Source organism: Ochotona curzoniae, unplaced genomic scaffold (assembly GCF_017591425.1).
Source record: "Ochotona curzoniae isolate NIBS_2020 unplaced genomic scaffold, NIBS_Ocur_1.0 contig_4105, whole genome shotgun sequence".
Lineage (NCBI taxonomy): Eukaryota > Metazoa > Chordata > Mammalia > Lagomorpha > Ochotonidae > Ochotona > Ochotona curzoniae.
Window position 1 is genome coordinate 145,904 of NW_024466129.1, and position 124,151 is coordinate 270,054.

Below are 124,151 nucleotides of genomic sequence, written 5' to 3' on the forward strand. Positions count from 1 at the left end.
GAGTTTCTGAATGTAAATGGCCGATTTTATGCTATATGCTTTACATCACAATTTTACGAATACTGAATACACAGCTCAGTGTTTTCCGTGTTCTGTGTTCATAACACGGATTGCCCCTAACCAGTTAAAATGCCAGTAGTTTACCTGCACTTCTGGCCAACTGGTTATAAAGCAGGGTTTCCACACCTCTCTATTTTTGGCTCAATGTATTTGTGTGAGTGATCTACAAAACTCTAGGGAACCCATTTACTGGTTTGTTATGAAGGATGTTGCAAAGCATACAGATGAAAACATGCATTGGACAAGGTTGAGAGAAGAAGCTCCTTCATCCAGAAGCTCATGAACTCCGCCGCTTTGCACTTTTACGGATGAAAAGGCATGGCTGTGGGTGAAGCGATCCAGAAAGACCTGTTTACACAGATTGTTCAGCATTTCTTCCTGGAAGGTGTGAAACAGGACCTACACTGCAATGGCATACCTTGGGATGGGAGTTAGGATGTAGAGACTGTGGCTGAAAATCACAACACAGATCCGGCGTGGTGGCTTACCAGCTAAAGTCCTCACCTTGGACGCCCCGGGATCCCATATGGACGCCGGTTCTAATCCCAGTGGCTCCACTTCCCATCCAGCTCCCTGCTTGTGGCCTGGAAAAGCAGTCAAGGACAGTACAAAGCCTAGGGACCCTGCACCCACGTGGGAGACCCGGAAGAGGTTCCTGGTTCCCGCTTCAGATCAGCATAGCACTGGCTGTTGTGGTCACTTGGGGAGTGAATCATCGGACAGAAGATCTTCCTATCAGTCTCTCTTCCTGTTTGTATATCTGGCTTTATAGTAAAAATAAATAAATCTTTAAGAAAAAAAGAAGAAATCACAACTCACATATTTTATTACACAAATACATAATAAAACATTATATTTGGGCCTGGCACAATAGCCCAATGTCGAAATTCTCATCTTGCACGCCCGGGATCCCATATGGGCACTGGTTCTAATCCAGGCAGTTCCACTTCCCATTCAGCTCCCTGCCTGTGGCCTGGTAAAGCAGTCGAGGACAGCACAAAGCCTAGGGACCCTGCATCTGCGTAGGAGACCTGAAAGAAGCTCCTGGCTCCTGGCTTCGGGATCGGTGCAACACCAGCCATTGCGCTCACTTATGGAGTGAATCATCGGATGGAAGATCTTCCTCTCTGTCTCTCCTCCTCTCTGTTTATCTGACTTTGCAATAAAAATAAAATCTTAAAAAAAAAGAAAGATGGCACAATTTTGTGCAACTTAGCACAAGTAGTTCAATAAATTTGTATTGGCATACAAAGGCTTGCATTCTTTTTGTTTTTTTAGGGTTAGGGTTAAGGTTAGGAAAAACAGACCTTGGGAGCCTGTACCTGCTTGGGAGGACCAGAAGTTGCTCCTGGCTTCTGCTTCAGATCAGCTGTGCCCCAACTGTAGCAGCCATTTGGGGAGTGAACCAGTGGATGGAAGATCTTTTCCTCCATCTCTCCTTCTCTCTGTTTATCTGCCTTTCTAATTAAAATAAAAATAAATAAAGCTTTAAAAATATTTTCTGACATGTTGACACTGGGGCTTTGGGTGGTAATTCAGTTGACATTTAATGAGTACCCTTAGAAGAAGGTTGCTGCCACCCACCCGGGGATGGTCCTCCAGCGTTAGTGCAGCCCAGCCCGGGCCGTTGAAGGCTTTTGAGAAGTGAACTAGTCCCCTGCCCCACACATTCTCTTCTCTCCTTTCTTCTCCTTCACTCCCTTTCCCCTTGTCAGGAGACAGGAAAAAGGGGACTTCTGCAAGCTGCTGAGCCTCACTGGACATCGAACTGATCCCGAGCACCTTGACTTTGAAATTCTCTGCTTCCAGAGCTGGAAGGAATCCATTGCTGTGTAAGCTACCCACTCAGGGGTATTTTGTTATGGCAGGCTTAGATGACTAAGAGAATTCTAAAAGAATGTGAAAGAAAAACACAGAGCATTTCACTGAGAAAAACTGTTTCGAAATCATTTTCAGAAGAGAGTTTTAAACATTGATGCAACGTGAGAATATAATGAATCCACTTGTATTCACCACCTGCTTTAAACATCATGAACATTCTGTCATCACACTCATAGGTATCTCTCTTCTTCCTTTTTGTTTTGTTTTGTTGAATATTATTAGAATAAAACCACCTTACCTATAAGTATTGCTACAGGTATCTCTTAGACATGAGAATTTTTAAAGAGGAAAGCAGAAACAGAGGGCTTTTCCATGTAAGGGTTCACTTCCCTAATGCCAGTAACAGCCAGGCTGAAGCCGGGAGCCAGCCAGGTCTCCCACTGTGGGAAGCCACATGGAGGGGAGGTGCAGGGACTCGACTCAGCATTCTAGCATGAGATACGGGCATCCCAACCAGAAGCGTAAGTTGCTGTGCTGCAGCACCCCCATGAACATTATTTAAACTATATAACTGCAGTAACTTCACCGTATCCCATAATGTTAATAACAAATCCCGAAACTGACTCATGTTTATCCCATAATAAACTTAACTTTATGGCACTATTCATAAATGGGTTAAGTTCTCAATAAACTTTCACTAGCACTAGGAACACACACACACACAAACAATAATTTCAAAACTAAAGGTTGCAATCTCATATGTTTCTTTATTGCTCTGCAAACACAAATCTGGTTCTCAGGCCCAAGAGGAGGTTTAAAAATAGGCTTTGAACCCAAATCATTAATTACATCCTAGTGTTTTAGTTAACTTCTTCTTTCTGATGTTTTAGTTCAGCATAAACTTATTATAGTTAGTCACAATCTTTAGAGGAAATTTTTCAGATAAACCATGGAACATTTATACAGACAGACCAGTGTAAAGCCCAAGCAATGTGGCTGTCAGAGCCTGTGGCAGATCAGTCACACGGAAGGTCCTGGTCAGTGTCTTTGTATGAGTCAGTCATCGGGCACAGAAAGACACACCCAGAAATGTAAAATTGTAAAAATTGCAAAGCATAAATAGTAATTGAGGGATAGACAGGTCATAATGCTTCCGTACTGAGAAGAGAGGACACTGAGCACAGGAATTTGGAGATGGCTTGCAAAACATTTAGAGTCAAAGGAGTAGTAAGGTTTGTGAAGATTTATATTGAAAGTTAGAGTTACAGGTGGACAGAAAAAGATAGAATGAGACAAAGAGCCAGCTCCTATTAGCTGGTTCACTTTTCAGTCGCCACAATAATCAGTTCAGGGCGAGGTCAAAGCCAGGAGCCAGGAGCCACAAGGGTGGTAGGTATTCAAGCACTTGGACTAGATTCTACCATTTTCCCAGACCATTAGCAGGGAGTTGGGCCAGAAGTGGCACACCCTGGGAAGCAGTACTCAGATGAGATGCTGGCATTCAGGAAGTGGCTTTATGCACTAAGGCATACATTGGTCCCCAAGAATTAGTGTTTTATTTACATTGGAATGCTTAGAAAGGCCCTTGTGCACATACAAGCAACTCAAAATTTGCTGAGTAGATTTAGTGTTGGAACCAAAATATTCTAACATGGAAACTAGTGAATTCCTGATGTGTAAAATGCAATGGCTATGCAATATTCCACAACCTGGAACCAAGTAACCCAAAGATGTTTTTCTTATTCATTCTTAATGCTCTGTGTTTAGTGTATTTCTTGCTATCCAAAATTCATACATGTGTATTCAGCATCCATACAGAATTTGTGTTTATGTTGGTGGAAACATCCAGCATACCTACTTCAACACCATTCTCAACTGCCAGGTGAGCTGCAGGGCTGTCCACAAGGCGAGTCTTAATAAGGGCATTTTTCTGAGAATAATAGTAATGAAATTATCAATAGTTCCAATTTATATAGCAGTACATTTTTAAATAATTTGCTTGTTTTTATTAGAAAGGCAGATTTATACAGAGATGTGAAGACAGAAAGAAAAATCTTCTGTCTACTGGTTCATTTCGCTAGTGGCCACAAAAGCCAGAGCTAAGCTGATCCAAAGCCAGGAGCCATGAGCCCCCAGGTCTCCCACACAGATGCAGGGTCCCAAGGCTTTGCTCCATCCTCCGGTCCTTTTCCCAAGCCAGGCAGGGAGCTGGATGGGGAGTGGAGCAGCCAGGACATGAACAGGTGCCCATGTGGGATCCTGGTGCGTGATTAGGGGGAGGATTAGCCAATTGAGCTATTATGCTAGGCCCATAGCATTGCGCTTTTTAAAAGATTTATTTGTTTGTTTGAAAGACAGAGTTGACAGAGAGAGCAGGAGAAAGAGGAAGGGAGGGAAGAAAGGAGAGAGAGGGATTGATTTTTATCTTCTGGTTCACTCCCAAGGTGGCCACAATAACCATGGCTGGGCCAGGCAGAAGCTGCGAGCCAGCAGCTTCATTCTGATCCCCCATAAGAACGCCCTCTTCCGCTACCTCCCCAGGCCTTTGGGAAGGAGCTGGACCCAAAATGAAACACCCAGGAATGCCAGTGTCACAGGCATCTGCTTTCCCTACTACACCACAACACTGACCCCATTGATGAAGTATTGATTCTTCCTCATGAACAGTTTAGTGTAAAAGGATGTCACATCTTTAAAAATACACTTCTCCACCCCAAAATGCCCAGACCTCAGTAAAACTTAAATCATCGTATATGCTTCTAATTATGGAGTGACTTATACATAGCATTCTGTCAACTCACATATTTTTCTACCAGCACACTTTATTTCTCAACTACACCGACATGAATAAAACAATATCACTTAACTCTGTGTGTGAAGCCTTAAGCCCTCAAATACAAAGCAAACAAAACCATCATGCCCTGACCTGGTTTTCCATGGAAGTTATGCATACTACTCTCCCAGCCATCTTTGTAAACAGGAAGTACCTTCAGTATTTTGCTTCACAAGAGTAGTGCATTAGAATCACATGAAGAGTCTTCTTATAAAAACAAATTCTCAAGATCTTGAACTTACCAGAAACTCCAGAGACAAATACTCAAGCATCTCTCATCTCTTAATTGTTTTCTTATCTTTTTTAAAGATTTATTTATTTATTTATTTATTTATTTATTTGTTGAAAGGCAGAGATACAGAGAGGAGGAGAGACAGAGAGGAAGATCTTCCCTCTGCTCGTTCACTCCTCAAGTGGCCATGACGGCTAGAGCTGAGCCAATCCAAAACCAGGAGCTCTTCTGGGTCTCCCACGCGGGTGCAGGGTCCCAAGGCTTTGGGCCATCCTCGACTGCTTTCCCAGGCCACAGGCAGGGAGCTGGATGGGAAGTGGTGCAGCCGGGATGAGAACCAGCGCTCATATGGGATCCTGGGTGTGCAAGGTGAGGACGTTAACCATTACGCTGTTGCGCTGGACTCAATTGTTTTATTTTCTTAAAGAGTTATTTCTTAAAGATATAGTTACAGAGATGGAGAGACAGAAAGCTCCAGTAGGCTTGGCTAAAGCCAGGAATCTCCATTCAGATGTCCTGCGGGGCTCCAGGGGCCCAAGTGCATGGGCCGTCTTTTGCTGTTTTCCGGGGTCTACCAGCAGGGAGCAGGTGAGAAGCAGAGTGTCCAGAACTCGAAGCCGTGCACTGACTTGGGGTGCTGATACTGTAGTTGGTAGATAGCTTACTCTGCCACAGTACTGGTCTCAGAATTTATAGTCTTAGCAGGCGCTCAGGTGCTTTTCCTGTTGTGAATCCAAACATGTGTAAGAAAGCACAATTTTCATGTTCACTTACACATTTAGGAAACATTACTACTAATAAGGTATGGTATTTTAAGAATTCCTTTATCACCTACTATCCTATAAACTTTCTTTTTTAAATTTTTTAGCTTTGATGATCTTTACATGGTTGATTCGGGCTCAAAGAGTCAAGGGCTACAAGACAGTGGGTAACACCATTGCTTTCACAATCTCTTTTTTCCTTTCTGTATCAGGAAGAAGGCGAGAGACAAAGGGAGAAGCCACACCCAGCCTGACACCAGCCCAGGGTCCCCAGTGTGGGGCATGCTCCAAGGGTATTGCTCAAGAGGGTTTTTTTTTTTCTTTTAAGATTTATTTATTTTATTGGAAAGGCAGATGTACAGAGGGGAAGAGAAACAGAGAGGAAGATCTTCTGTCCGATGATTGACTCTCCAAGTGACTGCAACAGCCAGTGCTGCACCGATCCTAAGCCAGGAGCCAGGAACTTCTTTCCATGTCTCCACGCAGGTGCAGGGTCCCAAAGCTTTGGGCCATCTTCGACTGCTTTCCCAGGCCACAAGTAGACATCTGGATGGGAAGTGGAGCTGCCAGGATTAGAACCGGTGCCCATATGGGATCCCGACACATTCGAGGTGAGGACCTTAACCATTAGGCTATCACGCCCGGCCCCAAGAGGTTTTGATAGTTCAACAGTTCTGAATTGCTGCCAAACTCACCATTCCAAGCATGATGAAATCTCTTCAGAATCCACTGGTTGACATAGTCCACTTTTGTGTCTCCACTTCCCCAGATTTTCACTGTCAACACTTGGCTGGGGTAGTTCATCAATTTGTTCTGTGCCCCATCCTCTGTTGTGGTACCAGGTATCCTAAGCAAGCTCCAGTGTACTGCCATATCCTCCATATTCACCTGGGTATACTGTCCACCGTTCTGTCTGAACCACTGAGGAGGCTCGACTCTGACACATGCACTCCATAGTCAGACCATGGAACCTGCAATTCTCTTCATGGTTGGGGTTCTGAGTCTAGTGGTTCAGTTGGAAGGAATCCCCAAAGAAACTTCATCTGAGGTGATCCCAGACCAGATTTTTGTGTATGCTTGTCAGTGCAGAGTCTAGCACAGTCCGTCTCTCCATCAGCATATGCTGGTGGTTGCAACTGCTGGGTCAGTTCTGCCTCCAGCTCCATGTTCTACACAAACCAATGGGTGTTAGAGCCCAACCCAATCCTGCCCACCACACGCTCAGGCCTCTCCCAAAGCAGTGGGAGCTGCAGCCTATTTGGAGCCACCCACAATTACCCCCACCAGGCCCATGCCCTGCCCTAATTCCTCTTTGCTTGTCAGTATGCCCAACAGTCTTGTCCAGTCTGTCCCACATCTCATTCTGCTCTGATACTTGTCAATGGGCATTGAAGCCTAGTTCCCACCAGCCCCATTACACAGCCCAATATTGGAGCTCAATGCAGAAACTGCAATCATTGGAAATTAGGTACATATTTTGACCTTCAGCACAAAACTGCTATTGTGGAGAGAGAGGAATCGGGGAAGTCTAAGGTAGGTACCACTCACCCTGTTCCAAATCCGTGCTCAGCAAACACTTGAGAACTCCTTTGGATTCCCCAGAGGTTGCTGTACAGAAGAGGTCCAAGTTCTCCAGCTGTGAGAGCTCACGTGCCTAAATTACAGCCCTTCATATGAACCAACTCATACCCTGCCTGTGTCAGTCAGTCTCAGGACCTTGGTCAAGGCATCCTCATTTGACTGCTACACGTGTTTGACGTTGCTCATGAAAGAGGCCAGCTCTCTCCAGATCAGATCCTAAGAAGATGGGGGGAAACACACCCAAGTAATGTTGCTCCATCTTCTTGGGGACAACTGGCCTCTCCCTGCCTGGGACCCCTTATTAGTTAGCAAGGCTTTTCCATTTCAAATGATCAGCTGTCTCTACCAGGAGGAGGCTGTGATTCCCTCTCCCCACACCCCCGCCGCCCCTTTTACTTTCTCTCTTTACTTCTAACGTTGCTGCAGTGACAATTCCATTAACAAAGTGCTATTAGCGGGGAAGACATCTTCATCTAGGATAGGCGGCATAGAATCTTTGGATGTAAAATATAGCAATAGTGCATAAAGTAGATGAAAATCCATATTTTCTACACATTTATCACATGTTTAAACACAGTATTACTGTTGTTGTCCAGTAAAACCCAGGATAGGTGCCCGTTACCATCTGCCCTCTCTGTGGCTGCACCTGGGCTGAGTGCAGGTGGGGAAGTAAAACAGAATGGTTGGTTTTAACTTCCAGAATCACAAACTCTGAGATGCTCTAAGGAGAGCTGTTGACGCATGCTTCATTCCCACACTGGGGCTACATGCTTCACTGCACAGGGTAACTCCTCATCAGGCCCGCTCAGCCTGCCGCCCATTTCCCTAAGAACACACTGAGAGCTGCCTGCTGAACCCGTGTACGCGGCCTCCCACCAGATGCAGAGAACCAGGAAGGGCCCAGATTAAAGCTCCCAGCAGATGCAGAGAACCAGGAAGGGTCCAGATTAAAGCTCCCAGCAGATGCAGAGAACCAGGAAGGACCCAGCCGGCAGCTGAAGGAAGTCCCTCCGTCCGACAGGGGGCGACGTCTCCCTCGGCCGGGCCAGGGCCGCCACGGAGGCATCACGTGTTCCCGCCCTCTCCGGGCCGGAGGGCGGTCCCGCGGGGATTTGCCGTGCGTGCGCGGCGCCATGACGTCTTACGTAGGGGCTGGCTAGCCGCCATCTTGCTTCTTGTTCTCGCTCGCTCGCTTCCCTTTTGGGAAGGCGGAGAAAGTGCTCGGGCCGTTTGTGCATCCGCGGCGTCGGCTTTCGTCTGCGGCCGCGCCCGCAGCCCCTGGCCCCTTCCGTCGCTCAGAGCTCGCTTCGGCCTCCGAGCGCGCCGACCGGTAAGGAAGGCGCGGGGTCGGGGCCGCGATCGGGCAGGGCCAGCGTGGGGTGACCTGGTGCCCGCAGGCCAGGGCCGCCGTCCGGGCCCTTCGTTCCCCTCGCTCCGCGAGCGGGGAGCAGCAGTCAGGCCCGCTCCGTGCGTGTGCCACGCGGGGCCGGGGGACACTGCCCTGCGGCGGGGTGGGGAGCGAGGTCCCGGGGCTCTCCTGGGCCTCGCGGGCGGCATCCCGGGGCCTCGCGGGCTGCATCCCGGGGCTGCGTCCCGGGGCCTCGCGGGCTGCATCCCGGGGCTCTCCTGGGGCTTCGCGGGCTGCATCCCGGGGCTCTCCTGGGGCTTCGCGGGCTGCATCCCGGAGCTGCGTCCCGGGGCCTCGCGGGCTGCATCCCGGGGCCTTGCGGGCGGCATCCCGGAGCTGCATCCCGGGGCTCTCCTGGGGCTTCGCGGGCTGCATCCCGGAGCTGCGTCCTGGGGCCTCGCGGGCTGCATCCGGGGCTCTCCTGCAGAGTCCCGGGGCCTCACGAGCTGCCCCCCAGGGCCTCGCAGGACGCGCCGCCCGACTCCGAGGGAAGGCTGGAGTAGGCTGCTCGCGCCCTAGGCCGCTCCGTCCCAACCTGGGTGGTGATTCACTCCCGTTTCCTGTCTTGGAAAAAGCATTAGTGGCGTTTGGGTAAAGGCCTCGCTTTTTAGGGCTGAAGGAAACGGTCAACAGTGATAAAGACTTGTTGTCTTTGCACCAAGGGTCTGATTATTCTAAGGGAACATAACACTGGTTGTGTCTTAATCTGAGATCTTTTGAGGGCCGGGCATGCTTCGTGCTCTCCGGCTTCCAGCCCTACCCGGATTTCCGCACTGCCTGGGCTGCAGCTCGGATCCGTAGCCGCATACCTCTGGGCACTTGGAATGGTGCGGTAGGCCGCGCGGCTAACAGGAGCTTCATTAAGAATGCACCGGACTAGGAAGTGCTTAAGTCCTTGATAGCTTCCTCCTGCGAATCAAAATCACAGGGCAGTATTCAGTTGCCCTCCAAACCCGAGTCCAGGCTTGTTTTAATATAGTAACTTAGAGGCCGCTTTGCCAGGAGCCATTTTTAGGTGTGTGTCACAGGTGCGTTGCAGCATCCTCACTGGCTCACCCCAAATGCGTTGAATCCCAGAAACCTTGGGTAGAGATTCAGTTTTATTGTTTAGCATGTAGTTAGGTAGTTATTCTCTAGTGATGAGATTTTCAGAATACAGGCCTTCTGAGGCTTTGGTGTTGTTGTTTCTATTTCGTTTGCTGAATTTGCATGTAAACTGACCTTTTAGTGTGTGCTGAAGGGAGCAATAAAGCTTTCACATCTGTTATCTGTTATTGTTGCTATTTCATGAGCTATTTCAAATGCTGTTATCAAATGATTTTACAAATTAGACTGAAATCTGAGATTAATTTGACCAAGGTCACACAGCAGCTACTGGGTCAAAACCCTGTGTCACCCAGGATGAAGCCTCAGTCCATCAGGTGGCCTTCTTGTTCTCTGTAACTTGGTAAATGTAGCACCTAAGGAAGGGTTAGGGCTTCACTTGAGTTTAGGAACATTGTTGCATGCTAAGGTTAAAGTATTGCAAGGGAAAGAGATGTGTATGAAGAGCTTGTTAATTGTTCTCACTACAGGTTAAAAAGGCTAATATTGGAATTCAGCAAATCTGCATATTCTTAGAATGCTGTCTGCATGTTGGATCCTCCAATTTTTCCCCTCCCTGCTTTCCCAGTCCTCTTGACATTTACAAGCTAGGTTTGGTTTATTAGACATGGCTTCTTCATGGTGCAAAGTAAATGTTCCTGGATAAAAATACAGACTGACTTGTTCCAGCCCCTAGTTTCCTGCCTTCCTCACCACACCCTCTCACTGTCCTGATTGGTTCTCCTCCCTGCATCCTACCCCTAACACTGCTTCATTTTGAAATTCAGTTGGGTAAAGTATTTGAGCCAGGGATAAATAAAATGTTACAATGTTTTTACAGTGAAGAAAATGCAGAAAGTTTTGTGTGAGTTATGAGTAAAGTTAGCTTTCATTAATGCCATTGATGCATTATTCAGAAATTGCTGAAGATCAGCAGTGTTCTATGACGAGGTTAACCTGGGTAAATTTCCTTTGTATGTCTTCCCTTGAAAGGCTAAGTATAACCCTATTTTTTTTCCCAGGCAGTTTTATTTCTAGTCCTTATTATGCCCTAAGTTAACCGAATGCCAGTCATATTATTGGACCTGTGCCTGCATGTATTTGCTGGCGATTCTAGTCGTGCAAAGCCTGTCATTTAATTCCATGGGTCTGAGGGTACTCCTGTCACTGCTGTGTGCTCAGCCTTAGTTGGTGCTGCTAGGGCTTAGCATTAAAGGTGCTTGCTCTGTCACAGCACACAGGATGCTGCTGGTTTGTGTACATAGCACCCGGCCAAGCAGTGTTTGTGTGTACTGTGTTCTGATACTAGTTTGCTTTTCTGTAATGTTAGTGCTTATTTGTCGTTTTGCATAAAGCTGGAGTTATTGTGTCTTGAATGAATGAATGTTGGATATGTGAAGAAGAGACCCAGAACTAAGTCTAATGAGAGTTTTTTTTTCCTGTGTTTTTCAAAAGGCAGAGTTATCACAGCTGCTGGACCTGGCCTGGGCCAACCCAGGAGCTTCATCTAGATCTCCCACGCGAATAAAGGGGCCCAAAGACTCGGGCCATCTTCCGCAATTTTCCCAGGTGCACTGACAGGGAGCTAATTTGGAAGTGGAAAAGCTGTGGAATATACCTCTGTATAAAAAGAATGCTGATTAGTGAAGACTAGAATTGATGAAGGCCTAGAATGAAATATATTGCTTAAACATAAAATGACAGCATTACCAAAAAGTTAACAAATTAAACTCTTTTTTACTTTAAGATTTGCGTAATTTTATTGGAAAGATAGATGTACAGAGAGGAAGCTCTTCCATCCACTGATACACTCCCCAAGTGGCAGCTATGGCCAGAAGGTCCCAGGCTTTGGGGTATTCTACACTGCTTTCTCAGGCCACAAGCAGGGAGCTGGATGGGAAGTGGGGCTGCTGGAATGCAAACCAGCGCCCGTGTGGGATCCCTGTGCGTGCAAGGTGAGGTCTTTAGCCACTAGGCTACCACGCTAAGCCCACAAATTATAGTCTTAAGTATACACCTGGGACAGCCATTTTCATAGTGAACCACAAAGGAGTAGGTTATTTAAATGAAGGAATGTAATATTTAGGACAGTGTAAGTCAAGACCAGAAATGAGTAAGAGACAAAAGTCACCACAGAAATCAGGGTAGGACAGAATAATCTAAAAGAAGATTGTGGAAGAGCATGTTAAAAGATAGCACTTTTGGTGCCAACATATCAGTATCAAGTCAGAATGCTGGTTCAAATACTGGCAACTTCTGATCTGGTTTCTTGGCAATAAAAAGAAGATGGCGCCTGTCTTTGGCCTGCCCAACCCTCACAGTTTTGATCATTTAGGAAGTGAAGCTGGAAAATCAATCTCCTCTAATTTTTTTTTTTTTAAAGATTATAAGCGCCAAATGTAGCTGAATTTTTTAAAAAATGTGAGAAGTAGACTTCTAATTTGGTAGAGACATTTTGATAATCATAAAGGAATTTTTGGTTAAGTAATGAAGATGAAAGGTTGATAGTCGGGGGAGGATAAGTAAAGAGACCTTGGTTTTAGGCTGTGTTGAACACTCTGGTTTTTGTCACTTTTGGGTCATGTGGTGCTGGTAGCTATTAATTTTGAGGCTGGCCATTGACTTGGGTGTTAGATAAACTTCTTCCTGTTGGCCAATCTCAGAACTCTTGCAAGGAACACACTAAGTGTGATTGTGTATATCTTTTCAATTTAGTCTTTTGATAATCATGTAATACCAAAGAGAAAATTAGGAGAGCGCCAGATAGATTGAGTCCTTGTAAAGCTGCACGATTCCCTTCAAATCAGCATTTCCTTTATTAGAAGCAGAGACAGACTAGGCGAGGCAGAGGTGCCATCCACAGGCTCACTCCCAAATGTCTGCGGTGTGGGTGGCAGAGACCCGGCCACTTTGGGCCTACTTCCTGCAGGTTGTGCATTGGCAGAAAGCCGGAAGTAGGATCAGACCTGGACACAGACTTGGGCACTCTGATACAGCACAGTGTCCTAATTGGTGGGCACTCTGATACAGCACAGTGTCCTCTGGGCTAATGCCTGCCTCCCAAAGTTTGAATCTTTGAGAGTACACCCCTAGTGTGGCTGAAGAATGAATATCTAGAGAAGTGACTCCTTCCTCCATCTTTCGCATTAATGACCTAACAGTACAGGCTGTTTTGCAGTTGGGGCAGTGCACCAGGGGGCCGTTCTGAAGGAGGCAACAATAAGTAAAACTCATGTCATTTCTGCTTGCACAGTTGTGCTCTCTCGTCTAGGTAGGTCTCCTAAAGGAAATTGTGCTGCCACCTCTTCCCTCTCCTCTGTAGTATTAGTTCTTCTCCAAGAGGAGTGCCTGCATTTTCCTAGACTGATAACAATTTGCTGTTTGCATAAAGACCCTGTGTAGAATCATAAATGCGTTGAAAGGTCTTAGAGGAGATGTATTAAGTATTCGTTTAGGAGGAAATAAAAGATAATTAGGAAACCATATGTCACTAAGGAACAAAAAGGCTTTGAAATTTTTACTTAGGATGGCATAAGTGGTTGAAGAATATGGAATTTCTATGTATGCATTGTGTTTTAAAGATGAGTGTTGTAGCTTGCTTTTTTTTTTTTACAGAGAGGGAGAGAGACAGAGGAAGATCTTCCAGCCAATGGTTCACTTCCCAGGTGGCCGCAGCAGCTGGAGCTGAGCCATTCTGAAGCCAGGAACCTCTTGTGGGTCTCCCACACAGGTTCAGGGTCCCAAAAAAGTGGCCGTGGTCCTCGGCCACTTTCCCAGACCACAATCATGTAGCTGGGTGGGAAGTGGAGCTGCCAGGATTAGAACTGGCGCCTGTATGGCATCCTGGCACATTCAAGGAGAGGGTTTTAGCCGCTAAGCTATCACACCGGGCTCATAGCTTCTTAAATATTTTTGGTAATTCATAAACTTACCTATTCTACATAGTTTATTAAATCTCAGAGGAGGGGACTATAAAACCACTTAGCACAATTGAAACTTCTAACTTTTCAGTATCAAAATGTAGAATTGTGACAATATGGCTGTTATAGGTGGGTTTGTCTTTTTGTTTTTAGAGGTTCTTCAGCTGAGGGGGAGAATGACTGGAGATGTTCTGTTCCACAAATGGCCTTGAGCCAGGGCTGGACCAGGCCAGAGTGCAGAGCCAGAAGCTCCATTCTGGCCTTCCGTGGGGGTGACAGGGCCATTATCCACTGCCTTCCCAGACACATTGCACCCACCTGACTAGCAGCCTCAGATCTTGGTTGAGAGATTAGGAAAATGGTTCATTCATATTATTTTGCAGTTGTTTATATATGTATCTTCATTTTACTTTTCTGTTTCGTGGTTCACATCTTTTGCATAAGCCAGAGCCAGAAACCAGGTGTCGCATAGTGGGAGCCCAGCCACTTGAGCTGGCCTCCATTACCTGCCAGAATTCCATAGTAGAAAGCTGAGTCAGAGATGGAGCAGCAAGAACTGTGACCCAGCACTCAGACAGGGTGTGAACCTGGCCTGCCTCCACAGTACCTGTGTGAGTGTAAGTACGTTTAGATTTGTGCAGCTTCCACCATACTTGGGATACAGATTTTAGAAAGATAAAACATCTCCCAATAGTAGAATGGGACTCTTCTGTTGTGAAGATGGGGAAAGTTGTTATTGTGCAGAACGATTAAATGGGGGTAGAAAAGGTAGGAATATGTACAGCTGCTGATTTGGTTTCCTGACCAAAAGGGAAGAAAAAGCATCTTTTTCCCCCCCTCCTTTTGAAGTTTTGCTTCCTTACGTGAAAGAGGCACAGAAGAGATGCGCTACTATACTGCTTCAACAGCGTGGGCTGAGCTAGGCCAGATCCATGGAGGGGGACTTCTCTGCACATTCCCACATGCAGCAGGAAGTTGGAGCACGGCAGAGCAGCTGGGACTCAAACCCGCACTCCAGACTGAAGTGCCGGTGCTGTGTGTCTTTAACAGTGTGACAGTGGCAGCAGATTTTCTTTTTAGTTCTATTTATGAGAAACTGAAACCTGACAGTAATGAAAGTAGCCACACAGTCTTAAGACCAGCAGTTCAGTGCTGTAAGACTTGGTGACTTGGAAATATTACTAGCCAGTTCTCTACTTTTTTAGTAAGTTTAAACTTTAAGCAATTTTTCAGTTATGTAAAAGTTTTAGAAGTAATGTTGAATGAGCATGTTAGAAGGAATATTTAATTTTTTTTTCTCCCATAACATAGCATATCTACCTTGCAGAAAAATAACATTGACTAAAACTGAGCATTCAGTTTGTTAGAAGCATATTAGTTTTGAAAATACTAATTGTCATTTAATAAGCTCTTCTACCACCTGTACACTATTATAAAAGCTTTGTGTATATTTTGTTAATCAAAATTGCAGTAGTATTGGAGGAGAAATTATAGCAGAGAGTGTGACTTTGTTGAGACTAAATACTTTACCTGTTGACATCTAACTAGTACATGTTAGAACTATAATTTAAGTGCGATTTTTTTTTTTGTAAGTTACAGAATAGGGGTGTACATTGAGGTCTTGGCTTTTCCCTTGCTGGTTCACTGCCCCATCCTTGACTCTCGTGGGTGCTGGGCCATCTGCTGCTGCTTCCCCAGGCCTGTTAGCAGGGGTTGGATTGGACTTGGTGACCATTTGGGATGCTGTGACACAGTGCTGGTGCCTGGAATCAGTTTTAAGGGAAATGGTTGTGTTCAGGGAACACTTACAAATACATGCAGTAAGCAAGGTGATTGCCAGTCACCTCATTAGGTCAGTTGTGGATGCAACAGTTGCACTTTACTGTATTTCTTCTGAAAGTTCTGCTTCAGACTTTCTTAGCCCCTGAAGCTTAATTCACAAGTTTCAGTTTCTAAGAACATACTGAGTCCCCTTCCACCATTCTGATTAGATCTCCCAACAGATTTATTTATATTGCACTTTATTTTTTTAAATGACAATTTTAATGTTTTACTGTAGTGCTGTTTATAGTGGAGGCCTTGAACATATGGTGGTATTCTTAGCTTTACTTTTATAGCAGCAAATGTAATCTTAAAACTGTTTGATGTTTTTGACTCAGAAATGATCAAATGTTTCAAACGGTAAATGTGCCAGTTACCCTGATCTGATCATTTCACAGTGTATATGTGCTAAGTATCACTCTGTGTTCCATGAGTGTGTACAGTTATGTACATTAAAAAGTCAGGAATTTTCAGCTCAGCATGATGGCTCAGTGGCTAAATCCTCACCTTGCAAGTACAGGCATCCTATATGGACACCAGTTCCTGTCTGGCTTCTTCAGTTCCTATGCAGCTTCCTGCCTTTTGCCTGGGAAAGCAGTGGAGGGTGGCCTGAAGCCTTGGGTCCCTGCACTCACCTGGGTGACCCTGAAAAAGCTCCTGGCTTTGAGTAGGGTCAGCTCCATCCACTGTGGCTGTTTGAGGAGTAAACCAGTGGATCAAAGATCTTTCTGTTTCTTTCTCTCCATAAACCTGATCTGCCTTTCCATAAATAAATCTTTTTAAAAACTAAACATTTAGGGCCCAGCGGCGTGGTCTAGTGGCTACAGTACTCGCCTGGAACGCGCCGGGATCCCGTGTGGGCGCCGGTTCTAATCCCAGCAGCTCCACTTCCCATCCAGCTCCCTGCTTGTGGCCTGGGAAGGCAGTCAAAGATGGCCCAAAGCTTTGGGACCCTGCACCCACGTGGGAGACCTGGAAAGAAGTTCCTGGTACCCGGCTTCGGATCGGCGCAGCACCGGCCATTGCGGTCACTTGGGGAGTGAATCATTGGATGGAAAATATTCCTCTCTATCTCTTCCTCCTCTCTGTATGTCTGACTTTGTAATAAAAATAAATAAATCTTTAAAAAAATAAATAAAAATTAAACATTTAGAAACCTTTCAGTGTTACTCTAGGATTTAGGATTACTGCATTTAGGATTTTAGCAGAGTTGAAAGAGATTTTAGTGGTTGGCCATTTCAATTTCTAAGTAAGAATTACCTAATTTTTTCAAAAGATATATTTATGTGAAAAGTAGCATGTGAGACGGATCTTCCGCCCAGGTTCATTTTCTCAGGTACCCACAACAGATGGGATGGGCCAGGGGCAAGCAAGGGGCCTGAGCTCCCTGGACCTCCCTTGAGGATTCAGGGGTCCCGGCACTTGAGCCATCATCTGCCCTCCAGGCACATTAGCGGGAAACTGATTTTAAAAAGGAAGTGTGAGGACTTGAAATGGCCATTCTGAATCCTGATGTTGGGTGCTGGTATCTCAAACAGTGGTCTAAACAGCTGTGCCACATCACAAATTCATCTGCTTTGAAAACTCAGAGGTTTGAAGGGAAGTGAGCCTTGTTTTCATGACTTAAAGTTGGTGGGTGCCAATTGAATCAGAAATAGTGGTGGTGCTTCAGTGGCAGATAAACACTGTTTGTGATATGAATGGAGTGGTATTGTCTGAAGTTACTATCTGAATTCCATCAAATGCCACCCCTTAACCCTGGCAGCTTAGTTCTAGGTGACCTAATAACAGAAGATTGCTTTTCATGGTTCTCGAGGCTGGGAGAGTGAGGTGCAGGTGCCAGCATGGGTGTTTTACCCTATTGCTGCTGAATATGCTGAGGGAGTTTGCTCCTGCTTCTCACCGTATTCTTTGATGGCAGTCAGCTTTGATATCCTTTCTGATAAGGACAGTGATCCCGTATGACCCATCTAAACTAATGTTCTCTGGAGACCCCTGCAGAGCTGTTGAGGCCTTGGCGTGGTTTGTAGGACACAGATCTTTGCATCAGCACCTCCCTTTTAAAATCTGTCAGGCATTTAGGCTTTTTCATCATTGTACGTCAGTTGATATTTCTAACAATCGATTGGTACGTTTGTTCATTCAGAAACTGCACTTCGTTGGTAAGTTTTATTCCATAACAGGATAAAAAGGGTTTTTCTTTTAATTTATTTGGGTGAGAGGGAGGGGGGTGGACGTGAGTGTTCACTCCCACGTGCCCCAGATGGCTGTGGCTGGGCCCACAGAGCTGGAAGTGCAGGTCTCCTCCATGGGTGCCAGGCGCCCGTCGTTGCTGATTCCCGGCTGGAATCAGGACGCTGGCCCCTCTCTGCTGAATGCACATCTTTACCAGAATAAGTGCCGTTAGTGGAAACTGGGGTCGTTTACATTCCTCTCAACCTTCAATGCTCTGTTATTTAGTGTTATATATTTTTTAATTCTTATTTTTTTTTTTTATGAGGTCATCTTGGGCACTGGCTTTAAGGTCAGCATGGGTCTTGTCTCCACCACTTTCTGACTATCTGTTGTAGCCAGAACAACTTGTGATTGCTTTATGTGGAGGCTTTGATGACTTTTTAAGCTCTTAGTCCTGTTTAGTACATTTCACATCTTGAGAGCTCTGATTGTCTTTAAAAAATAAAAAATTACCTTGATTGCTAATTTAGAATGTATAGAACTTGGATCTGCCAGAAATGGGAGAAATAAATGTCAAAGATTACTCAATTTTTAAATTTAGGGGTCAGGAAAATGCTTATGGGAAAGTTGGGAGAGGAATGTAGCTGTAGCGGGGAGAGCAGTTTTTGGTTTTGTTTTGTTTGTTTGTTTATGACCCGTCCTTTTGTGATCATTTATAAGCCTTGGAGACGAGTCACAAAGGCAGTGCAGAGAATTCCTACGGTCCTCCATTCAAATTCCCCATTGGTTCATATTTTACTTATTTCCTGTCATACTACTGTTTTTGGTGTCTGCTCTTTAAAACCTGTCTTCACTGGAAACCTCATTCAAGCCTGAGGCTCCTATGCCTTCAGTTTTCTAACTTAGTACATTTCCTCCCATTGCTTTTAGTGATTGAACAAAGTGCAGTCTATAGCGATTCACAGTGTAAACTCCACAATCACCATTGTTATTTTAGTATTACTGAAACCATTGGTTCCCTCTGCTCACCTCTTCATTCCATTCATGCTTGGATAAGAAAATATCTGAAGCTAAGTCAATTATAAACAATAGAAATATATTTTTATGCATCTGAAGACTGCAAAGTCCGTCAGCACCTGAATCTGCTTTGAAGACGTGATAGAAATGCTTAGCTGGGTTCCTTCAGTTTGTGTGTGAAACTCTTATCCTAGTCAAGGATGTTCAGAACCCCCACAGCCTCATCACTACTTCGTGCAGGGGACTGGGTTTCAACATGAATTTGGAAGGGGCACAAACATTCAAATCATTGCCCTGCATTCTCTCTGCTTTCGACTTCAGTGGAGCTTTATTCCAGGCATTTCTCCTGAAGGGTCCTCATCCCTCTTTTCCTTGTTAAATATTTATTTGAAAGAGTGATTCTCCAGCCATTACTTCACTCTCCAAATAGCCACAATAGTCCAGACGGGCCAGGTGGATGGCAGAGCAGCCTTTGAGCTGTCCTTTGCTGTTCCCCTGGCTGACGTGTGAGGGGAGTGGACAGCTGCTGTGAGAACACGAAGCCCTCCCCATGTGTGTCTTTGATGGTGTTTTAATTTATGGAGATATGGCTCTTAATTTTTAAATTTTCTGATTTACTTACTTCTGACTTCTTTTACATTGTTAGATGCTTTGGTAATAAAAAGACTTAGTGGCAGCACTTTTCTCCCCTAGATTATGTCATTATTTACTTTGTTTTGACATGACGTACTTTTTATGATGAGCACTTTGGGTTTTGGGTTCTTCTGTTATAGGGAAGCAATTTAATTTTTAGTTGATTCTTTTCTACATTAATGGTATTGTGTAGTGCTTAACTTCATGGCCAAAAGAATCTTAACTGTTTTCTTGTCAGTTGCAAGAACAAAGCACCTCTGCCCCAGAATTACTGCATTATTACATTATTATCCCTTATCATGGCTACTGATTTCTCTCTGCATATTTTGCCCCAGGCTGTTTCTCATCCTGCCATCACCTCCCCCTGCACCCTCCATTCACCTAACACAGTTTGTGTATTTGTCTCTCTTGCTGTCTCCACCTCATCGCATCCCTTGGTCATTCTGTTCTTTGCCTTAGGTTTTCCTAATAAATATGTGTGATAAAAGACAAGCAAAATATCTATAGAGTTTTTTTAAATGAGTAGTTTTACTGAGTCATCCTTTATGATAAAGGACACTTTTAAGGTTTGCTGTTTGACATTTTGATTGGTGCAAGGTCCACAAGTTTTACCATAGACTGGAACACAAGTGAGTTACAGGCAGAGGTTCAACTTGTTAGGCCAAAATGCTGAACCATGTAGTATCTCCTTTTTAAACACTGAGTGTTGTGCAGGGAGGAAAGAAGCCATAATTCTGTATTCACTGTCAGTGAGCACTTAGAGTGGTTCCATATTTAGGCTATTATAAATAATACTACATTGTATGTAGGGGCTATGAGGAGGGATTGTATGATTATGTGGTATTTTATTTTTGATGAGTCTGTATTGCTTACCATAATGGCTGTACTGATTTATATTTCTTTTGTTGTTGTTTTTTTTTTTAAGATTTATTTTTACTTTTTTTTTATTGGAAAGGCGGATATACAGAGAGGAGAGATACAGAGGACGATCTTCCGTCCAATGACTCACTCCCCAAGTGAGTGCAACGGTCGATGCTATGCCGATCCGAAGCCAGGAGCCTCTTCCGGGTCTCCCACGCGGGTGCAGGGTCCCAAAGCTTTGGGCCGTCCTCTGCTGCTTTCCCAGGCCACAGGCAGGGAGCTGGAAGGGAAGCGGGGCTGCCGGGATTAGAACCGGCGCCCATATGGGATCCCGGGCGTGCAAGGCGAGGACCTTAACCACTGCGCCAGCACGCCGGGCCCTTCTTTTGTTGTTGTTAAAGATTTATTTTTATTTGAAAGTCAGATATACAGAGAGGAGGAGTGACTGAGAGGAAGAGCTTCCATCTGCTGATTCACTCCCCAAGTGAGCACAATGGCTGGTGCTATGCTAATCCTAAGTCAGGATCCAGGAAGTTCCACCAGGTTTCCCACGCGGGTGCAGAGTCCCAAGGCTTTGAGCCATCCTTTACTGCCTTCCCAGGCCACAGGCAGGGAGCTGGATGGGAAGTAGAGCTGCCAGGATTAGAACTGGCGCCCATATAGGATCCCGGTGCATACAAGGTAAGGACTTTAGCCACTAGGCCACTCCACTGGGCCCACTGATTTATATTTCTATCTACAGTGTGCACAGGTCATCTTCTCATCCTTGCTAACACCTTTGTTTTGTCTTTAATAGTAAGCCATCATAATTGGTATGTGGTGATCTTATTGTACTTTTGATTGGCATTTATCCAGTTCGTAGTATTAAGCACCTTTTTATGCATCTTTTGGCCATTGTTTTCTTTGGAAAAATACCTCTTCATATACTTTGCCAATTCTAAAGCATTTTTTGTCTTGTTTTTGCTGTAGGGTTAATAGCCTTTTAATCTTCTGTTCTATAGGTTATCTTTTCATTTTGTTGATTATTTCATTGCTGAGCAGATTTGATTTTGATTTTTAATTTAATGTAATCCCACTTGTTTATTTTTACTCTTTTTTTTTAAGATTTTTTTTTTTTAATTGGAAAGGCAGATATACAGAGAGGAGGAGAGATACAGAGGAAGATCTTCCGTCTGATGATTCAATCCCCAAGTGAGCGCAACGGCCGATGCTATGCCGGTCCAAAGCCAGGAGCCAGGAGCTTCTTCCGGGTATCCCACACGGGTGCAGGAGTTCCAAGACTTTGGGCCGTCCTGGACTGCTTTCCCGGGCCACAGGCAGGGAGCTGGATGGGAAGCGGGGCTGCCGGGATTAGAACCGGTGCCCATATGGGATCCCGGGCGTGCAGGGTGAGGACCTTAACCACTGCGCCATCGCGCCGGGCCCTTATTTTTACTCTTGCTGACGAAACTTTTAATATGATATCCAAAAAGCCGTTGCAAAGGTGAATTTCAAGGAACTCTTCTGCTGTCTTCCAAGAGTTTAGTTTCAGGGGTTATATATTTACCTTAGGTCTGTAGGTCTGTATTGGATTCAGTTTTGTTTCATTAAGTTTAGGTTTGGCTTTGTGTGTTGTACAAGGATATAATACCGTTTGTGAGCATGTGACTATCATTTGCCTGCACCATTTTGAAGAGCTTGTCCTTAACCCTTCTGTGTGTTCTCATGGACTCATCTGTGTTGCCTTGAGACTGTTTCCTTTCTCACCATTCTGTTTCATTAGTCCGTGTGGGTGCTATTTTGGTAGTGCCATAATACTATCTTGTCTGATGTGATGTATCCAATTGTGTCTGCTTTCTTCCTGTCAAGATAGCTTTGGCTGTTTGGGGTGTTCTGTGGTTCCATAGACATGTGAATTTTCGGTTTTGATGAAAAATGCCACTGGAATTTATTTTTTTAAGAGATTTATATATTTTTATTGCAAAGTCAGACATACAGAGAGGAGGAGAGACAGAGAGGAAGATCTTCCATCCGATGATTCACTCCCCAGGTGAGCACAATGGCTGGTGCTATGCCGATCTGGAGCCAGGATCCAGAAAGTTCCTTCAGATCTCCCACCTGGGTGCAGGGTCCCAAAGCTTTGGGCCATCCTCGACTGCCTTCCCAGGCCTCAAGCAGGGAGCTGGCAGGGAAGTGGAGCTGGCAGGATTAGAACCGGCATCCATAGAGGATCCAGGCACATTCAGGGCAAGGAGTTTAGCCACTAGGCTACACCGCCGGTCCCGCTACTGGAATTTCAGTAGGGGTTGCATTGAGTCTGATTATTACTTTGAATCGTGAACATTTTGTTTTGTAAAAGATTTGTTTACTAATTTGAAGAGCGGAGTGACAGAGATCTCTCATCTACAGATGGACTGCAAATTCCAGGAACCCTAACATACAGGCTGACCTTAGCTGTCTTCTCAGACTGACACTGGCAATGGGATGTGGGTTTCCCAAGCAGCCATTTAACAATGCTCACCTGGCATGTACTGGATCACATATGGGAATTGGTTCATGTTCCGGCTGCTCCACTTCCATCGAACTCCCTGCTTAGTCATGTGGGAGAGCAGGTCCAGGAGAGACCCAGAAGAGCCTCCTGACTCATGATAACCTCAGCTCTAGCTGTTGGGGCCACATAGAGAGTGAACCAGCGGATAGAATATCTTTCTGTCTCTTTTCTCTGTAAATCTAACTTTCCAATAAAATTAATAATTTTTTAAAAATCCTGTCTCAATTTAGCTTTTTAACAACAGTTTCCATTTTAGGTTAAGAAAAATGTTAGATGGATTTTTCTGTTAAAATGGTGTTAGTTGTATTCTACTTAGAACTGAACCTATTCAAAACAAAACTATATATGCAGTCAGATACAGCCTTCAGGAACCATAGTACTGTCTGGAAGTAAGAAATTTGAGATATTTGTTTACCACTGAAGCCAAAATAGTTGCCAAGACGTGGCTGTGGCTAGGAGAACCTGTACCAAATCAGGCTTCCACCACTGCCGAGTAGTGGAGAATCCTGGGCTTGTCCAAGCCCAAGGTCTGAGAATTTTCCTCCAGTGATCATGCTGTCTGGACCTTGGACTGCTCTGGTCATGGTCGGGATCGTGGCTCCGCCCATCAGCACCATGTTGGTGGGCAAAGTCCAGGTAAGTCTGCTAAGAGGTGCGAGTGAATCTCCCAGCCACCGACATGTGGCTGGGAGAATTTGCTGGGCCAGGCTTTCCGCTGGGGATCCTAGCTCCCCGTCCACTGCTGCCATGGTTCCAGTCATGTTTGGCTGGGCCATGACACTAACCAGCATGTGAGAGAACCAGTTCTTGGGGGGTAGATTTTGTGGGGGATTTGTAGGCCCAACCCTGTGGAAATACAAGTCCTGCTGGTTCACTTAATCGTTGCAGAGGTGATGGGCTAAGCTAGGTGTGACCACAGACCCCACCGACACTCATGGGTAATAGGGCTGGAAACAGGCTGAGCAGATCCAGGCTGCAGCACCCACATGTGGATCCTCAAACAGGGTGTGGGATGGGCTGGGCCACAACATTCACCAGCTCATTCTGAGGCCAACATGGAGGAGCAGACTATGCTGGGCAGGGGCCTAGCACCTGCTAGCATGTGTTGAGATCTGGGTCTGGGAATGTGCTGAGTGGGGGAACTTGGGAAACTCCCCTGTTGGGGGTCTTAGCTCCTGCTGATGGCTTTGGAAGAGAGCAGACTGGGTGGAGCCAAGCAAATCTTAGCTCACCAGCAAGTGCAGAAACCAGGCTGGAGATCAGGTCATGCCAGGCTAGGCTGTCACACCTACCAGATTGTATGAGCCAGGGATAGGAACAGACTGGGAGCAGGCCAAGCAACAACTTCCAAAGGCAAAGGCCAAGACAGATAAGGGGCTATGTCCGGTTGGGTTAGAGCAACCACTGGGACGCATAAAAGATTTATGGCTGGGAACAGACCTGACTGGAGAGCTAAGGGGATGCCCTGGCTGGGTTGTTGGTCCCACCGGTGAGTGCAAAGGCCAGAGTGGGGGTTATTATCTGGTCTGGACATGGCTGCAGTGTCCCTCAGCACAGGTGTGTACTGGATCTGGGATATGCCAAACTGAGCTAGACTCCAGTACTCACTGATGCACAAGTGTGGACTGGGGCTGGGTTTACCATACTGGGCTAGACTCCAGCAACAGTTGGGTGTTCGTAAGGACCAGTGTAGGTATAGGGCAGACTAGGCTAGGTCTCTGCCCCCTGCTGAGCCTGCATGTGGACCAGGCTTGGCTGGGCTGGGTTGTAATACCCAACAATAAAAACCGGAATGGGTTGAAGGCCGGTCAGGAAAGGCTACTGTTTCTGCTAGGACAGGAGGTGGACTAAGTAAGGCTGGCCCACGGACCCACTGGTAGGCACGAGATCTGGCACTAGGAGAGATTCTGATGGAAGAGCTTGGGGAACTCCTCTGTTGGGACACACTACCTGCAGGTGAGTGCAAGAACCATGATAGGGTGCAGCCTGGACCAGGCCAGGGAATGCTACTGACCAACATACATTTTGGCATAGTTCAGGGGCAAACCAGGTGGGCCAGTTTATATCACCCACTGGCAAATTCAAGCACTAAATTGAATGTGGGTTGTGCAGGTTGGGTCACAACGCAAGCCAGTTCACATGAGGGCCAGGACCGGATGAACTGGGCTAGGCTACAGCACCCACTGGCAAACGTCAAGGTGAGGCAGGTCGTGCCAGACTGGGTTGCAGCACTCAAGCAGCACACATGAGACCCATGGGGGCAGGAGGTGAAGCCAGTAGGAGGAATGTGGAGGGCTCCCCTGTTGAACCACCACTCCTACTGGAGAGCATGAGTTGGGCTTGGGGATGGGCAGGGCTACAGCATCTGTTGGCCTTATGTGTCTGGATCAGGGGAAAGCCAGGCTGGGTTGACTGTTCCTACTGGTGCAAGCAAAAGTCAGAGTCGGTGTGTGTTGGTTGGGTTTTGCCACATCAGGTGGCAGGTGCTGGCCTGGGGAGTAGGTGGGGGGAGGGTGGGTAAAATCTGTGAAGTTAAACTACAGAACCACCTGGAGCATGCAGGATCCAGGAGTGGGAATGGGCCCAGTAGGGAAACAGTGAGTACTTCCCACTTAGGTTGTCACTCTGGTGAGCGTGAGAACAGGACAGGGCGGATGTGGCTAGACAGAGTCTAGCTGGATAATGCAGCTGGTTGGGTTGAATTAGGCTTCAGTGCCCAGTGACGTGTATGACGTGTGAGACAGACAGGACAAGTCTGCTGTACATACTGGCAGGCTCGGGAATCAGTGCAAGGGGCAGGACTGGTGGAGTTATTGCAGGCTGGTTGGACTAGGCTACAACTCCTGCTAGCGTCTGTGAAGGCTAAGTGTGGTGGGCAGGATCAGGCTGGACTGCAAAACCCACTGATTTGTTTAAAAGACAGAGCTGGAGACAGAACTGACCCAGCAATTGCAACCACCAGCATGTGCGTAAGCTGATTGGGCTGACAGACTGTGCCAGACTCTGCATTGGCAAGCACACGAGAATCAGGTTTGGGGTCAACTCAGATGAAGTTTCTTTGAAGATCCCGCCAACTGGACTCAGAACCCCAACCATAAAAAAGAACTGCAGGTTCCATGGTCAGACTGTGGAGTGCATGTGTCAGAGCTGGGCCTCTTTGTGACTTGGATGGAGCAGTGGGCAACGTATCCAGGTGCACATAGAGGATACGGTAGTCCGTTGGAACCTGCAAAGGACACCCGGTGCCACAACAGAGGATGGAGGACAGTACAAATTGATCAACTACCCCAGCCAAGTGTTGACAGTGAATTACTGGGCAAATGAAGATTCCAGGGTGAACTATGTCAACCAGCGGATTCTGGAGAGATTTCATCATGCTTGGAGTGGCAGTGATTCAGAACTACTGAACTGTTGAACCTCAAGAGCATGACCCTGGGAGCATGTCCCACATTGGGGACCCTGGCTGGTGTCAGGTTGCTGTCCTCCATCCCTGGGTGCTTAGGCATTTGGGAGGCTGGGTGTGACTTCTCTCCTTGTTCTCCTGTTCCCATATACAAGAAGGAAGCAAAGAGAATATGGAAATGGTGATCTCAGCCACCTTCCTGTAGCCCTTGAGCCTAATCAACTAGGTAAATATCCACGTACAGATAGAACTATATAATTCAGATATGAGATATGTGGGTATTCATTATAATTTTAAAAAAAAATAGTTGCCAAATTTCTACAGAGAAGAGTTTATATAAGAAGGGGAAGCATGGACAGAGTTGAGAGCATTGGAAATGAGTAGATGGAATAGGAAGAAAGAGAATGGTGAGTTTTTTGGTTTTTTTTTTTTTTTTTTTTTTTTTGGTTTCCATACTAGAATCTCCTGGAGGACTTTCTTGCTTGCTTGTTTTTTGAACAAGGGAACACCGGTCTGCGGAGTTGCTTCACAAATGCCTTCAGACTGATTTTGCTTAGAATCAGAGCTGGGAGCCCGAAACTGCCATGGGGCTGACAGGAGTACAGTCACTTTCCAGAGTCTACATGAACAAAACTGGATTCAGGAGGTAGAACCAGATATAGATACTTCAATGCCAGGCGGGACACAGACATCAATTGCTAGGCTGGGCTTCTTTCTCAGATTACTTATTTAAAAAATAGGTGTAGCTGTTTGCAGTAAGTTGTTAACAGATAATAAGATAGTAAATTTCATGAGCCTTAGAATCAAGTCAGAGTAAAACAGGTTCCGTGCTCAGATTTTAATTCCATTTGGGGTAGAGCCTTATATTTGCCTTTCTAATGAGTTTCCTGATGACACCTAGATCTAGTAAAGTGGTAGAAGGAAGAGAGTATTAGTACAAATATGAATGGGTTTATAGATTTGCTCTTAAAAGTGAAAGTATGTAGCTTAAAGATGTTGCTCCCTTTGACAGAAAAAGGGTTTCCCAATAGTGATGGGGTTAGAAGTTCTAAGATTTGGTAAACCCTAGCCATCAAATAAGGGTTAAAGAACAAGTTGCCTTTTTTGTTATGATGTTCTTTTATTTGAAAGACAGAAGGGACAGTGTGTGTGTGTGTGTGTGTGTGTGTGTGTGTGTGTGTGTGTGTGTGTGTGTGTAAAGATCAGGTGAGATCTGCTGGTTCTTTCCCCACATGACTGGGTGTGGGCCAGGAGTGGGGACTTCCAGTCTCCCATATGGATAGCAGGAACCCAAGTACTTGAATCATCACGGCGGTCTCTAGGTGTTAGCAGAAAGCCTACACTGAAACAGACAAACTGGTACCCCAAGCATGAGCACCAGCACCAAGCAAGCTGTGTACATTATATACTGTGTCACAGGACCAGATTAGCTCTCTCTTGATAATGTTAGTTCCTTTTTATTTTACCCAATAGGAAATCTGTTAGTCTTGATTTTATCAAATAATGAGTATTTACTATCTTTATTATTGCAGGTGAATACTCCTATATCTGTCCCAAATCAATGCTGAAGATGAATTAATAGGATACATTCTAGGAGTTTTTTCCTTTTCACACTATAATTATTAGCACTTTTGGTATATAATTAATTAATTTTAGTTCTATATGGTAAAAAGCTATTTGTGTATTAGTATACTTATTTTGGTTGTAAGTGAATCCTTTTCCAGCTTAGCTCAGTGATTTGTTAGAAATGTGTACTGCCTTAACAGGAGGTCATATGCACAGAGCAGAGGGGGACCCCAGAGTGGAGCAGGAGGACAGGAGTGGGCTTGTATCCCAACCCTGGAGACTCCTGGATCCTCACCTAGGACTATCAGTACGGGCGCCAAGGATTATATCCCATCTGTCTAGGAGACCACGGGGAATTGGAGCGCCCTTGCAGGCCGAGAATTCTGAAGTCGCCCAGATCCTTCCTCACAGGATCTAATGTCATCGGAACAACAGCCAGGAGCCCTGAGCAGTCCTCAGAAACAGAATAACAGTAAAATTCCTTTGGGACTCAGGAGGGGAGCTTTCCCTGGTCCTAGCCCAGTTCCAACTTTGGCTCCCCATCCTCTCGCAATGACCATCAGGGTTGCTCCGGAACCCCCCTAAAAAATCAGATCAAATAAACAGAGACCAATAAGGAAAGCTTAAAACGGACAGGAAACAGTCAGTTTGGACTCCCATACACCTAACTAAGTAGGACACAAAGATTAGTTACCCCTCACTAAGGTATTGAAGATTTCTTTGGCCTAAAGTGACTGGATTCCTGGCTCTTGGTGGTGGCATGCAGGTATTTGGGGTGTGAATTGTATGTAACAGTTTGTGTCCATGTAGCGTGATTCCTGGCTGGGATGCAGTCAGCACATGCACAGTCCGTAGATTTGACTCTGCATTCGTCCGTGACATGCTTACTCGGGTCTGTGCTGTGCATCACTCCTCAGCAAGGCTGTCTGTGATAGAGTTAGCTGCTGCGCTTCTCCAGTCTAAACTCCCAAATAAGCCCTCGTGCAAAACTTTGCTAAATGAAAGGGAAATGGTACAAGATGATTTTTGTATCCCTTTTTATTTATTTATTAAAATCTTTTTTTTTTTTTTTTAAATATGAGAGGAGGCAAGAGAGAGCAGCTACTAATTCACACCCCAAATACCTGCATGCCACCACCAAGAGCCAGGAATCCAGTCACTTTAGGCCATCACCACTGCCTGCTAGGGTCTATGATAGCAGGAAACCAAGGGGTCAGCCGAGGGATCAGTCTTCAGTATTTGTGAAGAAATATTTTACCCTTTATAGAATAAAGAGGATGCATTTCATACACCTTTGTTGGGGACAGGCTGCCTGAAAGTACAGATACATCATTTGTAGTAGATCAGTGGTGCTGTCATATGGTTGGATTCTGTGTGTATTGAGTGATGATGCTTGTAGATTCAAGCCAGTTAAATTGAAAATCGTGCATCTATTCTAGAGATAACTGTTGGAACATTGATCTGAGCATGAATTATAACCCGCATTTTCTAAACTAGCTTCAAGCTGTCAGAAACCATAAATAATGCATGCATAGCAATCTATTAATTTTGTGCCATGTATTAGCTGTTGGAATTTTGCAATATTAAAGACAACTATGAAATCTGCTTGGGGTGTTTTTTGTTTTTTCAATTTCTGTTTGGATTTACTGAGTTTTTAGTTACTAATAAATTCTAAAGTTATTCTTACTTTTCTTTCTTAGGTGCATCTTAAAGACTGGTTTTAAGGGGTGTGGCAGGAGGCTGTGGACTCGATGAGTTTCTACTGAAATGTCGGAGAAGTCAGGCCAGAGCACAAAAGCGAAGGATGGGAAAAAATATGCAACACTCAGTTTATTTAATACTTACAAGGGAAAATCATTAGAAACTCAGAAAACTACAGGTGAGTAAAATGAAGTGGCTCTTTACTGAGCTTGGTGTTCTGTAACTGCTAGTGTGGGAAGCCAACTTTACTGCAGTTGTGCGCGTGTGTGAAATTTGTTTAAAAGGTAAGGAGATTACAGAGATACGCTGTGTATAGAGTGGGAAAAGAGGGAGAGAGATGTCTCTAATTTGATCTGTGTTTGCCATTATCTGGCTTCTGGTGAGCCTGGAAAGGGAGTGGTTGTAGTCCTCCAGTCCCATGTGAGGGGGAATGGACAGGTGGGCAGACTCTTACATGGGGAGGGGGTATGACTTTAATTATTGAGTCTAAGCTTGCTGCCTGCCTCTTCCATTTCACTTCCTCTTGAGATTTCCAACCCCTGTCCTTAGGCGTTGCTGAGGGATGTAGGTTCATTTCTTCTAAAGCCATTTCCTACCGCATTCCTATTTTTTCTGGCCTTTTAATGTATGTGCACATTTTTCACGAAATCTGAATCTTAAACCTACCCTTTCATGAAACCATTTTTTAATATCTTGTTTTTCCCCTGTGTCAGCACAAAATAACCAGAAATATATATACTTTTAAGAGGAAAACTTGAGATTGTTAGGTGCAATGCCATGTTAATACTTAGTGCCTTTTTAGCAATAAAGTCCTGTATTTCTTGTATGTGTGTTTTAAGATTTTTTTTTGGAAAGATTTATTATTGAGAGATGGAAGAGATCCTCTGTCTGCTAGTTCACTGCCCAGAGAGAGAGCTCAAGCTAGCCTGTCCAAAGACAGGAGTCTTAAGCTTCTGGATCTCCCATGTGGGTGCAGGGGCCTGAGGGCTTGGGCCAGTCTCCTGCCCTCCCAGGCACATTAGCAAGAGCTGGTTGCACAGAGGAACAGCTAGATCAAACCAGTGCTGAAATTGTGTTGTGCATGTGTAATTTAATTTAAAATTCTTACTTTAAGATGTTTGGAATAATCATAATAACAATTCTGTTAATTTTCTAGTTGCATATTTATTTTTCTCTTTCCCTTTTTTTTCTTAAGATTTATTTATTTTTGGGCCCGGCAGCGTGGTCTAGCGGCTAAAATCCTTGCCTTGAACGCGCCGTGATCCCATATGGGCGCCTGTTCTAATCCAGCAGCTCCACTTCCCATCCAGCTCCCTGCTTGTGGCCTGGGAAAGCAGTCAGGGACGGCCCAAAGTCTTGGGACCCTGCATCTGTGTGGGAGACCCAGAGGAGGTTCCTGGTTCCCAGCTTTGGATCGGCGCAGCACTGGCCATTGCACTCACTTGAGGAGTGAATCATCGGATGGAAGCTCTTCCTCTCAGTCACTCCTCCTCTCTGTATATCTGACTTTGTAATAAAAATAAATAAATCTTTAAAAAAACAAAGATTTATTTTTATTGGAAAGGCAGATTTGCAGAGAAGACAAAGATCTCCCATCCAGAGCCCAAGCTGGCTGATCGGAAGCCAGGAGCTTTCCACACGGGTGCAAGTCCCAAGGCTTTCGGCCATCCTTGACTGCTTTCCCAGGCCATAAGCAGGGAGCTGGATGGGAAGTGGGGGTGCCAGGATATGAACTGGTACACGTATGGGATCCCAGTGCATGCAAGTGATTCTTTCAACTCTAAGCCATCCCGTCAGGCCTGGATCTGCTCATTTTTGTCTTTTTCTGTAACATGTGAAGAATGAAATGGCTAGTAAGACAGATGTTCTAAGAAAGTTGATGTTATCAATCTTTTAGTTGCAGCTCGACATGGATTACAAAGTCTTGGAAAAGTTGGTATTTCAAGGCGCATGCCTCCACCTGCTAATCTCCCAAGTCTCAAAGCGGAAAACAAAGGCAATGATCCTAATGTGAACATTGTACCTAAAGATGGCTCAGGCTGGGCATCAAAACAAGAGCCACACGAAGAAGAGAAGTGAGTCAAAACTTGGAATCCTTCCCTCTTTACAGGAAGTTTCTGTTTGGGCACCTACCATGTGCTGGGTGCTTGGATCTTTTTTAAAGTGTCTGTAATAACTTGATTAATGTTCATGGCTAGGTTTAGTTCAGCATTTTTGTTTGCTGTGGTAAAAGAGATGACAGAATTGTTCATCAGATAGCATGTATGAGGCCCTTTCCCCTCTAAATATCACCAAGCCAGATGTTCTCTTTCTAATATGGTGAGTAGTTAAACTCTTTTTTTTTTTTTTTTTTTTTTTGTTAAGATTCATTTTACTTTTAATGGAAAGATCAGATTTACAAAGAAAAGGAGAGACAGAAAGATATTCCATCCTCTGGTTCGCTTCCAAATGGCCGCAATGGCAGATGAGTCCATCTGAAGGCAGGAGTTTCTTTTGGGCCTTTGACATGGGTGCTGGGTCCCAAAGCTTTGGCCATTCTCTGCTGCCTTCCCAGTCTATAAGCAGGCAAGCTGGATGGAAAGTGGAGCAGCCAGGACAGGAACCAGCACCCGTATGGGATGCCTGTGCTAGCAAGATGAGGAGAATGTCTCTAACATTGAAACTTCACAGACCATATTCAGTAACCAGGAGTTAACAAAAAAGCTGGGGTAGAATAGTTTGTGTCTTGATCATCATTCAGCAGCTATTTAGCCATCTGTGTGTAGATGAATGACTTAGCTAAATCAAAATAATTTTATGTTTATATTATTTGGAAGAGAAAAAGTGAAACAGATTTCTCTATCCACTAATTTATACTCCACATGCTTACAACAGCCAGTGCTGGGCTAGGCTGAAGCCAGGAGCTGGGAATTCAATTCAGGTCTCCCAAACCAGTGGTAAGAACCCCAGTTCTTGTGTCATCAACCACTGTCTCCCGGGTATGCTTTAACACAAAAGCTGGAATTAGTAATAGGGCAGGACATGAACATAGACACTCAGGATATAGGCATCTTTTCCAAGCAGCATCTTGACCACTGTATTGAGTGCCTCTCTGTGTGAGTTAACTACCTTTGCATTTTTGAGCATTGTCTTATTACAAAGGAATATGTACTACAGACCTTTTATAAATATTTTTTACTCACTGGGTTGGATACTAATGTTAAGCTCTGCATAACCTCAGTGAGTGAACGGGGGACCCTGTCAACATGAAGGACTTCCTTAGTCTCAACCCTTAGATGATTCTGCCAGTCTAGGCTGTCTATCTGCATATGCTGTTATTCTAATTATAATGTTCACTTCTCCAAAACATTTTTTCATAGCTATATTTAGTAAATGTCTTTAAGGTAATAATAATGATAAAATCAGTAGAAAACAAAAGTTGCTATTGCATTGAGTTATTTAAATGTAGGATGAACTCCAAAACAGCCATACTTAAAGGAATGCTTCAGAGGGGAAACATTTATAAAAGATGTATTTTAGTAAATATTTAGCCAAAATAATTTGTACATACATTCTTCAGTAATTTTATCTATTTAAACGTAACAGTATCTGAAGTAACAGAACCTATAAATAAATATATTTATATATTTTATTTTATTTTTAAAGAACGCCAGAAGTGCCACCAGCACAGCCAAAACCTGGGGTTGCAGCTCCCCCAGAAGTAGCACCTGCTCCCAAGTCATGGGCCAGTAACAAGCAAGGCGGGCAAGGAGATGGTAAGTGGCCATTGGCTGTTAAAACTCATAACCTCAACAGTTACTGAGCAGCCACGCAGGAGATAAGGGGCTGACTGCATTTACATAAGGGTAGGAAACACAGCGAAGATAAATTCAGACCCTAGAAAAGAGTATTCTAAAGCAAAATCTCTTAGCTTAAATAATTTCAGAATCAGAAACTATGTAAGGTGCGGTGACAGCAATTAAAAGGGGCATCTTTAAGATTCCTCTGTCATCTTCTCCTTCCTGTTATATGTACAGTTGAAGTCTATACCTGTAGTAGAACTCTACATTGTGTAGATTGCTTTGAAAATACAGTGTTCATCTGTTTATACCACAGTCTCCTGTTTGAGATGTGCTGTTGTTATTGGGAAAAGATGAACATAAAACGTCAACCCCAAGGAATGATTGACTTCTCAACAGAAGTTAATTTCCATTCTTACACACAACAGAAAATTTCTATAAAACAAAATTCACAGTCGGTCTAGGCCCTCAACCTAATAAAAGTAGCTCTTTTAATTTGTATAAGTTATAAATAATGAAAAGTAGATAGCTCAAGTAGATGGATACTGAGATGCAATCTCTGTCTCCAGGAAAAAATTTTTAATGAGTACATGTTAATGTCACTTTGCAATTTGCAGTGTTCATTCATTCCTAGACTCTGTTTTAGTGCTATAATTTGAACTAATTCTTAACTGTTTTAGCAAAGAAACCTTATGCTTATTCAAAATGTAAGGAGTTATAATAAAAGAAAAACATTTAACTCCTCTCTTACCCAGTTATCTTAAATAATTCTCAAGAATGGTATCTGGTGTAGTTTCATCTAGATTTTATAGATTTTTATCTCCTGGCTGTTCATTAGATTTCCAAAGGATTCTAGAAATGCAAGTGTGTGGCTGTGAATAGTTACTATAATGTGGGTGAATTCAAAAGAAAAGAGGCAGAGAGCTCTATCCTGGGGGGAGGGTTGTTTTAGTTATCTGTAATATAAAATTTGCTTTTATTTATTTATTTATTTTGATCCATAGGAATCCAAGTGAACAGTCAATTTCAGCAAGAGTTTCCCAGCCTGCAGGCAGCTGGGGATCAAGAAAAGAAAGAAAAAGAATCGAATGATGACAGCTACGGACCTGGACCCAGTTTACGCCCACCAAGTAAGACTACGTTCTATTTAATGGAAGTACAGAGGAAGATCATGTTGTGTTTTAGTTTGTGATAGTACTTTCTGATTTCTATTATATTTATAAATTGCCTAGTTTAAAAAAGACTAGTACTGTTTCTTGCTTGCTACTCAACCTAAATTTTTTTGTACCAGCAGTATCATTAGAATTAGAAAACTTAGAAATATGAAGTTGGGGGCTTATGGTGTTAAGCTGTGGCCAGCAATCCTGGCATTCCAGGTGAGTGCCAGTTGAAGCTAATCCAGTCCTTGCTGATGTGCCTGGGAAAGTAGTGTTTGTGCATCAGCTGCCCACATACGGGTCCCGAATCACGCTGCTGGTTCCTGGTTTCAGACCGGCCCTTGCCATGGCAGCTAGTTGGGGAGTGAATCAGCAGGTACAAGAGCTTTCTCTGCCTCTCCCTTCCTCTGTAACTCTTGCATTTCAAATAAATAACTCTTTAAATTAACAAAAAAGAAATTTTGCCTTTTATTCAATGTCTTACTCTATCAAAAGCTATCTTTTAATAACATACCAAAATGACTAGGGACATCAGAGGTTCCATTTTGAGCATGCTTTTCTGTAATACATATTTATTTGTAAATGACAGTGACTCACTTATTTCCTTCTTATATTCTGTTTTTCTGTGCTTGCTGAGCTCAAGCTAGGAAGCAATTTCGAAAAGCGTGTTAATTTATTTAAAAGGTGGAGTTACAGAAGGTGATACACAGAGAGATAAGATATCCTCCATAATCTGGTTCACTCCAAATAGCCTTACAGTCAAGGCCAGGCAGACTGAAACCAAGAACCTAGAGTCCATTTTGATTTCCCATGTGTGTGTCATGGGCCCAAACACATGTTCCATTAACTAACCACTGCTAGCCCAGGCACATTAACAGGGAGCTGGAGCAGAAGTAAAACTTTACCAGTGCTCTAGAATGCTGGGATTACAGGCAAGGCTTAACTCACTGCATGTCTTACTGTGATAGTTTCTTATTGTCATTACCAAGTAGTATCTCAGAAGACACAGCACACATGAGGAGGTTCCTTTATGCCAGTTGTTCACAAACTAGAGGGTCAGAAATCTAAGATGAGCCTCCTTGGGAGGATGGCTAAGGGACAGCCAAGATAGCTGTACTGAAGTTGTTGGCTGGAGCTTACTTGTGTGGCTGTGGGCTCTTTCGTGCGTGGGCCTCCTGAAAATGAGAAACATCCCCCACTCAAAAGATGGAATCTGCACAATGGTATGCTCCCAATTCTGCTGTGTTCTATACATGATGTAAACTAATCCTGATACAATTCTAGAGTTAACAGGATGTGAATATCAAGAGTTAAAGACCATTCAGGTCCTCTTGGATTCTGACTACTTATCAGAGTTTCTTAAAAAAAAAAAAATAGATGAGCTATAGCACTTAAAACTAGCAGGAGAGTGTGGCCAGCTCTGCCAAGCCTTTGGGGTTATATATCTCCTTCCATTGGAAAAGTCTGATGCTTTACCCTAAAACATAACTATATGATGTGGACTGAGAGTGGCTGTTTTTTTGTTTGAAGCTTTTAAAAGTCATAGAAAGGATTGCTCTTCCCTCTGCTGGCTCACTACCCAAATAGCTGCAGTTCAGAATGGCTGGAGCAGAGCCATTTCTGAAACCAGGAGCTTCTGAGTCTCCCAAGTGGGTGTAAGGGTCCAGACATTTGGACCTAGAGACATTAGCAAGAAGTCAGTTGGAAGAGTAACAGCTGGGCCTTGAATTTTTTCGGCTCCCGTAAGAAGGGCCAACACAATAGGTAGGAACTTTACCCATTACTCTACAGCACTGATGTCAAGGACAGCATTTTTAATTTTATCAAATATTGATGAATTTTCATAGAAAATTTGTAGTGCTATCCTATGAATCTTGGTTATTGCTTATGGCTGCACCCTGGTAGCTATATTCTTTGTGCTTTAGAAGTCACAAATGTAGACTTCCTAAACACCTTGAAAGCATGAGGAGATAGAATAGAATTTGATTCCATTTTATTGAAATGAGCCAACTTTGATTCCACTGTGTTTTCCATACCAGATGTGGCTTGTTGGAGAGATGGTGGCAAATCTGGCTCACCTTCATCTGATCAAGATGAGAAGCTGCCTGGCCAGGATGATAGCACAACTGGAACATCGGAACAAAGCGACATCCTCAAAGTTGTGGAAAAGAGGATTGCTTGTGGCCCTCCACAGGCTAAACTGAATGGACAGCCAGGTGGTCTTCCTTCTCAGTATAGAGCCATGATGCCTCCTTATGTGAGTATTGTAGAAAAAGCAAACTGAAATAATAGGGTTTTAATCTAACATCCAAAGAAATAATTGAAGAGCAGTAAAGTTTAGGTCTTCATTAACTAAAACTTTGTTTCCTTTAATTATGGGTGCAGGAAACCACTTTATTGTCAGTAGAGTGTGAGTCTTGATCATTAAAGAGATCATAAGATATATTCATGTCATGGTGCATTCGGCATTACGTAAGAATGGTTGTTAGATCCATGGGTAGACCAATTGTTCATTATACCTTGTTCATTATCACGCCAAAACAAGAGCAATCTTTACCAGTTTTCTACAGACGTTTTGAAGTTCCTTTATATTTACCATATCTCAAAAAAATATATATATTGCTGTTTGAAGACAAAATTAGAAGGAGAGGAAGAGAAGTTTCTTGCATTAACTGGTTCACTGCCTAAATAGTTGCAGGAGCTGAAATAGCCTAGTAAAAGCCAGGAGCCAGGGACTGCATCTTGGTGTCTCACGTGAGTTACAAAGGCCCAGAGAACTTGAACCATCTTCCGCTGCTTCTTAGGCACATTGACACAGAGCTAGATCTGAAGTGAAATGCCTAGGACTTGAACTGGCCCTCTTGGAATGCAGCCAGCAATGTAAAGGGAGGAGCCCCACCCAGCCTCCCACCCATCCTAGGTCCCCCGACGTGGGACATACTCCAAGGGTCCTGCTTAAGTGGTTTTGATAGTTCACAATTTGAATTGCTGCCAGTCTCACCATTCCAAACACAATGAAATCTCCCCAGAATCCACTGGCTGACATAGTTCACTTTAGTCTCCGTTTGCCCAGATTTTTACTGCCAGCACATTGCTGGGGTTGTTCATTGATTTGTTCTGTCCTCTGTCAACCAAGTGTCCTCTGTGGGTTCTGATGAACTGCCATATCCTCCGTGTGCGCTGGATATGCTGTCCATGCACTTTCTTTTAATATTTATTTTTGACATAGGTATCTTTAGTAGTAATACATCAGTACCTTCATTCATTTGTTCTCATAGAAATTACATGTGCCTATGTAAAATGAAATTTACAACTTCTAAAATATCCATTACCCATAGAAAAGTTCTGGATCTTGTATTTATTACATTTTGGCTTAAATTGCAAGTGTTAAGCTTGTAAATAACCACCAAATTTCTAACCCTCTGTAATTTTTTTTTACCATCCTGGAGTGTCATCAAAAAATAAAAGATAAAATACAATTGTTGAGGTCCCCCCCCCACCCACCCAAGATGGATTTGTTTACTTTGAAAGTTAGTTTAGCTTCAATTTGCTGTATCACTCCCCAAACAGTCATAACAACCAGTGCTGGGCTAATCCAAAGCCTGGAATTGAGTCCTGGTTTCCCACATGGGTGATCAGAGCCCAAACCGTTACGTTTTTCCCCAGACATTAGCAGAGAGCTGACTCAGAAATAGAACAATCTGGTCATGAACCAGTGCTAGGCCTGGCCTGTGGTAGCCTGGTGGCTAGTCTTCACCTTACACATGCAGGAATCCCTACGGATGCCGGTTCTAATCCCTGTAGCCCCACTTCCCATCCAGCTCCTTGCCGGTGGCCTGGGAAAGCAATAGAGGATGACTCAAAGCCTTGGGACCCTGCATCCATGTGCGAGACCCAGAAGAGGCTCTCTAGGCTCCTGGCTTCAGATCGGCTCAGCTCTGGCTGTGACAGCCACTTGGGGAGTGAATCAACTGGTGGAAGATCTGTCTCTTCTCTAACTTTCCAATAAAAATAAAATAAATGTGAAAGAAATGAACAAATGACTATATTGGATACTTGCATTATAGGCCATTCACCCCCTTTACCACAGCATAAGCCCTATTTGTTAAATATACGTTAAGTTTCAGTGTGGGGGACTGGCACGGAAAGCGGATCCCACTGCTTTTGGCACTGGCATCCTATATGGACACTGATTCCTGTACTGGCTGCTCCATTTCTGTTTACGGCCTGGGAAAGCATCAGAGGCTGGCCCGAGTTCTTGGGACCCTGCACCCCATGTCAGAGACTCCGGAGAAGCTCCTGGCTCCCAGCTTTGGATTAGTTCAGCTCTGGCCATTGCAGTCATTTGGTTGAATGAACTAGTAGGTGGAAGACCATCCCTCAGTATACTTAGCCTTCGAAATAAAAATAAAGAAATATTTTTTTAAAGGAGTAGAATGATAAATGCTAAACCCTGATCTGGCCTTGAAAAAGTGATTTATACTCAACTACTTGTCTCTTAATAATTTTTTAATTATACTTCCCAAGACACCAAACATAAGGAGTGGTAGTAAGGCAGGGAAGGAGTAGATACCACATAGGCTGTATTTCTGTTTTGTTGATGATTTGAATAAAATACTCACTTAATAAAAATGTATTTCTATCATGTATTGAGAGCTGAGACTTGAAATATTGCTTCTATTGTATGTAACATATAGACAACTAAATTTTAAGCATTTAATACAATATGAAGTTAAATATTTGGATGATCAAAAAAGGAGCATGAGCACTGTGATCATTTACCTGCAATTGTGAATTTACTTAGTAGCTTCAATTTAGAAATGTGATGGAAACAAAAGTTCTTGGGAATATTTCCCAACAGAAAGCTTCCCCAGGGTTGATCTTGTGTAGCAGTCGTAGCTGCAACCTGGGATTCCCACATTCCATCTCGCATTGCCTAGTTGATCTTTAAGAACAAAAGATTCGCCAGTTGTGTTTCAACTAATAAGTAGCTTGAATAGCTTTCCTCAACCTTTACTTAACAGAAAATATTTTTCCTTGCTTGAGTTATAAGTCCGTAGGTGAGAGGCAGAGCAGACGGAGAGACAGCTTCCTCCACCACCAACTTGTTTAGTCCACGTGAAGGGCGCTGGGCCTGGCTGTGACCAGGAGCCTGGAGCTCAACCCTGCTCTCCCATTTGCATGTCAGGGTCCCAGGAGCTTGGAGATTTCTTCTGCTTTCCCAGGCACATTACCAAGGAGTATGTCAGAAGTTAACTCACTGTGCCGTAAGGCTAACCTCCAGATAAATTCTTCAGAAAAAAAATCATCGTATAATCACATGCAGCTTTTCTTAAAATACAAAGTATTTTTCTCATCTAACAACCCCACCCCGCCTTTTTAAGACAATCTAATCCTTTATTTCAGGATATAAATTACATGTTACAGCTTTTTCTAAGTTCAGTTTCTCAATCCAGGTTTCCTTCATTTATAATTATTATTTCTCCAGTAATCTGAGAAGCTATTCAGCTTTTTACTCATAGAAATAAGTCTAAAGCTTCCAGTCTGCCTCCTGTTTTGCACCCTCAGCTTTTTGCCTTTTCTTTCATCTGAGCAAGTAAATCTGCCTTCAGTTAGTCTTCTCTTGACTTAGAATACTAAGTCTCAATATTATTTGCTTTCAAGTGTTGTCATGCATGTAGCCACTGCAATTTTTTTTTTGTGCTGTGTATGCCTATGTTGCCTTCTTAAATTATTCGAAACAGTCGCTGTTGTGTGTAACTTTATTTGTAAGACCCAGAATTGATTTTATAGTTTGCCCTTGTTGTTAACTCTATTTTGTAAAGACTTGGTAGAGGAGTGGTCTTGCAGATAGCTTATGATTGAGGGGTTGTCTGCCGGCAAATGAAAGTGAGTAGTGCTCTCTGTTTGACGCCTCCTACCTCAGCGACTCAACAAGCATGAGGGAAGGGCTCCAGCCTTGCACACTCATTTCCTCTTTCTGTTTCATTTTCTTGATGACTCGTGTCACACGTGAATGTGATGTGCTTGGAGAGGCAACTGTGGTGCTGAGGTGCCTTGACTTCTTCATGTTCCTGACCTTTGGCTATTGCTGAGGGCACCTCAGTCCCATAGCTACTCTTTACTTAATAGGCAAGTCACATGATTTTTTTCCACACCCAAATTATTTGTTTGATTTTTGCAGATGTTTCAGCAGTATCCAAGGATGGCATATCCTCCTCTACATGGCCCGATGAGATTTCCCCCATCTTTGTCTGAAACAAACAAGTAAGGCTATGGGATTACTAAAATCTTCTAGAATAAATATACTAATTAACAATATCTGAAATTTGAATGGATTGAAATGTAAGGTTAAAGTTTTCTTTGCTCAAAATACAGTTGCCATTAACAAATAATTGTCTTAATTTTTGGAGCAAAAAGTCTTCATTCTTTAAAAAATGTAAATTTACAAAAATTCTGACATTATAGCCCTGAAGTTGATAACACTTTATTTTTGTTTATTTTTGTTCCATAATGTAAATGATTTTTTTTAAAGTAATGTTAGATTTGAATATCCTCTTGGTTGATCATTTTGCTTAGTTATTTTAATTATTACTTGTAACATATATTTTTAACCTTTGAAAACTTGTCCTCAAATCCCTGTGAGCATTTTAAATATATAATTAATTACAAATTATGCATTGTCTCATTTGCTCATATTAATTTCTTCCTCAATTATATCAGTCAAAAGCATTTTGTATAGTTGGTATACAAAATACTAATGCTAAATTGAAATGAACTAAATTGCAATATTGTGTTATTCTCCTAATTTAGTATCGTTAAAATGTTGTGTCTTTCTGTTGTATGTGACCTTCATTCATTAGAGGCCTTCGAGGCAGAGGCCCACCTCCTTCATGGGCCTCTGAGCCGGAACGCCCATCCATCCTTAGTGCCTCAGAACTGAAGGAGCTTGATAAGTTTGATAACCTGGATGGTGAAGCAGATGAAGGCTGGGCAGGTAAGAACTGAAATATGTTAAGCACTTTAAATTGCTAGGTGCTTTTTAAACAATCACCTGAATTTTGCTTACTTTAATAGGTGCTCAGATGGAAGTAGATTATACAGAACAGCTAAACTTCAGCGATGATGATGAACAAGGGAGTAGTAGTCCTAAAGAGAACAGCAGGTATGTTGGGGTGATCGTGAACTGTTGCTGTAACATTAGCTCTTTATTCAGAAAGGCTGCATTTATGGACATTTATTCCTTATTTATAGAATTCATTTCTACATGCTGCAGGAAATCCTACTGAGTAGAATGGTGATTATACAGTACAGCTAATGGAGGAATTAAGGTTTGATAAGAAAGTGTATGGTTTTAAAGAGATACTTGTGTGCGTTGCATTTAAACTGGAGACATTTGAGAGCCAGTGTGTCCAGTGGTTATTTTCTTTGATCTGATGACGCAAATTGGCAAATTATTCCTTTTCTTTCTGTCTTTTTTGTTTGTTTTTTAAAGCTGAGCGAGCAGCCCTAGGGCCTTGGGAAATGGGAGTTTTATCTCTTTCTTACAGAAAACAAGGACATTGCAGTCAGGAATATATGCTTTACATATTATACAAGTTGGTATTTGAAAGAGGAGTTCACTGGCATGTATTGGTATATATTCTTGGCCATGGCATTATTATGCACAATGGGAATTTGTGAAAGCCTACAATTTGTTCTGCCTATTTAGGAAAAATTTTTAAATAATTTAAAAAATAAGGCGGGGGAAAATTTGCTGGTTTTTTCCCCCCAGATTTTACAGTAGCCAAAGCTGGGCCAAAGCCAGGAGCCTAGAACTCCTCCTTGTCACGGGATTTAAATACTGGAGCCATCACACCATCTCTTGCTACCTCCCAGGCAGGTTAGCAGAAAGAGCTGCTAATATTACAAGCAGAGCTGTGACCTGGTCAGAGACATTCGCCCAGGGAATTTGGACATTCAAATGATGGTCTAATGAGCTGCACCCTAACACCTACTCCTTATTTTGGTTTTTTAAAGTACTGTAGTTTGATGTAAAATTTTTTATTAAATTAGAGTAAATTCGATATATTATCTAATATTAGTTGTAGTTGATGAAATGTTTTATGCAGAATGTCATTAATTAAAAATTGAAATTTTCACTAAATCAAAGTAAATTAGATGAGCTATTTTATATTAGTTGCATTTTTATGAGGTATTTTATATTGAAGAAAATAACAGCATTATATGCTTTTCTTAGATTGTATGTCGAAATATGTCCAGTTTGCAAGTCACTAAATAAGGCCTTCACAATAAAATAGACAAGACCATTAGGCAACTAAGAAATGATCAAATTAGTATCACTGAGCCACAATCACATGTTAATTGTTGATGGAACTTTTCCCCTGTCTAAAACCCTAATTTTTACTCAGAATACATTTACTTTTGAATTCCTCTGTACCTTGATTTTCAGTGAAGAGCCAGGGTCAAAATCCTCAGAAAACACTGAAAATCGTAAAGAAGCAGATGAAGGTTGCAGCCCTAAACCCTGTCAGGCAGCTGCCCAGCCACCAGCCACGAAGGGTTCCTATGGAAAAGCACCTCCCTCTAATCAGGTCTGTTGCTTGGAAGTTGTTGACCATATGGATGCTGTAGAGGAATTGTGTTTTAAATCATTGGTGGTTGATTTGTTGAAAGGGAATTGAAGGTGTAAAATGTTATTCTATCTTTGTAGGGAAATCATTCATATTTAGGATATCTAAGTATGACAGGGCCATTTTAAAAAGCATTGTGAGTGAAGGCAAACATATGGATAAAGTTGGCTAACAGGTACACCTGATCTCAATGTTAGTTGGTAAAAGGGAGTAAGAGCTGCATTACAAACTGAGAATAAAAAAGGGTTGCCTAGAACAGAACTTAGCACCTGTTAAGCAGTCATGGTATAATCACCAAAGGGGGAACACAGGTGGAGAGCTGTCTCTTGAGGAAATTAAAAGAATCCAACTAATCTTAGCCTCTTTAAGAGGAAAAAGATATTCAGCAAGCATCCATTGCAATACTGTGTGGTAAGTGGTGTGATAAGAATGCGCATGAGTTCTTAGAAAAAAAGACTTAGTATTTGAACTAATTTTTTTTTTCTTAAGATTTATTTATTTTTGTTTGAAAGGCAGAGTTAGAGAAGAGACAGAGATCTTCCATCCACCCCACATGGCCTGAAGTAAGCTGTCCTTAAGCCAGGAGCTTTTTTTAGGTCTCCCACAAGGGTATAAGGAACCAGGCACTTAGGCTGGCCTCCACCATTTCCCAGTTCATTAGCAGGGAGTTGGATCAAAAGTAGAACTGGGACTTGATCTAGTGCTTGTAAGGGATGCTGGCACTAGGCAGAGGCTTACCTTGGCTACACCACTCTTTGAGCTCCATGAAATAAGAAGCAGAAATTAGCAAGGGGAATAAAGCTCTCAATACTGGAAGTGTATGTAGAGAATGAGGAAGACTAAAGAGATACATAGAGCAGGTCTTGAAGCCTGCCTTTTATGATATTGGTATGTAGATTAGCCAGTATTCCATTTCGTAAAACCAGTTACATTTCTTACATTTTAAGCTCACCGTTAGAAAAAAAAATTTCTAAAAAAAAGATTTTGTTTATACAAAAAAAAAAAAAAAAAAAAATCAGAGGTTCACGTAAATTTCCTGGATCAGAATTCCTCCAGTAGGGTTCTGTTGTTTACTACATTCATCTATGATTTTTTTTCTTTTGTTGGAGGTGGGAGTGTCCTTTTTTTTTGTTGTAGCTGTTGTTTGTTTTGTTTTTTAAGATCTATTTTATTTTTATTAGAAAGTCTATTTTATTTTTATTAGAAAGTCTTTATACAGAAAGATCTTCTGTCCATCAATTTCACTCCTTAGTGGCCACAATGGCCAGAGCTGAGCCAATCGGGAGCTCCCTCCAGGTCTCCCAAGTGGGGCCAGGGTCCCAAGACTTTGATCCATCCTCTGCTGGTTTCCCAGGCCACAGGCAAGGAGCCGAATGGAAAGTGGAGCAGCTGGGACACAAACTGGCACTCATGGGCTCCTGGAGGTTGCAGGGCAAGGATGTAGCCTCTAAGCCATCATGCCAGGCGCTCATTTATGATCCTAACCTTAGTGAAATGATAGTGATTCTATGGAAAGTAATTTTGCACTGAATGACGCATAAAGAAAGAGATGGGTTTATGCTTAGCAGTACTGAACTCTGGTTTCATTGAGACAACATTAACACACATTCACACATAGATACAGTTGCCTGTCTTTGTTTTCTTAATTGATTATTTTTGGCCATCCTTCTTGATAGGAACGTGGACCATCTTCGCATCTACCACCTCCTCCAAAGTTGCTTGCACAGCAGGTAAATCTTAGCTGAATGCTACGTTATGGGATATATATTTTGAGTTCTTGTTTTGGTATAATGATGCTGCATTTTTAAATTTTTATGATATAGTTCGCCCAGGCTGAGTGAGGCAGAAATTAGGAGCCAGGAGCTTCTTCCATGTCTCCCCTATGGGTATAGAGGCCCAGACACTTGTGCTGTCCTCTGCTGGTTTCCCATGCCATTATCTTGGGCATTGGTCAGAGGTAGAACAAACAGGATGATGCCCTTTGAAATACCTGTGCTCTACACTGTGGCTGTACTCACTACACCACAATGGCTACATCTTAATTTTTTAGTTTAAAAAATAGAAGTCATGCATCCACTTGTTTGCTACCCAGTAACCTGCAGGAAGCCCAGGCTATGCCAAATCAAACCCTGGAGCTGAGAACTTTGTTCCTCTCACAGGAGTTACAGAAGTCAAAATACTTGAGTGTCTCTCCTGCAGTGTTTATTAGCAGAATGCTGAAACAGAAGCGGAGTAGCTAGAACTCACACCTGGCTTTCAGGATTAGGATGCTGGCATCCAGATGGCTGCGTAATCACAATGCCAAATGCCTGCCTGTTTTTTGCAGGTCTCAACTTTTTCATTCCATCTGTCTATGCTGTCTTTATCATCATGCACATGATACTGCAATTCTTTCGTTGTTGTTTTTACTTTTATGCTTTCCTCTGGGAAAAGCGTTTTCTAAGATGCACTGATGTCAAATTCTGTGCCAGTATCACAACCACATTTGTCACTTGCAACTCTGCCCATTTACCTCCTCTTAACCACTGATGGCTCTGCAGATCACTTCTACCTAGAAGTTTAAGTTTTTAGAAGATTCAAAAGTCTTGAATTTGAAAGAAAAAAAATGGTCATTTGGACTTTTAGTAGCATCTCCAGCAAAATGAAGATATGTGTTATAGAAAAAAAATTCCTGGTACACGTAATGAAGTATTATATATTTTTAAAACGATCAAGTATATCATTTGTCCAAACCCATCAGACCATGTATTTAAAATATGTATCACATTTTATGTAAATTAGACTTCTGTGGAATTAATGTAGTGACTTTTATTAAAAATATTTACTATATAGTTTAATACTTCCAGGTAGGCTTTCAGAAAATGGGGATTGGGCTTTTCTGCTTATGGCTTGATCTTCAAATCAGAGAACTCGGTAGCAGTAGAGAATTCATTTGTTAGTAAATGAACTTTGCATTCATTTTGTAAATACTTGGGTCATTGTTTTCAACTTTAGGATTATTTTATTTTAATTTGTTTTTGTTTGCGGGGGAAGTTGAGTCTTATGTTGGCTGTTTCACTTCCCAAATGTCTAAAGCATCAAGGACTTGGCCAGGCTGAATCTCAGATTCCAAAATTCAACCCAGCTCTCCCAAATGGGTGGCAGAAGTTAATTAGTTGAACTGTCATCTGCTACCTCTCTGGGTATGCATTTGCAGGAATCTGAATCAGAGGTGGAGTATTGGGGACTTGAAGGAGATGGCTTTGTTAAGAGATAGCAGCAGCTTAATTGCTCTGTCACATATCTCTCACACTATGTTATGTAAGGATTCTGTCTTGTAGTCATAAATACTTGTTAAAATTTTGCTTTTTCCTACTTCTAAGTACCTCATGCTCTTTTTTCCATTCTGCAGTTTTTTTAAGGTTTTCTTTTAGAAAATGTATTTATCTGGAAGGAGATAAAGTACAGGTCTTCCATCCACTGGATTAGAAATGGAGCAGCCAAGAATTGAATTGACATCCTATGTGATGTTGGCATAGCAGTCAGTGGCTTAACACTCGGCACCGTATTGCCAGCCCCCTTGGCAGCAATTCTGAACTCCTTTTTCTAAGATAGAACTGTGTCCACAGGCTGGTTTCTAGGAATGCTGTGTGGGATCATTAGCTAGCCCTGCTTGCGTGTCCCTTGCCGCGTTGGCTTTCAGTCTTCCTTGTTGCTCTTTGGTCTTCCAGGGTTTCTATAACAGAAATTTGGGTTTTTATGCTTTTCTCCATTACGAATTTCTTCTCTGTCAACTGTTATAGAATGTTCCTATCTCGTATTGTTCTGTAAATTCCCTTTGTCTCAGAATTCAGATTTGGAAATTTACTGTTGTGCTTTTAATTGTTTTCAGCGTACTGAGTCATCAGCAGTGTCTGGCACAATGAGCGGTATATGTTTGATGAATCCTAGATGGCCTGATGAAGTCTTTTGATCTTATGAACCATCTAGATTTAATATTTTCCTTTTGTTAGAGTGTGTTCCTTTTAATGTATTTGTTTTACCAGCACTGGTAAAACACATTCCTCGTTTTTTTCCTGCTACCTCTCATGCTTGTGACACCTGGTGTTTGTTGGAAGTAGAGTTCTCATACCCGTGTGATAACTTATGTGTTTCAGCATCCCCCTCCAGATAGGCAGGCAGTACCTGGAAGACCAGGCCCTTTTCCCCCTAAGCAGCAAGTACCCGATGAGGGTGAAATATGGAAGCAAAGGCGAAGACAACAGTCAGAAATATCCGCTGCAGTGGAACGTGCGCGGAAACGGCGCGAAGAGGAAGAACGGCGAATGGAGGAACAGAGGAAGGCAGCGTGTGCGGAGAAACTGAAACGACTGGATGAGAAGCGCGCCATCGTGGAAAAACAACCATCTCCTGAGGAACTTAGGGAAAGGGAGCGAGAGAAAGAGCTTGAAAGAGAACAAGAACAAGAGCGAGAGAAAGAGAGAGAAAAGGAGAGGCAGCAGGAAAAAGAGAGAGAGCTGGAGAAGGAGCAGGAAAAGCAAAGAGAAATGGAGAAGGAAAGAAAACAAGAGAAAGAGAAAGAACTGGAATGGCGAAGAGAAAAGGAAAAAGAACTAGAGAAAATGAAAGAACAGGAAAAGGAATGTGAATTGGAGAAGGAAAGAGAGAAAGTAGAGGAAAAAACAGAACTCAAAGAGTCCACAATAGAGCCTCTGGTAGAAAAACAAGAAAATGAAAACATCTGTAATAAAGGTATAGTCATCTTACTCATTCTCCTGTCAGCTTGACAGTTTCATTCATAGTTGTGCTTTTGGTTCTTGTGTGAAGTAGTTGCATTACAAGAATGGAGTAGAGCCATATTTCGTACTATATCCTCTGCCGTATTTCTCAATTTACCAGAATAACTGCAATTCTGGTTTAGCTGCAGAATTGAATTAGCTTCATGGTGATGTGTATTGGTCTGGGTTTTTTGTTTTGTTTTTCGAGGATTTGTTTTATTGTTACTGGAAAGGAGGATATACAGAGAGGAGAGACAGAGAGGAAGATATTCAGTCCGCTGGTTCATTCCCCAAGTAGCCACAAAGGCTAGAGCTGAGCCAATCCAAAACCAGGAGCCAGGAACTCTTCCGGGTCTCCCACATGGGTACAGAGTCCCAAGGCTTTGGGGTGTCCTCAACTGCTTTCCCAGGCCACAAGCAGGGAGCCGGATGGGAAGCAGGGACACTGGCATTAGAACCGGCACGCATATGGGATCCTGGCGCGTGTAAGGCGAGGACTTTAACCACTACGCTGTCGCACTGGGCCCAATGTATTGGTTTTTAACCTGCTCCTACTCCCTCTTTTCTCATTTACACACATTATTAATACTTCTAAAACAACTAGAGTGGAGTTTATTGAAAATGTAGGGTTGAAAACAAATACATAATTTTTTGTTAAAAAGAAAGAAAATGTAGGGTTGCCATAATTAACTTCTTGTGACCACCTGTTTAAATACATAAGCTTCACTTGGTGGTGCAATATAACAACTAGAGTAATTGCATTCTTTATTTAGAGATATTTTTCTTAATTTGATGTACGTTTTCATACTTCCTCATAGCAAGTTAAATTGTTGTGAAGTTTCTGTGTGTCCTCTGATAAACAGCTAAAATGTAATGTCTGAAAAAAATAAAAAGTGAATGCAGTTTCCCAGTATCTGGGAAAGGAGCTAATGAATGGCAGCTGTCTGTTTTAAATTAAAGAAGAAAAATATACACAAGGATACTACAGCTAACTAGAGAAGATCTTATTTCCATCCATTCAGGATACTGCTGCTTTTAGATTGACAAGAACTTCGTGGGGTTTTGTTGTTGTTATTAAAAAGTAAGGTTTATCTGCAGGATTACTGTCAACTTGACATTAATACTTAGCTGTATAATGTTTTTATTTGATTTAATGAGGTAGGATCCACTTACATATTGGGTCAATGTTCTGTAAATCATTTATAGAGGGAATTTTATGTGGATATTGATCTTAAGTATTATTATTTATCAAAACTTTTATTTTCTTTGACATTTTATTTGAGCAGCTTAATTTTAGCTTGATTTGTTGACATACCAGATTTATTTTCTAAGTATTGCAGCTGCATTGCTCATATTTCTCATCCAGTATCTTATTTTCACAATTTTATGTAGTTGAAATGCAGAATGACACAGATATGCACAGAAACCACGCCCTGCTGGTAGCCCCACCCCAGGGCTTCCGCAGGCGTCTTGGGGTGGGACTGGTCAGAAGGGAGCCCTGAGACAGACTTGTGCTTCAGTGTGTCTGGTGTCGCAGATGGGCTTCACCCATTGTGACAACACCAGCCCCCCACAGTGCTCTTAATATTAAGCATAATGTGGGCAAGAAATTGTAATTTATGATTGTTTATAACATTTTTATATCTGCAAAAAATCCTTTCAAAATTTATATTTAGTCATTGAGAAATACTTGTAGTATTCTGGCTTTGTAACTGGGACATGACCTGCTCTGGAATAAACATGAATGGTTTTCTTTGAGGAAACACTTTCTATGGTTCGCGTTTGATTTTTCTGTTGCTGTAGCATACCTGATGCCTTTTTAGAATTGTAGAGATATGTGTGAAGACGACAAACATTCACTGTTATCTTCAGACTTCAGTAAACTCAGTAATTTTTTAAAATCATAGACTCTTGCTCCAGTGGATAACCTAATTTGCTTTATTTTTAAGTAACTTTACTTTTAGTATTTAGTGTATTTTTATTTTTAAGTAATTGTAGGACTTTTTATACAGGTAAACTAGAGCAAATACAGAATATAATGTTATCTCATGAATGGATGCCAGTATTAGAATACAAAACAATGGTTTGAAATATTGTTAGAAGCTTTTTCCCTCTAAAGTTTTATTGTACTTCATTCTACTCAACTCATTCTGCATGTCAGGGTGCGCACCATTGTCTTTCATCATCTTTTCTTTGGACAGAGGAGGAGCCATTACTCACTAAACAAAGCAGCAGTCGCAGTGAGAAGGAGATGGCGCAAGTGGCTCATGAAACAGAAGCAGAATCGGGGTCCCAGCCTCGGCCTGCAGTGCTGCCTGGCCATTTCAAGCAGTTTCAGAAATCTTTGCCACCACGATTTCAGCGACAGCAGGTAAAAAATAAAAACGTCCGTCAGCTACATGTGATTGAAAGGTTCATTAATCGGCTGTCTGAAAAATTAATTTGACATAAAACCTAAAATACATAAACCTGTGGAATTTCCCTTCAAAATCATTTTCTGTTAGTAAATGTTTGTTTTTAATATTACTAAGTGATTGTTTCTATTTGTCACATGAAGCTAAGATGTGAAAATGTGAAATCTTTTCCAGGAACAGATGAAGCAGCAGCAGTGGCAGCAGCAGCAGCAGCAGCAGCAGCAGCAGGGCGTCCTCCCACAAACCGTTTCTTCGCAGCCTTCCAGTGGTGCCGTCCCTGCCCCAGCACACAGGCCTCTGTATCAGACCATGCAGCCTCACCCTCAGCATTTGGCATCTATGGGTTTTGATCCAAGGTGGCTCATGATGCAGTCCTATATGGATCCCCGAATGATGTCAGGAAGACCTGCAATGGATATTGCTCCCATTCATCCTGGTACAGTAACTTCTGTCTTAAAGCTTTTTAAGCAGTTTGTTGTTTCCTCCCATTAGTTGTAAATTCTGAAGCTAAACTGCTTTATTCACATTGAAATGCCAGGTATTTGTATTAACGGGCAAATTAAAAATTCTAGATTTCTGTTTTATAATAATTAAAATTTTTTGAGATAAAATCATTCACAATTTTAATATTTATAGGATTATTTTTGTTCTTTAAAGTACTGCAGTCTTGAAATTTATATACGCCTCCCTATTCATTTTTTCCATCATTTGCCAGCCTAACCCATAAATTTCTTTGTAAAGTAGTAAATAAACAACTGGATTAACAATTGTTTATAAAACACATAAAGATAAATCCAGATAATCCATTATCAGAATGATACAGATCAAGAATTCCAATTTTTTCTTTTATTTGCTTATTTCCATTTATTTGATGACACAGAGGTAGAGGTCTTCATCTGCTGATTACTCCCCGAGTGGCCACAGCACTCCAGGGCTAAGTAGGGCCAGTTAGGAGCCCAGAACTTGGTCTGTCTCTGTGGGTGGTAGGGACCCAAGAGCTTAACTGTCACCTGTCGCTGCTTCTCAGAATGAGCATTAGTGGAAAACTGGAACTGAAGACCGAGCCAGGACTCTAACCCAGCTAGTTTACCAATGAGGGGGTGACCAAATCGCTGTCTTAACTACTTTTACTCAGTGCCCATCCCAAAAATTACACCTTGATTTTTTTTTTAAGTTTATGCTGATATTTTCAAATTTAAATCGCATACTTGGTAGAATATTGCTCGTGTAGAGTACATGGTACATATACTATGGCATAGCAAGCTGAGCTTCTAAAGTGCCAGCATCCTGTATGGGTGCCAGTTCAAGTCCTGGCAACTCACTTCAGATCCAGCTCCCCACTAGTGGTCTGGAAAGGCAACAGAGACGGTGTAAGTTTTTAGGCCCTGTACCCATGTGGGAAACCTAGAAGAAGCTTCTGGCTCCTGGCTTCAGGCCAGTCTAGCTCTAGCTGTTATAGGCACTTGGGGAGTGGACCAGCAGGAGGAAGATTTCTCTCTGTAACAGCCATTTAAAAAAAAATTTTGGGGGGGGGGGGTAAGATTCTTACTGGAAAAGCAGATTTACAAAAACAAGAGCAGACCGAAAGATCTTTGGCCCGCTGGTTTACTTTCCGAGTGGCTGCAGAAGCCGAAGCTGATCTGATCCAAAGAGAGGAGGAGGAGATTCTTCCAGATCTCCCCTGCAGGTGCAGGGTCCCAAGGGCCATCCTGTACTGCTTTCACAGAGAGCTGAATGGGAAGTCATGAACCAGTGCCCATATGGGATCGCAGTGCATGTAAGACAAGGATTAGCCACTGAGCCATTACACCTGTCCTGAATAAATCTTAAATTTGTTCTTAATCACTCACTGTTTAATTCTGCAGATTTTACATTAACATGTTTGGGGTACAGCTCTTATCTAAGATGTCCTATGGATGTAGTAGTTGTTGCCTTTAATGTAAAATATATGGAACTCTTAGGGTTTTACCCTAATCTTGCCTGAAATCTTAACAGTTATGAGACCTTAAAGAATTTCCAGCAATTTTTTGTTAAATTAGTTTCATTGCATACCTGGTATGATTTAGTTTCATTTTTTTATTATTATCACTTCACTTTTTTCTGAACTTTTGTTACAGGAATGATTCCTCCGAAGCCATTAATGAGAAGAGAGCAGATGGAAGGCTCAGCCAACAATTCTGAATCATTTGAGCACATGGCTAGGTCTCCAAGAGATCATGCCGCTTCCCTTTCTGAGCCTCGTGTGATGTGGGGGTCTGAGCCGTATCCGCAGGCTGAGCCTCCGCAGGGCAGCCCACCCACGGCAGCAGGGGAGTCTGAGAATGGAAGGTAACTACTGTTGAGGCACCCCTGAAGAACATTCCCGTTAGTACTGAGCCGTTCACCTCATTTCCTTTTGCTGAATATAATTCATCCTTGGTCATATTTTTCCCTAGCATTTTTATATTGATTAAGGCATTTGGTACTGTGAGTCTGCCTGCTAAATCATATGCTGGAATAAAACATTTGATGTTAAAAATGGCAATTCTTTAGATAGGATGTAAAAATGTAAATGTGTCTCCCCAGTTTATGTAATTCTGCTAAAATGTTGAGATTATCATTGTTTCATCAAAAATTTGTAAGACAAAAATAGATACTAATTTTAAAAGTAACTTTAGAGTGGCAAACAGTTGGTTTGGCTTCATGAAATCTATAGCCATATATTTGGAACTTCTACCCTTGCACAGTGTATAAATCATGGTAATGATTAGAAACTCCTTTTAGTTGATTAAAACAAATAAACCTATTCTAGTGTACCCTGTGATGGTGTCTAATCCCTATGGTTTAAAAATTTCAGTCAGTATAGGTTTAAAGATTCTTTAAGAAATGAACTTACATTTCCAATCATGGAAAATAAACTGTATTATTTATGCTTTTAAGTGCACAATGCAATGTTGTTTAAGAGGGATGAAGATCTTTATTAATTCATTTTTGTGTACCTTAAAAATTTATTCCAGTGAAATAGCACTTCCTCTGTATCCCCTACCTGTGGCCACTAGAAACCATGATTCTGCTTTGATTGATATGATTTCTGTATATAAAAACCTCATGTAAGTGACATCACATCATATCTGTCCTGGCTGGCTTAGCAGTTTACCTGTTTGGTAGAGTATAGCAGGATGTCCTTCTATTCCTCATGAGTATTGCATTTTATGTATATGTCACATTTTCCTTATCCATTGTGGTATTGATGGACATTTAGTGTGTTGCTATTTCACAGCTATTATAAATGATGAACCTTTCCTTTTCATAATCCTAGGCCTGAAGCTACACAAGACCAGGAGCAGATCACTGCTGTTTACCCTGTAGAGCGTAGTCACTCAGAATCTCATCCAAAAGCAGATTTTGTCGGAGAGTCAAATGAAACAGACACACAAAAGTCTTTAAGCAGATCTGTGGAGGACATTAGACTTCATCCTACTGACACAAGTAATCAGTCTGTGGATCCAAAGACTTTATCCACTCCTCCAGAGGATCGGGTTTCAGCTGTAGAAAGTCAGCCCACCCGGAAACGCAGTGTTTCCCATGGATCTAACCATACCCAGAAGCCAGAAGAGCAAAGAAGTGAGCCGTCTGTAAGCATTCCTAAAGCAAGTAACAGATGCATTGATTCAAAAGAACCAGCAGAAAGGCCAGAGGATAAACCAAGGAAGGAGGGCTTCATTCGCTCTTCTGAAGGACCAAAACCTGAAAAGCTATATAAATCTAAATCAGAAACTCGTTGGGGTCCCAGGCCTAGCTCCAGTAGAAGGGAAGAAGGCACTGATAGGCCAGTGAGAAGATCGGGCCCCATTAAAAAACCCGTACTTAGAGACATGAAAGAAGAGCGAGAGCTAAGGAAGGAGAAAGAAGGAGAAAAGGTGGAAAAGGGCCCTGAAAAAGTAATAAAAGTGGAAAAGATGGAAAAAAAGGACCTTCCTCCTCCACTCCCACCTGCACCAGTTCAACCACAGTCAGTTACACCCCCGGCTCAAGCAGAACCTGAAAAATGTTCTTCCACTGAAATTTCAGCTTCAACTCAGAAAGCATCCCAAGACATCGAGAAACCTTTGGAACCTGTGATCAGTGTTCAAGTAGAGCCTGCAGTTAAAACTGTGAACCAACAAAATGTAGCACCAGTAGTCCGAGAAGAAAAGCAACCTGAGAAAACCGTCAACAAAGAGGCTGTTGTAGAGAGACCTCGACCAGATTCAAGACCTGTAGTTAGAAAAGAATCAGCTCTGCCACCCAGGACATACTGGAAAGAAGCTAGAGAGAGAGACTGGTTTCCAGACCAAGGATACAGAGGTCGAGGCCGAGGTGAATATTACTCCCGAGGTCGAAGCTATCGAGGCTCCTATGGTGGACGTGGCAGGGGTGGCCGAGGACACACTCGGGATTATCCTCAATATAGAGACAATAAGCCAAGAACAGAGCATGTGCCCTCGGGGCCTCCGAGGCCACGAGAGGAAAGTGAAACACGGAGTGAGAGCTCTGATTTTGAAGTTGTCCCCAAAAGAAGACGGCAGCGGGGCTCAGAGACTGACACAGACAGTGAAGTTCACGAAAGTGCCAGCGACAAGGATAGTTTGAGCAAAGGTAAACTTCCTAAAAGAGAGGACCGGTCCGAAAACAAAAAACCTGTAAAGCCTCCCCAGTCCTCTTTCAAGCCAGAAAATAATGTCCGATTAGATAATAGGCTGCCAGAGAAGCCTTGTGTGAGAGAAGATGAGAAACCTAAACCAAGCTTCCTTCCTAAAGGGGAGCCTACGAGGCGTGGCAGAGGAGGAACATTCAGACGTGGTGGACGGGATCCTGGAGCTCGTCCGGTACGCCCTTCTACCTTACGAAGACCTGCTTATCGGGACAATCAGTGGAACCCCAGACAAGCAGAAGCTCCTAAACCAGAAGATGGAGAACAGCCAAGAAGACACGAGCAGTTTATTCCTATTCCAGCAGATAAACGACCTCCAAAGTTTGACCGGAAGTTTGACCCAGCTAGAGAGAGGCCCCGCAGGCAGCGTCCTGCCCGACCACCAAGGCAAGATAAGCCTCCTCGCTTTAGAAGACTAAGAGAGAAGGAGGCTGCTTCAAAGACAAATGACACATCAGTGTCCACAAGTGGAACAGTTAGTAATGTGGTTCAAGAACCAGTGAATACTACTGGAGATACGTCTGGAACTAAGACACCAGACTTATCTAACCAGAATTCTTCAGATCAAGCAAATGAAGAATGGGAAACAGCTTCTGAAAGCAGTGATTTCAATGAGAGGCGAGAGAGAGATGAAAAAAAAAATGCCGATTTGATTGCACAAGCCATTGTAAAAGCAGGAGATAATGGTTTGCCTCCAAAGAGAGAGATAGCCAAGAGGAGTTTCTCTAGTCAGAGGCCTGGAGTGGATCGCCAGAATCGACGGGGCAACAGTGGTCCACCCAAATCGGGAAGAAATTTCTCTGGTCCTAGGAACGAAAGAAGAAGCGGCCCACCACCGAAAAGTGGGAAGAAAGGGTGAGCACGGTTGTATCTGTTAATTTGATAGAGTTTTGAAGCAAGAGAAAAGCAAAGATTTTCCATATGCTGGTTCACTTCCCAGATGACTACAAAAACCAAGGCTGAGCCAGGCTCATCCAAGTGCCTGTCCTGAGTGCTTTGTGTTCAATAGAGGAGCTGAAAACAGACTTCTTGATTTGAATGAGCCAGTCTAGATAAGAGTACCAATACTTTGTTTTTCTATGTTCTTAAAGCATAATTGTGCTTGCTAAAGAAAGGTTAATGTATCTTGGGAGTCTTTAGTTGCTAAGTTAGGTTTTTCCAAAAAGATGTTCTTGAAAATTCATGGCTTTATGAAAATCTGCACCCAGGGCTATGTCCTTTGTTATTTAAAGTACTGCTTCCTTATTCTTATATATCTTAGGCCAATAGACAACAGCTTGAGTCTTCTGGCAGTAGTTAGAATTCTAGAATTTAGTTGCTGGGACTAGCCCTGGGGAGCTCAGCTTTAGGAAGTCACTGAGGCTTATTGGTTGGTACTAAAATTTAGGGCTTAAAATCCAGTGTTACTCCATCTTACATTGAGCTTTACAAATCTGCCAGTAAGAGTTTTGTTTTGTTTTATTTGAGTAGGTGTGGTAGTAATGTAAGCTTTCTTCATAGACCATTTGATGACCAGTCTACAAGCAACGCAGGTGTTGATTCTGTCAATGGCAGCTCTTCACACCACCAGGAAGGAGCAGTTAATGGAACAGGACAAAAGAATTCCAAAGAATCTACTGGGAAAAAAAGAGAAGATCCCAAACCAGGTCCCAAAAAACCCAAAGAGAAAGTAGATGCCCTGTCACAGTTTGATCTCAACAATTATGCAAGTATGTCTTAATATTCTTTTTATTGCATTTAAGTAGTTGCTTTAAATAAGTCATCTGGAAAGGAGGCATTCAGACTGGAACTATAAGCTGACTATGAAACACCAAGTTAAAATAGCACTCACTTCTCGCACAGCCATGAGTGCTTCATAAAAGATGTATTCAGGGAAACCCAAAAAGTAGAAAACCCAGTGAACATGCTTGATCATACCTCTTCAGATTCTGTGTCTTTGAAAAGAAAATAGAACATGTTAAACTCTATGATTATGATGGAAAAAAAGCAATAGCATGAGATGCAGTGTCACTGTGACTAGATAATCTCAGAAAGCCATGAAATGATAATGTTGAATGTGCATAAGTAATACTAATTTGAATAAAACTGAGTGGTAGTACTAACTTGCCTAGAGAGTCGTGGGAAAGTTAGGGTAATATTGGTAATTCCACTTTTGGAGAAGTAAATGAGGTTTTCTTTCACGTAGTTAATGGTTATTTTACATAATGAATTCTGATTTGGCATCTTTGAAAAACAAAAGGAAATACATATGTGTAAGTTAAAGGCATTTTTAAAGCGGTGTGGATGTCCAACACCAGGGGCGGGGATTTGTTTGTCCTGAACGTTATTTCTAGACCATGACCAACAGGACTGCCTAAAATACTGTGAGAAATTCAGATTAGGTTATACCTCAAACTTCTTACACACTTCTGTTTTCAATTCGAAAAATAAATTTTTTTTTTCACAAACACAGGTGTTGTTATAATTGATGATCATCCAGAAGTAACAGTTGTTGAAGACCCCCAGTCAAATCTGAATGATGATGGTTTTACTGAAGTAGTATCCAAAAAGCAACAGAAACGTTTACAGGATGAGGAACGGAGGAAGAAGGAAGAACAAGTTATACAGGTTAAAATTTACTGCTACTTATGTAAGTTGTTGCCCAAAGTACATGAGCAGATCTCAAGGTTTCCATCTGCTGGTGAAATCATAGCTGTACTTCCTTTCAGGAATTAAAATAATTTTCATTTTTATACCTTTCAATGTCTTTTGACCACAACTTAATTAAATTTTAAGTGAGATATTTTGGCTGTGACTTTGCATTCAAGCGAGGCCATTTATACTTTAATTCAACGATTATTTGTCAGACTTGTTTGCTCCAAGATAGATTGTCCCATGATCTGATAAGTGGTGGATTTGGGATTCTGTTGCAATTTACTCATTTAAATGCCCAAGATAAAATGAAGTGTTGAATTTAGTTGAATAACCCTTGGAACCAGATTTTTTTTTAACTTGCTCATGTATTTGAAAGTCAGGATTGCAGTGAGAAAGAGAAAGCCATCCCTTGTGCACTAGTTCACTCCCCGGATGGCTGCTGCACCTGGGAGCTTCATGCAGGTCCCCAAGGTAGGACTCGCTTGGGCCTCCTACTTTTTTGTCAGGCCATTAGCAAGAAGCTGGATTAGAAGTGGAATAATTAGGACACAAAACCAGTGCCCAAATCAGGTGCCGGCCTAACAGGCTTTACCCATTCTACCCCAACTCTGGGGCCTTCTGTATTTTTTGTTATGACAATAAAATAGTAGTTCTTGTGCAAAGTATATAATTCATACTCCCAGAATTAATGTTTCTGTGATTTAATATGAGTCAAATGGAGACAATGTAATGTTTATTTTTTTACATATACATATATAGAGAGACTTTTGTCAGTTCAGGTTTTTTACTGCGAAATAGATAAAACCACGGGTTTGTCTGTTGAGTACATGTTACAGATCTGTCTTTCTCTGTTAGTCTTGGCCTCTCATGGTGTAAAAATCTCTTTGGTAGCCTTGACATTTTCTCTTGATGAAAACAAAGTTGGCAAAGGAAGAAAATTAACTGTAGGTAGTTTGATTAGAAATTATATTCATGAGTCTTTGTTTCAGGTGCATTATCATAAAAACAGTTCCGTTATTTTAAGGTCTGGAGCAAAAAGAATGCAAATGAAAAAGGAAGAAGTCAGACTTCCAAGCTTCCTCCAAGATTTGCCAAAAAGCAAGTAGCAGGGACTCAACAAGTACCGTCTCCAGCCTCAGCTCCAGTCCCAGCCCCAGCTGTGGTTCCCATGCCTGTGTCACCTGCAGCTCCAACTCCGGCCGCAACTTCAGCTCCAGTTTTAACCTCAACATCCTCTCCAGTTCCAGCCTCAGCTTCCGTTCCAGCCTCTACTTCAGCCACAGCCACAGTCTCTTCAGCTCCAGCCTCAGTGTCAGCCCCAGCTCCAACCACTATACTTGCCTCTACTTCAGCTCCGGCTCCTATCCCTATTCTTACCTCTGCCTCAGTTCCCATCCTTGCTTCAGCCCTAGCACCAACTTCAGCTCCAACTACCCTCTCAACCCCGCCTCTACCAGCCATTACAACTCCTGCACCTGTCTCTGCACCGACTGCCTCAGTCTCACTTATCCCAGCCTCGTCCTCCGCCCAAGCCTCTACTACTCCAGCCCAGACTCAGACACAGACCCACAAACCAACCCAGAATCCAGTGCAAACAACGCAATCTTCAAAACAGCCACCGCCTTCACTTCGGCTGCCTTCAGCTCAGACACCTAATGGCACGGATCATGTGACCCCCGGAAAATCCATCCAGGCTGCACAATCACATGGTGCCCTTGCAGCTGAATTATGGGATAATAAGGTAGCCCCACCTGCTGTCCTGAATGACATCTCTAAGAAATGTAAGTGTGCATCAAAGAAGTAAGGGTGGAAAATGCCATGGGAATTCAGAGGTTTGCTTCCATTGTATATGTTCAGTAAGGTTTTTTTTTTTTTTTTCTAGCTGTCTCATTGTTCTCAGTAGAAAACAGTGAATAGTTCTCCTTTTTTAATGACCTACCTTTTATTTTGGCATCTAAGAATCTATTGTTAGGGTACTGTAAAACGTCACTGTTTCGTTACCTGACATTATTAGGATTAAATTTTGTTGATCACTTGTCCTATGGCTTCTTTTCAGTAGGTCCCATTAGCCCACCACAGCCGCCTTCAGTCAGTGCATGGAATAAACCCTTAACATCATTTGGATCAACTTCATCAGAGGTATGAATAGACTTAACAGTAGCGTTAGTGGGGTTAATAGGACTGATATTCGTTGAAAAAGGCCTTTGTAAGGAAGGCCACTGAGATGGATTGCAAAACCAGTGTCAAAAGATTCTACTCCTACACCTCTGGGTAAAAGCCTGAATACATTTCTAACTGATTTCCCAATAGACCTTTGCATTGTATAAGCTACTGCTCACATTTTCACACTATTAAGGTTAAATATTTGTTTTCATTCTGTCCTCATGAAAAGATCTTGTGATACAGTTCATAATACAATTACTATTTCCTGAACCTTTATGCGGTGTTTCCAACTCGGGATGAAAATGTTTGCAGGCTTTGGCTGATTTTTTTTTTTTTTATGATAAATCCATCATTCAGGGAGGCAGCGTTAATTAAACATTTGCATTGTAACAGGTAGAACTATAAATGAAATCCTAATGAGCTCCCACTGTAGTTTAGAAAGGGCAAGGAGGTTATAGCATACTGTTTAAGGGTGACCAGTACTGAAGAGAAAAAAACAAGCAATATCCCAGAGAATGCAGTGAGAATTTAAAGTGAAATATCGAACAGCCTGCTTAGCTGACATTTGAATTAAAGATTTGATTGAGATGGGAAGCATGTTATTTCAGGGTATGTGGTGTGGTTCCGTGGATTAAACAACTTGTTTGTCGTGCTGGCATACCACCTTTTAAAAAGACAAGGTCTGGGCCAGTCATGGAACAGTGAGTTTAGCACTGGTTCAGGCCCTAGCTGCTCCACTTTTGATTCGGTTCTTTGCCAATGGGCAGTGTGGAAGATGGCCAGTGCTGGGAGCCCTGTGCCCACATAGGAGATCCAGGGAGTGTTCCTGGCTCCGTACTTCAGGCTTGCCATTTCAGCCATTTAGAAATTAAGATCTCTCCCTCCCTGTCTTGTCATTATGCCTTTCAAATAAATGGGCTATATCATGGGGAAATTTCCTGGTACAGAGAATAAGAAATACAAAAGGTATGAGACAAAGCATTCCTGGTACATTTGAAAATTTTAGAGAAGCCATATGACTGGAATGAGGTAGAATTGATGGGAGTAGATGAGTCAAAAAGACAACAGGGAGTCATGAGTTTTGAAAACAGCAGTGTCGTTATGTGACATTTCAATGTTCTGTTAAGAAACTTGGCAAATGGGGAGAGATGGTCAAGGGCAGAGGCTATGTTGTCATTAACTGATCAAATGATTGAATTTGGAGGGTATCATTCGAGGTTGTCAGAAATGGTTTATAGGTATTTGAAGATCAAGCTTGACAAGAGTTTTATTGAAGAGTTAGAAACTGGGATGAGAAGAATGAATTGAAAGTTCCAAAGCTTTTTGGCATCTGAAGGGGAAAAATGCCATTCAATAAATGCCCATCAATTGGATGTGGAGCTTTAAATACCAAATTTAGGAAAGAGAATAAGGGAGTTAGGGGTATACTAGAGTTAAGATTTTCATTTACACTATAGATGGAAATGTTAAGTGTACGAATCTGGAGGAAAGAAGAAAACAGTGAAGTTTGAAGGTATGAATTTGAAAGTGATTTAGTATATAGATGTTCAAGTATTTGGATAAAATGTCAAACATGGGGGAGCTATACAAGTGGTTAGAAAAGAGAATAAAAAATTAAGCCTTTGGCTGTCCAACTTAGGAATGTAAAAAAGCCAAAGATTTATGCGTTCTGTTGAGGTGGAGATGATGAACAATTTGTGTTACTAAAAGCCAAGTGAAAAGTAAATTTAGTGAAGGACAAAAAAAAAAGCCTGGGTATTTCAAATGCACCTGTAGAACAGATAACATGCCTCTGCATTAAGACCTGTCATTAACAGTGTGGATGTTACTAAAAACTGAGAGTTGAAGCATTGGTGGAGCAGTAGGTACAGAAGTCCAATTAACATGAGTTTAAGAGAAAACTGAGGAAAAGGTGAGAGTATAGTCAGTGTGCTACATAATAATCAAGTCAGAATGCCAGTGGTAGATCATTTGTGCAACTGTTGTTGTCCCACTATATTACGGTGTTCAGCCATATCATAAACATTTCCAAGTTTTATTTGACAGGTAGAGTTGTACAGATTTCTTCTTCCTACTGGTTCATTCTCCAAATGGCCACAGTGGCTGGAGATGGGCCAATCCAGAGCTAAGAGCTTCTTTGTGGTCTCCCTTGTGGGTCCTGGGCCCTAGTAATTGGGCCATCTTCCACAGCTTTTAGGCACATGAGCTGAGAACATTATTGGCAGTGGAGCAGCCAGAACCTATGGGATGGGTGCTCCACTTGCTGCAGCACAGCACGGACCCAGGCTCAGTGCTTCGGAACCCCAATGTACTCATTGTCCTTTTGCATGTTGGTCTTGGCATTGCGATTACTCATTAACAGCATAATTTATATGCACATTTCAGTATTTTTCTGGCTAATATATGCAAAGGACAGAGTGAGAAATTGTGTTTTTTATCTTTTTTCCTCAACTGCTAGCATCTATTTACAGACATTGTACAAGTTTGTAGTAAAGGATGTTAAGTTTGCACAGTTGTATAAGGATGTTTGCATTCATCTTCATGATATCATTTTTCTTAATGCTGGAATTTTAGATTAGAAAATTTTCACATTTGACCAGACGTAAACGACCTCTAATGAGATGTTTATCTGAGTGTAGAATTTCATTATTGAATAAAGCTAATTAACAAGAATTTTTGTTGTGGCATGTTATCATATTTGCTTATTAGCGTGTGAGTGTTTATTAAAGATTCAGGTGGCAGGGGATTTGGCACAGTGGGTGAATTAGCTGTCAGTTGGAATGCCTACATCCCACGTTAGAATGGCAGGTTGAATCCCAGGATTCCAATCCGCCTTCCTGCTGATGTGCCTGAAACTGCAGCACCCACACGGGCCGATTAGGACAAAGTTCTTGGCTCCTGACATTGGCATGGTCCAGCTTTGGCTGTTACAAGCATTTGATATCTCTGCCCCCTCTCATTTTGCTTTTCAGATAAATCTTAAATCTGAATTGCATGCTTTACTCAAGCTGATGCTTACTGTATACAATGTGTTTGACACACCAAGTTCAGGGGTACCAGAAAAAGGTTATGAATTGACGACTTAAACCAAAGATACTTGCAATTCACTGTATATTCTGGGGCTTTCTCTGTGGTCCTAAAGCATTCCATCCCCTAACTGTGATAGTTTATAATCCTTACTTGAATTTTCGCTACTTTATTTTCTATACCACCTAGAGTGCAAGTTAAATTGCGTATCACAGAGAAGGTTGCTCAGTAAATTGTCAGAAAATTTTTTTTCAAAGCTACTGATAAATTGGTAACACTGATATAGCTTATCTTTTTCTTCCATTTACTTTAAAAACTATTTTTATTTGAAAGGCAGGTTTAAACAGAGAAAGGGAGAGAGAGAGAGAGAGAGAGACATCTTTCTCCTGGTTCACTCCCCAAATGGCTGAAATAGCCAGAGCTGAGCTAATTCAAAGCTGGGAGCCAGGAGCTTCATTCAGGACCCCCACATGAGTTAAGGGTTGCTAGGACATGGGCCACCCTCTGCTACTTTCCCAGGGTCTAAGCAGAGAGCTGGATTGAGAGTGGAGCAGCCAGCGCACAAACTGGAGCCTATATGGGATGTCATCTCTTCCATATGGAAAAATTAGCCTGAGCCACCACACCAGCCCCTTTTAGTTTTGTTTAAGTCATACAACAATCTGAGTCCAGGATTTGCCCATAATCTTATTGTAACTTTTTTTTTTTAAGATTTATTTTTATTTAAGGGCAGAGTTACAGAGAGGAGAGACACAAAGATCTTCCATCCTCTGATTCACTCCCCAAATGGCCACAATAGCCAGGGCTGGGCCAGTCCAAAACCAGGAGTCAGGGACATCCTCCAGGTTTCCCATGTGGTTGTAGGGTCCTGTGGGCTTGGCCCATCGTCTGCTACCTTCACAGGCCATTAGCAGGTAGCTGGGTCGGAAGTGGAACTACTTAGATTTGAACTGTTGCCTGAATGAAATGTTAAGTGTTAGCATGGGACACCCCAACACCAGCCATTTGTTTTCTAACACAAATCAAATGTGGTTAAAGGAAGGGTCTCCTAAAACATAATCATGTTTCAGTTAATATGTAAATAGCTCTAAACCTCTTCCATTCTACCATATAAAATTCAGTGAAATCCAAACTCTATTTGATAGCAAGTTTTTAAATGTTATTTTCCAAGGGAACAAAGAGTCAAGAGAGTGGAGTTGAAATTGGAATTGACACAATTCAATTTGGAGCTCCAGCTTCAAATGGGAATGAAAATGAAGTTGTTCCTGTGCTTTCGGAAAAATCTGAAAAAATACCTGAACCAAAAGAACAACGACAAAAGCAGCCGCGGGCAGGACCTATTAAAGCCCAGAAGGTAAATATAATTCATAGGCTATACAGAATTTCGACGGCTCTATTAACACATATGGCCAACAAGTAGCATTTTTAAATTGGTATGTGATAAGATGTCCTTGTGATACATTTTTTTCGTGACCATTTGGCTTCAGCTTCCAGATTTGAGTCCTGTAGAAAACAAAGAGCATAAACCTGGTCCTATTGGAAAGGAGCGTTCATTAAAGAATAGAAAAGTAAAAGATGCCCAACAGGTGGAGCCAGAAGGACAGGAAAAGCCTAACTCTGCTCCGATCAGAAGCACAGATCCTTCCACAAACAAGGAAAGCAAAGCAGTCTCAGAAATGTCTGCTGACATAGGAACAATGATCTCTGTGTCGTCTGCAGAATACAGCACAAACGCAAAGGTGAGCAACGGCAGGGAGCTGGCTCAGCTGATATACTTGCATGTAACATGAATGTGGTTTATTTCACGATAACTTGGTGATATAAAATTAAAATGTTTGTATTGGATTTGGGATTTTTTGTGTTTTGTTTGTTTTTGTTTTTAAGAATACTTCTGAATTATTTGAGTAGCTTAAAGTACCATGTCTGTGTAAGATTGGCTTTGTGGACTTGAAGTAATGTCCTGTATTTTATGAGTAGATTGTGATGCACTGTCTTACGTTGGCCCTAGTTAGAGTGGTTGAGCATTAAAGCATGTTGACTTGGTGACTGCAGTGAATGAAAGGTGTATTGCTTTTAAAAAACAAAATGCAGTCTGCACCCCATTTCCATGGGTTCGGTCAGGTACAGATCAAAAATATTAAATAAGTTCTGTCCTGAACACACATACACTTTTCTCTCTGGTATCATTTTTTTAAAACATTGCATTATGAAACCATTTTCATGGCATTTACACTGTATTAGGTGTCATAAGTAACCTAGAGATAATTTAAAGTACATAGGAAGATAGAAGTATAATATGCAAATAATTTGCCATATTATATACCTGCCATTTTGTGTTGCTCTGGAAAATAAACTGATAAAAAGAAGTGATACTCTTTTATTAAATGTTTCTTTTAATTGCCATACAGCTGAGTCAATGCAAATAAAACTCCGTGTGATTCAACTCTAGAGTACTATATTTATTTAAAGATTCATGTTGATAAACATGCTTGGATCCTGAATCTTATTTTGTGTAAGAACTAAGATTTTGTAGTTTGCGTATCTGTGCCATTTTTAGTTTGGAGAGAAACAAATCCATATTTGGTTATAAGCTATAAAATGAGTTTTTAAAAAGCACTAAGTAATTTGTACTGATATACAGGAATTATTTGGTGTGATTGACCACTCTTAAGTACTATACAGTACAGTTTTAAATGGGCCAGAACTCAGTTCCCAACAGTTGACATGTTGCCTTTCATGGTGTGTCCATGTTGTATGAGTCGATAAATTGACATCTAAAACAACTGCTAGGCTAGCACCAGAAAAGCGATTCATGAATTCACTTTGAAACCTATCTCTCTATTACTCCTCCACAGGAGTCTGTAACAGACTATACCACACCTTCCTCTCTGCCTAACACTGTGGCTACTAATACTGCAAAGATGGAGGATGCTCTGGTTAATAATGTAAGTAATCATAAGGAGCACAGCTGTCACTATGCCATCCATTCCTAAGAACATCAAATTTCAACTTAAGATCAAGGCTTATGATGGTTAGATTGAATTTCATTAGTACGAATCCTATTAACCTGGTTTTGGGGAAGAATTTTTATCCTTATGCCTCCCATCCTACAAAGTCATCTTATTTAGTTTATAATTCTATTATATGAAGCTATTTTGTAATGGACTAAAGTGTCCATGTATATATTTGACCATGACTACATTCCTGTGGTGAATGTTGGTATAATTGCTACATAAATGCTAATAAACTTAGGCCCTAATATGAGGTGATGCTATATCATGTTATAAATTAGCCTTCTTTTCCCAGAGCTATTGTAGTTCAAGAATGTGTTAGCCAATCAGTTTATTTTTCCTAGCTCAGTTGACTGACGTTTGAAATTTTAAACTCTAAAGTGTTAGGTGACTGATTTGAAGATACTTGTGTGATCCTTGTTTTGCAGAGCTAGTATGATAGGTATTTGGTAAGCTACTTTTATAAATATAGCCCTCTGTGGGGCTGCAGTAGTAAGCTACAGTAGCTGTCTTCCAGAAATGCTAGTCTGTTTCGGTGTGTTTGTTTTGTTGTTGTTATTTAAAGATTTACTTATTTACTTGAAAGCAAGAAGGGGTGGGAATGATGCAGATCTTCCACCCAGTAGTTCACTGGCCGCACTGTCGGCATCGGGCCAGGCTGCAGCCGGAAACCAGGAGCTTCATCCTGATTCCCCATGTGGGTAGTACAAATCCAGGCAATTGAGAGAGCCATCATATGGTGCTTCCCTAGGCCATTAGAGGGAGATGGGTTGCAGTTGGATCAGCCAGGACCCAAGCCAGACACTCATGCATCACAAGCAGAAGTTTTGTCTGTTAAAAACACAGCATTGGTGTCACTGTTCATTCTGTTAAACATCTTTGACAGATAACTACTTAAGTCTCTTCTAAAGGACCTTATCATTTTGAGTGTAAAAATCATGATGTTTTCTCAGATTTTTCTCCCATGGTTTCTATTCTTTAGCATCAAGTATATCCAACTTGAGAAAGTTGAGCTGCACTGAGGATCACTTAATTCCATTTTTATTGTGCTGTGGAAGGACTCCTGATACATAGCTGAGGAAAAATAGCAGAAGGGACCCATATGTTTAGTGATGAAAGAGCTACCTAAAAGCCTTGTCCAGTGTTTCAGATTCATATTCCAAATCTGTCTTTTCTTTTTCTCTAACCAGCTTGACTTGCTGTACCTTGTATAGGGTATAAAGGAAACTTGGGTAGGAGAAAAAGGCTTGCTTTAAGATTTAGCTTAACAAATGTGAAACAGTCTCCACAAAATAATTCTCATTAAAAAAGGTATATGTTTAACTGGTTTTTCAGGAAATATATGCTCCTTTTGCCCAAATTGCCTTCTGCAAATATAATCTATGAAATGATAATAAGAAATTTAAGAACAGTTTTTCAGAATCCTTTAAATGCTGGAAGCAAATTTCATATACATAGTGAATAGTCTATATTTGGTTGACAAAAGTATGTCCAGGCCATACAAGTATTTGCAAGCAGCAACCAAGTTTGAATCAGGGATGATTCCAATGTTGGCTGACTTACACCAACTGAGGTGGTAATTCTAAACTTAATATAGTATTGACAACAGATGTCGTACATGGAAAATTTTTCATTTGAATGTTTGTGGGGTTTTTTATTTTTTTTTAAATTAATCTGTTTTATATGTAGAAATTTTGTTTAAGAAGTCACTTCAAGATGACTCTCTTCTGAGGATTAATCTATATTTTTATGATCCTAACTGATAATATTTGATATTACATAGTATTACATGGTCATGTTTTTTGGATATTTTGAATATTTAAAATATAGGTGGTATTTTTATTATTCCACAGCTACTTTCTAGAGTTCTAAGAATGTCCATACTATTACAGACCTCAGAACAACTGGATGAATCATTAAAAGTAAACATACAGGTGTGATATTACATAATAAAATCCCAAAATACAGGGTCAGAGAAATAACCAGACCCCCCCCCCCCATCCCCCCAAATAAATGGTAGTAAGTTTTCTAATCTTCCAGTTGCTAACCACATTTGCTATGGGCATTTTATTAGCCTCAACAACAGTTTAATAAAGTAAGAGGAATGGTCTATACTTTTCTCTTAAGATTACCTTTCTTCTTAAATCTACTTATCAGAAAAATGACTGTTTTGAATTAGTCATGTTTCTCATACCATCACTGTCACATCAACTCTCTATTAGATTCCTGGATCCCTGTGTCAGTAATTCCTGGTAACGGAGTCCTTCAAACTTCACAAAAGAGTGACTCCAAAGGCTAATAGCGTCATTAATACCTGCAAGATTATTTGAAATACAGAACCTCAGATTCTAATCCAGATCAACTGATCTGAAATCTAATTTTAACTGTCTCCCTATGATTTATGTACACATTAAAATATGACCAGCATCACACTTTATGTATGTGTGGTATTTTTTTTTTCACTAATTTCTGCATTAAAATTTAGTATTTCTCTTTAAACTTTCTGTATAATTATCAACTGAGTGCAGCATAACTCGAAACTAGTCAGAGCTCATTTAAGTTGGCTCTGATAAAGAACCACCCTTTGGCTTTATGTTCGTAGGCTTTGTAGTAGATTTAGTTAGATTATGATGTGTGTGACGTGCCTTTTCAGGTGCCCCTGCCCAACACTCTTCCCCTCCCTAAGAGGGAGACTGTTCAGCCGAGCTCCGGCCTCACTTCAGTTCCTCCCACTACTTTCAGCCTCACCTTCAAGGTATGTACAACATCCTCGCTAAGCTCCTTAAATAGTGCATGCAAGAAGATACGTTTTTGGTATCTGTACTACTATTATGCGGTCAGTAACAATACTGAGCTGTGGAATAGTATTACATTATACTTTAGAAATACGTCCTTGCCTTTAAAGTGAGACCTATTATGCTTGGGAATGCATATGTTCTGTATATGTTCTGAATAACTCTTAAGGACCATGAATAATTTCTCTGTATATAAGCTGTGTCCATAAAATACTAACATGGTATCACACTTTTTAATTTGTTAGTTCTATCTCAGGTACTAGTAAAGACAAAAGTATTTTTTCCTCCCTGTGATAATGTGAACTGAATAAATGTAATGAGGATGTAGTTGTTCAGTGCAAATATATTTCATAAGCAAAATCAGAACTTCTTTTAAGAGATCAGAGGAGACTCTTTCAGTGGTTTTTATGTCCAGAAATCATAATTTGAGTTATATTAGTGCTTTTTGGAAAAATAAGTTTGTATATGAAAGGCAGAGTTATAGAGAGAGGGAGAGATACTCCATCGGTTAATTCTCAAATGGCTGCAACAGCCAGAGCTCAACAGAAATAAAGTCCAGAGCCAGGAGCTTCCTCCAGGTCTCCACGTGAGTGTAGGGGCCCAGGTACCTGAGAACCTTGCTGTACTGCTTTCCCAAGCTATCAGGATGAAACTGGATTGGAAATGAAATAGCCAGGACTCGAGCCTGCACCTGTATGGGTTGCTAGCACTCAGAGTGGAGGCTTAGCTGACTCTGCCATAGCACCAGCCCCTGATAGTGCACTTTTCAAGTTGAGTTATTTCAGAATATTTTAAATCAGTTGTTAACTTTGGGTTAGTCTATGACTTTAAAAAAAAAAAAAAGGGTGCAAGCATGGCATTAAGGAATTTTTAAATTGTGTTTATTGCTCATTGATAATCTGTTTAGCAGATCTGCTAGGGTTTCCCTGCTTGACGGTGAGTCTCTGGCAGTGTTTAGAGGTGAGGGTCTGTGATGTGATCACAGGCCATTCCTGCACTGGTTTTAACTGGATTCCCAGCTTCCTGCTCATTTGTCTCCTTCCTCAACTTAGAGAGGGATCTTCCATCTGCAGTTTGATTCCCCAAATGGCCACAATGACAAAGACTGGACCAGGCATTTGGACTGTCTTCAGCTTTTATTGGACACATTGAAAGTGAATTGAATCCTATGAAGGATAGCTGGTAGTACTGAGGGTGCTGCTTAACCGACTGCCACAGTGTCAGCCCCAAGACTGATTTCATAAGACAACACCTCTGTTTAGCCACTCGTACTGTGCACTGTCAGTTCCTTCTAGCCTTTTTGCTGGTTTGGGGGTTTTTGGGTTTTTTTTGTTTTTTATTTTTTTCTTTTAAATTGAATGACATCTTAGCCTGTGTTCTGTAGATTTTCATCATTATAATGTTTAAGGTAGTAGTATACCTTCATGTAATGTCATCTTCAGTTATTTTTAATGCACTTGTTAATTTTTTAGAATGCTCATTCATCATTATCTTTCACTCATTTTTAACATTTCAAGAAGGTATAATATGTTTAGAATTTGTGTACATTTAAATTACATTTGCTTAAATTTGGGAGTATTCTGACATCTCTCGAGTAGTAGATGAATAGGAGGAAATTTGTCCTATATGTACATGTTTAATAAGTAAATACCTGGAGCCTTTGTATTGTTTAACATGAAATGCAATAATTAATGCATTTACAATGCACTGAAACAGTAAGTATTACACTCTGAATTTGCTATAAACCACAAAATTTCAGATGGTGCATGCAAATTCTGTTTCCTTGGAGGAAACATAAGGGGTTTGTTTTAAAATAAAATTCATGCAGTGAACTCTGTTTTTAAATGGATTCAGAATAAAATATGTTCTGATTAACAAATCTTGAACTGTTAAAAAATTTTAATTTAGAAATTAGAGCTCAAGCACCCATAAATGTAAGACATCAGATGTAAGACATCAAGGCCATGATTAACTGTCTTGAAGATTTACTTGAAAGGCACAGACAGAGGGGGATGATTCTCCATCTGCTGGTTGATTCCCCAAATGGCTCCAGCAGCTAGGTCTGGGCAAGGCCAAAGCACAAGCTGGAAGCTTCATCTTGTTTTCCCATTTGGGTTTGTGACAAAGACCTGAGCTTTCATGCCATCTTTTGCTGCCTTACCAGGAATAGTAACAGGAAGCTGGATGGAAAATAGCAACCAGCATTGGATGCTTATGTCACAGGAAGGAGAGAAAAAGATCTCCACCTTCTGGTCTTTTCCCAAAATGGCCACAGTGGCTAGACCTGAGCTGATCCAAAGCCAGGAGACAAGGGCTTCCTCCAGACCCCCCACTTGTGTGCATTGTCCCAAGGCTTTGAGCCCTCCACTGTTTTCCCAGGCTGTAAAGAAGGAACTACTTTTTAAAGCAGTCTGAGAATACTTCACATATCTAATCTGTGCTGCTTACTGAAACATCTGCTTGTTACATGCTTGGAGTCTTGAAATGTGGCTGGTCTAAGCAGAGATGTGTTGTAAGTGCAGAATGAAAAATACCCTGTGTCTGGAATTTAATATTACTTAAAACAAATCATTAATTTTACATTGATTTGATTTAATATAGGTTTATTAGACTAAACAAAATGCTACCAAACATTTACTTGAATGGCAGAGTGACACAGTGAAGCAGAGATGGAGACAGAAATTTTCCATCTTGCTGATTCATTCAGCAAAATTACCTGAATAGCCAGAGCTGGGCCAACCAAAGCTAATGATTGGAGTTCTATCCCCATCTCCCCTGTGGTCACAGGGGCCTGAGTACTTGAGCCGTCTTTCTCTGTTGCCAAGTGTGTTAGCCAGGCAGCTGACTACTAAAGCGTGTGTGGAACCAACTTTGGTTAGTAGTGCTGCTGTAGTCAGTAAGATGTGTTTCTGTCTTTCAAGAAGCTGCAGCTAAAAGCAGAAACAGACAGCTAGGGCCAGGACCTAAAACTCTGAACGTGAGATGTTCCTTTTGTACATCAGACCTAAAACCTATCAGGGTGTGTTGCCTCTTAGAGAACAAAGCATGAAACAACCACCAAAATGTGGCCCGCTGCCTGCTCTTCACAAGTGTTGTCGTAAAAAGAAAGAATGGAGAGAGTGGAGACTTGCTGAGAACATTTCCTAGAGGCAGATCTTTTAGCTAGCTCCCAAAGGGAGATGATATAGAAGCGGTAATGTTAGTGTCATTTCACTAATCTATTGTTCAAAGCCCTTAACAGTTCAACACATCCTGTAAAAAACAATCCCTTACTGGCTTCTGCTTTTCATAAAGGAGCACAAAGAGACTGGAATTCCCCCCCAGACTCCCACCCCCCGACAGATTTTCCCCACATTGCTACAACAGTATAGTCCTTCATAAGGAGTCATGATTCCATCAGCCTGTTACTTAAGTGTACCCCGACATTGCTGGTATAGACGATGTCACACAGTCCAGCATCCCATTGTCTACACATGTCCAACAGTTTCAGTGGAACACTAGGATCTTAATCTGTTTATTTTGTAGCTTTAAGATTGTACTTGTAATTTGAATAGATATGTGTGTCTATTCTGTGTTGACTTGGTTTTTTTTCTTGTTTCATCAAATGTGCATTTGATTGCAGATGGAGTCTGCACGCAAGGCGTGGGAGAATTCTCCAAATGTGAGGGAAAAGGGGTCTCCAGTGACCTCCGCAGCACCACCAATTGCAAGTGGAGTCAGCAGCAGTGCCAGTGGACCAAGCACTGCTACTTACAATTCGTTCTCAAGTGCGTCGATGGCTCAAATCCCTGTCGCTTCAGTCACTCCTACGACATCACTATCAGGTGGAACCTTTTTGTACCATCCTTCAAATGTATCTTGAATTCTTTAAAATTTGATATCCTGCTCACTCCCTGCCTCCAAAGGTGTTATGTAGCGGGGGTCAGTGCTAGGACTCAGTGCACTAAGCTGTGATACCTGCGTTGCACATCAAGTACCAGTTCGATTTCTAGCTGCTTGCTACCAATTCAGCTCCCTGTCGATGCACCTGGGAAGGTAGGGAAAGATGGCCCATATCCAGGAGGACCCGCATGAAGCTCGCAGCTCCTGGCCTGGCCTGGCCCAGCGCCTGCCATTGGGGCCACTTAGGGGAGTGAACTAACAGATGCAAGATCTCTCTCTCTCTCTCTCTCTGGCTTTCAAATAAAAGCTGTTTTTGCTTATAAAAGACTTAAGATTTTGCTGAGGTACTTGCTAACTGTTTCCTAAAACTCTTGCCAATCTTAAGTTCTTTTCGCTGGGTATCTCTCCTAACCCTCCCCCCACCATAAATTATAGATAAGGAAGAAGAATTCTTTTCCTCCATATTTTTTGTGACATTTTTACAGCTTGATTGTCATTGATAAACTCAACAGTAACCTAATGCTTCCCTTACGTTTTAGATTTACAGAGAGAGGAGGAGAGACAGATCTTCTGTCTGCTGGTGCGCTCCCTCGGTTGGCACAACGGCTGGAGCTGAGCTGAGCGGAATCAGAGCCAGGAGCTTCTTCCTGGTTTCCCATGTGGGTTCAGGGACCCAAAGCCTTGGGCCATCCTCCACTGCTTTTCCAGGCCTTAAGTGCAGAGCTCGATCAGAAGTGAAGCAGCCAGGATTTAAACCGACCCCCATATGGGATCCTGGCGCTTTGCAAGGGAAGGATTAGCCAGTCTGAGCCATTGTGCGTGACCCAGCATAGTGATCTTTTCATTCAGCAATTCCATTTAGGAGCCCCGTACCCATAACCCACATGGGAGACCCGAAGGAGGATACTGACTTCAGATCATCTCAGCTCAGCTCTGTCCATTGTGACCACTTGAGATCAGCAGATGGATGATCTTGAAAATTTATTGTTTTAAAAAAAAAAAAAAATGAAGCTTTACAGGTCTTAAAAGATCACAGACGTCTCTAAAATGCTTGAGTCTGGTGTTTCCTTTATCTAAGTTTGAAGACAAACTTAGATTATACATTACATTATAATTTCAGATCATTGTTCCCACTGTATTTTCCCCTCTTCAAAACCTTCCCAGCATCTTCCTATGTCCATTTGTCAAAGACTCTACTCAGACTTACATGACTGCCTTAGGCCTCAGTCTACTTCAGTGGATTTTATGGTGTTAGCTCTGTGGAAAACAGAGGAGCTTGTGGGGGAATGATTCAGAAACCAAGGGTATGAAGTTTGCTAGGTTTTTGGAAACCAATGGCTGTCTTTCCAAGTCTAGGTTCTTCCCATATCCCATGAGTAGGATTTTTTTTTTTCTTTTGTAGGTAACACATAAGAAATTGTACTTTCATGATATAGCATGTGATATTTCTATACATGTATATAACTGGTTTTCTTTATGATGAAAACGTTATAAAGCCTTTCTTAAGGAGATATGCAACATCTTCCCTAAGTAACCACTGGCTCAGTCCAGCTAGAGAGAAATGTGCGCGTGACATACAAGCCTTCAGATGCTCAAGTCCCTTATGTAACATGGGATATCTGCATGTGACCTGTAAGCGTTCTCCTATATGCCTTAAGAGTTATGACATTATATCATACCTAATGTAACAAAACTGTCGCTGCTACACTATTTAAGGAACAATGGCAAAAAAGAATCTGCATCTTCAGTGCAGTTAGTCTTCCCCTCAATGTTTTTCCATGCTGTTTGATTGAATACCTGGATGTGGACAATGCATTTGGAGAGCCAGCTGTACAAGAGCAATATAGTTAATTTTCTGGCCTCTTTGGTACCATCAGGAGCCTTGGTGGTTTTAAATGTTTTCCCCTTATTATATCCTTTTCCTGAAATAGGAGCTGGTACATACACTACCTCTTCTCTGAGTACAAAATCGGCAACAACTTCGGATCCTCCTAACATTTGTAAAGTGAAACCCCAGCAATTGCAGACGAGCACCCTGCCCTCTGCAAGTCATTTTTCACAGCTGAGCTGTATGCCTTCCCTTATTGCCCAGCAGCAGCAGAGTCCACAAGTTTATGTGTCTCAATCTGCAGCAGGTAATACTTTTGTATTGAAAACAAAAGCATTTTTAAGAGCTTGTTTCTTGTTAGCTTTTTCAAGTTTTAAATATTTGTGGTGTTCTTTGCAACTAGAAATGTCTCACTTTGACAGGGATTCCAGCAGTTGTTCCTTACACTAAACAGGGACATAGTCTCTAATGTGTGGCAAGATAATTTATGCCTTTGACATATTTCCAATCAGATTGTAAAAGTTACAACATATATATCCCACTGCCAGTATGAGACAGGATATTTTTTTCCAACCCTTAGAAAGTACTGGTGTATTACTGTATTTATGTATTGTCTAGCTTTTCTATGGCTATATTAAATTTCAGCATATTCACTTACTGATATGTACTATAAAACTTAGTTTATATATACTGTCTTAAAGCTTCTGAGGTTTTCTGCTTATTTTTCCTAATGGCCAATAGCTCAAATACCAGCTTTCTATATGGACACAAGTCATTTATTCGGTACGCAACATGCACGATTGGCTCCACCATCCTTGGCTCAGCAACAAGGCTTCCAACCAGGTCTCTCTCAGGTAATTATCAAAGATTTCCACCCTGCATTTATTTCTTGGCCATTTTTATAGTTATAATAGTTACCTTGTACCATAACAAAATTTAACTTCAATCTACTGTTAGTTTACGATCTGCTTTTAGTAGGCTAACAGTGCACACAAAAGTCAGGGGTCGAAAAGAAATCTCACGTGTTTATTTGTTGGTTTTTGTTTGGAAAGTGTTCATGGTATTGATCATTCTTTGTGTCACATTTTTGTTTCTTCATGTTTTCAGATGTTCATATATAATACGTTTATATGGCTATATTTTTTCCATGTTATTGCAGCCAGCATCCGTTCAGCAGATTCCAATTCCTATTTATGCACCACTGCAAGGGCAGCATCAAGCCCAGCTGAGTTTGGGGGCTGGACCTGCTGTTACCCAGGCTCAGGAATTGTTTACTTCTTCGCTTCAACCATATAGGTAACTGCTTTCAAATTCTTGTCTGCAGTAGTGAGAACAGTGGGACCGTTCTGCTCCTTTCTTACCCCAGAAACTAGAATGCCTGTGTGATGGTATACACTAAGTGAATAAGCTTATTTATTAAATACCATGAATCTCCACCTAGAGTGGTTTGACCAGAACTGAAAGGAGTTTATTTCAGCTCGCAATTTGTAGATTACACACTTAGGCAGCCCCAAAGTCCGGCAGCTGATGCAGCCAGCCCATGGCCAGTGTGGAGACAGCAGGGAAGATAGCATGCACCAGGCAAACAATAGAGAACACGTAGGCTGCCCTGGAACTCAGAAAGCCGGACAAACCTCTGGTGAGTATAACCTCCTGTGTGCTCCCAAGGACAGACGTCCAGTTACCCAGAAACTCCCCGCTGTGGTGATAATGGTAACAGGTGTACTGTAAGCACAGATTTCACTCCAGCATGGTGTAAGTGATCTTTCTTGAATATTCCTTATAGTGGCTGTTTGGCCCTTATTTAAACATTAACTCATTAATTAGTCCTCATACAACCATTCAGTATATTATCCCCATATGAACAGTGAGGACAGTAAAACTGAAAGAGTTTGAGTGTTCTACCTAAAGTTACACAGTAAATAAACTCACAGAGCTTGATTTCAACCTCAAGTATTTGTGCTGTTCAACTTGCTAAGAGTGAGTAAGTGGGAGGAAAAACTGCATGGTGAAAGCAGTATATCATGACACAGGCATTATTCTTATAATAGTTTTGAATCATCAGAAAAAAAGTAGGACCGTTTAGGAATGTTGCAAAGATATTCATTTGCTTTGGGGAATATGTTTTCATTTTTTAGAAGTAATTCAGATAAAATTGAAGGTTGGTTTTATTCATTTGAAAGCGTGACAGAGAGATCTCCAGCCCTCTGTTTTATCCCCAGATGATGGCACTGTTGTGCTATAATGCTGGCCCCTGCATATGTTTATTTTTTTTTTCTGGCCTTAATCCAGAATTTATTTATTTATTGATTGCCCATTATTCCAAGAAATCCTCTACAAGTAGATGTAAAAGTATTTGCCTGAATTTTTAGTTGAAAGTAATCACATTTTTAATGTCAGTAATTCTTGAACATTGTGTTAAAACAAACAATTTAAATCTTGACAAACCATTGTCCTCTTGTATTTGTTGCTTCAAAGAAGCACTGTTGAAAAGTTTGCAACCATTTTACAACTCAAAAAACATAGTGCAGTGATAAGTTAGTATTGTCTTTGACAGGCCTACGAGGTAAAACAGCAATGTACTAACATTCTACATTTGTAATCCCCTTTTAAGAATTGCCTTGAAAGACACATGTTGAATAGATCTGTGCAACAGAAAATACAATATATGATATATTTTTTTGTGCCTGGTGACAGAGGTATTTCAGAATGCTGTTGGGAAATGTTAGCTCAGTGCAAAAAATCTTGGGATCACAAGGGACCTAAAGTTTGTAGAAAATGTTTACAGAGAAAATCTCCATCTGCTGGTTCATTCTCCAAAAAGCAAGCTAGAGTTGGGTCAAAATAAAAGCCAGGAGCTTCCTCCGTATCTCGTATGTGGCTTTAGGGGCCCAAGCACCTGGGCTCTGTCTTTTCCTGGTACATGAGCAGGGACCTGGGTCAAAGGGAGTAGCTGGGACATCTCTCCCCTTTCTCTCTAATTGTGCCTTTCAGACATTTAAGTAGACCTTTAAAAAAACAAGCAAGCAACCCTTTTGTGGTTAATCTAGTATGAGGTACTGCTCTGCCTGAGGCTCTTTAAATAAAGTACACCAGTTTCTCAGGAGGAATGAGCCTTTCTCAAGAACTTTCAATGTAGGACTTTGTCTTATAAACAAGTTGCTTTACACAGTCTGCGTTGTCTGCCTCTGCACTTCTGTGCCAACTTCACCTCATTGTCCGTTAGGGTTTCCAGACTCCAGATACAGTTAGCTTCTCACAGCAGCTTTCTCCCTTTAATGCCCTGCAGATCACAGCCAGCCTTCATGCAGAGCGGCCTGTCCCAGCCATCTGTGGTCCTTTCTGGTACTGCTATCCACAACTTTCCAGCTGTCCAGCACCAGGAACTTGCCAAGGCACAATCAGGTCTTGCCTTTCAACAGACTTCAAATACTCAGCCTATTCCTATACTGTATGAACATCAGCTAGGACAGGCATCAGGACTTGGCGGTTCCCAGCTGATTGATACTCATCTTCTCCAGGTAGGTCAAGGACGTGGTGTGATCATTGTATGCCTTTGCAGCAGGTTATTTTAAGGAAACTTTTTTTTCTTTGATTGATTGATTGATGGTTTTGTTTGTTTGTTTGTTTGTTTTTGGAAAGGCAGATATACAGAGAGAAGGAGAGACAGAGAGGATGATATTCCATCTAATGGTTCGCTCCCCAAGCGACCACAAAGGCTGGAGCTGAGCCAATCTGAAGCCAGGAGCTCTTCCAGGTCTCCCATGCAGGTGCAGGGTCCCAAGGCTTTGGGCCGTCCTCGACTGCTTTCCCAGGCCACAGGCAGGGAGCTGGATGGGAAGCAGGGCCACCGGCATTAGAACCGGCACCCATATGGTATCCCGGCGCGTTCAAGGCGAGGACTTTCTCTGCTATGCTATTGTGCTGAGCCCAAGGAAGCATTGTTAAAAACAAAATGCAAAAGATATTCCTTTTTAATCTGTACTATAATTGGCTAAAGATTAAATTTGTTTTTGTAATTTTTTTTCTAGGCTAGAGCAAATCTTACCCAGGCCTCAAATCTTTATTCTGGACAAGTACAACAGCCTGGTCAAACAAATTTTTATAACACTGCCCAGTCACCAAGTGCTCTCCAGCAGGTAAACTATGGCATGGTAAATTTCCTCAATTTTCTTTATTATTTTTATTACTTTCATTATTACTTGATAATTTAAAAAGATATTACTTGAAAATTTACAGAGATAGGAAGGTGGAGGAATGGTTTTCAAACTGTTCACTGAGCTCCTTAGAAATTCCATTGTGTCCACTAGAAGAAGGTGTTTCAGTCTCATGACAGTCACCTTCCTAACCCGCTTCTCGGTCATTTCTGGGTTTGGGGTGGTTTTTCCCCCTTTCCCTTTGTAAAAACTGATCTCTGTCTGCTAGGTAACAATGACATATATACAAGTTTCCAAACCATTGACCTAAATGTATGCTTCATAGTTCCATGTCAGTGTGATAGTTGGTTTTTCTGTTAATGTTACAAGTAAAGACTTTGAAAACCATCAGACAAGTTTTATGCTTAGGATTGTGTGTCAAAGTATGGCCGTGTCCCTGTCTGCCATGTCTTTAGTAAGCTCAACTCTGTGGAAGTTGGTGGAGAGATGTGGAAGAAAGGCAAATCACTAGCAGTCGGCCCAAGAATAACTGCTTTCGATTGCTATCTTATTATCTTGTGGTCAGTTGAATATGATGCCTATAAAGAACTGAAAGCCTCACTTTTCTCAAAACTCATTTTGACAAGATCTGAAACAACATATAAATACCAATTTGGGAACTTGTAACTAACTACTTTAGTGATGTGACTGTCTAGTTAAAAAGTTTATTGGTAACTGCTGTTGGTGAATTCTGAGATAGTCATAATTATTTCAGAGGAATAGCTTCTAACGTTAGCGTTCCCAGCTCCGATGCCGGCCTAGCAGTGGTATCACTTAATGGATCGTGTTCTTTGCAAAGAAACAATGGAAATAGTCACTAAGCGAAAGATTTGCATGTAGGTGCATTAGATTGGTAGATTATATTGAAAGCTTTACTCCAAAAAGTATTGAAAAGTTACGTACAATTAAGAGGGATATTTATACTATTGATTGTCGGAAAGTGCTACAGCTTCTGTGTTCTTGTTTTCTAGGTTACGGTCCCTTTACCAGCATCTCAGCTTTCCTTGCCTAACTTTGGGTCTACAGGGCAGCCCCTGATTGCTTTGCCTCAGACTCTTCAGCCCCCATTACAGCATACCACTCCGCAGGCACAGGCTCAGAGCCTGAGCCGGCCTGCACAAGTAAGCCAGCCTTTCAGAGGATTAATCCCCGCTGGAACTCAGCATAGCATGATCGCAACGGCAGGAAAGGTGAGTGAAGAGAATAGCTTGAAGACGGTTGTTCAGACATTTGTGTTGTAGTTTCTGAGACTAAATGCATTAGTTTTTGCCCGATCACTAAGAATTTATAAATTTTGTGAATGAATTGGCTGTATAAAGTCTAACATACTTATTTAGTGTAAGTCCTTTGTTGCTGGTAATCCATGATTATCCAGGCATTCCAATAGAACATTTGGTTTTGTTTAGTTTCCTTTCCTAGATTAGGCTTTCATGCACAAGACCCTAGGAAATTGAGCACAGCACTTAGCTTACAGTACTAAAGAAATGTTAAGTTCATTTTATGCTTTTTCTCAGATGTCTGAAATGGAACTGAAAGCCTTTGGAAGTGGCATTGATATTAAGCCAGGCACACCTCCAATCGGTGGCAGAAGCACAACACCAACATCTAGTCCCTTCCGGTAAAATGGACATTTCAATTTGTCAGTGAAATTTCAGAATAGTTGATCGCCATTCATATGCCAGATAATTTGTCATTATTCCTCTTTTAAGCGCAGTTAGTAAAATATTCCGGTAGCTTTGTCTAAATTAAGTTTTTAGTTTTCTAAGACTTGGCATCTGTCATACTTTCTTTTTAAGCTAGTGTTCTGTTTGATTTCTGCCGCTGCACTGTGTCTGTAACCGCATTTGGTAACTCACACCAATACATTTGTATTAGCAGACAAGCATTGTCTCTCAAAATTTCACAGCGTTTCCTTTAGAAGTACTGTACTGACCAGTCACGGCTTCTTTCCAAGGGCTACTTCCACAAGTCCCAACAACCAGTCCGGCAAAATGAACAGCATTGTCTATCAGAAGCAGTTCCAATCCGCCCCTACCACTGTGCGAATGACACAGCCGTTCCCTACACAGTTTGCACCCCAGGTGGGCAAATATAAGTGAGAATGAATACTTATTGTTTGCTAATGTTTTCATCTGATTAAGTCTCTGGTTTTATGGTTTGGGCATACGATTAAGTAAAATTAATGAAAGGATTTGTTTTGATGATGAGCTTACAGTATTGCAATATGTTCTTTGTAATTTATAGCTAGACAGAGGTAGTAATTGTTTGGTTAGGATTCCCCACACAGCTCTAATCATTTACGTCCTGGTTTTTGTTTTTATCTTTGAAGAAATTGACTTTTCAGCGAAGGGTCCCAGTGCTTGAACTTTTCTAGGTTTGTGGGGGGTGCTTTTTGTTTTTGTTTTTAATCAATGTGAAATTGAAGTAAAATTTCCAAAAAGTTGTTTTGTTATCCATATGAAAAATGTGTTCATTTTTCTTTATTTTGGTTGATCTTAGTGAAAAATTAAACTTGATAAGAAATCTCACAAAGTAGAATTGTTTCCTGAGAAGACACATTTGTAAAATTAGTATTAATTTTAATTTGCAGATTGTATTTGGTCAATGTGCCTTTTCTGCAGTTGTACCATTTTAAAAGATAGCACATTTAATAGCCATTCCATTCCCCTTGAGAATTTGCAGCTGACATGCTAAAACTACTAATGTGCAGTAGCACACTTTAGCTAATTTTGCTGATAATCTAAACATGCCTGTTCGTTATGGGTCCCTGTTAACGGCATGGCATAGTCCAGAAACTTCCTTTTATTGGCAGGATGGGCACAGATTTACTCTGAAATAAGCCAACCTGTTCTAGTTGGCGGTATTTTTTTTTTTAACAGTTCAATGTTGTATGTTTTGTTTTTTTCACTCAGATACTCTCTCAGCCTAACCTGGTCCCTCCATTGGTAAGAGCCCCACATACTAACACCTTCCCAGCGCCTGTTCAGAGGCCACCAATGGCACTGGCCAGTCAGATGCCTCCTCCGCTGACCACAGGCCTCATGAGCCATGCTCGTTTGCCACATGTAGCCAGGGGTCCTTGTGGATCACTATCTGGAGTCAGAGGTAATCAGGCCCAGGCTGCGTTGAAGGCTGAACAAGACATGAAGGTTAGTACAGTGTTCCAGAGCCAACGGAGCGAGAGTGTGTCTCGGAGCTATGCTTTGAAGTGCCCTGGACCCATAACCACAGCCAGGCATCCACGGTCTTACAAGACTTTAGCAAGCTAACTACTTTGATTTATTCCCTTTTTAATTTCCCTTTTTTGGTGGTTGATGCTTGTGTTTTGTTTTGGTTCTTTTTTTTTTTTCCCCCTCTCTTCCCCCAGCCTTTTTCTCCCTGCTTCCCCCCACCCTTTTTTTTCCCCCACGTATAGTGAGGAAATAAATTAGCATTTTAAACTTTGTGGCCAAGTGAGTGGCTTATAAAACATGTACCTTAGGAAAATCTGAGTTTCTAGACTGTTTTTGGAATAGTGTAAAAAAAAAAAAAAACTAGTGAATTCTTATGGGTTTCCCAATTTCCATTCTTTTTTTAGTTCTGTTTTCATTTTGTTTTTTTTCCCCTCCCCTCCTATCCCACCTCCCATCCCGTACCTGGATTGATATACCAATCACAGTTAAGTGTAAACCATGGATTTTCAGAAATAGTACAGATATAATACATATCTTGGGTTTTTTCTTCCCTTGTGATTTATACAGTTTTTTATTTTTTTAATTGCCACATGAGATGGCCATATTCCATAATGGATTGTGCAGTTGTAGATGAACTCGGAAAAGCACTTTGGGATCCTTCGGGATGGGCACCGATACACGTGAGGTCTGCTAGTGGAGAAGAGTGCCTTTTAGGAGTCTGTGTGGGGATGGCTGTCACAGCATAATCCTTCCCTGTCTGCCTGATTGCTACCACGTGATCAGATATGATGAGAACAAAGAAATTAGAAACGCATCCATGATAATCCCATTAGAGAATCAGTAGTTGATAAAATGAGGCTTCTTTCTGGATTGACATCCCTTGTATCTCTTATGCTGAGTGATCAAATTTAAGCAACCCTGAAGCAGACTGTGGTGCTGCCTTCTTTTATCAGGGCTGTTTGCCTAGGAGTTCCATCTAATCATTACTACTTAAAATATTAGTATGTCTAAAAGCCTTGGCTTCTAGTTCTGCTCCTGACTCTTTGCAACTTGATTTCCAAGCATTCTTGTGTTGGAAATACATTCGAAGTTGAATAATTTAATGAGGTTGGTTAGGATTCAGACTTCTTGGAAATTGCTTCATATCTTTCAGTTGTACAGGTTGCCAGTAGAACATGACAGATTTTTTTTGTTCATTTTTGCTTTTTAACATGTAAAAAGTGTAGATATTTAAGTTTTAGTTGTGCAGTATGGTGGTACAATTTACACATTGACGTAAGTATATTCTTTGGGACACATAGTCAATAAAATTAAGAAGTTATTTTGCCAGCTCAGAATGTGGTAGGAGCTATCAGAACTTAGTGATCAAGTGAAGTCGTAGTTACTAATTTCTGATGCTCTTCCCCTGCAGAAGAGAGCTGTGGGAAGAGGACTCAGCCACAAGACATTTGGTCCTAGGTGTTGGTAATGCCACAATATAAGTGCTTCCTTTTCATTTTATTCTAGACCACATATTGATAACTAGCTTTTTTTTTTAAGTGTTACCTGTATGTTTTCAGATTTGCCAGCAGCCTCCCTAGATAAAAGTCGATAGCAATAAGATTATGCCAGAAAATATTTTTTTTAAGAGGGCAGACTTTGACTAGGTGGTGGGAGGCGGTCCTGTTGTTTCAGTGTTAAAAATGATCACATGGGAAATTTTCACAGATAGGAAGAAATTACTCATTATAAGCTCGCAAATCAATGAGGTACCTTTGGCTTGGGCCAAACCAACATGGGGCAGACTGGTTTTGTGATTGGTTTAAGAGTTTGAACTGAGATTGATTTGACTTTGGTAACGCTGCAGTGTTTTCAGTTGTTGTTTCTCATTTTTTAAGGCAAAGCAAAGAGCAGAGGTTCTTCAGTCCACGCAGCGGTTCTTCTCTGAACAGCAACAGAACAAACAGATAGGAGGCAAAGCCCAGAAAGTGGACAGTGATTCAAGCAAACCTGCTGAAACACTGGCTGACCCTCCTGGGGTCTGTCAGGAAAAAATAGAGGAGAAGCCATCCCCTGCACCCACCATAGCCTCTAAGCCTGTTAGAACTGGACCAATCAAACCTCAGGCCATCAAAACAGAAGAAACAAAATCTTAAAGGCTGTGGGTTATTGCAGGGATTGGGGAGGGTGGGGGGGAACAGGGAGAATGAAGTCTGATGATGGCTGTGACATGATCCTGTCTAGAGTCTGTTGATGCACAAGGGACAGAGGAGCGGTTCACACAGCTCCTGCACCCATAGGAACGAGGCTTTGCAAGCTTTCATCTTCCGTGTGACCTGTGCTTGGTTGATGACCATGCAGCTTCGGTCAGATTTATAGACAAATATTTGCACAAGTTTCTCAAGTGCATACAATCTAGACCTAAAAGTCCTTAATGGTCAGGCAAAACTACAGAATTAAGAGGAAAATAGCACTGCAGAGGAACAGCTCGGCCTGAACAATATGGTGGTCCCGGCTGAAACGTGAAATGTGGCTTCTTTGCTCCCTTATATTTGGATGTGATTATGGCATCAATAGGCTTGCAGGCAGAGAACTGAAGATGACTGGTGCTGGGTAGAGGAGCCTTATTTTTTTATTATGGCAGCTTTGCTATTTTTGTAACGTGATTGAGTTGAATACAATCAAAGTACAGTGGTAACTGATCTCCCCTTCTTCCTGGATGAGTGAGCAAGTGATTTAAAATTGATATCGGCATCCTTGAAGCTGCCAAATGAACCATGTTTGGCGACTGCTTCTGATTCAAGTGGTGCTGTGTGTTGTTGCTTGTGATCCAAAGCTTTCAAATACTATTTTGGCATCTCCTTTTTTTCCATGGAGCTCTCAACATTCAAATGTGTAAAATACAAGTTAGGTTGGATCTTGCTTGCCTCCTCTCCATCATCTTCTTATGAATCAGATTTTTTCCCCCCATTTTGTAACGGTTTTGGTTTTCTTTTTTAGTTTTTTGTTTGTTTGTTTCCTTTTTAGCCCACATTCATGAAAAACAGTGAGTACCTAGAACTGTGCCACTAATAAAAGGAAATCTCGGCAAAGATGGTGCATTTCTTTACTGAGCTGTGTCATACCATTCTTTGGGCCCTCTGCTGGAAAAGTGAATCAAGTCTCAACGCCTTTGAATTGTTCCCTCTAGTAGTATAGCTGTAGGACAGTACTGTACCACGCCCCTGTGAATGTAAGATAACTTGGACTTGCTTTATGACACGTAGTAGTGACCGTGCTCTATCAGAACTCTTTCATGATGCTACTCTAGAGTGTGTGCTTTCCAGATGACGACTGAGAAACTGATTAAAAACAATGGTGCCAGGTACCACAACCGTAACTTTGTTGTTTTGGGGTGTTTTGTTTTTGTTAATGGAGTGTTATTTTGTTCAGATGACTGCAGAACCTGGAAAAGCTGTTGCTGCTATTGATACATAACATACTGCTATTACTGATTTTTTTATATAAATATATATATATACATATATATAATTGAATTTTTGGAAACTAGCTGTGATGTCAACTTTGAGAAAAGTATCCAAGTTTACCATGTTGAGTTGGCATTGTACAGAAATTAACAGCCATATTGGTCTAGAAATGTTAAACTTAATTTTTTTCCATTTGTACAGGGGTAACGCACTGTATTAAATATGTAAGGTCTTATCTACATGGGTTTGATTACAGAACTAATAAAGTATTCTCTAAATAATGAATCTTGAATTTCTGATCTATTCCTGAAATCCAGAACCAGGTCTGTCACGTGCACCAAACCAGTGATCCTGCATTATGCGGTGGGAGAAAATGATCATTCTAAGTCTTGATTTTGGGTTTTCAAGAATTTAAATTTGGAGGATAGTAGTCATGGCTGTCGTTGTCTGGGTCACCACAATATACTCTTCAGTGGAAACAGTTTGTTATAGATAAAGAAGGATGTCTTGGGTCTGATGCCGTAGCCTAGCAGCTGAATTCCTTGCCTTGCACCTACCAGGATCCCATATGGCCATGAGTTCTAGTCCCAGCCAGCCCCTCTTCCCATCCAGCTCCCTGCCTGTGTGGCCTAGGAAAGCACTCGAGGATGACCCTGCACCCATGTGGAAAGCTGGAATAGGCCCCTGACTTCTGGCTCTGGGTTGGCTCAGCTCCAGCCTTTGCGGCCGCTTGGGAAGTAAATCCGCAGACAAAAGATCTCTCTGTCTCTCCTCCTCTCTATATATCTGACTTTCCAATAAAAATCTTTTAAAAAAAAAAAAAAAGCATCTTGTGGAACTTGCAGAGAGCACATGTAAAAAGCTATTTTCCTCTGGGCAGAAATTGCAGTATAGAAGGTAGAGCTCAGGGCCCGGCACGATGGCGCAGTGGTTAAAGGTCCTCGCCTTGCACGCCCGGGATCCCATATGGGCGCCGGTTCTAATCCCAGCAGCCCCGCTTCCCTTCCAGCTCCCTGCCTGTGGCCCGGGAAAGCAGTCGAGGACGGCCCAAAGCTTTGGGAACCTGCACCCGCGTGGGAGACCCGGAAGAGGCTCCTGGCTTCGGATCCGCATAGTATCGGCCCGTTGCGCTCACTTGGGGAGTGAATCATCGGACGGAAGATCTTCCTCTCTGTCTCTCCTCTCTGTATATCCGCCTTTCCAATAAAAAAATAATAAAAATAAATCTTTAAAAAAATTTTTAAAAAGAAGGTAGAGTTCAGTATTTGCGTTGTTGTTTGTCATGTTTTTGTCACCTCATTTGTTTATCATTTCTTATAGTCTGAAGTCCAAGGTGCGGCAGCTGCTTTTCCTAGAACCCCATTTCCAGGGCAGGTGGCCTCCCCAGCTTTGTGCAAGCTCTTCACTTGCTCACGGATGAGGTGTATGTTGTGGTTCAGGGTTACTAATTAACCTTGTGTGAATTCGAGCTTTTCAGTTTAAACTTTTTCTCAGAATATCACCTAAACTGGAATATGGCCTAAAATGGGAGGGAAAACTTTATGAAGAATATGTGTTTCCCCATACTTAGATCATGCAAATCTTTTTTTTTTTTTTCCCAATTAACTCAATACCATTTAATGAGTTTAGAAACACATCAGTGACCAAGACAGGGGAAGCAAGATTTAAAAGCACATTATCATGTACATATACACATATATGTAGTATGACTTTGTATGACAGTTGAGTTGCCGTTGTCCAGTGGAGAGCAGCCTGGGGCAGGTGGAAGCAACTTGAGAGCATGCAAGCATCTGAGCGGAGACATGGCAACTCAGCGCAAAGGCCCGAGACAAGCAAGTCAGACTCGCACACGGCTGAGCCGCCTGGAGCTTCCCAAGCCGGCAGCAAGACGTGACTTACTCTAATCTTCCTGAAAATGTCTAGATCAAGAAGACTTCGGAAAGAGACACCAAATAATATCCAGACATTGTGGCTTCACAGCACGCCCAGTAAAGACTGACCAAAGAACAGATGGAAAAGGTTACAGAGCACTGCAGAAAGCGGGTGTTTAAGTCTGTCTAGTAGCCAGGTGGGTCTGAGACAGCGGTTAAGGGGGAGGGTGTTCAGCCCAGTGGCTGAGTACCCGGAGGTTGCCCACATCCCCCACTGGAGGGTCTGGACTGCCCGTGACTGCCGCCAGCACCCTGAAAGCAGCTGCAACTCCAGGAACCGGAGCCCGCACTGCCTTGCCAGCTCTGCTCGGCAGCCCGGGCCCAGCCTGGGACGACAGGCCCCTGCGAGATGCCAACTTCCGTGTTGTCTTTCTCTCAGTTTTAAAAACCCAACGGGAGGAGCAGAGAAAGGGTCTCCCAGACCGCACAAGATCTTTCTGGACTTCTGCTATTTCTTAATCTGTGTTTTATTGGCTCTCTACTTGGCATAGTATTAAAAAAGAAGCACCATCTCCCACATTCATCTTCCACCAACCACTGTCTCCCCAGGATATCTTGCTCCCATGTAACTCTCCCCATTTAAAATAAAATGTCTCAGCATCACAAAGAAGGTAAACAACACTTTACTAAATGGCATGATTTAAGAGTAAAATAATTTTCTTAAAATGAGAATTGTTTAAGCAATTTAAATTCCTCCCCAAAGGTATTAACGCTGCTCTCTATAACTGCTACCAAGGGTTCTGCTCCTATCCAAGACGGAACCTGAGCTTACAATATTTTCTGATGAAATATTTTCATTAGAAATTTACAAGCTGAGTCTCCTAGGAAGACTTGGAGGGTTTTGGCTCTTTTTTGAGTAGTAATTGCTGAGTTCGCTGCTATGGCTTAAACTGTGTTTCCCAAAAGAGCCCAAGTGTAACTCCACCCCCACCCCACCACGGCTCCAACTGTCTTCCTGTCTGGAGACAGGGCTGTTCAGGTGCTCGTCACAGTGAGGATGCTGTGTGACAACGCAGGCTGAGGCCAGGACGATCCACGTGCAAGCCAGGAACAGCCGAGAATCCCAGCAGCCCCACAGCGTGGGGCCGAAGTCGGCCTCACAAGCCCTCCGCAGCACCAGCGGGGCACAGCCACCACTATGCCTAGGAACAACTGAGATGACAAGCTGCTGTAGCTGAGCTGACCCAGAGCATAGCTTTGCTAAGGTTACAACATCAAGCAACACCGTGGGCCCTGGGCACCCACAGTTACCAGAACTGGAGGTGAAATGGAAAGCTCCCTTCCTCAGGCAACCTTGGGCATCGGTAACAGCTTCAGGTGCTGCACACAGAAGATGAGGCCCCATCACGCACAGCTCCTTTCTGAAGCTCGCCTGAGGTGAAGCATGGACAATCCCTATTCCAGTGCCTGGAGCACATGAGGAATAAAGTAGGTAGGAGTTGCTACCATCAGAGGCAAAACGACAGGATCTAGTCGTGGGCAGAGAGGCCTGTGACCACAAAGGGCACCTGCCTAACCGAGGCTCTTTAAAACATGTATTAATGTAACATCCAACTCAATTTCTGCAGCCTAGAATTCATAAACTCCACCTCCATCTTCATCTTGACTTCCTTTTCCACACAAGCCAAGCACCATGATGGATCACTTCCCTGCTAACCCTGCTGCGCATGTAAAACCCCAGCCTGCCAGCGTACTACAGCCAGCTCTGACCCTGTGACCTAGCAGCTCGGCCCTCTCCAGACATTACCCTTCTCAACCATACGCGATGACACTTACTCAGCGAGATCACGGTCCTTGAGCAGTCTGGCAGCCAAGCTCAGGCTGCAGGAGGCCCCTGCTGCAAACCACACAACATTCAGGCATTTACACACCCACCTTCCGAACCACAACCCGTCCCACAAAACCTCCCGGGGCCACAGTCAGCCTTGACTCCAAAACGTCCACGGTTCTTCTAAAATCTCCTATCCTTTAACCACATCCCTCTTCAACAAGTCACCTCTTTTCTGTTCTCTGCGGTGTGCGGGTGAGGGGTGGGGGTGCCCACCAGACTCCTACCTATCACCCTCGACTCAGGACCCACCCATGGTCTGCTTCTCCCCAGCAACTGATCCCTCCTCACACCCCAATCCTTTTCTCCAAAGCCATCCAGTCTCTCTTTGGCACTGCAGCCTTTTAGTTGCTCCAACAGTACCCGACAACTCTTGCTGTGTCAGTGGCCGCTCTCAGTTTTAAAGATTTATTTTTTTATTATTATTACTTTTTTATTGGAAAGGCGGATATACAGAGAGGAGAGACAGAGAGGAAGATCTTCCACCCGATGATTCACTCCCCAAGTGAGCGCAACGGCCGATACTATGCTGATCCGAAGCCAGGAGCCTCTTCCGGGTCTCCCACGCGGGTGCAGGTTCCCAAAGCTTTGGGCCGTCCTCGACTGCTTTCCCAGGCCACAGGCAGGGAGCTGGAAGGGAAGCGGGGCTGCCAGGATAGAACTGGCGCCCATATGGGATCCCGGGCATGCAAAGCGAGGACCTTAACCACTGCGCCATCGCGCCGGGCCCTGCTCTCAGTTTTAAATCCCAGGGAGGAATGTCTGCAGAGAAGTCATCGTGTGTGACAGACTGAGCTAGTTTTTTTGACATCTGCCCTTTTAATCAACCTCCCTAGGAAAACAGTATTGTCTCCCGAGACTGAAGACCACATAGCAAGTCCCTGGTGGAGTGGGACTTCCACTCAGAGCCCCACTTTCACCCACACTGCTGGTTTAATACAGCAGCCTGGGTTCAACCATCGCTTCTCTCACCCACGACTTTAACCTTCTGCCTATACAACTCAAACTCTTTTTTTAGCATAATAGTAGTCAGCCTTTACTTTCAGGAAACTTATAAATGGACAGCGTAATATCTCCTGTTTAACACATTTCAGATTTCCGAAAGCTGTGTTATTCTGTCTTCCGGGTGCTTCTGCCAGAGTCCTTCTGACAACTTCCCTTCCTGGGACCACTTGCGTGATTGCTGGTGTTCTCAGCTCTAGCCCGTCTGCTCCGTCCACACACACTCCTGGGATGACCTCATTCGGTCTTTGGCTGTCATTTATTTAGGTTCCCAGCACTGTTTATACTAATGCTGGCTCATGGGAATGCTGGGGAGCGACACCTACCGACAGGCCACCCAAATTCGCAGAAGGCGACATTTGCTCTGATATATTCGCCATCATGGACTAGTATCTGGCTCTCAAACTCGCCAACTCAACTCGACTGTCAGAATATTTTAAACAAGAAAGACTGATATGCACAATTGGTACATTTAACCAATGTGAGTTAGCAGAGTGGAATATAACTGGCAAATCTGACGGATACCCCTGTCTGACCAAAGCCTTCTCTTCCCATCAGGAAAGTGTACCAGAGGACTCTTCAGGGAGGCTGGGATCAAAGCAAGACCCAAATATGTGATGACATCATTACATAGTTGTAAGAATAAACCCTCAGTCCATCATCATAGCTGGACTCCTGCTGAAGGGTGGGCTGGTAATCCAAGGGTAGAATGAATTCAACTTTGAGCCCTAGTTAGAAATTGCTTAACTCTGCTCCAGTCTGTTTAAGCATTACTCCCCGTACGCTGCTGGAGTCTATTTGTGTGGCTCTTTTCCACTGTCCACCTCAAGCACTTTGTGCTGTTACTGATTTGGGGCAACTTAACGACTAGGGGCCTACTATAAGACTCACCAGCCTGGGAGGAACTACTCTTCCCACTGTGAGGTTTCATATTCCTTCCCCAGAAGGCAACCAATCATATGTCCCTTTTTCTATGTTCTTTAGACCAAGTCCAGTCTATCAGACACTTGTAAGAGACAGGGCGCAACCCACGCCCACATCTCTATCCATCTGTGGTCTCGCTCTCCCCTTAAACAGTCACCAGGTTTCAATTATGCACAAAAGAAAGGTGTAGGGCTCCCCCTCAATGATATACTGCAGGGCTGGGAGCCATTTTCTGACAAGGAGCATTTGGATATCTAGAATACCTACAAAGTTCTCAATTTAAAAGTTAGCCTGCTATAGTCGTTTGAATTTTGAGTCCCACCTGTGGCTGCCTCAAGCCGGGCCAGACCAAATAATGGCATGGGCCGCCTCATACAACCCACACCTGATCTAGTTTAAGCTAATCATGCCTCACACCCAATGCCCAAGGCCCCAGGCCTGAACCAGCTGGGTTCAACCGCCGCCTTTTTACTGCAGCATATGTGGGAGTCTTGCCTGAGTTCAGGGCCCAGGTCATAGTCAAAGCAGAGCGTATGTAAGAACCAGGAAGTCTGACAACAAGCTGATGAAGATGTGAAACCAGAACCTTCATATACTTTTTTTTAAAGATTTATTTATTTATTGGAAAGTCAGAGATACAGAGAGGAGGAGAGACAGAGAGGAAGAGCTTCCGATGATTCACTCCCCAAGTGAGTGCAACGGCCGATGCTATGCCGGTCCGAAGCCAGGAGCCAGGAGCTTCTTCCGGGTATCCCACACGGGTGCAGGAGTTCCAAGGCTTTGGGCCGTCCTCAACTGCTTTCCCAGGCCACAAGCAGGGAGCTGGATGGGAAGTGGAGCTGCCGGGATTAGAACCGGCGCCCATATGGGATCCCGGCACGATCAAGGCAAGGACTTTAGCCGCTAGGCCATGCCGCCGGGCCCCATATACTTTCATAATGGGGTAGAAACACTTTGGAAGGTTCTCAAACAATTCAACATAGAATTATCATAACCTAGCAATTCCATTCCTTGCAGATACCCAAGAGAAACGAACCATACAGCCTCACAGAAACTTGTACATGAATATTCATAACAGCATGATGTGTAAGAGTGCTGTTGCCCAAATGCCCATAGTATTTTGTATGAGATTTAGTTGAAGTTGTTGCACACACAATATCAATGAACCTTCAAACTCGAAAGCCACAACCATGAGCTATCACATGGCCAGAGTCCACACCTGGACACGCCACAGAGACGGATAAGCGGACCAGCGGCTCGGAGCCGGGCAGAGGAGAAGCAGGGAAGGGAGACGGACAGAAGCAAGGGGTGTGTGGGAGGGTACATTCTGGAGGTACCAGAATGTTCTAAAATCAACAGCAGTTACAGCGCCTGTGAGCACAGCGAAAGCCACCTACCTGCACATTCTAAGTGGATGAATTACGTAGTCTGGGAACTGCATCGCAATGATAACGCAGTAACAATGGCTCCACCCACTGTGAGGACCGCAGCCCCCTTAACCCACCGCAGCTGACAAAAACACTGCACGTCCTTTCCATCCTCCCGACTCGCTTCTGGAACCTCCTTCTAGACCTGGCAGGACCCGCAATACAATTCATTCTAATCATTTCTCATATCACTTCCAAATACGATAGACCAGTTTCCACCAAGGCTTGAGATAATCTGTGTAGTCCGCCTGCACAAACATGGTTTCAGCAGCGTTTTTAGAACGGTCTCAGAGAAAACTTTCTACTTCACACTGTAGCCAACTTGAGCTTTGTCCCTGTAAAACAACAGATGCAGTCTATGCCAGACAAAGCCTGCAAGTGACACCTGGCACCTTGAACCGATTGGAACATCCTAGCCTAGGTCGTGTCTCAGCAAGACAACACAGCTCGCCCGTTCCATTTTCCGCACGCACCTCTCTGATAGATGCAGAAACATCGAATACCTGTATCTAGCCCCAAACAGGACCCACTATCGCCTTCAGCACTGAAAGAACACGAAAATCTCAGGAGGGCCGACCTAGCATTCCACAGCTGAAACTGGTTATCCCCAAATAAGGCGCGGCAAACACGTGAACTTCTCCAGGTTGGCCCCAAGACACGGGAAAGAGGAGGGAGAGAGTGTGTGTGTGTGTGTGTGTGTGTGTATGTGTGTTGGGGGGGGGGTGTCCGGGTCGCGCTCCCCTGGTGCAGAGCCGGGCTCCCCTGGTGCAGAGCCGGGCTCCCCTGGTGCAGAGCCGGGCTCCCCTGGTGCAGAGCCGGGCTCCCCTGGTGCAGAGCCGGGCTCAAGTGTCCCACGGGAGCAGAGCTTCCAGAGCCGGCCGCCTGGTGCTCGGCGTGGGCAGCAGCCTGCGCTAAGGGCGCCCCAGGTGGACCCTGGGCTTTCCACCCGGGGCGCAGCTGAACCCCTCGCTCCGTGGGGGTCGCTAGTGGGGGCACTGAAGTAGTGTGGTTCCAACTACCTTCCAAGAACGGGACAGCCCGAATCACACAGGAGCGCGGACCCGCACCCCCTCCAGGTGTGGGGACCCCGCGCAGGCTTCCCTCCCGGGCGCCTCTTATGTTGCCTCCGCGCAGCCGAACCTCGAGATTCCAAGCCAGGAAAGCGCCGGCGTCGCCCCGCTTACCTGGGTCGTGGAAGGGCACCAGGGCGAAGTTGTAGAGCGGTCTCTCGGGCCTTTTCAGAGACGTCTCCAGGATCTTGGAGGCCCCTTCGATGACCTGGACGAGGTCGTCGTACATGGAGCCCGTCACGTCGAACACAAAAGCCAGCGTGGAAGCGCCCTCGGGGACGTCGTGGGCGCCGGCCTCGGGGCTCGCATCCCCGGCAGGAGCGCGGAGCCCGGCAGTGCCCGGCAGGAGCGCGGAGCCCGGCAGTGCCCGGCAGGAGCGCGGAGCCCGGCAGTGCCCGGCAGGAGCGCGGAGCCCGGCAGTGCCCGGCAGGAGCGCGGAGCCCGGCAGTGCCCGGCAGGAGCGCGGAGCCCGGCAGTGCCCGGCAGGAGCGCGGAGCCCGGCAGTGCGGCCGCCTCTCCCTCCGCGGAGCGCTCGGCGCGCAGCACGGGCGGCCGCCGTGCGGCTGGGCGCGGGTGGAGCGCGCGGGGCCGAGGGCGCGCGAGCCGGCGAGCTCCGAAAGCCTAGGTGCGCCAGATCATGCAAATCTTCTAAACACACAATATGATAGCCCAAAAGATGGTCAGCTAAAAGTTGACTAAAATTAGGTCACAGACAATTCTGGGTTGCTTGTCTTTGTCTTTAATTAGCAAAAAGAGTAAGGAGTAATGGTAAGTAAGCAGTCTCTTTGCTCTGCCTCCCTCCGTCAGGATGCTCAGACTTTTCAAGAAATCAGATTCCTTGTTTGCAGGGTGGTAAGGTATGTGAGCTCTCAGGTAGTTTTATGGCCCTGCCCAAGTAACTTCACATTTGACATTTGTTTCCTCATTCTGTCAGAGGCTTAATCCTTAAAATTGGTGTGTATGCGCCTGGAAAATTAGCACTTACCAGGGGAAAAACCATGAGAAATTCCAGAATTGAAATCTTTTTTTAACATGTGAATTTTTTTTTACTCTTTTTTAATTATTATTTTATGATACATTTCCATAGACCCTAAGATTTTCCTCACCCCCTCCCTAGGGTCCTTTCCCCCACCCCACCCACTCTTGAGTTCCCCTATATTAATCCTATAGTCTAGTTCTTCATACACAGTCATATGTCCATCATCGTGGGCATGGACAATGGCAGAGAGTCCAGAATCCTATTGTCAAGATATACTTAACAGTTTCAGTGGGAGTCCATCTTTGATCTGGAAGTAGAGATGCATACTGCATTGTATCCTCACATCTGGATATGATAGTTACTATACATTCCCTTAAATGAAAAAAACTATAAAAAATCAACAGGAAGAAATATAGAAATTTATGACACCATAAAATTAAGTGACATGCTTCTGGATATGACAGTCTCCCTTGTAGTTACTGTACATGCGCTTAAGGGCCACAAAACAACAACAGGAGGAAAGACCAACGCCGTGGGCCTGGTGCGATAGCTTAACAGCTAAAGTCCTCACCTTGATTGCACCGGAATCCTATATGGGTGATGGTTCTATCCCGGCAGCCCCCGTCCCATCTAGCTCCCTGCTCGTGGCCTGGGAAAGCAGTCGAGGACGGCCCAAAGCCTTGGAACCCTGCAGCCATGTGGAAGACCCCGAAAGAAGTTCCTGGCTCCTGGCTTCGGATTGGCTCAGCTCCGGCCGTTGCAGCTGCTTAGGGAGTGAATCATCGGACGGAAGATCTCTTTCCTCTGTATATCTGCCTTTCCAATTTAAAAAAAAGCCATGAAGTTAAATAAAATGCAACTGAATGGCTAATGTGTCACTGAGGAAATGATGTCTTAGGCAACAAATACATGAGTCTTGCTTTAATCCAGTCTATCAATCTATGACATTGGATTGATGAGTTTAAGCCGTTTGTATTCAGGGTTATATGAAAGAGTGGTAATTTGGTCCTGTCATTTTAGCAATGAGTTGTTCATTGACTTAGTCTTCCGTTGTTCAACTGGGATGTTCTTTGCATTTGCCTTAGGTTTTGGTGGGTGTTATTCCTCCTCTCCATCAAGAGAACATCATTTGTAGGGCAGGTTTGGAAGAAGCATATTCTTTTAACATTACTTTGGAAGAATTTATTTCAGTTTCAAAGACAGAGGAAAACTTGCTGGGTACTTAATCCTGGGCCAGCAATTTTTTGCTTTTTGAATCTGGAATATGTCACTTCATTCTCTTCTGGCATGTAGAGTTTCCTGTTCAGGTGCTGCAATCACATCTGGCACAGCTCACCTCCCCTTGGCATTCCTTAATGTGCACTTGTGTCGTGACCGAACCCGGCCCGACCCACACTCTATTCTGGTGCTCGGATTCACCAGTGGTTGATGTGAACGGGTTCAGCCTGGTCTGCCCCCCACCTATGCCATATGTATGATGGTGGGTATCTTTCTCTGGCCTGGTCTGAGTTGCTCCCTGCCGTGGTTCTTGTGCTCACCTGTAGAGATGTGTCTGACATAGGGGTTTCCAAAACTCCTCCATCAGAACCCCTCCCTATGCCAGATCTTGCACATACTGGTGGTTCCTTGCTGGCCTTCAGTCCTTTCCAGTTCTTGGTGTTGGATGTTTCAGCCCAGCCAAGGTTTGTCCATACCCAGACACTGCTCACACATGGCTCAGTAGGGGCAGAGACCTAGCCTAGTCCGTCCGACATCTACCCTGGTCCTTGAGAGTGCCACTGCTAACCACTAACACTGCCCTTATTCAAGTTGTCCCTAAGCAGCAATTACATATCTTTAAAACCCCAGAGTTCGCCTCCAGGCAGCCAGCAGGCAGAGTCTGGATCTACTTGGTACACTGGCTGCCCAAAGCCAAGGACTCAGTCACTGCCTCTCAGCAGTGGCTTTAGCCTGACTCCCCAGCAATGGGTCTGGCCCGGCAGGGGCACCCCCACAGCCGCCACACTACAGGGAGCTGCTTTTGCCCCCAACCCCAAGGCCCAAACCGGTTTATTTATTATTATTGCAAAGTCAGACATACAGGAGGAGAGACAAAGAGGAAGATCTTCTGTCCGCTGGTTCACTCCCCAAGTGACCACAACAGCCAGTGCTGTGCTGATCCGAAGCCAGGAGCCTAGAGCTTCTTCCTCCAGGTCTCCCACGTGGGTGCAAGATTCCAAGGCTTTGGGCTGTCCTCAACTGCCTTCCCAGGCCGCAAGCAGGGAGCTGGATGGGATGTGGGGCTGCCGGGATTAGAACTGGTGTCCATATGGGATCTTGGCACATGCAGGGTGAGGATTTAACCCCAGGCTACTGTTCTTAGCGCTGCTTTTTTTCTTTTTTAAAGGAGTTCATTAATATATTGTCAGGTTCACAGCAAATGTATCATAATTAACAGTACAGTTCTCATGTTCATGTGATGTAAATAAGAGAACAGACTCCATGTGGTTCATAGACACAATTTAAAATGTAGAAGGCTTGGTTTCCTCATCGTTTGCTTGCTTGCTTTTAATTTTTCTTCTGTTGCGTCCGGAAGATATATGTCCTCATTGTATTTTATCCACCCATGTACTGTGTGCGGTAGCTTGACAAGCCTCGGTTTGAATTAAACTTTACTACATTAACACTCACAAGTAATAGATGTTTTATGTTATAGCTTCATATCATCAATCTAAAGCAAAACAGACTTTTATTGTTCTGTTGCTTTAATACAGTGTCTAACCTTACATGAAATGTATACTTCACAGTTGGATGCCAGGGTTCAGGAATGTATTTTAGATAACTGTATCGCCTTCTAAAGGGTACTCACTTCACATATATCTGAGTTACAATGAACTCTCCAAGGGTTCCTAGTAAAGCTCAGATCAGGACAGCCGCTGCATCCCATTCGCAATTTACATGTGACCGTTGCTTCTGAAACAGTCAAGCATAACGTGAAAATTTCCCCAAGCTTTGAGAACCCTTTGCAATTCCTCGACTGTGGGAATCGTATGGCTTACAGACATGAAGGGGAACATGGACTCCTGAAGATTCTGATTCCACTGCCATGTCCTAAGGTAGGAGGAGGTGAAAATTAGGCTCCAGATTTCAAAATGTGTATAACTGGGGTTACCAGGGGGGACATCCACGGTAGTGAGACAGGAGAGCCTCTAAATCTGCGCAGATACAGACATTCACACATGTAACACATACATGTTTGTATTTATGGCCCAAATACATATATTTAAACATTTAAAACACAAAAAGAAAGGCAAAATTGGAAATTTTTGCAAATGTTTTCTTTTTTGTTGGTTTTTTTTTTTGGAAGATTTATTTGTTTTTATTGCAAAGTCAGATATACAGAGAGGAAGATCTTCCATCCAATGATTCACTCGCCAAGTGACTGCAATGGCCAGAGCTATGCCAATCCGAAGCCAGGAACCAGGAACTTCCTCCAGGTCTCCCATGTGGGTGCAGGGTCCCAAAGCCTTGGGCCGTCCTCGACTGCTTTCCCAGGCCACAAGCAGGGAGCTGGATGGGAAGTGGGGCTGCCGGGATTAGAACCAGAGCCCATATGGGATCCCAGGGTATGCAAGACAAGAACTTTAGCCACTAGGCCATCACAAAGGGCCCCAAATGTTTTTTTAAGCATCACAATTGCTGTAGAGAATAATAACACTGTTATGACTCTGAGGTTAAAGTACCCCCCAAAATACCTTCGCCCAAAAGCAGGAGTTTTGTAGTAAGCTCCTTTAATTTCTTTAAAAAAAATTTTTTTTTTTTTAGTTTATTTTAGAAGCAAGAAAACAGAAACATTCCATTTTCTGGCTCCCTTCCCAAATGCCCACAGTGGCTGGAGCTAACACCGCCAGCCAGGACCTGCAACCAGGAACCTGGAGCTCGATGTGTTTCCCAGGGGCAGGAGGAAGCTTTCAGGGACCCACATAAGCTGGGATCTGCAGGAATGCAACTCCAAGTGCTGAGTTTGTGGGCAAACTCAGGGATGCCCACAGAGGAGGCAGGTGTCAGGCTGCCTGACCAGCCTTGCCGGAAGCCTCCCCCAGCTCAAAAACAGAAGCACCTGCTACCTCAGAACAGTGTTGTTAATTATCAGGAAGGGGCAGGGTTTGATTAGGATGGTACTGGGAGCAGGGCAACACCTGAATTCATTTCTGAAGCTGTAGCCAACACATACTGAGTCAGGATTTCATGCTGACCAGCATCTAAGCCAGTGTTTCCCTGGGACCCAAGTCACCAAACTTCCTTCACCTACCGTGCACTCAAGACTCATCTGTTCCCTGCCACTTCTGTTGGGGTTTTTCAAGGCCACAGATGCAGGAATAATTTGTGTCAGCTGTTACCATCACTCCCATTAACTCAAGTTCCTACAAGAGACTGAGTTCCAGAGAATATAAGCATAAGAGGAGAAAGCTGATGGTGATGGCCTCTTTTTGTTTGATTTTCGGTTTTTTATCCCTCAGGGAGGAGGTAGAGGACTGATACGTGGGAACAGAGTTATGTGGGCATTTCTTATGAAAGCTGTGAGTTGAAGTGTGCAAGCGAGTATAGACGAAACCGCTGTGGAGTTCAAAGGTAAGCCAGTCGGCATCCTCTTAATAAAATATTCCAGCTGGAAGCTTGCATTGCTAAGATGAGGCCATTGTATCTCATTGTAAGAATGCAGTGTCATCTTGTGAGTGACCTCTGAACGGGGGATGGGAACTTGACTCTCCTGCCTTTAGAGATAGCCCAACTGGGGGGCCAAACCCCTGGTTGCTGGCTTCTGGGTCTAGAGAGTTCTCTTGGAAGCTCCACAGTCCTGGATTCAAATTCCAGCTCTGTGCCTCCTGCTGGGGAGGCAGGCTAAGTTCTCTGCTCTTGCTTCCTATCATGGTTTCTCAGATGAAGGGGGGGGGCACAATACTTGTCGAATTATTGTGATCATCAAATCAAGTCATGTACGTAGCTGGCACTACACAGGTGGCTGCTAGTGTTTGGTTTAAACATCGACTGTCCAGCGTCTGTGCCCTGCAAGGGCCTAGAGAGCTCCTGGTTCCAGACCCCAGCTCCCAGTGTCTGTGCCTTGCGAAGGACCAGATGAGCTGCCTGGCTAGACCCCAGCTTTACTGTGCCCCCTTTAGTTCTGAAGGTGAGGGAGTGTAGGCAGAAAACCTGTGTGTCCTCTGGAATGGCACCGTTAGAGGAGACAGGACAGAGCATGCTGTGCAACCTGGGGAAACTCAGTCCAGCTCTCTGGGCCTCTGTGACTCGGTTCTTGCTTGGGAGTATTAGCTTCCTTCCGTTTCCTCACTGGTGGATGAGCATAACCGGGTCTGCCCGTCGACCTTGATTTTCCTCCCATCAGCTGGTATTTGAGCAAGTATCTGTTCCTTGATCCGGAGGCGGGGACCAAGCGGAGGACCCTCTGAGAAATACATTGACAATCCTGTGCAAAGCGTGCTGTGCTCGACCACGTGGGAGAACTCCCCACCCAGCTGCCGGACGCTTGATGGTGATCGCGTTTTGGGCTTACAGGTGCAGTCAAAATTCCTCAAGATCTCTGAGTACAAGGCCATGGCTCAGAACAGCTGCAACGGTGAGGACAGTATGCTGCCCTACAAAGACCTGGCCTCTGAGGTCACCAGGCGCAGAGTCAGCATGACCGTAAGGTACCTGACCACTCTCCACTGCCCCCCTTGGGGGGTTGGGTTAGAGGGGCTCTGAGCCCCACAGAGTGTGACACTGCAAGAGGCATGGTCTGTGTGAACGCATGCCACCACTGGGCTTGCTTCTCAAAGGAGGAAACTGCTTTGTCACCATTCTGGAGACCAGATCCTCCTCACGTGGCACTTCAAGGGTAATGGCCTAGTTACATATGTCTGCTGTGCCTGTGGGTGTTGGTCCTCACATGGGCAACTCCTGGCAGGGCCAGGATTGGGGCAGGATCGTTTTGATATATCAGTTTTGTGACGGAAGTTGTGAGCTAGCGTCCCATTGGGCCAGCGTGTGCCTTTGCAGGCAAAGTCTGCACACAGCATGGACTCTGAAGGTGCACCCTCCTTCCTAACATGCTTGTACGCCTGCTGCTGGCAAGGACTGTGTGTGTCTCCTGTGCCACACCGTGCTTACAATGCCCCAGACCTGCAGCAGCCTACGCAGAGACAAGGGAGCCGGCGAGCATCTGCCGAGAGGCCTCGATCAACTGGCTCGGTCCGGAGAGGGTGGGCTGCAGGGAGCATAACAGGCTGCCCTGAGCTGCAGGCTTTCATCTCAGAGGCTTCAGCTGCCTGCGACCTGTCATGGCAGGTAAAACACAGGAAGTCCATCTAAATGGAGATTTTCATTGAAAGGAGATCGAGGGTGGTGGTGGCTAGGAACTTGCATGTGATAATTGTGGTTCATTAAACATTAGCCATCACATATCTGAAAGTCAGATATTATGGGGCACCTGGAATTTTTGTTTGCCGAATTTGGCAAGGCTTTGATGTAGATGCCCTTTCCTTGCAAACCCCAAGTCTAGTGGGATATCCACAGCACCCCGTAAAGGCGGGTGAGTAAAATGAGAGGACTCCAATTTACGTTAACCTGAACTCTACTACCATTGCGGTGTGTCACGTGTAAGCTCTCAGTTCTTGCTGGTGTAAGGGTCAGAGTTCAAGGCCTAGGCCAGTGAGAGATTCTTTTTTTTTTTTCTAGAGATTTATTTATTTTTATTGCAAAGTCAGATATGTAGAGAGAGGAGGAGAGACAGAAAGAAATATCTTCCGTCCACTCGTTCACTCCCCAGTGACCACAGTGGCTGGTGCTGCGCTGATCCGAAGCCCGGAGCCAGGAGTTCCAAGGCTTTGGGCCGTCCTCGACAGCTTTCCCAGGCCACAAGCAGGGAGCTGGATGGGAAGCAGGGCTGGTGAGATTAAACCCAGCGCCCATATGGGATCCCAGTGTGTGCAAGGTGAGGACTTTAGGCGCTAGGCCACCGCACCGGGCCCAGTGAGAGATTCTTGATTCACTTTTTGCAAATGCCAATGTGCTATGGCTTGTGTGAGTTAGGTAAATAGATTTGTAAGTTATATTGTCTAGTGTTGACAGATCTAAGTGGAAATAAGTTATAAATAATATAAGTGGAATTAAAAGGTAAATTTATTTTAGTGCCCTCCAGATTTTAAATCTATGCATATGGGCCCGGCGCAATAGCGTAGTGGCTAAGGTCCTCACGTTGCACGCCCGGGATCCCATATGGGCACTGGTTCTAATCCCCGCTGCACCACTTCCCATCCAGCTCCCTGCTTGTGGCCTGGGAAAGCAGTCGAGGACGGCCCAAAACTTTGGGACCCTGCACCCGCGTGGGAGACCCGGAAGTAGCTCCTGGCTCCTGATTTTGGATTGGCTCAGCTCCAGCCATTGTGGTCACTTGGGGAGTGAACAAGTGGACGGGAGATCCTCCTCTTTGTCTCTCCTCCTCTCTGTATATCTGACTTTCCAATAAAAATAAATAAATCTTTAAAACATCCATGCATAGAAGTCTTTAAATACCCTCCCAGCCCCACTGGCCCCTGAGCTCGCTCAGAAAGCTGACCCTCCCAACCCCATCGGCCCTGAGCTTACTCTGAGAAAGCTGACTGCCCCATTGGCCCTTAAGTCCACTCAGAAAGCTGACCTTCCCAGCCCCGTTGGTTCTTTGGGATCCAGACCTGTGAGCTCACTCTGAGAAAGCTGACCCTGTCCCCACTCCCCAACACACACACTCAGCAGTATAAACACAGTGAGCAAGGTGACAGCTCCGAGGACGTCCTCTAAGAAGTCAAGAGCGCTGGGTGCTGATGTGGAGGGTGTTGCCTTGATTTTCCCTTCCTCTTTTTTTAGTTCTTTCTTAGAATAACTGAGGATGCCTTTCCCTCTAGAGAAGAGAGCTCCAGCACAGAGAGTGAGGAAGCCGTGGTGATGCCGACCCAGTCACAGGCAGAGTCACACGAAGACATCCCCGAGGTGCCTCCTGCCCCGCCGCCCTCTCCAGCTGAAAACTCCACAGGCTGCTAGACGAGCACCACTCCAGTGAAACTCCAGAACAGTCTCGGTGACATTGCTGGGGTTTGTCAGCAAGCTTTGTCAAGCTTTGAAGGTTGTCTCAGGTCTTGGTTCTTCCCCATTGTCTTTGAACCGTCCCTGAGGGTCGTTTATCCTTGTCAGTGCACTTAAGTTCCAGTGTTTAGAGTCAAGTCTTTCATGTGTAATGTGTATATTGATCTTTAATGCATGCTATACTGCAGAACACTTGATGTAGTATGCTGTATTTTTTTAAAATTTTCCTTTTAATAGTGTTTATGTAGTTGAAGGGGGTGCATGCCCATGTGGGCCTCTGATTAGCGTAGGGATAATTAAGTATGAGGAAGGTGGGCGGGACAAATGTTTTAAGGATTTTTTTTTTCCTTCTGTGTCAGCTGGGGAGGACAGGAAAAGGGCCATTGCTTGCTGTCAAGCTGCATCAGCACCTTGGGGTGGCAGGATGGTCCCTTGGGGTCCCCAGTGTGGGGAAGAAGAGTGTTACTTGGCTGGCCTTGATGGCTCTGAGACATTGCTTGTCTTGTTGCTCCAGGGTTGAAAAAATCTTTCCAACATCTACTGGTTGACAAAGTTCACCTTAGTGCATCCACAGACCTAGGAACATGCTGCAAAGATTGGCCAGGAGAATGATCCAAATTGTTCTGCTTCTATCCTCTGACAAGGGTTTTGATGCACTCTGCTAGCCTGGATGAGTTAGCCGTCATGTCTCCTGAGTGTATCTGGGCATGCTTCCCACCCCACAGGCATTAGCAACTGAGGAGGCTGATGGTGGATATAGCTTTGTCAATTCTGCCTCAGCCCCATATCTCACAGGAACTGATGGATACTGAGGCCCGGCCCAGCCAGCCAGCCAACCCAAAACCTGGCAGTCCTCACACGTACCAGCAGGTACCATGACCCAGTCAGGGCAACCCCCAATAAGCCCCAGCAGGCCCGCCCCCAGTCCTGGTTCTTGTGCTCACCAGCAGGAGGTACAGCCTAGCAGGCAAGCGTTCACAGTTCCCTTACCAGGCATGTTCCCAGCCCTAGATCTTAGGCCTGCTAGGGGGTACTGTGGTCCAGTGTGACACGGCTTGCACTTGGTCCCAATACCTGCCAGCTGATACTGTGGCCCACCTCAGCTGGGCTGTACCTGCTCTGGTTCTTGTATATCCCAGTGAGTACAACAACCTAGCCCAGCCTGGCCTCATGCTACCAGCTCTCATGCTCCTAGGTGGGAGCAGCAGCCAGGAAGAGAGTCCATGAAGTTCTCATACCAAGCCTGCTTCCAGCCACAGGTCTTCCATGTGCCAGCAGGTGCCACAGCCTGGCTCAGCCCGGCCTAGCCCCAGCCACAGCTCTCACCAGTAGATACAGCAGCCTAGCCCAGTCTGGCCTAGCCTTAGCCCTCATGTAAATTGGCGGGTATTGTGATCCAATATAGCCTGGCCTGCACCCTATCCTGGCTCTCATTCATGGCAGTATGTACTATGGACTGATCCAAAGTCACCCACCCCTCAATCCCAGCTCACACATGTGCCAATGGGTGCTGCAGCTCAGCCTGGTTTAGCCTTCTCCCAGCCCTGGGCTCTTATGCTCACCAGCGGAGGAGCTGCAACTTAGCAGGAGAGTTCCCCAAGCTCCCATACCAGCCCTGCTCACAGCCCCAGATCTCATGCATGCCAGTTCGGGGAGCAGCTCTGCTTGGCATGGTGTGTTCTTAGTCCCTGCTCTTGGATGTGGCAGCCGTACTGTGGCCTAGTCCTATCTGGCCTTTTCCCGGGCCCAGCCCCTGTATGTCAGGTGGGTTCCTGTCGGGTAAGTCCCTGCCTGGCTCAGCCAGTCACATCCCCAGCTCTCCACACCAACTGTCTGGTGCTGTAGTCTCAGAGGGAGCCCACAGTTTCTCTAAGGAATCTGCCCCAGACCCAGTTCTCTCATGTTCTGGTGAATGCCGCAGCGCAGCCTGATGTGGCCCATCCCCTGATCTGGCACTCATAGGTGGCAGGTACCTAATGCAGCCAGGCATGCCTTGTAGTCCCAGCTATTGAGAGTGCCAGCAGGTGGCATGTGATGCTATATTACCCAGCCCAGATCTCCCACATGGGCAGGTGCCCAGACTTGACCCACCCAGACATGCCCTCTGGTCCCCTCCCCCACCACACATACACACAACACACACACACACACACACACAGAGCAAACCACTCCATCTCCGCTCCCTTGCCTACCTATGAGTATAATGGCCCAGTCTATGGAACGCCATACAAATCACCCCTCCCCTGTCAAACATGCTCTCAGCTACTCCCACTCAATAAGTCCCCAGGCCCTGAAACCTGGGCACTCTGCACCACCCTTGCCCCTCTGACCCCCTGACACCTGGGGGCTAGGGTGATGTATCCTGGCCTTGAGCTCCTCACCTCCCCCAGCTATCTTTAAAAAGAAAGAATAAGCAACTGCACGGGCACACTGGTAACACAAAGTTGGCATTAACATGAACTAGCCTCCATATGGAATGCCACCACGAGGCAGAGGCTCAGCTTACCATGTCACAACGCCAGCCCCAAGATGGCAAATTTTGTGATCTGTATTTTATAATTCTAAGTATTAGCAAAATTGAATGCAATCAGGTTTTGTCTGTTGAGATGACGGTTTATGAAATACATGCCCATAATGAAAATGAGAATAGGTGTGAAGCTGGAGTGGAGAGTGAAATCGGGGAGGTGGGATTAGGCTGTTCAAGAAGGGCTGGTAACCTTGGGAGGCAGATGAGAAGTGTGGAATCCATGCTCTGCAGAGATGATCTGACGGACGTCTTAGGCAAAGACCCTCACGGACTCCTACAAGGAAATGTGGTGCAATGTAATTTTATTTCCCAAAGTAGTTACATACAATCAGGCTGCGTTCTACCTTTAGAAATCCGTTGTAGTAAATGCATCTCCCGCAGGTCAGTGCTGGCCACAGAGCTACTCGTCCCTTCGGAAGTACTGCTTATGATGGCAGCTTATATCCAGGAGACACACAAAACAGCAATATCTGTGGCACGCCTGACCTCTTCTATCTCAAACCACTGGAAAATGTGAACTATTTCAGGTTAAACATTCTTATGAAAGCTGACAGAAGAAAGCGATTTCTGTTACAAGATATGTGAATACTCAGCTGGTGGAATGGTCTGAGGCTGCGCCCTTTTGGATTAGCGAAAGCTTGGAAAGCAGCGAGTCGCTGTGCAGCCAATGGCCGGCTGGCTGGCCCTCCTTCAGCCTTCCCTCCAGGAGCCCAGGACACCCGCTCCCTTTGCCTCTGCTAGTGGCAGCTGATGGCTTGTCACATCCTGGACAGCTTAATGTCATAGGTGACCATGTTGAAGTTGTCCCAGGCAAAGAGCTTCTTCTCCAGGGGGTTGTAGTCAACCATGCTGCTATACTTGTAGCGGTTCCGGAAGGGGATGGCCAAGGGCTTGCTGCTCCCGGTGCTGGTGTCGTAAGCGAAGTTGATGGTGGCATCTGCCGACGAGTAGCTGCTGACCGTGTACAAGGTGCCACAGATGATGAAGGCGTTGGCAACAGACTGCTTACGGATATTAGTCTCCCAGGTTTGTTCAAGTGCCAGGTTCTCTGGGTTCAGTCTGGAGAGCACAATGGCACCTTTGGCATCCTCGGTGCTGTAGATGACCCAGAGACCGGTCTCGTCCACGGCCAGGTCAATGTCGGTGTAGCCGCCCCAGGAGTACGGGAACTGCCCGTGGTGGCCGGCGGCGGGGATTTCCTTCTCCGCCTTCACTGTCTCCGTGTTCAGCTCAAACCTGATCACGATTCTGGACTCGGCACCTTGGAAGTAGAGGCTGCCCCCGTACACCACGGCGCCCGTGCTTTCCAGGGACCTGGGCAGCACGTAGACCTTCGAAGGGTAGCCCTGCACAAACTGGCTGATGAGCTCGTACTCGAAAACCTGGCGGATGTCAGTCCCAACCGTGTCAATTCTCCACGTGGTCTCCTGGGTGTGGGGGAAGGTGGGCTTGGGGTCTCTCATCCACACCCCGTACTTGCCAGTGATGGTTTCCGCTGTCCTCAGTGTGACGGGCTGACCTACCCAGACTAGCTCCCCACATCCTGAGGAAAGAAGAAATGCAGGGTCAACATCTGCTTCTCAAGCACGTTCCAGGTCAGCACCCTGCCCGCAGGCCGCCTGGCTTTAACCTGCTCGCTGCTGCTGAAAGTTGGCCGAAGTTACTTAGCTCCTTAGTGGTCTTATAATAACAGCGGGGCTGTTGTCAATGTTAAACCTACTCACGATTAGATTAAGTGTGTGGTATAGAGCGATTCCAGTGAGTGGCATGTAATTTCAACTCAGTGACACTTGCAAAGGTTAATGATGGCTTCAACTGCATTTGACATGTTTACTAAAGCCTGCCCAGGGACTCATGTCTATCCGTTACATTATTCTCCAGGATTTTCATGACATATTTATTTATTGACTAAAAAAGAACAAAGGAGGGCCTGGCGACGTGGCCTAGCGGCTAAAGTCCTCGCCTTGAACGCCCCGGGATCCCATATGGGTGCCGGTTCTATCCCAGCAGCCCCACTTCCCATCTAGCTCCCTGCCTGTGGCCCGGGAAAGCAGTAAGGACGGCCCAAAGCTTTGGGACCCTGCACCCATGTGGGAGACCCGGAGGAGGTTCCAGGATCCTGGCTTCGGATCAGCGCAGCACCGGTCATTGTGGTCACTTGGGGAGTGAATCATCAGACGAAAGATCCTCCTCTCTGTCTCTCTTCCTCTCTGTATATCTGACTTTGTAATAAAAATAAATAAATCTTAAAAAAAAAAAAAAGAATAAAGGAGACATGGGGCTTGTGCAGTAGCACAGTTTCAATTTCTGCTCATGGCACCAGCATCCCATATGGGTGCCCACTTGAGTTCCAGCTGTTTCATGTCTGATCCGGCTCCCTGTTTATGGTCTGGGAAAACAGCAGAAGATGGCTCAAGCCCTTGGGCTCCTGCACCATTGTGGAACAGGAGCAAGTCCTTGGGTTCCTGGTTTGGACCAGTCATGTTCCAGCCATTGCATCTGTTGGAAGAGTAAACCGGGAGATAGAAAATGCTTCTCTGTTTCTCCTTCTCTTTCTGTAACTCTGCTTTTCCAATAAAAATATTTAATCTTCTCTTTGAAAAATATAGGAGACAGAAAAATCAACTCATTCTAGCAATCTTTATGCAACAGTTTCTCATGTTTACCTGATTAGCCAGGCAAATTTTTTACAAGCTCATGGAAAATGGGATTAAATGATAAACTTATTTGGCACCAAAATATTCTGAGAGGCTAGAGTTAGGGTGCCGTGAGTTAAGCCAGCACTTGCAATGCCTGCATCGCACGGGTCTCAGCTGCTCCACTGGTGGTCCGCTTCTCTGTTATCACGCACTGGAAGCAGCAGCAGACGGCCCAGGGGATGGGTCCTGACCACGTGCTGGCTGTTGAGGCCATCTTGGCAGTGAATCGGCCGAAGCAAGATTTCTATTTCTCTTAAAATTAAAAAAAAATCATTTTAAAAAGCCACATGTTATTCCTGAAAAAGAAAATTCAGATTCAGTGGAATTGAAGCACATTTCTGTGTTTTAATGGTTTTAATGGGCATCTTGAGTTTCCTCAAAGAAGAACTCTGCTGTGTCATGACCTTCAGGACTAGCAACGATGACACTGACACGGGTAGTTGAAGACTCTCAAAGCTGTAGCTGGAAACACTTGGGAGAAGAGCCAGTTGCGTTTCCAAGTAAAGCCCCTCGGCAGCAGCGTGTGTGTGGAGGGTGTGTGTGCAGCTGGGGCACGCTCTGCAGCTGGCCGTGATAATGGAGGGGCTACTGAAAGCCGTTATTGTTCACACATGAGTGATTCTGTATGACAATAAAGAGGGTGAAATAGAACTGTCCTCTTCGGCCCAGCCTGGCCCCGCTCGGCCCCGCATCCTAAGTGTGAGCGGGCAGGCGCAGCCCTTTCCTGGGGAAAGCCAACTTCACACAGACCTTGGCCAGCCTCCTCTGTTCCTCACCGCCTCCAACCTGCCGTCCGCAGGCAGGCCATGCGCTGTCCTTAGAACACAAAGCCACACAATGGGCACTGCCGCATGGTCCCAAAGGGGAGGACATCCGAATTCATACCTGTGTCTCTGTCTTCACCCTCGGAGCGGACAGGTGGCTGGCTCTCCTTCAGGATTCGGGAAGCAGGAACCTCCGTTAGCTCTGATTTCAGCTCCTGGAAGGCCAATGTGTCCAAATTCCACTGGGAAGCTGTGAAGAGAGACACTTGCACTGTGAGAAGAAATGGACCAACGGTTGACCATGTGGAGGATGGTGGCGTTTCAACAGCATTTCGGAGCTCTGGTGTCTGGGACGTGCTCCGCGACGATCCCCCTGTGAGGGACCAAGACCACCACAGACAGCAAGTACAGACAACGCTGTCTGGTGCAGAGGGCCGATGGATACTTTGGAGTTCATTCTGTTCTCTGTCCTTTGGGGACTTTTTAAAACAACCCCTTACTTACGGAGCTCACAAATAAACTGCCTAGCAACATGCCAAGCACAGAGTAGGATGTTCAGAAAAAAGTTTTATACAATCCAGATAATTCGGAAGGTCTGATTCTTGAGGAGGTGAAGTGTGACTCCAGCGTCCTCCTGGACCTGAGGATTTGGGCAGCGGGAGCTGGACGCACCTGTCCAAGGCCGAGCGCGATGCCGAGCTGCCCCAGCAGGGGGCGCCGGAAGGACACTGCAGGCGGTGCTGAGCGCGCTCCTCCGTGACCTGCTGACCTTGCAGGCTTGGCTTGGCATGAGCTTCCCGCTACCCTTCAACAAGGACGCCGGGCTGCCGGATGCGGTTCTGAGGCCATCTCTCCATCTGCTCACACCACCCACCACCGGCACACTCAGCCGGGACCCCACCTTCCCAGGGAGGGATGACCGCTTCGGTGGTCATCCTCTAGAACCCTCCTGCAGCCCCAGGTGCCATGCGGGGCTCCTCTGTCCTTTTGCCTCTTTCATCCTAGGTCACACCCCCGTGTAATGAACTTGCTTGGCTTCATTGGCTGTGTGCTTTCTCTCCCGATTGGGCCCAGCCTGTTCCTGGCAGCGGAATGAGAGCTACTCAGCTCCTGGGGGAGTGACTCAGGGGCTTGCACACTGAACACGGAGCTGCCAGGCTGTGTGCCCAGAGTGCCCAGAAGAGAAGAGCCCAATGGTACGTGGGTGTGCGTGTGTGCGTGTGTGTGTGTGTAACGGGGAGGCTGAGTTCCCATGCTGGTGCCACTACCTCCTCCAGGAGCATCTTTGCAGGAACCAAGCGTCCCGTGCTTCCCTCGGAGTAAACAAAAGCCACAGCAAAACATAAGGCAGGGGCTGGCGTCCGGAAAGACGGCGAGGCCAGCTCTCGGCTGGCTGGAGAGGCTGCTGGCTTCTGCCTGTTCCTGCCTGCCAGCGGCCTCTGGCACCGCTCAGACTCCCCTAGCCCAGCGCCTGGCACGACGGCCACAGGCGGGAAAGCAGCTGGGAGAAGGCCAACTCAGTTCTGCGCGGTTCAGCTGGGTGACTCTGGGCTAATGATCCAACCTCTCTGAGCCCCCGGAGGCTGAGGTTGTGCTAAGGATTATGGAACAAACAGGAGGACGCTGTTACATTGTTATTGCGATTCTGTCTGTGGTAGAGCTTTATGTCTAAATACAATTCTGGAATTTCTCTGTGTGCTCGGCCCTGTGGCATCACCTTGTAGGGAGGTGAGCCTGGAGGCTAGGTTCATTGACCAGTGCAATGATTGTTGTGGACATTTTCTGTCAGCACCTGAAAAGTTAGGGCGATATGACGCAATCACGTAAATGAAGAAAAGCAAGGCTGCCAACATATCCACAAGCTGTGCCAGCTCATCGTGCCGGGTGCTGTTTTAGCCTGCGCAATCTCTAGAACCAATGTGTGTTCGAGAACCTGTGTCAGGTGGCGTCTTCCTGTGTAGGCGAAGGTGCTTGCCCGGAACCATGCTGGCCCACAGCCGCACATCATGGACACGCCAGCTGGAGGGGAGCTTTCAAAGGCTTGTGGAAAAAGTAGGATTAAAAACTAAGTTCATTATCAAAACCACTTGAGCAAAAACCTTGGAGCATACCCTACATGCGGGACCTGGGGAGGGTGGGAAACTGGGTGGGTCTTCTCCCTTAATACCCCCCTTTAAACATGAAGGAAACAATATGGAAATAATAGTCTCACCTACTTTCTTGTAGTCCTTGAACCTTAAACCCTAATTAATTATGTAAAGATTGTCAAAAATATAATTTTAAAAAACAGTTCATTTTGGTGCCAGAAATGGACATTTAATTTAGTAATAGGCATTGTTTGTGATATTCTCTTTCCATGGACTTTTTGAAGTACCCAGGGGTATAAGTATATGTGTGTGTACACCTAGGGTTAGAAATGTATAGGACTATAGAAACAGGTATACAGTGAGTTTTCGTCACAGTATATGAATATCAAAGCCAATTCTTTCTGTAAATTCTGAAAGGACTTTTCTCTGTGTAACAACTGCGTCACAGAGAAAGTGGGGGGACCGCTGGGACCGTGAGGCCTGAGCCAGGCCACCTCCTGCATAACCTTGGTCCTCTCAGCTTCCCTGAGGGTCACCCCAAGCTAGCCACACCCCATTTCCTGCAGCCCCTCCACACTTAAATTCCAGCCCTTCCTAATGCCCTCTATTCCCTAAGCCCTGGCCGCGAGGCTGACTGGTATCCCCAATGTTTCTGCACCTTTCTGCCACCAGCCTACAGGACCTGCAAAGCAGCAGCCAGCCAGGGGTCTGGAAGCTTACTGAGCCTCATACGGAAAGCTGGAGTGCTTGTCCTGGCTCTGTCACTAGCTGGCTAGGGGCCGTGTGGTCGCTGAGTGATCCCTGGGTCTTAGCTTCCACATCTGCAAGCATGGGCGGGGGGAGGCCAGTGCAGTAGCCTAGCAGCTAAAGTCCTCGCCTTGCATACACCACGATCCCACACAGGTGCCAGTTCTAATCCTGGTGGCACTGTATCCCATCCAGTTCCCTGTGACCAGGGAAAGCAGTTGAGGATGGTCCAAAGCCTTGGGTTCCTGCACCCACGTGGGTGACCTGGAAGAAGCTCCTGGCTCCAGGCTCTGTCTCAGCTCAGCTCCAGCCGCTGCAGCCATTTGGGGAGTGAATCAGAGCATGGAAGATCTTCCTGTCTCTCCTCCTCTCTGTAAGTCTAACACTGCCCTCCAAAAAAAAAAAAAAAATGGGCCTGGTAGGCACGTTTCCAGTCCCACATTCCTACACTGATATAATTTCCTGCTCATCACAGGGCCTGACTACTGGAGGAGAACTTCCAAGTTTGAAGCTCATGGTAATAAACTGTTGCCCTTACTGCAGAAAAGAGTAGAGGAATTTGAAAAAAGCAGGGAAAAAATGTAAAACTAGAGAACGCATGTAATAAATTCCTAAAGACTTATTACATGACCACAGGACAACCAACCAGGCTGCCTCTGTCCCTGCACCTTCCCAACACACACACGCACCACACACACCCACGCACACGCATACATACACGCATACACACACGCACACACACCCACACACCCACACACACTCATGAGCCATAGCAGACACATTCAGTTAACACGCTACGTCAGGACTGCTTCACATAACGCCTAGCCGGAAGCTTCGCCTTCCCCCGTCTCAGCCGCAGCCCTGAGACGCTCTGAGACTCGGTCCCTTAGTGTCTTGGAAGATCATTTCCCTCAGTAAAATTCAGAATTGGATCGCTTGCAGTTCTGACAGTCTAGGATTTTTCAATCCTTTATATCTTATGTTTACTTTGTTTGGACCCCACGGGGATTTTTATTCACAGCAGTTTTCTTGCCCAGGTTATGATGAAGAAACGAAGCTGTGCAGTGGAGTCAGTAATGCCCGGCGTCACCTAGAGGCATTGACCTGGCTTTCCGGTCTCACACCTGTGCAGATCTCCTTTTCACAGAGGAAGCTTTTTAGGAAAAGATTTTCACACTCACAGCAAGCAGAGTGGCACTCCAGGCACCGTTCTCTTACTTTGCTTCACAGCTAATTGCGTCACGTGCATTTCGTCTTTTTCCCTTACTCTCCAGGGATGTAGCGTTTGCTGAACTCTCTGAGCGTCAGTTGCACACAAGCTGACATTTAACCCTCAGCACTTAGCCCTAAGGAATCCCAAGAACAAAGACACACAGCAGCATTGTTCCCCCCAGGAAACCGAGTGTTAATAGAACAGCATGATCTGACAAGCCGTGTGTCTTGAGTCTGTTATAGCCAACCTGCCCCACGTGGCTCCCCCGGCGCAGGAGGCGCTCGAGGACCACCCACTCCGCTCGGCGACACCGATGCCTCCCTCCCCTTCCTCTCCCGACACTGACATCTCAGAAGGGCCCAGACAGATGCACACTGGAGGTGACCGCCCCCTTCCCCATAACTGGAAAACTTACCAAATGGGTAATATTCGGAAACAGAACTTTCACGAAAAGTGGCATAGACCCAGGGTATTGGTCTCGCCGGCGGGACTGGGGTGGACAGAGGAACATTCCAGCAAGAAGCCCCCTGTGCTGTCGGGACTGCCAGGTAAAGGGCTGGCATTTGGCAAGGAATGGGAGTCTCCAAAGCCACATGAAGAGGGAAAGGGGCCATCGCCTCTTATTTTGCCAAGAAAACACATACAAAATCAAGAGAAATTAACTTATAGCTTGTCATTTCATAAATTTCATGTGATTTAGTAAACAGAGACCATTTTAATCCCCCCACAACTGGAGTACCAATCTCTGGGCAAGGATTCCAAAGATGATACCTTTCCAAAGGGACAGCTGGTGACTCAGGCACGCACATCCCACGTGCCCCTTACACTTGTCCTGCTGCTCGGCACTGCGAAAATCTCATCAGGATGGACAAAAGAACTCAGAAGCACCAAAGCTTCTAGAGCTGAATCACTATAAATATGTGAGAAATGATAGTTGTTAACTCACCTGCTTTGTGCTAGATGTACAGTCTGACAAGAAGTCCAGAGCACCTGTAATAGGTCACCACGCACCCCATCACCTGCTGGCCTAAAGGGTCCCTCCAGCCCGTGTTCTTACCTTCCCTGGGGCCAAGGGTCACCTCCTGAGAAGCGTCTCGGGTCTGGGGACACTGGCCCCTTATCAGCCTGGCCACCTCCTGGCTGCTGCTCTCCCACCTGCTGGCCAGATCCGCATTCTCCTGCACCAGGCGCTGCTTCTCTTCCTCCAGAGCTGCCTTCTCTTGGAGGAGGTTGGAGTAGGCTGTCTCCAGCTCCCTGGTTTGGCTTTCCAGCTGATCCCGTTCCCGTCTCAGGGTGCCCAGCTCCTCCTGCAAGCTCTGCTGGGTCTCCTGGGGCCCGTTGGTCTGCTGCATGGTCATGCGGTGGAGGATGCTCTCCAGGGAACTGAGCCGGGCTTTGGTGGACTCCAGATCTGCACGCTGGGTGCTGCTGTCTCGCTGTAGGTCCTGGATGGCTGACATGGCTTGGCCCTGCTCGGGGCAGCTGGATTCATTGGGGCTGGCTACAGTGAAAGTGTACTGGCAGCGGCCGCTCCGGTCATTTGCCTTTCGGAGTTGGGCTGTTCTGGCTCCCACGCCCCACCCCAGGCAGGCCAGAAGCAGCAGCTGGACAGCTGGCATCTTGGGCCTGCAGCTGCAGTGATGTGTACAGACAGCCTCCGTGCAGAGGCTGGGTGAGGCTTCTTCTGGAAGCTCTCCTGTGCCGCGAGGTGTCTGGATGGGTGGCTCCGCTGGCTCATGCCCGAGCTCCAGGGAGGCTTATATATCCTGGGACGTCAGCCCTGTGGGGGGAGAAAGAGGTGGTCACGTGAGGCTGGGTGGGGTGTTCACGGAGGAGGGGGGATTGCTTTCACACTGCCAGCAGGCTTCTTAGGGAAGAACCTTCCAGAGATCTGTTTTGAATTTCCTTTAGAAGAAATGTCTCACTGTATGTACCCCATTTCCCAGTAATGGTCCCTACATCCCAAGCCTGCCATGTGTGCCCACCTTATCCAACAGAACCACTCATGTAGCAAGTTCAACAAGATTCTACTCCTGGTGTCTACTCCTTCCACACACATTACCGAGAAGCTGCTGCGCACCCAGAACACAGAAATGTCTGAGACAAACACAGGGGACCAGGTCCAAGCCCAGGCTCAGACAGCGAGCAGAATTCTCCCCTGGCTTCCAGCATTGCACCTGCGGGAAAGGATGTCCTGATTGCAGTATCGAGGTCCACTTGTTGATCGGTTCTGTGTGTGTGTGACATGTGCACACACCATGACCCTCACCAGTGAAACCTGTGTAACTCCTCAGAAACGTGCTGCTGCTTTTGTCCCAAAGAGACTGATTTTTATTCATTTGATAAGCAGAGTTAGAGAGAGAGAGAGCAAGGGAAAGATATAGAGGAAAAAAGGAAAGGGAGCTCTTCCATCTGCGGACTCACTCCCCAAACGCCACAGCAGCCAGGCTGTACCATGCCAAAGCCAGGAGCTTCATCCGGGTCTCCCACGTGGGAACAGCAGCCAGGCTGCACCATGCCAAAGCCAGGAGCTTCATCCGGGTCTCCCACGTGGGAACAGCAGCCAGGCTGCACCATGCCAAAGCCAGGAGCTTCATCTGGGTCTCCCCGTGGGAACAGCAGCCAGGCTGCACCATGCCAAAGCCAGGAGCTTCATCTGGGTCTCCCCGTGGGAACAGCAGCCAGGCTGCACCATGCCAAAGCCAGGAGCTTCATCTGGGTCTCCCACATGGGAACAGCAGCCAGGCTGCACCATGCCAAAGCCAGGAGCTTCATCTGGGTCTCCCACATGGGAACAGGGGGCCTGGCACTTGGGCCATCTTTATTGCTTTCCTGGGCCTATCAGCAGATGGGGATTTGAACAGGTGTCCAACTGGAGTGCTTGCATTGCAGGCTGCAGCTTAACTCATTAGGCCAAAACGGCAGCCCTGGAAAGATGCTTCTTCACATTTAGAATGTATAGGTTTATAAAGCAAGCACATGATGCTGAAATACAATTATCAGAATGGGTTTCAAGTCTTTAAAATATGTATGTGCTTCTTTATGAAGGTAAGATCTAGCAAGAGGTTTAATTTCTTTTGTTTTTTTAATTTTATATCATTTTATGACACAGTTTCATAGGCTCTGGGATTCCCCCAAGCCCTCCCCAAACCCTTCCCCCATATTGAATTCCTCCATATTGTTACAGCAGTACAGATCATATCCAGTCATGATTCCTTCATTGTGGGCATGGACCAGGCAGAGTCCAGCATCTTGTCCAGATAAACTCAACAGTTTCATTGGGAGACCATCCTTGGTCTGAAAGCAGAGCTGGTAGAATATCATCTCCTCCAATGAGAAGTCACTACACAACTTCAACAACAGGAAGAAACATCGAAATTAACATCATCATGAAGTTAATGAACATGGTATTGAGTGGCCAATATGTTAGAAAATGCAAGTTCTTAACCACATCCTGCAACTACTTCCTTGACATCTCAATTTTAAGAGGTTTAATTTCAAAGTAACTTTGTGCAAATGACAGTTCATGTTATTTACAATAGCTATAACGTAACATAAAATATCAATGATTTCTGTAGCTGCAGACAAAACCAGAGGTATTTTTTAATACACCTTTGGGTTTTTTGCTATATTGATAATGAAGTGAGGTATGAAATATGCTTAGGAATTGCTAAAAAAAATTAAGATGTATCTTTCCCATCCAAATCCATGGTCTTTCTGGATTGTAGTGTAGTAATTTCTGTTTCACATTAATAAGCCCAAAGAGGGGAAAATCCCCAAAAAGAAAATAAATGGGGCAAAAATACTTTATATACGAAAAATGTAAGCGAGTTTATGCATGTCACCATACTCATTGTACTTTCATGAACATTAAAATAATGCTTGTGGGCCTGGCGCGATAGTTTAGTTGGCTAAATCCTCATTTTTCAAGAGCCAGGATCCCATGCCGGGCCCGGTTCCTATTCCAGCTGCCCCACTTCCCATCCAGCTCCCTGCCTGTGGCCTGGGAAAGCAGTCAGGGACGGCCCAAAGCCTTGGGACCCTGCACCCACATGGGAGACCCAAAAGAAGCTCCTGGCTCCTGGCTTCAGATTGGCTCCACTTAGATTGTTGTGGCCATTTGGTCAGTGAGCCAGTGCACAGAAGATCTGCCTCTCTCTCTCCTTCTCTCCTCTCTAAAATCTGATCTGACTTTCCAGTAAATATAAATACATTTTCTAAAATGTTTGCATCTGAGCTATCAGATTTTGTCAGAGACCATGACCGTCTTGAATTTACAAAGTAGCTGTTTTATGTGTATCCTGGAAAACTCATCTCAAGACTGAAGTAACACGGCTTGCTCTGCAGAGTCTGTGTGTAAGTCCATCAGTCCTAGAGCCCAAGGTGAGCATGACATGCCTGCGAGTGGATCTGTTCGCAGCCGACCAAGGGTGCTAATGTCAGTTCCTGAATGCAGATAGTAGCCATCATTGAAATGATTTTTTTTTCCCCAGAAATACTTCCTACAGTCAACAGGTGCCAGATTTGACCCTGCCTTTCCTTTGTGAACCCTCCTGGGCTGCTCTCTCCAGAGAGCGCATGTCAGACAAGCAGCCACAGCTCCACTGTCCTCCTGGGGGCCTGCTCAGCTTCCTGGAAATCAGGTGGCCTGACTCCCTGAGTTGATTTTCTTCGCACAGAGCAGCTCTGCCTTCTTCAGTTCCTGCCAGGGACTCTTGTGTGATCCCCGGCCTTTGCGCTGCACTCTGTCCCTCCCTTCATCTTCGTGGCTCACAGGTCACTCTGTGTCAGCAGCCAGTGTGGGGCTGGAGGTGAAATGTGTCGCCAGCCAGCCCTGGTGTCTGCACTTAATCTCGCTCAGTTTTTGAGCACAAGACAAAAGCTGCCACCAGTCTTTCTCATGGTTGTGGATGGCTCCCGGCAAGTGCCACTGTTCACATTTAGGCTGGAGCAAGAAAAAACGGCTTTTCAGTTTGTTGAGCTTCTTTTCCTCCATCACTGTGCCTCGGTGGTCGTTTCTACCTCCTGGAATCTGACAGGATGAGGGAGGCTGGGGGCTCCCGGAGTCTGCCCCAGCCCACTCTCGGTGTCTACCTTACATGGAACCCGGAAGGGTCACCAGGGGCTCCCCATGGGCCCAGCAAGGGAGTGGAACCCACCCTGGGCACAGAGCTGGCGGAGGTTCTGCTCCTTCCAAGGTTTTCCAGCTGCTCCCTCAAGCCTCGTTCACACATGTGCCCAGCAGCTGTCGGGGGGTCCAGTCACTTCTTCCATGAGTTAACCCTCTAGGAAATGAGCTCGCTTCCTGTACTCACAATGGATAAAGGGCCTTCAGTGAAGGAAAGCTGGTGAACACCCATGAGATCTTAGGAAGCTGCACCCTTTCGCGGAGCTGCAAGTCGGCTCCTCATTGCAGAGGAAAAGGCCCCTGGAAGAGCAAGAGACAGGAGATGCCCTGCGTGGTGAGTGCCCAGCCCAGCAAACATCTGGCCTTCAGCCTGCCCTTTCCACCTTCCTGCCTTTCAGTACCAGGACCCACTCTCTGAAGGTCTCATCTCCTGGAATTCTCCTGACCTCGGAGACCCCTTCCCATTGCCGGCCTCACAGGCTCAGTGATTCTCCCATCTGCATCTCCGTTCTGGACCCTGGAGCCAGGGAATCTCCAGGAAGGGGCTCCTGGGCCAAAGGTCCTGAGCGCTGTTGTTGCTGGAGCCGGCTTGGAAGGCTTTGGCCTGGAGCCTTTGGGGCAATTTGGAGGCAGCTGGGGACACAAGGGTGCGTCATGAGGGGCACAGTGCTGGGTGCTTCAGTGCTCTGTGATTTCCTGTCCTGTGTGCCGGATTTAAGCTGCAGACTTCCACAAGAACAACCTCTTTGAAGGTTTTGCTCACCAGTTTCTCCCCAGTGTCTGGAGGGTGTAAGCGCATGGCTAATGAACAAGTCGGTCACAGAGGAGCAGAAAGCAAAGGCGCCAAAAGGAACAAAGGCGCCTGTGGCACCAGCCTGTAGGCTGCCCAGGGCCTGCTCACAGACCTCGGCTACTCGGCTTGCAAGGGCTTCATGTCTCTGCCACTTTCCATGACACCAGCATCCCCTAGCTGAACATCACCTCCAGTGTCGGCCGCCCCGCTTCACATCCAGCTCCCTGCTGTAGTTGCTGGTGGGCCAAGTGCGTGGGACCCTGCCACCATGTGGGAGATGCAGAGGGAGTTGCAGGTTCCTGGCTTCCCCAACCCCGGATAAACACAGTGAACAGAATGGTAACTTAATGGCGTGAAACTGCGGAGCAGGGGAGGAGCTGATACGTATATGGCAGAGAAGTCCAGCCGAGGGAGACGTCTCCCGGGCAGCAGGAAGGCTGCACAGCTGAGGGGACAAGTTTGTACCAGCCCGTTTCAAGTAGACTTTGTTACCAATCCGCCCTGGTGCTATGTTCAGGTTGTGTCTGACATGAAGGAGTACAGACTCACTTTCAGATTAGAGTTACAGAAAGGTGGCAAGATTTCCCGTGTACTAGCTCACTGCGGCTATAGTGGCCAGGGCTGAGCCAAGCTGAAGTCGGAAGCTTCTTCCGGGTCTCCCGTGCAAGTGGCAGGGGTCTGAGCACCTGGATCCGCCGCTTTCCCAGGCCGTTTGCAGGAAGCTAGATCGGCAGCTGGGATACAAATCAGCACCCGGGTGGGATGCTGGTGTCACAGATTACAACTTAACCTGCTCTGCCACAACACCTGCCTCCTTTTCTAATGGTTTCTAACCCAGAGGAGCTGGATGGAGTGTCTGTGTGCCCGACTTTCCGAACGCTCACCTATTACTAACTCAGCCAAGTCCCAAACAATGATACTTCCCAGTGTATTTCTTTTTCCCTCCTCCTTCCTTCCCTCTATCACAACAGTATAGTCCCTCAGTACAAGTTACAAGCTTAACTTCCTGATGTTTAAATGCATCATGACATGGTAAGGCCAGGCAAGGGTAGAAGAACCTCGCATCGTCATGTGAAGGTTCATTGGCAGTCCTGTTTTTACTCGCGAGTAGAGGCTCATACTCAATGAGTTTTCAAGGTTAAAATTAGTTTTAGTTTGAGAGTTCCTTAAAATTACATAGGAAAACTTGACCTGTCAGTGGCTGCGGCCTGAGCGCCCCGGCTTCCGGGCCCTGTTGGTTTGGATGTGTGTGATGCCACCTCTCTTCCCCCTGTGTCTTCTGCTCAGCGCTCTGCCCTCTCGTCCTTCCCTTGAAAGCTAGACTTCATCTAGTCCCTTCACAGCTCTCACCTGCTGTTTTAAAGCTCTCCAGTCACTATTGGCTTGCTGAGTCGGGAAACTTCCGGTTTTGCTGGTATTTTCATGTTTTTTGCTAGCCTGCCCCTGCACTAGGTGTTGCCTCGTCTTTAAAATGATGATCCGTGTTGGGATCTGATCTGATCTGATCAGTTTCTTCAATGGTTTTCTCAGCTTAACATGGGAAGTCCCTTCCTGTGGAGCAGTTAGTTCACTGTCAAGTTAAAAATATCTCTCGCTGGGCTGTTTTCCTCACTCATGGGTCTTAGGTTCTCCTCATTTTTCTTCCTTGAAGTTATAAACAAGGGAACGGCTTGTTTTCCATCGTTATTTGCTCCCTGGGCATTTTCCCTTGGACAAATTCCCAACTTGTCTCTGTTCCTGAGCTTCTTCCTGATGGCTTTGCCATCTGGGATCTCCAGAGAACAATTTCTGTCGGGAGCAACATCAGTCACGGAAACGAGAGCCAACACAGCCTAGCTTTGCTCGCTCTGCTGGGCTGTCTGCCTGGCCCTTCGCCGCCCCCCGAAGAGAGACGTCTCAGTAAGGACCAACGAGGTTACAGGAGAGGCCATGGGGAAGGTGTAGACCACTTCCTTACCGTGCGGACTCTTCTGCTTCGCCACGCAGAGCACAGAGAGAAAATAGCACACCTGGTGGCCATGTGCAAGGCAGAAATAGACGGCCATGCTGGAGTGCTGCTGAATGCTTCTCACAGCTCACATCTGTCATCTGCAAGAGGCAAAGACCACCTGCTCAGACAACGCAAGAAGAAAGACCAGTGCAGACCCTAGCTAGCCGAATGTCTGTGGCTTGCGGGATGGAGGGCAGCCTGGGCTCGCCACCCAACATTTCCACCCCGCCTGGAAGCGGCTGGCATGTTTTGGCCAGTACATTTTAAACACATCCTCTGTGGCAACCAATATATATTAAAAGTTCAACAGTTATTTTAGGGATCTGTGAAACAGTCTAATGTATACGATAGTTTCTCATACATTATTAATTATTTTTATTTATTCATGAGAGAGCGAGCTCGATCTTCAATCTGCTGGTTCATTCTCTAAGTGCCCACAACAACAAGGACAGGGCCACACTAGAGTCAGTAGCCAGGAACTGCATTTGGGTCTCCAGCATGGGTGTCAGGGACCCAAGTGCTGGAGGCGTTACTTGAGCATGAAGCTGGATGCGAACCCACGCTCTCCAACGGGGAGGCAGGTGTCCCAGTGGTGACATAACCACTGTACCACAATAACCACCTCACAACTGCTCTTCACATGTTTCCTTATTTATCTGAAGCAGGGGGATGGAGGCAGCTCTCACCCAATTCATTCCCTAAAAGCCTGCACTTGTCCAAGCAGAAGCTGCCTCAGTCTTGGTCTCCCATGTGTGGCAGAAAGCCGACATCACCGCCTCCCACACCAGGAATTTTTTCTTTTTCTTTCTTTCCATGATACAGTTCCTTAGTCTCAGGGTTTTGCCCTCCAACTCTCCCCATTCCCCCTCCATTTTACTGCTCCCCTCCCCTCTATAGAAGCAGGAATTTAAACTCAGGCACTCAGCTATGGGAAACAGGTGTCGCAGCTTGTATGTTAACTGCTGGTATCCACGCCCACCATATTCTATTCTTGACACATGATGGATACTGTGTAGAGGCATGGTGAGTCTCAGAACATGCCAGCACATAGGAACAATGTGGAGGGAGACGGTCCAGGACAGGACAGTGTGCAAGGAGACACCCAGGAACAGTGTGCCTTCCATGGCACGCTCTCTCTCTTTTAATATTTATTTATTTTTATTGCAAAGGCAGATTTACAGACAGAAGAGAGAAAGAAAGCTCTTCCATTCGGTGGTTCACTTCCCAAATGGCTGCAACGAGCTTTGCAACCCAGGAGCCGAGCCAGGAGAAGGAGCTTCTCCAGGTCTCCTACACGAATGCAGGGTCCCAGGGCTTTGGGCTGTCCTCTATTGCCTTCCCAGGCCACAGGCAGGTTGCTGGAAGGGAGGCAGAGCAGCCAGGATAGGAACCAGTGCCTGTTGGAGCCTAGCACTTGCAAGGTCAGGATTTAAAATCACTGAGCCATCATGCTGGACCCACTCTGCCTTTCAAGTAAATAAATAAATCGTTAAAAAAAGAAAAATGTCATTGATCCTAGACTTTGATTATCTTTTTCCAGTCTTCCTTCTGCCATACATTTCTGCTCTGCCAGGAGTGAGCGTGTTCAGCAGAAAAGCGATGGCACCCTGGCGTATCTGCACATTCAGTCCTGTCACCGGAGCATGGGTCAGCTGGCCATGCCATCTTCTCCACAGAGCTCTTGTGAAGATCAGAGGACGCGACGAGCATGGGGCCTGTGCAGCTCTGTGCATGGGCTCCTCGGTGACCATGACCACCCACCCCAGCGGAAGCAGAGGGAGCTGGGAGGATGAAGCCTGCTTTCGCTTCACAGAACGCTGGGGGAGAGGCATGAGGAGTGATGTCCACGCGGACAGCCACCCCGGATGCCCGGGGGCTTCAGCCACCCTCACTGCATGGCTCGTGTCTACAGCTGGGGATACTCCGTCTCTGATTTAGAGACAAGCCCTTGGAGAAGTATGGGGGATGGAACGCGAATGCTTCCCGAGGGCTGGGCTCTCTCGGCAACTTAGTTGACTGAAGTAAACTGACCATAAATAACACTTCAGTGTCATTAGTAAAGAGACAGATTACATTACTGGAAAATTTTCATCTCTTAATTTCCTTTCTGAATTCTTTGATTCCGTAGAGAATAAAGCAAAACAAAACAGCTAATCTCTTCCCTGTAGATCAGTTAATCCTGTAACAGATCTCAGTAACCCTGACCCAGAGGGGTTTCGATTAAGAAAACAGTATGACGTATTTTATTTTTGAAGATGGAACTTCGATTTCCCACCAACAGAATTATGTGACAAGAGAGTGCGAGGGCGCATGCTCAGGCCCTCAGCGGCAACAGCAACCTGGCTGTGCCTGGCTGTGCGGGAGAGCAGTGTGGCCCTTAGAGGGCCAGTTCTGTTTGCCCATGTCGACTTCTGGGGGGGGGGGTGGAAATGTATCAATAGAAAAAGTGATTTTCTTTGTGGCCTTCTGGCTTATGGAACCCAATGTGGAAAATCAGGAGTGCCTTAGAGACAATGGCCAGGCACACCCTCCCGGGACGCACATACGTTATGGGCTGCCTGGGATTTAGCTCAGGCCCTGCTTGCTCCCCCTAGAAGCTCCCAAGCTTCCAGGCTACCTCATCCCACAGCATGGCCAGTCTCAGCAAGTTCAGAATGAGTTCGCTATGAATGCAGACAAGCCTGAATTTAAAAAGGTAAACATGCTGAAAACCAAACCAGCCAAACACGTAAGCAAATCCCAAGAGCACAGCACAATTTGAGTTAATAAAGCTTTGCATTTAAAATTAAAAAGATGAGTTGGGGGTCCGGTGATATGACTCAGTGAGTTAATCCTCACCTTGTAGATGCCGGGATCCCATACGGGCACTGCTTTGTTTCCCGACTGCTCCACTTCCCATCCAGCTCCCTGCCTGTGGCCCGGGAAAGCAGTAAGCATGGCCCAAAGCCTTGGGACCCACACCCATGTGGAAGTCCCAGAGGAGGCTCCTGGCTCCTGGCTTTGGATCAGTTCAGCTCTGGCCGTTGCAGCCACTTGGTGAGTGAACCAGTGGATGGAAGGTCTTCCTTTTGTATATCCTTCTCTCTGTAATTTTTTCCAATAAAAATAAATAAATCTTAAAAAAAAAAAGAGGGGTTGGGTGTTGTGGCAAAAGGGGTTAAGATAGCATTTGTGATGCCGGCGTTCCACATGAGAGCTGGTTCAAGTCCCAGTTGCTCTATGTCCCATCCTGCTTTTCCCAGGCTGCTAACAGGGAGCTAAATCTGAAGTGGAGCAGCCAGAACTAGAACCCATGCCCGGACGGGATGCTGTAATTGCAAGTGGCAGTTTTACCCACTACTGACCCCTTCCTGCACCCCCCAACTTGGGCAGCATTTTAAAAAAGATTTACTTATTTATTATCAGGAAGTCAGAGTTACAGGGAGAAGGAGAGACAGAAAAATCTCCCATGCAATGATTTACTCCCCAAGTGGTCACAATGGCCAGAGCTGAGCCGATATGAAGCCAGGAGCCAGGAGCTTCTTCCAGGTCTCCCTCAGAGGTGCAGGGTCCCAAGGCTTTGGATCATCCTTGACTGCTTTCCCAGGCCACGGCAAGGGGTTGGATGGGAAGTGGAGCAGCCAGGACACAAGCCAATGCCCATCTGGGATCCTGGCACATGCCAGGCGAGGCTTTAGCCTCTAGGTTACTGTGCCAGGCCCACAGCATTTATTTTTTTTTTAATATTTCTATTTGAAACATACATACGAGAAAGCAACCTGCATCCCTATATTCATTACAGCACAATCAACAATAGCAAAAACATGAAAATAACTTAGATGCCCATTGTAAGCAAACTGGATAAAGAAACCCTGGTCTATCTACTCTGTGGAATACTACTCAGCCACTAAAAAGAACAAAATTATACCATTCGCAACCAAGTGGTCCCAACTGGAGATCCCTTATGCTCAGTGAAATGAACCAGTCTCAAAA

At 44.6% G+C, this 124,151-nt stretch overlaps 2 protein-coding genes across 7 annotated transcripts; one reads left to right on the plus strand and one right to left on the minus strand.

Moving 5' to 3' along the window:
• The first annotated feature begins 8,440 nt into the window (after nt 1-8,440).
• Nucleotides 8,441-85,254, plus strand: PRRC2C (proline rich coiled-coil 2C). Of its 6 annotated transcripts, none has more exons than XM_040984251.1 (35): nt 8,441-8,618; nt 29,406-29,584; nt 31,304-31,481; nt 33,052-33,161; nt 34,190-34,315; nt 36,382-36,599; nt 40,527-40,609; nt 41,206-41,339; nt 41,420-41,507; nt 42,795-42,936; nt 44,652-44,705; nt 47,112-47,706; nt 49,934-50,103; nt 50,321-50,582; nt 52,264-52,474; nt 53,445-55,673; nt 56,319-56,527; nt 57,271-57,425; nt 58,462-59,233; nt 59,509-59,591; nt 63,814-63,996; nt 64,130-64,381; nt 65,498-65,587; nt 68,307-68,408; nt 72,071-72,272; nt 74,262-74,465; nt 74,900-75,012; nt 75,318-75,454; nt 77,448-77,679; nt 78,190-78,312; nt 79,326-79,544; nt 79,869-79,972; nt 80,309-80,435; nt 82,939-82,991; nt 83,405-83,545. In XM_040984251.1, exons 2-35 carry the CDS (start codon nt 29,473-29,475, stop codon nt 83,475-83,477), a joined length of 8,145 nt encoding a protein of 2,714 aa, XP_040840185.1. In that variant the 5' UTR covers nt 8,441-8,618; nt 29,406-29,472; the 3' UTR covers nt 83,478-83,545. The 6 variants fall into 6 exon arrangements, with proteins under 6 accessions (XP_040840185.1, XP_040840180.1, XP_040840181.1 ...); XM_040984245.1 differs by lacking the exons at nt 8,441-8,618; nt 82,939-82,991 and adding exons at nt 13,969-14,316; nt 81,267-81,503 and having other exon boundaries at nt 58,477-59,233; nt 78,190-78,297; nt 83,405-85,254; XM_040984246.1 differs by lacking the exon at nt 82,939-82,991 and having other exon boundaries at nt 83,405-85,254.
• Nucleotides 85,255-105,067: 19,813 nt separating this feature from the next.
• Nucleotides 105,068-114,018, minus strand: MYOC (myocilin). Its single transcript, XM_040984212.1, has 3 exons — nt 113,326-114,018; nt 108,343-108,471; nt 105,068-106,301 (listed from the first exon to the last, which is right to left on the minus strand). Exons 1-3 carry the CDS (start codon nt 113,885-113,887, stop codon nt 105,517-105,519), a joined length of 1,476 nt encoding a protein of 491 aa, XP_040840146.1. The 5' UTR covers nt 113,888-114,018; the 3' UTR covers nt 105,068-105,516.
• Between the last annotated feature and the right edge of the window lie 10,133 nt (nt 114,019-124,151).

Coding starts and splice junctions, on each gene's coding strand:
- PRRC2C (XM_040984245.1), top strand. CDS start 29,473: ATGTCGGAGAAGTCAGGCCAGAGCACAAAAGCGAAGGATGGGAAAAAA. Junction 68,409..72,070: donor CTTTCAGCCTCACCTTCAAG/GTATGTACAACA, acceptor ATTTGATTGCAG/ATGGAGTCTGCACGCAAGGC. Junction 74,466..74,899: donor TGTGTCTCAATCTGCAGCAG/GTAATACTTTTG, acceptor AATGGCCAATAG/CTCAAATACCAGCTTTCTAT.
- MYOC (XM_040984212.1), bottom strand. CDS start 113,887: ATGCCAGCTGTCCAGCTGCTGCTTCTGGCCTGCCTGGGGTGGGGCGTG. Junction 108,472..113,325: donor GACCCTTGGCCCCAGGGAAG/GTAAGAACACGG, acceptor CTCTCTTCACAG/CTTCCCAGTGGAATTTGGAC. Junction 106,302..108,342: donor GGGTGAAGACAGAGACACAG/GTATGAATTCGG, acceptor TTCTTTCCTCAG/GATGTGGGGAGCTAGTCTGG.